The 112,376-nt window shown below is 39.3% G+C and overlaps 6 protein-coding genes across 8 annotated transcripts; 3 read left to right on the top strand and 3 right to left on the bottom strand.

Moving 5' to 3' along the window:
- The first annotated feature begins 851 nt into the window (after positions 1–851).
- On the top strand, positions 852–4,613 carry gtpbp10 (GTP-binding protein 10 (putative)). The gene is made up of 10 exons (XM_067601509.1): positions 852–982; positions 1,776–1,969; positions 2,083–2,174; positions 2,531–2,675; positions 2,770–2,843; positions 2,959–3,011; positions 3,113–3,220; positions 3,352–3,429; positions 3,603–3,726; positions 4,346–4,613. The coding sequence occupies exons 1-10, from the start codon at positions 950–952 to the stop codon at positions 4,555–4,557; spliced, it is 1,113 nt and encodes a 370-aa protein (XP_067457610.1). The 5' UTR covers positions 852–949; the 3' UTR covers positions 4,558–4,613.
- A 451-nt stretch (positions 4,614–5,064) lies between these two features.
- adam22 (ADAM metallopeptidase domain 22) lies at positions 5,065–75,044 on the bottom strand. 3 transcript variants are annotated; one of them, XM_067601506.1, is made up of 31 exons: positions 74,685–75,044; positions 74,266–74,426; positions 70,171–70,247; positions 53,049–53,115; positions 47,385–47,467; positions 43,303–43,366; positions 30,179–30,245; positions 29,959–30,035; positions 29,274–29,348; positions 28,057–28,128; positions 26,094–26,260; positions 25,921–26,005; positions 25,092–25,182; positions 24,938–24,989; positions 21,713–21,812; positions 21,543–21,614; positions 20,490–20,582; positions 19,929–20,009; positions 19,760–19,810; positions 19,603–19,666; positions 19,345–19,450; positions 19,137–19,256; positions 18,470–18,638; positions 17,341–17,452; positions 16,468–16,558; positions 16,317–16,370; positions 14,926–15,126; positions 14,341–14,441; positions 14,162–14,228; positions 9,334–9,457; positions 5,065–8,278 (listed from the first exon to the last, which is right to left on the bottom strand). In XM_067601506.1, exons 1-31 carry the CDS (start codon positions 74,779–74,781, stop codon positions 8,258–8,260), a joined length of 2,862 nt encoding a protein of 953 aa, XP_067457607.1. In that variant the 5' UTR covers positions 74,782–75,044; the 3' UTR covers positions 5,065–8,257. The 3 variants fall into 3 exon arrangements, with proteins under 3 accessions (XP_067457607.1, XP_067457608.1, XP_067457609.1); XM_067601507.1 differs by having other exon boundaries at positions 15,019–15,126; positions 74,685–75,043; XM_067601508.1 differs by lacking the exons at positions 5,065–8,278; positions 9,334–9,457 and having other exon boundaries at positions 14,158–14,228; positions 15,019–15,126.
- On the top strand, positions 31,448–36,973 carry cldn12 (claudin 12). The gene is made up of 3 exons (XM_067601510.1): positions 31,448–31,615; positions 34,473–34,733; positions 34,840–36,973. Exons 2-3 carry the CDS (start codon positions 34,515–34,517, stop codon positions 35,632–35,634), a joined length of 1,014 nt encoding a protein of 337 aa, XP_067457611.1. The 5' UTR covers positions 31,448–31,615; positions 34,473–34,514; the 3' UTR covers positions 35,635–36,973.
- A 1,386-nt stretch (positions 75,045–76,430) lies between the features above and the next one.
- dbf4 (DBF4-CDC7 kinase regulatory subunit) lies at positions 76,431–84,458 on the bottom strand. Its single transcript, XM_067601512.1, has 13 exons — positions 83,995–84,458; positions 83,683–83,811; positions 82,999–83,168; positions 81,665–81,868; positions 81,422–81,472; positions 81,244–81,313; positions 81,040–81,116; positions 80,860–80,905; positions 80,529–80,574; positions 80,306–80,431; positions 79,583–79,697; positions 78,827–78,942; positions 76,431–78,638 (listed from the first exon to the last, which is right to left on the bottom strand). The coding sequence occupies exons 2-13, from the start codon at positions 83,741–83,743 to the stop codon at positions 77,801–77,803; spliced, it is 1,920 nt and encodes a 639-aa protein (XP_067457613.1). The 5' UTR covers positions 83,744–83,811; positions 83,995–84,458; the 3' UTR covers positions 76,431–77,800.
- Positions 84,459–84,674: 216 nt separating this feature from the next.
- On the top strand, positions 84,675–91,693 carry slc25a40 (solute carrier family 25 member 40). The gene is made up of 10 exons (XM_067601514.1): positions 84,675–84,879; positions 85,041–85,145; positions 87,734–87,793; positions 87,877–87,983; positions 88,145–88,212; positions 88,574–88,698; positions 89,303–89,586; positions 90,429–90,510; positions 90,630–90,710; positions 90,818–91,693. The coding sequence occupies exons 2-10, from the start codon at positions 85,046–85,048 to the stop codon at positions 90,943–90,945; spliced, it is 1,035 nt and encodes a 344-aa protein (XP_067457615.1). The 5' UTR covers positions 84,675–84,879; positions 85,041–85,045; the 3' UTR covers positions 90,946–91,693.
- rundc3b (RUN domain containing 3b) lies at positions 91,626–107,194 on the bottom strand. Its single transcript, XM_067601513.1, has 11 exons — positions 106,959–107,194; positions 98,940–99,055; positions 98,177–98,310; positions 97,358–97,443; positions 97,038–97,127; positions 95,901–95,981; positions 95,625–95,799; positions 95,090–95,247; positions 93,466–93,612; positions 92,991–93,112; positions 91,626–92,919 (listed from the first exon to the last, which is right to left on the bottom strand). The coding sequence occupies exons 1-11, from the start codon at positions 107,051–107,053 to the stop codon at positions 92,774–92,776; spliced, it is 1,350 nt and encodes a 449-aa protein (XP_067457614.1). The 5' UTR covers positions 107,054–107,194; the 3' UTR covers positions 91,626–92,773.
- Between the last annotated feature and the right edge of the window lie 5,182 nt (positions 107,195–112,376).

The following is a 112,376-nucleotide window of genomic DNA, read 5'->3' on the forward strand; positions in this document are numbered from 1 at the left end:
TTTTTTAAAACTGTATTTATATCTTTTAGTAGTCATGCTGTTTGTCAATGTCTGTCCTCGTTAATTTCCTTGTTTTGTTTTCAGTGATGTGTGGTTAAGACAACTTACCAAATTGTGCACAGTGCAGTTTCTAACTAAATGTCTTACATCCATATTCCCATGAATACATTTGAACTGCAGATGGAGGAAGCACCATGGAAGTAATTTTAAAATATGTTTTCCACTTCACAACATTTTTTAGCACATTTGGTTGTCCATTTTGATGATTTCTGATTTCTCAACTGACAAAATTAGGACTTAAATTTGCTATGTAGCTCATATTGATAGAGCAGCTCATATACAATACTTACCTCTATAGCTTTAATAAACCGTTTGGAAAGCTACATCTGCTAAAGATATGTAAAGTGCAAATTACCTCTTAGGATTCAATATCAAAGATATTCATTAACTGCTGTATTTGCACGGCTACAACCTCAGGAATTGGTATTTTTGTATGTTTATCTGCTTTTATAAAGTTTATCTGCACCGGCATCATTTGTGAATCCATGTGTTGTCCTGGTGTGATGCTGCGTTCAAGGCAGATGGGATGAATGGGCTTATATGTTGTGTGATAGCATAGAGCTGTGTGAGGATTAAATATTGAAAACATGTATCACTACAACCATTAAATGCGGGTTCAATTACATTAAACAACGGCCTCTGGTTGATGGAAGGCAATTGAATTGAACTGACAATATCGGAGCTTTCAGAAATATCCTAATGCTATTTACAAATCGGAAGGTCGTAATTACGATACTTCCGAAACGACTTCAATCCACAGTCCCGCCCCTTTGGCTCATGATCCAATTAGCTGCGAGAAACTACCACTTCCGGTCCTTCATACGAACGCATGTTAATTAGCCGCCAGCTAAACAACACGTACGAAAAGTGGCGATAAACGCTGCTGAAGATGGTCCAGCTCAGTAGAATTTGCTTCCGTAAGGTAGGCAGCGTAACAGACCACATTTTAATCTCGCCAAAAGAGTTTAATCACAAACTACGACTTATAATAGTGACGTTTGCCGGCTTGCTAGCTAGTAAATTGAATGGCTGTCAAAACATCAACTTTGACTGACATGGTCTGTGTGACCTCTGCAGCCATGAAAGCCACAAATGTAACGTTCGTTTATTACGATGCTAGGTAGCTATTATGTTTCTGAACAGTGGAAACTGAACTAATGTTGGATAACTGCAAATAACAGTGTTGTTTACACTTCATAGCCTTGTGTGCTGTTATTAAATGCGTAAAAATACAATGACAGCAAGAACATAATGTAGAGCTGCAACATTAGTCGATTAATTGATCAACAGAAAATTCATCGCCAACTATTCTGATAATGGATTAATCGTTTTAAGACGAAATGCCAAAACTCTCTGATTCCAGCTTCTTAAATGTGAAAAAATGGTTTACGTACGTGCGTATGTACGGCTTTTCCAAAACCCAAAACTACTCTGACTAACATGATTCGAGAGAACTGTGAACCAAAATACTTATTTTGCTTTCCTCTTGGATGAATGGATGGATAGAAAAATAGACCTTCATCAAACGTTGTTGTATCTTCTTGTCCTGGTTAACATATCAAGAAATGTTGTTAGTAAAAGTTCAGACATTTGATCAGTTTAGGTGCCCAGTTTGAGTCAGTGAAGCAGCTCCAGACTCACCTGTTTATTATGATTAGTCGTTTTTTTCTATTAAACCTCATTTCTGTCTGATGTCTCCTTTTGCCTCCTTGTAGTATGGAAACTTTGTGGACAACCTCCGTCTGTACGTCCATGGAGGCAGCGGCGGCATGGGTTTACCTCGTCTTGGGGGACAGGGAGGCAACGGGGGAGATGTTTGGGTGGTGGCTGCAAAGAACATGACCTTGAAGAGGATCAAGGACAAGCACCCCAAGAAACGTTTTGCAGGCGGAGCAGGAGCCAACAGCAGGTTAGTTTCTCCGAACAGAGCCTTGATTCTCTCAGAAGTTCAGTTAGCATCATGGAGATGAGTCAGTCAGAGCTGTTTTGTGTTTTATCTTGAGTGATTTTATTTATCAACAGTGTCCGTTCACTGAAAGGAGAGAGAGGGAAGGACCAGGAGATCCTAGCTCCTGTTGGTGTCACAGTCACCACTGATGATGGCAAAATACTTGGTAAGTCAGAAGCTCCCCCATTTTGTACTGTGCATAGTCAGTAATGCAACATGTTTCATTTTAATAAAGGCATAATTGTCTATGAAACAACCCCGCATGTCACTTTTTATTATACTTCATAAAGATGTTGGTGAACTACATAATAAGTCTTAATTCTCACTACCTAAAATGACACAGCACAAGCTTTTGGTCAAACATTTGTACTCCTTTGGATTAGGGATGTTTCACTTGAAATATAAAGTAATGATGGCTCTGAGGTTGTATGATTAGAGAGTGGACATATAGCAGCAATATCCAAATAGGTGGAATAAAGTTAGTTTATTTTTGTGTATTTTTACACCCGTTCTCCCTCCAAGGTGATCTGAATGCCGAGGGTGATCGTGTGTTGGTGGCGAAAGGAGGACACGGAGGCTCCCTCTACTCGACGTTCAAACCCAGTAAAGGCCAGTTCCAGCACATTCGACTGGACCTCAAACTCATCGCTGACCTGGGCCTGGTGGGGTGAGAGCTGTGACACATGAACATATCGTTTCATTTCAGCTGAAACTTAAACTGGTAAGTTTCTTTAGATTTTGTTGTGTTGAATCTCCATCAGGTTCCCAAATGCAGGAAAGTCGTCTCTCCTGACAGCCATGTCTAACGCAACACCTCAGATTGCCAACTACGCTTGTAAGTACATAATACTGAACACACACATTCAAACTGTGTTTTTGTGTTCTTGTCTGTGCATTTCTGATGCATAGACCTGAAAAATACTCTGGTACAATTCTAAAATCTTTCGCAGTCACAACTTTGAAGCCGGAGATTGGAAAACTGATGTACAAGGATCACAAGCAGGTACGGAAATGCATTTCACAGCTTGGTGTTTAAACATTAATATTCTGTATTTCTGTGGTTTTCCCTCATTTACTCTCTTTTTGTTCTTTTTCGTATTGTAGATCTCTGTTGCGGATCTTCCAGGTCTGATTGAGGGGGCTCACATAAACAAAGGCATGGGCCACAAGTTCCTAAAACACGTGGAGAGGACCAAGCAGCTGCTGTTTGTGGTGTGTAGTAGTAGAGAGTAGACCGTATAAGCTGTCACCCATGTGTATGTTTGAATTAGAATGTGGTTGCAGTAATGAGTCAAAAACATAGCAGACAGTGATGATGATGATTATGGTTTGTCTGGCTGTAGGTAGATGTTTGCGGTTTTCAGCTGGCAAGTAAAACACCGTTCAGGTCGGCATTTGGAGCCGTGCAGCTTCTCACCAAGGTGAGACTGATTCTATGTTCCTGTTCAGTCATGATAAATGTCTAAAGAGTCATGTTATGTTAATCCTACTTCTCATCTTTCCGCTCTCTGACTTAAATTCTGCCCCGTGCACATCATTCATTTCTCTCCTCCATCATCATCCTCTCTTTCTTCTCTCTCACCACTGACTGAAGGAGTTGGAGTTGTACAACGAGGAGCTCGTGTCCAAGCCTGCGTTACTGGTGGTGAATAAGATGGACCTGCCTGATGCTGAAGACAAACTAGCACAGCTACAAGAGCAACTACAAAACCCAGATGGTAAATAATAAAAAAAATATACTCGTATATTATATTATAAATAATAATTTAAGTTGAGTGTATGATGGAAATGAAAGTCTCATTTGAATTGTAGCACCTCCAGAACCACAGAAATTCACCTCAACTTGAAGTTAACATCTTGACACACAGCAGTCCCTTAACATAATGTAAAAGAGCTGTAGTTAATATGTCAAAGGATGAGATGGTAATGTTCTGCTTCATCAGTTATAACAGTACAGAACATCAGCTTAAACTCTCATATAGACAGCACAACTTTCTGGGCACCTCATTTGTTACAGACTTGATTGTGTGAGAGCGTTTCATTGAATTTGGCTCACAGCACCCCAGTGTTAGCCCGGTTCCAGACCTCTGAAAGGCTACCCGCATCTTTGATTTGTTCACTGATGTCATGAAACGAAATGGCAATAGTTTGATTATCAGATGCCCCCAATGGGGAAACCAGGAAGTCATGCTGTCCAAAACCACCCCCACTTCCACAGCTGCTTTCAAACACAGCTATAGCACATATTGTACATGTAGGCTTATTGCTGCAATAATACACACTGGGTTGTTGTGTGTTGACGGTCACATTGTCCTGTTTTTGTTTTTTCTCTTGCAGAGTTTTCTGATCTGTTGCCTGACAACATGATACCAAAGAACTACATGACCTTCAGACACGTGGTCCCGGTCTCCGCCTCCACCGGGTTTGGTATCGAACACCTGAAAAGCTGCATCCGCAAGTCGCTTGATGAAGAAGACGCCTCTGCAACTAAAGCCATCCATCAAGACAAGCTGCAGGCGCTTAGGTACCATTCACAGGAGCATTTGTGATAAACATGGACAATATCTCACCGTGACAAGTGTCAAGGACTGACAGAGCTCCATCCTGTCCGGCAAAAAAAGTTGGAACACCAATGATAACAGAAAGTGTGCAGTTATAGTGCACAGTCTCTGTGAATGTGATGGATTTCTTATAGACTGTCTTACTGTAAAAACATCCAGTGTTACGAGGCTCTATGAGTTAAACTCTGCTGGAAATAGTTGCTCCCTTAGTTAGAGGCTGTCATCAAAACCTAAGATACTGTTAACATTGTCCTTCTTTATTCAGATTATACTGTACATCGTAAAAATACTGATGAAAAATTGTTCTAATGCCAGATGTATTAGATGTTAAAGCAGTACCAGTTCTAGTGTCAGGTAACTGATAGGAGGATGAATGCTGCGTCTAACAAGTGAGTGAACGTGCATTTGTACCAACGTTTTTTTGGCATTTTTGCCTTTAATAGATGACCGACAGCAGAGAGCTGACAGGAGAGAAGTGGAAGTCATGCAACATACAACAAAAGTCCTTACGTCTTAAATTCTGTGGCCCCCAACCAATACTTTTCTGTTTCATTAAAGTGTTTGCTAAGATTGTATTTATTTTTGTTGGTGTGTTTTGCACAATTACCATCTTGTAAAAAAAAAAAAAAAATCAGTCAACCAATATCTTGAGTAGTGTCTTCTTTCCTTCTACAAATTTGAGTATTTTTATGTCAGAAATGTCAGCGTAGACAGATGTGTTGATGAAAGTTTTATTTTATATTAAATATATTACAATACTGAATGATTAGGAGGAAAAATAAAAGGGGGGGGGTTGGTTTTTGCATCATCAGTCTGTACAGCATACAGGCAAAAATTAAAAAATAAAAATAAAAAAAGACAGCAACTGCAGTATTTAGATTGAACTAGTATATGAGGGAGGGGGGGTTTAAGGTTCCTGGAGCAGAGTGCCGTGTCTCTGTCAGGAGAGAGAGCTGGCAGGATGGGACCACATGGTTGAGACTGGGTGGATGGTGTGCTCCAGTACACAAATACATTCAAGTCTCTGGCCAGACAGAGATGGACATCTCTCTTGTGTGGACGTTTGCCAGAGTTGTCCTGTTGGGATCAGTCAGTCGTAGCCATGTGCGCAGGCAGATACAGCAGATATGTTGAACACAAAGATTGACAGCTGTACAATCACAGAAAAAACACTGCGTGGTCCCCATCCTTAGCGGAGAACTGCAACATCCTCAGAATTTTGTGTAGTGCAACGTCCACGACACCAAGACAAAAATGTCAGTCTTGCTGTAGCGCAGTATTATGATGTTAAAAATATTACTCAAGAGTTCTGAGATGACGCTCTCCGCAGCCTCTGGTAACCCAGAAAGATGACTGAGCAATACTTTTAAGAAGATCAGAACAAAGAACAGAGCTCTGGTAGAAGGCAAATCATGAGCCCGTTCAGATCTCATTTACAACAAAACTATTGGCACATGCCAGAGGAATGACGGCTTCTGCAGGCCCCTCGGGAACAAACGTGTTTCAAAAAACTCAACATGTCTCCATTCAAACTCATCAACACACATAATTACAATAATGCACTTAATTACTGTTTGAATAGTGGCTGTACATAATGCTGAGAAAAAGGTGAACATTACAAAGGTACTTAATAAAAAAGATACTAGTAGCAATATTAATCCGATATCGTGAAGATCATATTATCTATACAGTCCTAATGCATACATGAAATTACAAATGAACACACCGGAACAAAAACTAAACAACAGTAAAATGGCAAACAGGAAGGCCTTAAGACAACAGTTTCTACAAGGTAGAGCAATGAATTGTAACTGTACAAAGAACTTGCTTTTGGGGAGTAATACTGTATGGGATTTGTTTTCAAAACCTTAAATAGCTACACTGGCATGACATCAGTCAAAGCACAAAAACTCCCACCCTCATTTGTTTTTAAATCCTGTGACTTCCTGCCATGAATTGGCTCGACTTTGCTGATAAACAGTGCAGTCTGTGTCACACAAACCCATTAAGATAACAGCGAGAGGCGATGAGGGGAAAAAGTCTTTCAGTGACATGCTCGTTTCCCGTTATGATCTCACAAATAGCCTACCAGAGAGAAATAATTTAATAGAAACTGTCATGCTGTTTGTCTTCACAAGCTCAAACAGCAAGCACTGTACAGCATAGTTAATCATTCACAAGGCTAAAATATCGCAATCGTCACAGCTAAATCCAAAATGCACGTTTCAATCACAATTTTCCAGATTCTCACTGAGTTAGTTCATCAACCACGTTCACATCGTTGACCTCTTGTTCTCACTTTCGAGCGATGAGTGACTTTATGTACTCTCACTGTGGAAATGGGAGCATGTTGCTCTCAAACTTTAGAGGAAACTAAATACATCTTAACATTATAAACGGGGAAATTTGAGTGAAAAGTGGCACATCTATAACTACACCAAACACATCTCAGTGCTTCCGTTTCACTCAGCGATGGCACATAAAACTATTTAAATTTTGCTAAATTAATACTCATGGGTAACATTCTTGAAGTGCCGCATTCAGTGTTTTTATCAATACTTCCTCAGTCATCACTGGATGTCTGCGTATTTCCTCCAGAGATGGATCAAACCAGTGCTAAGATAATATATAAAAAAAACATTTGTACATTCTGCTGTGGATGGAGAAAGCTATAGAGGTCAAAGTCACACAGGAAAACCCCAGAGGGAGAAAAAAAGAACAGGACAAAAAAATAGAAACACAGACAGAAGAACGAGCGTGGAAACCTACAGAGATCTTTCTACAACACAATACAGCAGGAAGAAGAGAGGAGGAATATCTCTTTTAAAGTAAAAATTAAAGCAACAATGTACTCTGTGTGTACTGTACATATTTACACACGCACAAACAACCAAGGGGAGGATGTGCAGGGCGGGATGGGGGTTGGGTCCGTGTCATGGGGTTGTGGGTTATAACTGGTGATATAATATGGGTTATCTATAGTGGAGAGGAAGCGTCTAAGCCTACAGAAGGTATAAAAAAAATCACTGCCCCCTCGCATGCTTTTCCATCTAGATCAGACCGCCGTTCTTCTCGTCTTTTGACCAGTAGGAGGAGGTTGCTGTTAAACAAGGTTGTCTCATGCATACAGTGTAGGAGTTACTACAGTGATTCACGTGCGTCAAAATGATCCAACAAATCCAGCGATGCAGTGTGATGCGATGCTCTCGGCTCCACTGCCCCTTTTTTCAGAGAGGAGCTCCAAACAACTTTGGGGGGGGGGGGGGGGGAGGACGGCGGCGTTGAAGTGAAAGTGGCGAGAGCCGAAGCTAAGGAGGGTGTGTCAAGGTTTAGGTTTTAGGGTTAAAGGGGGGTCGGAGCGGTGGGGTTTCCAGTCCCATAGGGAGTGAGGCCAGAGCAGACAGGAACAGCTCAGTCTGAGCTCCAGCTGGTCTGGAGTGGATGTGGAGCTGGTTTCTCCGCCGGCACTCCAGTGAATGACGCCGTCTGGCAAGACAGCTACGGAGACGCTTGTACACACTAACTCACACACACCCCTGCCTATTTCCACTCCAGTGGGGGGGCTCTCTCTCTTTCTCCTTTGTTGTTTAGAGTCAATTTTGTTTCGTTTTTGTGTTTTTCATTCATAGAAAAGGAGAGTCAAGTGTAGTTCCTTAAGGTCTTTTTGCAGAGTGGGTAAGACGGCTGTTTATATTGAAGTCTCCCACAGCTGGAGAGAGAAGAAGCACAGAAAAGAGACAGGAATGAGAAAATTAACAAAAAGACATATGAAAATGTTCTGTCCTTGTACTTAAAGGAATAGCCTGGTCTTATTTTATCTTTTTATGGTGATAACAAAAAGATAAATTAACTCATCCTTGAAATCATGATCCTCATTGGCAAATATATTAATGACCTTCAGTCCTCATAGTTTTGTCTTTGTAAAGCAATGTAACACACTACACAACTTTAAGTATGAAGACTAGACATCACATATGAAACTAATCTGACTCATGGCAATTTCAGACTACATGGTATCACCCCGATAAAGGCCCGACCTGACAGATGTGGGGCATTTAGGTGTGACAATGGGTGTCGGGCGTGACAGTGACATGTTTGTTCCATGTATCGGCCATAGTGGAAGACAACCAACATGTTCGACTGCTATGTAGGTTCTTTACCCTGGCTCTAATGATTTATGGGCATTTTTATTTCATTTGAATCAATTATTTTTTGTATTCATATTCTTATTACATTTATATCATTTTTATTTCTCATCTCAAATTGCTTTAATGTTTACATTTGTGCTTATTAGCAGCATCAGTCATCTGTGAAGAACTAACTTGTATGAAAGATGCTTTACAAATAAAGCCAATAAATTTTGGCTGAATCACTACAACAACTTATTACTCTCTGATCGTCTAATCTAATTTTCCTTCAAGATTTTAGATTTGATTAAAATAAAAATTATCTGATTGTTTTTCTGACTCTTGTAACTGTTTTTATTGATTCTTTGTTGATTGCAGTTCTGCTTGTTTGATAATAGATGTTTCTTGTTCTCAGGTCTCCCTTGACAAAGAGATCTCAATCTCAATGAGACTACCTGACTAAATAAAGATGTGATTCCTACTTCATACATTAAGAAGTACGAAGTAGGTGTTCAGTGTCAGTAATAATCTGCCCTGTTTTGTGTAAAACAGTGCAGAATCTCCAATGTATTGAAAATCAGTTGTCAAGTCCAAAACAGTCTTTAAATGATGTAATATGTTCCTGATTGATACTTGCCCTGGCGCTCTGCCTGTTGGCTTTCCTCTGGTCATCAGGGAGAGGGGGCATAGGGTAAGGGTATCTCCTGCTGGATGCAATAGATCCTGTAGAGGAAGTGGGAGACTTGGCAGGGGATAGCGTCCTGGAGAAAAAAAAAAGAAGTAGTGACATTATTAAACTATTGCTTCTTATGTTCTGGTTGGTGTAGGATTAAGTTGGCCAAAGACACAGATAGTTAAATGAGGTTAGATTCAGGAAGTTGAGCTAATGTTAGATCTGTGACTTTGGGCAACATCCTCCTCTGAGCTGCTCTAATTATTCACGTTTTATTTTCCTACAGAGAGAAGTTGCTCCTAAAAGCTCCTATTGCTGTTCCCCAAAAGAAGAAACAGGTCATGTAATCTGTTAAAAAAACATAAACAAGTGTGGCCATAGCTCAGCTTTTAGGGGCAACCTCTGTACACAGCAGTACACAGTTCCCAGCAGCGGTGTAGTTTCCTGCAACTCACATGCTTCACTGTGCCGCAGCATTACTTTTTCAGCATCAAGCACCGACACATCAACGGCCCAGAATTAGCAGAAATTCACCTTTAGCCACAGTGAAGAGCATGCTACTAAATGTAACTTCTGCTGTCTGCTGAGTCAGATCAGAGTGTGTGATTTAATGAGGAATGCTGGGAGCAGTAAGTATGATGAGGTGACTTGGACAGCAGACCAGACCGGAGCTGGGAAAGAACAACAGACTGAAAGAATCAGAGGGAGACGTCCTGTCCAGTGGAACAGACACAAAAGGCCCGCCCCGTGTGCAGTGGCTTGTTTACACCACTGCTATGTGCTGACCTGAAACACCTGGATTGGTCAAAACAGTGAACAGAGTGGAGTTGTGGGTCAAATCACTGGTTCCAGAAGTATTCGTAAAAACTTTAATATTACTTAAAAAAAATCCTGCCCAGTACATTTACTGGGCAGGCTTAATCAAAAGTTTATTTATGTTAGGTTATGTAAAAAAATGATATTGTCTGATATATTATATATTAACTGATGTCACCTGGTAAGTGCTTGAGTATGAGAGGCAGCAAGGAATGCGACAGCACTTTGTGACATATCTACCTTACCTTGACGACACCAAAACATTTTATGTATGATTCTAGGTTTGGGACGTTTAATTTACATTTTTTACTTTCTTCATGGCCAAGGCACTTAAGATTCAAGATTCAATACTTTATTGTCATATCATGATTGATTGGACTTTATTTTAGTGAGCTCACTTAAAAACAGAAAAAGACAAAAATAGTAAAACCTCTCACTCATAAAGCACATAATACATTAAAGTATAAAACAGAAAGGTAATATCCAACCCATTTAATGATTATGTGCATGACAGTCAAGTAAGGGACCGACTGCCTGATTTGAACATCTTGCCTTACAGAGCAGACGAGAGGTGATTGTCAAATAATCAATTTACTTGTTTTTGTCAAAACAGCATCATTAAGCAAAAATTAAAAGAAATGGTTGATGAAGAAACTGGTGTGTAATATAACCTCTGCTTGCATTCCTCTGATTTCATGTGTTTTTATGTACCATCTTAAATCCTTTTTAATGTAGTGTTTCTTTGTACATTCAGGCATACCAGCGCACCCATGTGCCAGTTTGTTTACCTTTTTTGTAGTGCCCCCAGGCTTCCCCTGTTAACCCCGTATTTAACGCTGATTGAACGTCACAATGCTAGGAACTATGGGTAATTTCCTCAGGCAAAGTCTGCAGAGATGCGGAATTACCGAAAGTGTGCACAAAGGGCTCAAAACGTCTGCGAGTGAGCCCTCATGCACTTGACGATTTGAGCCCTCACGGACTTAGTAGGAACGTGCCTCAAAGTCCGTGAGTGTGGACATTGGGATTGAGCCATCAAGTCAAATTAGTTTAATTTATGAAGCCCAAATTTACAGCTCACAAATTTGCCACAAGAGGGCCACAAAGAGAAATATTTAATAGGGAAAAGGAGAAACCTTTTTTTAATTTAACCTCATTCACCATGAAATGTAAATTATAGCATTTTAAAATTACCTAATAGTTGCAATCAGGAACAAAACACTGGCCCATGGTTGCTGAATTAATCCCAAAATGACTGGGAAGCCAATTACATTTAATTCATTTGGCAAATCCTTTCATCCAAACCAATAACAATAAGTGTATTTAAACTGAATGAGAATAAGGGCTAAAAAAGAAGTGTAACCCCCCGAATAAACAAGATAAAAACTGCTGTTCAATCAGAGTTCAATCACTATCGTCACATGTGACATTAGCAACAGAGTTTTAAGCTCTGTGATTGGCTGTTTTCTTAATGTGATGCTCTTTGCAACATGTGAAACTGTGCCTCTGATTTTTATATGCAGATGTTTGTACAGATAATTCCACCAGTGGGGTTTCATTAGATTTTTTTATGTGAAAATGAGAGTTAAATTTTTACTTCAGGAACCAGGACTCCACATCTCTCCACTCTGTTGGACCGTTTCTATCCTTCAGTAGATGTTTTAACAAGGGGAGAGGCAGGAATGTGCTCCTGGACACAGAGAAGGTCTATAGATTACAGTTTTGATTTAATGTGTGTGCTACAGAACCAGTGTCCCATGTGCTTCCTCGTTGTTGTCGAGGAAACCTGGTCGCTCGTGTTTGTGTGCATGTAATTATCTATAGACCTTGGACGAGATCAGAGTGGTAGTTTACAGTTTGTCACAGCAGCACAGTGATGATGTCAGAGCAACGAGCAAAATGTTTGGCTCGGCAATGACACCACACTGACGCAAAGGCACGTGAGGTCACTGGGAGCGAGGCAGGGCTGACGGACAGACACGTACCGACAGAACAACACTCAACATGCAGAGGTAACAAGAGACTGTGAGGGGGAAGCAAAGAAGGGAATAAGGAGAAATTAGGAATAAAATAAATATTAATATAGTAGCACAGGCAGTAAGAGCCATTTTTTTTGCATCAATCCAATACAACAGAACGATTTGCTGAAAATAAAAATCTGCAAAGTAAAAATGCAGCTGTAAAATGAAAAATTAACGTTTTCACTGAAACTAAAAGGAAGCTATATAAAAATGTCCTTTTTTGATGCTCAGCAGCAACCCCATACAGAAACTCCAAATAACATGCCAGCTGTTGATATTACTCTCTTATTATTTACTTTTAAAACTTATGCGGATAAAGGCCAGATGTTTTTTTCTTAACTTTCCTTGACCAAACCACAAATCAAACCAAAAGTGAGGGGGTTTCTAGACAAGCATGTGGGGTACAGGACATGATCTGAGATAATACCTAAGATATGGTCCTTGAGTGTTTCTATTCACATCTTCTACCCATTTAGTTACATCATAAAACTCTGTTTTGAAGCGAGGGGTTAAATACCTGTGGGAGGGGGAGGAGGAGGAGGAGGGGACGGGTGGGGGGTGATGGACACAACACAAGGAGGGGGAGAAGAGAGAAAAGGAAAGAAGGAAAGGAAATGAAAAGGACAGAAAATCTCCAGAAATAAGCGAGTGTTGGAGGGGGTGGGGGGGGTTGGGGTAGGGAGGAGGGAGAGAGGAAGAGGAAATATTTTAGGAAAGCAGAGCAGAGCAAAGATATCCTGAACAAACACCAAGATGCAATTGAGAAAATGGTGAGAAGATGGCAGACAGACCTGTGTGCGGTTTCAGATGAAAACAGCAACCATGAAAATCACAAACAACTGTGTCGTGTGCTACAGGCTCAGTTGCATATTGGTTACATGTCACATCATTCCAAGCAGTTCGGTTCTTGCCACTCAGTCAGTCTCATGCTTGCAATGAGAACAGGTGCACTGCAGAGTACTTCATATGCCAAGACCTTCAAACCCACAAACAAACAAACAAACCGACACGGCAGGCTGGGAGGCAGCCGATGCACACTGTTCATTCACAGTCAGCAGGCAATATATATGCAAATAACTTTATTTGTTCACAAGCTCTGAGAAAAGTCAAAGAGATATTTCCTGATTTGGAGGTGCAGCAAAGCCTCACAAGCCAGACAGATTCACACTGCAGGAGACAATGTGACCGCTGTATCTTCTGAGGCTCAGTGCAACATACTCTTTACCTCTGATACTAAATCTAAGGAAAGCATTTCTTCCAGAGTTGTGTGAGTTTTTTTATGCTACACCTTTAAAGGATAAGGCTGGTAATGTCCTGTGTTTTTATTATTGGCAAAAAAAAAATGTCATGAAAACATCAAAACAATAAATTCATCGTACTAACAAGTTACCTGTGTGGTCAAAGCCTGATATCACTTATTCCTCTGTATCATAGACATCAATTAATCCAAAGACTATTTTTTTAAAACTATGAACACAAGAACTTTGGTTTATTTTGAGTCAATTCCTGTCTGTAAATACTCACTAGCACACCAAATGTGTATTAATCCACGGCTGAAAATAGTCCCAAACAAATACACTATTTACTCCTGTTTGAGCAACATTTGCTAGAAACTACAGAGCCTAGCTGTTTTAGATAATTACTGAGCCTTTTTAAAAGATTAAACTACATATTTGTGACCCGTCTTTAAAGATTTATGTCTTCAGTAGGAACAAGTGGGCTTGTTGCTGAGTGCAACAGACAAGGTAGAGGAGTCAGTAAGTATTGAAAGACAGACTAACACATTGTTGGTCTTTTAATAGAATTTGTAGACAACAGTAAAAATATAGAATAACACCAGCCTTATCCTTAAGAATAAGAAAGTTTATCTCCCACTAGAGCTTGTCCTTATTGGTTGTCCCATGTTCAATGTTCACTGATCTCACAACATCACCTGCTTGCCACAAGGAACTTACTCTGTGGAGTTAGAGCGAGCACGGAACTTCTTTCCTTTCAGTTTCTTACGATTACCACTCAGATTTCCTGGTGAGAAACAGATCAAAAACATAAAGATTACATGAAGTTTATTTACCAGGGAACTCATCTTTCATACTGTAGAGAACATACAGAGTTTGAGTGGGGATTTGTGTGTTACCTTGCCATGAGTTGCTCCTCGGTCGCCCATTTTCACAGATGTCAGAGATGTGTTTGGCATCTGGGATTCTCTCACTCCATGAGTGGGACAGGCCATTAGATCTACACACACATGCACACACAGAGATACATATGCAACGGACAAAATATCGTCAGTACAACATTATCCTTCTAAACTGCTATAAATTATTTAAATGTTCTGCATCTGCTGTAAACGTGGAGACAAGGGGAAGGCTGAGATAAATGCAGTAGATGAACACACCATCGCAGCAGATGGCAACATTACGAGCCGTGAAACAACATCTTGACAGCTGAATGTCACATGACATGAAAAATGGAGTACTGAGTGGTACATACTGCTCAATTTCTGCATCATTCTGATCATTTGCAAATTGTTCTCAGAAAGAGACATTTAATGAAAGCATGATATTATACACATGAACACATATTGAGCCTGTCTACACATGTGACTCAGAGAACACCTCACAGGTACTGCTCACACACACACACACACACACACACACACACACACACACACAATTGCCAGTGAATGAATGAATGAATGAATGATGATGAGATGGCAGACCTGAAGCCAAACAGTGAGATGTTCTGAGAAATGGATGGGATGGAGGGAGTGAAGGACAGGGTGCAAATCTGCAGGTGCGACAGGCAGGCTGACCTCTTCTTGGAGCTGCAGCCAGAGTTTGTGCTGACGCCAGGCGGCATGTCACTGTAAAATGAGTCTGCATCCCCAGGCTTTGTTACATAGTCACCTGGAGGCATTTGCCTGGAAATACAGAAGAAGGCTTTTAGGTAAATACTCACCTTCACATTATCGTCATCATCAATTTATGACATTCAGTGAAATACATTTAGTTTTATTTTGTGATTGTGCAATTTACTTTTTTCGCTGGAACATTTTGTTTTCAACCTGCCTTGTTGTGAATGTCGACCTCAGTGATCGACTCACCAAAAACAAATGTGAGCTTCCTGTCAGTAGGAAGAAACCTGAACTTGTGTCTCTTTTTAATGATGTCTTTTTCAATGTTCATTTATTCAACTACTGTAAAAAAATACTTGTACTTTGCTGAGGTATTTCCATTTTATTCAACTTTATACTTCACTACATTTCAAATGGAATTACTGGACTTTTTACTCCACTACAATTATTTGACAGCTTTACTACTGTTGTTAATTTGCAGATTAAGATTTTTTATACAAACACATATGATCAGCCTTTAAAATATGATGATTTGTTATAGACTTAAGTACTCTGCAGTATATAAAGTAGTACAAATTGTACTATCCTCTGGTGTTTATGATCTCAGTGTCTGTTTTTTTTGCTGTTTGTTATTTATTTTTTTGTTATTTTTTTCTGTAAAGCACTTTCTAACTTTGTTAATAAAGCTATATAAATAAAGTATTTTATATATATGGCCAACTACAACAGTTAGATGCTGCTTGCACATTCATATATCTGTAATAATAATCCAATTATGTAATATATAAAATAGTATAACACTCTGAATGAGGCCATTTTTTTAGCTCCAGCATCTCAGCTAAGTCTGATACCGGATGAGTGGTGTATTTTTCTCTATTAATGATATTACTTATGAAATTTTCCTTATGTAAAATGTTCTAATTCTTGTTACAGAGTAAATTTGCAGGATCTGAGTCCTTCTTCCAACACTGGTCTTTTTGCAGGGCAAAGAGGATATTTTCTCCCACGATATATTACCACAGCTGATTTGCAATGCAAATGCAAAATGCAAAATGTGAAAGAGATCCGTTGCAATCAAAGCCTAACGATTATTAACCACATTCTTTGTTTTATGCAAAAATAAAAACCTTTGTGTATAAAAAATAAAGAGAAAAACATTGTTGAGAGAACAAAAACACGCTAAAACACATCATAGCTCTGTCGTGTAAATCAACAAAAAAATGCAACACATGAAAATAGCCTTAAAGTGAGCAAACCGGCAGAATCTTCGATGAACCTCTGACTCGACGTAGCATCTCTGCTTGTAGCTCCTGTGAAGAGGAGTAAGAGTATCGTCATGAGGGTCCATCAGTGATATAACTTTTGTCAACATGAACCATCACACATGCAGGCTACTGGGACACTCACTTGTAGCACCAGGCTGTAACAGCCAGTATGAGGGCGAGGAAGAGGATGGAGCCTACGATGGCCCCGACGATGATGTTGGTACTGGTGATACCTGAGACACAGGGATAGGGAAGAGGAGAGGAGAAGGAGGAGGGAGGCCAAGCGTGTGTTAATTGCAAGTGTTTCTTTAGTTTCCTGAATAACGTGGACACATGGGGACACACAAACCACAAATCACTGCAGCTGAACACAAAAACACAGTACACTTAGCAAGGAAAGTGTAAAAGGAGAACAAAGGGGAATCAACTGAACTGCTGTCACCCTTCAGCACTACTCTGAGGGGAACTTACACGTGTATTGGGTTCCCATTCAGGTTAACATTAAAAACATCTCATCTTTTAACTCAGTAATGGTCAGAATTAACCGACCGAGGTGAGCTGAAGTTCGGGTGAGAGAGGAAAAGGACCAGGAAATGACATCAAAGACAGGGCAAATACAATGAAAAGGAACTCAAATCTGACCTCAAGTCACTCCGTCAAAGACATCGGCCTGTCGACAAAGAATGAGTGTGAAAATAATGACAAACAAAAAGAATGACATGCATGGTTCAGTGAGTACAAATGCAGCTGGTTATAATGAGCAGACATGAACTCAACACAGAAGCTAAAATAAAGAGAAATGCAATGAACAATTTAACAAAAAGAAAAATAAACCCAAACAAAAGCATGAAATATTTAACATATTAACATTTGTGAATGGATCGGTGGAGTGAAAGAAATACAGTGGGATGGAAAGAGTAGAGAAGAAGAATAAATGGACAGAAATGAGAGGAAATGGGACATAGAGAGAGGTATAGACAGAGGCAGTGAGCAGTGAGAGCGTTAACAGCTCTACCTGAGACTGCGGCAGTGGGTCCCACCACCAGATAACTGAGAGGAGATGTGGAGTTACAATCTTCTCCTGCCCAGCCCAGGTAACACACACACTTCAGCTCATTACTGCACACCTGCAGCAAGAAAATAAAAAAAGAAGAGTTAAAAACATTTGGTTTTGGTTCTGGCCCATAAGTGTAAAGTCTCAGATTTAAGAGGGAGACCACCAACTGCATGTAAAATATATAGATGTCCAACATTTTATGCTGATAATCAGTGTCTTTAAATCGGAAAATTAGGCCACTGTAGAAAAAATGAACAAGAATAGAAATACTTTGCTTGTAAAAGATGATTAAAATGGAAAATCCATTTGGAGTTGTCTTCATAGTCTGGAAAAAAACACTACAAATGTGGCCCAGAACACACTCACATGACGAACTGTCTGACCCTTCATAGTATCCCATCATAATTAGTCTCTGAACCACAAATCTATTTTTCATTCATAAATACCTCATTGGTCATTAATAAATGGATGATTTATTTTTAATGAAGCTTTCAGAAAGCAGAATATATTCTTTAGGTTTTACGGCTATTGTTTATGGAGAAAATACACTCATCATCACACTATATGATGGTCCCATGTTACCAACATAACAGTCATTATGATTAAAATGAAATTTATTGAATGTGAAGAATTCAGCAACATTTCTGAATGGTGATTTCTGAGTGAATAAGGGTCAAATTTTGCTCTACAGTATGTACAAAAATGTGTATCAGCTGGAAAAAAATAAAAAAGTTGAAATATTTCCATTTTTGCATATTCACTTTAGTAAAAGTGATAAAAAATTTCAGGCAAAAATAACGGTGTTTAAGGTGTTTGTACTGCTGTCAAATGTGAAAATGGGTCAAATTTGATCTAAACAATATGTAAGGATTAAAATTTAATTTTGTCCAAAGATAATCAACCTTTTGTTCATTTGTTCATCTAATTATCCAACTTGCATAGAAATATGTGACAGAATAGCCCCTATACATCTTGACAAGCCAATATATTAAAAAATAAAAATAACAACAATGTTCAAGCTTCAGCTAAATGCCTATAATGTGTGTGTGTGTCTGTGTTTGTGTGTGGATGCGCTCTATCTTTGTACCCCGTGTCCGGAGCAGATGGTCTTGTCTGTGGTCCCGGGGCAGGTGCTGAAGTTGAACTGATGGACGGGGAGACATTTGTGATTGAAACAGATTCGGTCTGTCCCGCAGGCCGTCCCGTCCTCGACGTAACCCAGGTCAGTGTCTCCATCGATCAACACATGTGCACCGCTGCCACACAAACAAGACTGAGTCACTCACACAGCTTTTAATACTGGTAAAGATAATGCTGAACAGTACATATGAGCACATATTATCTTGTCATAGTATATCTACAAAGCTGTGACACTATATGAGAAGAATGGATGTAATTTATTTTAGCTACTGTCCATGTATGTATTTGTCTATAAATGATTACTTATATAATCCAGAGTCATGTTGCATTATGAGTCACTGAGACTACTATGAATGGTGAGTTTGGCCTGTTCCCCCTTGATCTTGAGGGAATGAAACTAAAACTTGATGATGTTTTAGACAACAGACAAAAAAAATATCCTTTCAAACTTTATTATAGTTGATGTGTGCTGATGTTAAATCATACTTTGTGGCCAGTTGTGTAGATGCAAGGTACATCACTTTCTCTTTTTTGTCTTATTTTAGGCTGTTAATAAGGCTTTCTGAGTGTTTGTTTTTCTCAACAATGTGGGTCAACGATGAGCGAGTGTGTACCTGCAGTCTAGAGAAGCACTGTGCTGGGCTACAGAGAAAGAGGTCAGCCCTCCCTGCAGTTCTCCCAGTCGTGGGGCAGGTGAGATGTTGGAGCACAGCAGGTACCCACAATGAACATCCCTGAAACACAAAGGTGCAACTAAAGACCACAGTCGAGGAAAATAACTCAGAACTGCACAGCTTCCAGTCACAGAGAGGATTTTCTTACTGTTTGTTACACTGGATCCACGTGTCCTTGTCCCTCCCACAGTTGCCCTTCTCTGTGCCCTCAATGTTGAGCTTCTCGTAACAGAATTTGTCAGCTGCTGTTGCCTCTGAAAGAAATATGACCAAAAGTTATAGACTGCGATAGACATCTTATGTACCAATTATGCTATTTCTGGAAGATCTGCTTAGTTTGTAGAGATGGATGTGAACTGACAAAAACTATTTCCAGCTTTGTTAATACAAAATTTATTTAACTTACTCTCTCCCCATATGTACTTGCACTGTCTGTCTTTGGTTTTGCACCTTCCATTAAAGCAGCGACCCTGAAGAGAGAAATAAAATGTCTCTTACAAAAAGTGTCAAAAATGTCACCTGTGAAGAAATGAAAATACTGCAAGATCTAATAAAACTGTCACCTGGTCCTTTTCACACGTGTAGCCATCCATCTTATGCACGTTTGGTGGACACTGCAACAAAACAAAACACAGAAAACAAGATTCAAAACTACTGTCATATGATTCTTAATATTCATATGTGTCTTTAGCTCTGGTTGCAGGAAAACTGTGTGAGGGAAGCTCATGTTACCTGGCTGGAGTTTCCTGTGCAGTTTTCTGGGATGTCACAGTCATTCACTGCGTCTCGGCACACGACTCCCATGAACTCCATCTGCAGGAACATAAAATAAACATCAAGCAGGCTGTGAGTGTTTGTGATTAGATGTTGTGTCAGAGGATCAGGGCCACAATCAGGAGTTCACCCCTTCTCTTGACACCCCACACCTTCATCTATAATAAACATTTTTATCTTCACATCCACGACTAAAACACACCAACATTCGTTTATCCATTAATTATGAAGCACAGTACAGCCATTATGTAGGATTTAATAATGTTAAAAGACTGTTTCAACCAAACTTAACCAAACCAAATGACAATTTAGATGTATTTTACACAGCAGCATCTCTATCACAATGTACACGTTTTCTTTGTTTGTGATGTCATGCAAAGACTGACATTAAAGGACATCCAAAGTGAAAATGACAACTGAAAGACTACAAAACACTTCAGGTGCCAATCCCTCTGTTTGACTATTTTACCCGATATGGCACCCCGGCAGCAGACGGAAGGAGTAGCGGTGAATGTTTACCTGGCAGTTATTGCAGCAGAGGCCGTTGCTGCACTTGGATCCTTGGGTCAGGGTGCATTTTTTACAGCAGTTGTCTCCCTCTCTGGTGCACTCCTACAGGACAGACAGACAGAAACTGCTCTTAGTTGTTTTCTTCATCTGTGCAACTGGTTGTTTGCTGACTGATTTAAAGGATAGGGTCACAAATCTGTCCTAAAACAACAGTCAGGTGCCCAAATGACAAATTACATGTTTTTCTTACTATGATCATTCCTCCTGTTCATGCTGGCCATTAAGAGATCTCTTCATAATACACTTTCAACGTAAGTAATGGGGGACAAAATCAACAGCCCTCCTTCTATACAACCATAAATTTAAATTTTGAAGCTAATATGATGCTTCAGCCGTCCAAATTACTCAAATCAAGTCAATATCTTTCAAAGTTACTGTCATTTTAGTGCCAAATTCCCTCTTTTTGTTACCATCCTTCCACTGCAACTGAAAAGGAAAACACAGTCCATCGAGAGACAAAGAGGGAGATTTTTACTAAAAAGACTATAAATGTGGAAGATGCCTGAAGCCTCATATTTCTTCAGATAAACTTTTAAATACATTTTTGCACAGAAGGAGGCTTGTGGATTTTGTCCCCCATCACTTACATTTTAACAGCATTTGGAGGGGATCTTCTAATGGCCAGTATGAGAAGGTGGAATGATTACAACAACAAAAACCTGTTTCAATGATCATTTGGACACCTGACTGTTGTTTTAAGACAGACTTGAAAATTTGTGACCCTGTCCTTTAAAGTAAGTTATTTTTATACAATCTATTTGAACAGAAGTCTCTCTAGACAAACTATAATCATACAATATCTGTTAACACTGCACACTGCTGCAGCTCTTTGATTTCTCTGATGATTTCTTCATGAGTTCAAATCACCTCTTATTAGACAAAGTCTGACATAGCAAGTGGTTTTGTTGCTGGGTAATTAGCACATTACTTTGACCTTGGATGATTATCAAATTAACCCCTTAGAGTACATCACCCTATTGGCATCCATCGACAGTAACTCACCGCTGGGCTGCCACAGTCACACTCCTCTCCTGGCTCCACAAAGCCGTTACCACATACTGGGGGGTCCAACAGCTGAGGGTAAAAAAAGGCAAAATTAACATTCAAACTACAGAGGAGATATGTGTGTTTATCTATCTGTGTGTGTGTGTGTATGTGTGTGTTTTGCATACTTTCAAAGGCTTATTGAACAGACAGGCTCCTCCACCACTGTTCAGGAAGTTATGGTACTCCTCCACGTTGCAGTTGGAGAACCTCTTGGGCAGGTAGAAGCTGTTCAACACAACCGCAGCATATTATGTAGCCGTTACCGTGGCTACAGTACAGACAGCATCCTCAGACAACACTGGGTGAGAGGGGGTTTGCTCCCGAAACACATTATAGGACAAAACATTTAGCAACTGGTGTGAAAGAAAAAATAATTTAAGCCACACCAATTGACTTTTTCATATGCTCGTACAGAATTACACACTCATTTATACCTGAAATTGTTACAGTCAGTAGTAAAAACAAGTAAATGGCAGGTTTGTCATATATTATGAAGTTTGCATTTCTTACCAAAGACCTCATACCATAAATATGTGAAGTTTTGTCACAGGGTTACTATACTCACAGTTCAGAGGAGATCCTTAGTATAACACGTGGGTCGATATACAGTATAGCTAAGATTGTGAAATGTGTACAAAGATACAGGATGTAAATGGATTCCAAGATGCATTTATGAATATAGTGTTCCTGGAAATGAACCTGATTATTGTGGATGATTCTCATTTGAACAGTTATTGCATTATCATTTGGTATTGTTTCCCTGAAATGATCACATTTATTTTTAACAAGTTTTCATTGATGCTCAGAGCAGAAATCAAGCTCTTTATCTTCTGCTGCACTATCAGGATTATCCTGCTAGAGTGGCTCTGATAGTGTGGCTCATCAGTAGACAATGCAATAACAGACAGACGGACTCACTGAGAGCTCAGCCAGAGGGAGTCAGAGGATGTGAGAGGTTGTCGCTATTTGATATGTCATGTGACTAAATGAAGCCACCTATGGAGATGATGGTAGTATAAGGAATGAGTCTTAAATGATGGATGAAGTACACTACAATATTTCAAAAAGATTTCCTGTACTTATCTAGTTTGCATTTAAAACCCAGTTTTTAAAATTTGTGCCAAGGCTGCATCTTGTCAAAATCTTGTAGTGTTCATCCCCCTTTAAACAGTAATAAGGGGTGGAACAAAGATAAAATGTGCTTAAATGATTCATTGGTCACCAGAAGAACAATAGTTTTAATAGTGTGACTAACATTATTATTCAGCTGTGAAAAAGTACAAGAGAGGGGTCAAAATATGTATTCCAAAAGATTAAAACACAAATACTACTGTATTTATTTACCTGTTGTAAGATAAGATTCATTATCTATGTATTTATAAAGTATATGAGGGGCCTCATGAATCCAGAAATTATTCACTCATTCATTCACAGTCAGCTATCACCACCTAGTGGTACTTAGCGGACATTGCAGTGTCTACAAAATCACAATTATTCACTTGTTTCTGCAACAATGCTGAACTGTGCGGGATGTTTCATGTCTTTGTGTCTTTGTTACATTTCACATGATTCAAATTCATTAGATTAGATTTGTTTCACCCTTTAAAATACATATTTTGTTGGTTTGTTCATGGCAACATCCATCCTTTCATAAGAGGAAAACAGAAAGGAAAGAAAAGTAACAATTGCAAAATCCTAACTCGACCTTAACGCATGTTAATTGTGCATCTCTTTTCTGTAAGAACTGTGCCATCTGTTAAGTTCATGTTAGGTATAGTTAGGATTTAAGATGTCCATAAGAAGCAACCGCACACCATGCACACACATGTACTGTGTAGAAATACGCGCATGTACACAAACAGCAGATCCTCACACATACACACACAGACTAACACGCACAGTAGATAAATCCTGTGAAAATAATGCGAGAAGTTTAGTCAGGTTAGGTTGATCAGACATGCAGGTGCTGGGGGGATAAAAAAGAAACTTCCGTCAATGGTAATGACTGAGGTCGCTCATTGAATACAAGTGTCTGAAATACCATTGACTTGATTTTTAGAGAGAACAGATCGGGCCGGGTCCATTAACAGAAGACAGGGTCATAAGACTGCAGCGTCACCTGTCCTCTGTCATGTGACCTCGTGACATTATAGCGGGTTTATTGTGGTAACCCAATAGAGCAGGATCTGGACGTGTTGGGACTGGAGTGTTAGGGGAGTGTGCAGCAGTTACAAGGAAATGAGGTAGACAAATATTGGCCTAAAATGAGAATGACATTGCAGACTGTATCAATCGGTTAAACATGAACAAAAAGAAGTGATGAAAAGTCCCGACTTTCAAAGGGCAGGAGTGAGAAGGAGCCTATTGTCAATAATCAAATCAATAAAGGTTTAAGTTGATCAGCCGGTGACTTCGGCCAGAAAGTAAACAATATACATAAAGTATGTGTGAAATCGTACAAAATGATGATGAAAAATACAGCCAGTGTGTAACAAAGGGACATCAAACTGTATTTGTTCATATCATTTGCGTAAAAAGAGAAGCTGGGGCCACAGCGGCTGTAGTGCTGTCGGATGAAATGGGAAAGGTTGTGATGACTGACAACCCTTCTTCCAAGGCAGCCAGCTGGTTCAAAACCGCACAGGCAACGTTCTAGCCAAGCTTCTGCTCACCTGCTGTCCCATTCGGGATAGAGGGGAAACGCAAGAAGTATTTAAGAAGAGGGGTACACACACAAACACACATCACAGAGCCTCTCACACGACACTCACAGTCACATCTGCACGCTCGCAGTGACACACTGCCAAGCAAGCTTCCACGGTATATATAATACACTGCAGACATGTAAACAGACATATTCTAAGACAAACACGGTCATGACTATGAGTACTGTATGAATCTGACAACACAAAACATACACAGACTGATTTATCACGTCATATCTAATCTTAGCAGATTACATAACACAGTGCTGCTGAAAGAATCTGGTCTGACTCCTAGTGGTGAATTATCAAACTACAATAACACATCATTGGATGGGAATTGTAAATATTGTCACAATATTTACACTAATAAATGTATATAATCTAGTGCAACGAACATTTAGTTTATTCAGTTTATAGAGATTATATGTCCTTCAAAATATGCTCTGGTTAAATTTATTAGTTTGATTATGTGCAACAATTTAAAACATAAATAACCACTTGAGGGATTATGAGGATTATTATGGGATTATTCATAGTTCAAGATGTTGTGGTTATAATTTGCTGGGAAAACTGTTGTGTCACCTGCATCTGTTAGTGATGATTGTTGTGGCTTTAAGGAGGAAATGTAAATCAAATGTAACTTACCCAACATCATCCATGATACAGCCGGACCAAAGATCGTCACATTTACACTCGCCTGGAAAAAAAAACAACACATTGAAATGTTTCCGTCACACAGAAAGGAGGCTTGTGTTAGAAAAGTGATAAATAAAGAATTCATTAAGTTTTAACTGTGTACCATTGAGGATCCTCTTCTTGTCAGAGAAGATGCCGATGTTCTGTCCAAGAGACTGAGCCAGAGTTATGGCCATCTCATCTGTTTTCCCGTACTGATGGAGAGACAGACAGACAGACAGCAAGGAGGTAAACAGAAGGAGACAGAGTAAACAGAATATTGGATTAGTCTGGAGAGAAAAGAAATGATGGCATTTCACCTGAAAGTACAAACACCCAGAAAGACACTAAATGGCAACAAAACCAAAGCTACAGTTTTTAAGAAAAATGAATCTATAGTATAGAAGTAGGATTAGAAAATGAAAATATGCCTCATACAGTGTGGTAGGTGCATCTGAGCAGTGGTGCTTCATGTACTGTAGGTTTGAAATTACTGAGAGATAAAGATTAAAGGACCACATAGATGTAATTAGAGCTAAAGCTACTAATTGATTAATCAATTAGTCGTTGCAGATAATTAGTCGGCAACTATTTATATATTCAATTAATTGATCTTTTTACTTTTTTCTAGCAAAAATGCCAAAATTCATTGTTTGCAGCATCTTAACTGTTGAGATTTGCTGCTTTTCTTTGTCGTATGTGATCATAAACTGTATATGTTTGATTTTAGACTGTTGGTCGGACAAATAAAGCAATTTGAAGACATCACCTTAGGCATTAGGAAGTATGACAAACGATTAATACAAAAAATAATTGAAAGTTTGATCAATGCTGAAAATAATCGTTAGTTACATCCACAGATGTAATTCATGTGTGAAGGACAATGTTTGGTGAGTGTTAAGTTTTGAAGTTTTGTAAAATCTGTAATCATCCATTGGTGGTTCAAGTCTTACCTCATTGACTCCCCCTCCTTTAGTGAGGGAGCAAACTCCTCCCATATAGGAAGCTCCTCCCCAGCTGCTATGAAAACGATTCCCTCTGATAAAAAGAGAAAACGATGTGTTTAATAAAAGCTGTTGAGCACCAGGTACGCATGAAAATCACTTTTTTAAATATGCAGACTCACGAGAAGAGGTGAACAGAATCGCATCTCTCCTTGATGAAGTCTTTCCGATATTTCATGAACTCCTTTAGGGTCACCATGGGGTCGTCGTCGATGTTGAACTTGTTGTCGGCTGACCAGGTTTCCATGGCGACCAGCACAATGCGAGTATTAAGCTGCTCCTTGAAAATCTGGGAGAATCAAAGTAAGTTATCTTTTAAAACTTCAAGTTCAAAGTCTTTGTGTGACTGAAAGTGCCAAAATGCCAGATGACACTGACCGATATTAAAACTGACTGGCATGTTTTATATTCATCAACATCTCCAGCTGTTTATTATGACAGCAGCAGTCAAGCAGTCAGTGTGGTAAGAATGATCAGTATAATCCTGCCGTCAGACAGTAGCACATTACAGGCGGCTAGACAGAGTCAACAAGGGTAACAGTCTGAAGGACACAGTGGGAGCATCCTGGATAGCAAATAATAATGTTTGCTCTTATAAAATGTAAATCTATCAGGGCTCCGGACCAGACAAACACTGGCAAAGAGAGGAAGAGAAAAGCCTCTTTGTTTAAGCTGAATACCAACAGACTCAAGACAAAGCTGACAGAGCAGACAGGGAGAGTCAGTACAGTATGTGCACGGCTCAATCCCAGTTTGATTTGCTTCTCCCTCCTAACTGGAAGTGCAGGTGTCAGATAATAGAGGAAACATCATATTCATTTTCAGTCAGGGACTAATAGTTTGACAAAACGCCTTAAGTCATTACAAGACAAAATTCCGTCCGTGAGATGCTGTTGAAAACCAACAGAAATGCTAGTAAGTGGGCCTTAATACATTTTTTTTTTGCATACATCTGATTTGTCTTATAACCATATATGCACACATCAATCAATCAAAAGGGACTGTACCATCCACTTTACAGTACAGGCTGGTGGTTAAGTGGATGTCATCCCACAGGACTCTCCTGACAGAGACTTGGCTCTCTTTGGATGCTCAGAGGACTCTTTAACTCTCCCTCATACAAACAAATATCTCTGCTGATGGGCATTGTACGAGCTTCTGTTATCCACATGAAGAAAGTGTGTTTTTATCTTATTTGTGATGGGTTGCAAGTAACAATCACATGTAGATGATATGTACTGTTATGATGCTTTGTGTCCTTGATACATGGTTAAGATGAACTACTTTCAGTTACTGTTATCTCTCTCCTCTGGTGTGTGTGTGAGCGCATGTATGTGTATGTTTAGGTTGGGTTTCGGGTATTGATTTTTGTGTGGCTTATATGTCGATATGAAAAATCTGTCAATAAAAATAATATTTTAAAAAGTGCACAATACACAGTAACCTAACAGCTGAATGAGTATATATCAGTATATATGAGTATATATCAGTATCAGTATCAATGCTCATGGCACTGATATAATATATGTTATACTTTTGTCTATATAACTTATATACTGTAACTTATAGGTAATTTATGTAATATTTACCACACAAGTTGCCACTGCGTATGTGGCTTCAGTGCCGAGGCAGCACGACACACTCTGGGAAAAAAAGGCAACTCTACTCGTACATGGAAATCAATGAGTGCTTCCTAAAGAGACTCTGCTTCATATGATCGCTTTCAAGGGCATGACAGAAAGCATGACCTTTCTCTAGCTTCAACCAGCCTATCAGCTTACAGACATGACCCTGTAGCAGGTCAGATTTCGGTAACACAGCGCACAGATGTGGCCACAAATAATCAAACATTGAAATATCTGCCTCAGTGCTGTTAGGATGCCACTGCTGCTTCAGTCCTCCGAAACCTGAAAACTCATGACTGGCTGGTTAATGGCTGCTGGTGGCAGATTATGAGCCAGCAGAGGTTTTAAATGGAGAGAGTGAGGTTGGTTAAATGAGAAATCAGTGCAGTGTGCGCTCAGCTGCAATACCTGGGAGTGCTTGTGGCAAGCTTTCCAAGAAGAGGATCAATACAATTCTTACCATGTCAGCCATATTGACCACTGACTTAGCATAGTTATTCGTGTGCCCAACGGAAAGCCGATGCTTCTTGTACTGGAGAGAGAGAGACAGAGACACACAAGGGATGGAGAGGAAATGAATAAAAATGTAATCCATTATCTGGAACAAATTAATTTTAAGCTAGCTAAATGTATAAAAGGACTGAATGCCTGCACCTTAGATTTATTCCAAATATCATCTTTATTGTGTATAAAAAGTGGATCTTAGTCAGGCGTTTGGATCAAAACCGTCTGTGTTATGCACAATAACGGCAGTATCTGGAATGCCTCAAGAGTGCATGTATAGTGTTGACTCTCGGCTTGCACTAAGCTCTCAGCAATTTAAAGGATAAGTCTGGTGATATTATATAGTTTTCTTTTTTTAATCAACAAATCCTGTGAAAAGACCCAAACCAGCAATGGACTGATCCTACAAGCAAGTCTGTGCAGGATATAGCTTATCCCTCTGTGACATAAACCTCGTCTGTTGTACAAAAACTATTAAAAAAACAAAAACACATGAATGAGCCACACCACTGGACTAAGAGACAAGTTCTTTGATTACAAAAATCATGGACTCTGTAGTTTATTTTGAGTCTGTCCTGTACTACACACCGTCCTGCTGCCATAAGTAACTCAGCAGTGTACCAAATCCACTGCTGAAAATAGATCCAACACATGCTCTATTTACTCCAGTTTGACTAGCGTTTACTAAAAACTATAATGCCTTGCTGTTTTCAGAAATTGTTTAGACTTTTAAAAAAAGGAAAGTTTATATTTGTGATGTATTTTTGCAAATTTATATCTTAAGTCGGAACAAACATGCTTGTAAAATATTGAGAGACGGACCAAGTCGTTGTTGGTTTTGGTACTTCATGGGATTTGTTGACAATAGGGAAAATATTTAATAATGCCAGCCTTATCCTTTCAATATACTGTATATGTTTGTAATATAAAATCATCAAGTACAGTGAATCCTATCATAATGATGGAATACAGGAGATCTTTTTGGGAAAATGTGCAGCTGTAGCCATACATTTAAGTTAGGATTGAAAGATTTGAGGACAGAAGGCTGGTATTTGAAGGCGCAGGCAACATAAACATAAACACATTTCTAGCTTCAGAATAATGTTAATATAAGACAGGTATGATTTTATAGTGTACAGTCTATCATAACTGTACATCTAATTAAAAGCTTACCATCAAATGGTCATTGATCACCATCAACTCAATGTATTTGGTCTCATCTTCTACACTTCGTGACACATGTGGAGCCTGAGAAAAACACAGCAGTTTGCCAGTTCAATCACATAAACAGTTTTCCTAAACCAAGACTTTTCAACATCAACAGGAATTTCAAAACAACACACAGAGTAAGCACAAGGATCAACTCATGTCTCATAAGACACCAAGAAAAGAAACGACAAATCAATAAGGATGAACTTTGCAAAGCTGAACGAGATTTGACTGTTCTCCAAATTCCAAATAAAGATGAGAGCAGCTCTCAGGGCTGAGAGACCGACAGCTGCAGACATCTGACTGTGTCTGAGAAAAGATGATGCTGGAAGCAGCCTCTACTCATAACATAAATATTTCATGAAAAAGAAGGAGAGGAGAGGAAGAGGAGAGAAAAAAGGTGGAGAGCTGTTGTGTGGGAGGAGAGTGAGGAAACAGTGCTCTGTCTTTAGCTTTGTGAATTAACATAATACATATGGGTGGGAAACAGCATAATCAGGTTTAGACAAACAGCATCCAGAACATAATTATCTTGCACTCACACAAACACTCATATGCATTATACAAGTGAAGTCAACAATGAGTGCATCAGCATTCCTCTGCTAACAATGATGATTTTGCAACAAATATACCTGCAGAGGGGTCATACCTGTCTCTTTTTTCTTCTGTGAACAACTTTCGACCCAGGAAATGGAGGGCTGGGAAAAGGCGGCTCTGGAAGATCACCTAGGAATTTAATGCTATCAGTATTCAACCACAGTGTCAACCCAGAACAGTCAGACACATTTTTCTATGAGTATCACGAACACATGTATGACTTTCACTTCCTCTATTAATAATTCTACTCATGTCTTTAGCCATAATCTTACCATTGAGGAGATCATGAAGTCCCTCTTGCCCTCCAGATTTGTAAATCATGTGAATGTTCACATCTCCCTGAAAGACAAAAAAAAAGAGAAGGAAACAGTGTCATTACATAACTTAGAAATTGAATTAAATGAACCAGTGCAGCCAACACAGCTAAATGTCTGATATGAGGACCTTTTCTTTACTTTCTCTATGTTGAACATAAAGGCACATCGCCCTTGCAACATCTTAGAACGAAGGTAAATGAGTTCAAGCTCCCACGGAGAACGGTACGGACTGACAATTTTATTAATATTTCACACACATACACACCCTTCAAAGCCGTATTTATATCTGTCAAACTCACTGCAATGAAGCTGACAAAGAGCACCTGAAAGAATCATTAGGTGAGTCACTGGACAGAAGCACATAATGTCAAAAGAAAAGTACATGCCTGCACTAAAATTGCTCACATGGTTGCTATGAAAGAAAGCAAGAGGGTTAAAGAGGGTTTGGACAGAATATTAGTTGACCCCAGTAGCCTAATAAAACACTTTGCTGCTTATAAATCTGCATGCTGTGTGACAACAGCCAACCAACAACTTAATATGTTATTGCAATTGAAGTGTGTTTTAGGGGTCTATTTTAAGTTCTCCTCCACTCAAAAATGTGTTTTGCTTTTGTTTCTTCAGTTGGATGTTTGAGCTTCACTGTGCAGAATGATGTAAGTGCAGAGTTTGACACTAGAAGGCTGTTTTCACATTCAACTAGTTTTTGAAGCCAATCCTGGTCCAATATTCAACTCACACAAGCGTGATGTGGAAACTTGAAGCCTCCAGTGCACATACACTAAGAATAGACTTTACAGTAAAGCACCCGACATCTTGTGTCCAGCAGAAAAACTTCTGAGATTAAATATATTTACATATTCATAGATTCTGGATTTTTTTTTTTTTTTTTAATGATGGAGGAGTAGATGCCATGTTAAGGCTTTTAACATAGTTATTATACTTTTTTTCTGGAAAAACCATACCAGACACACATTATTGTTTCAAGCAGATTATTTTTTATGAGTCTTAATACATGTCTAGAGGAGGAACTTTAATATTTTCATCTAATTTGGGAGAATTTGATATTTTTATTACTTTTTGCTTGCTTTTTTTTCTGCTTTTGATTCTCTCATTGTCTAATTGTATCATCTCTGTAACTTAAATGCGCTGTATCTGTCACTGTGAATAGGGAATTATTTTAGGAAACATACTATTTGTGAACACGACACACCTGTGAGGCAGCGCTGAGGGCACAAACAGCCTGTAGCACCACATCCTGCTTACTCTTCAGTCTGCTGTACTTCATCGACTCGGCTTTTGGTTTCTGTCGAGCTCAAATGTGTAAAAGAGCACCAGGCTGTAATGCCACCACCTCCGCTATAAACACAACAGGACTGCTGGAAATATAAGGTACTGTCGTCTATATTTTTGTAGCTCAGTTGCCGTGTTTGGGTTTCACATCTAGGAAACAACAGGTTGCAGTCATGCTAACGTATTAGCCGTCAGCTAACAGTTAGCTGGCTAACGGAAACGACATAAAAAAGCGTTTAATTCAGGTTAGTTAGTCCATTCCTACCACACATTTCCTTCTCATTTTTCATATGGAAGCATTCACTTTAAGCTATAAATTATGTAATATTTACATATGTTTAGAGTTAGCCTACTGTAGCTAGTAAAACTATACGGATAATGCTAACTGTTAGCTCAGCTGTTTGATGTGTTGAAAGTAATAACTGGTTAAAAACCTGTTATTACATAGTAAAGGTGTGTTTTCATGCCCACGAAATTGGATGTGAATGTACAGTGTGTGTGGTGTTAGTATAGTTGTAGAATCACCTATTATAAGTTTAATTAGGATGATGCAGTCATCAATAACTTCTGATGGATTAGTCACTTTTTATGATATCTGATAACTGGGCAAAAGGGGGGAAAAAATCAAGTTGTAGTTGGTATTTATGGGTTGATAACGACGAATTTAGTCAAACTCAAGACTACAATTAAATATAATAAGACAATTTAAAGTATAAAATGAAATTTACGACAATAGAAGAAGATAAAAACGTGGAAACAAACAAATTAAACTGTCAAACACAAACTTAGAGCTAGTATTTAATAAGAGGCGTTTATTAAAAAAGGTTGTGACTATTGGTTTTAAAGATGTTAACAAGTGTGCAGAGCTTCTGGTTCAAAACCTTTACTTTTGAACCAGGATATATAATGTTACAGCTTTTCTTAGGCTGCACTTTGGTTTGTATAGGACCTTCAACTCATTAATAGAGCTGGGAGCCAGCCCATGAAGATCAAGTTTGCATGCAGGGCCTTGGTCAGTCACTGTCACTTGCTGTCACATATAAAAGCCTGAGCATCTAATTCAATTGCTTATTGTTTTGCTGTTCAGTCTATGTAATGCACTGCAGTATAGACACTCTTGCCAAGCAACCTCAACCACCGAGTCATCCCCACTGTGTTTGCTAATGAAATGAGAGCATTGTTTCTCAGGGACAGCAGATATTGGGTCAACTAGACTGTGGTGAATAGAAATACAGTTGGGGGGGGTTGCCCAAAGCTAGGTCAGTCCGTGGCATAGTTAGCTTACTTCAATAGTACAGTAATATGCAGAAGTTTGGGCACACCTTCAAAAATAACATATTTCAGTGATTTTTTTTTTTAGTTGAAAAGATGTAAACACTGCCTCTCTAGGATATTTACACACTATTTTCAGCAAACATTAATGCATAGTTACTTTTTATGTCATAAATTGAACAGAAATAAAAACATAAAAACACTCTTTGGGCACCCTACATAGTCAGTACTTAGTAACACCCCCTCTGGCAGATATCACAGCTTGCAAACACTTTTTGTTGTCAGCTAAAAGTCTTTCAATTCTTGTATTTGGGATTTTCTCCCATTCTTTCTCACAAAAGGCTTCTACTTTGTAATATTCTTGGGCCGTCTTGCATGCGCAGCTCTTTTAAAATCTTCCCACAGATTTTTAATTATGTTTAAGTCGGGACCGTTCCAAAACCTTCAGCTTGCATCTCTTTAGGTGGATTGGTGGATTTAGAGGTATGTTTAGGAACACTATTCTGTTGTAGAAGCCATCCTCTCTCTTTTGAGCTTCAGCTTTTTTACAGACAGTGTGATGTTTGCTTTCAGACTTTACTGGTATTTAGTGGAATCGATTCTTCCCTCCACCCGTGCAGTGTTTCCTGAGCCTCTGGCTGCAACACAACCCCAAAGCATGATAGATCCACAGTGTTCTTTTCATGAAATGCTGCTCCTTTTATTCCCCCGAAATGCTGATTGTGGCCAAAGACTTCTATTTTAACCTAATCAGTACACAGCACTTATTTCCAAAACTCATCAGGCCTCTGTAGATGTTCTGTTGCATACTTCTGATGTTGGATTTTCTGATGAGGAAGCATGTAAGGTTTTCTTCCACTAACTCTTCCATGAAGGTCTTTGTGCAAACATAGCTGTACAGTGGAACGGTGCACCACTACTCCTGAGTCTGCTAAATCTTCCTGCAGGTTATTTTGCAGTCAAATGGGGGTTTTGATTTGCCTTTCTAACCAGCATACAAGCAGCATCTTGACCTCCACAGTTCCCCTAAACTGCAGTCTCTTAATTACATTTCACACTGTGGAAACTACAAGCTGACAACACTTTATCTTCTTGTTGCCTTCCCTGCATTATGGACATCAATAACTTACATTTTCAGAGTCTTACACAGCTGCTTAGAGGAACCCCTGGTTGCCAAGTGTTCGCACAAGGTTTGAAGAATTTGCAAAGCTTTGAAATTGGCACCAACTAACATTTCCTAATGGCAATTGTTGACATGCCTCAAGCCTAACGAGCTGATTACGGTCTGAGACCTTGTAAAAGGAGTCTGGGCTCTTAAGGTGCCCAAACTTTTGCACACCACAGTGATGTTTGTTTGTTTTTTAAATTTTGAGCAGTTTATGACGTAGAAAGTAACTATGCATTAATGTTTGCTGAAAATATTGTGTTTTTATGTTCCATGTCCTATCGAGACTGTGTTTACATCTTTTCAATTAAAAAATACCCAAAATAAGTTATTTGTCAAGGGTGCCCAAATGTTTGCATTCAACTGTAATTGGGCCTTTTGGAGTAACTTGTATGACCTTTTTCCCAAGATCAGGAGTTCTGTATACAATAAAATTATGCTATTATGGATTCATTGCGTTCCACTGCACTAACCAGCCACTTTTTTGTCTGGCTTCCTCTCTTCATCTGTTCAAACAAGGAACTTTCCCAGTGGCCTCAGTTCCTGTCAGCACCAACTACCATGACGTGCCGGGACATCCACGCCACCAATGCTTTTTCCTTCATCATTGCCTTTGTGTCTGTGGGAGGGATTGCTGTGGCAGCGTTTATCCCACAGTGGCGTGTAACGAGACTGGTCACCTTCAATCGCAATGCTAAGAATGTCAGCGTGTATGATGGGCTGTGGGCTAAATGTGTGAAACAGGATGGCTACTCAGGATGTTACTACTATGATTCAGAGGTATTACAAAGAAATGTTTCTGTCCCTCAGCTCAGAAATCATTTGTAAATGTTCTTTTATGTCCTTAAGTGTCCCTAACAGAAATCATCTCTTCTCACGTTTCCAGTGGTACTCTAAGGTGGACCAACTGGACCTGCGGCTCCTGCAGTTCTGCCTGCCTGCAGGCATGCTGTTCGGCTCTCTAGCCTTGCTGCTGTGCATGGCTGGGATGTGTAAAACCTGCTGCTGTTCAGACAAACCCGAACCGGATATTAAAACCATCCGATTCCTGGTGAACAGTGCAGGCTGTCACCTGGTGGCCGGGATGTTCTTGTTCCTGGGCGGAGCTATCGCCATCGCACCCTCAGTGTGGTTCCTTTTCCGTACCAAGGAGATGAACATCAAATATGACAACATTTTCTCTGACGGCTTTGCTGTGTATGTATCCATAGGCTGCTCTGGTGGACTGATGCTGGCCTCCCTGCTGATGTTCATGTGGTACTGTATGTGTAAGAAGTTGCCTTCACCCTTCTGGTTGCCCCTGCCTTCCATGTCGACCTCTCTGTCCGCTCAGCCTCTCACTGCCAACGGATATCCCCCATCCCCAGTTTATGGTCCTCAGCCCTTCCCGCCACAGACCTATGCTCCCACAGTGATCGATTCCCAGCCTTACATAGCCGCTCAGGCCTACGCACAAAGTGTGGCCGCCCCTGCACCACCACAGGTGTACATGTCTCAGATTTCTGCTCCAGATGGGTACGGGTCAGAGGTGGGAGGGACCCAGGCTTACAGCTACGCTCCCTCACAGAGCTATGCTCCTTCTCAGGGCTACGCATCCAGCTACGCCGGCCACCGCTACTCATCCCGCTCACGGATGTCTGCCATAGAGATCGACATTCCCGTGCTGACACAGGGACAGTAAGAGAAGGGAGGCTGATAACGTCAGCATACTGAAGGCTTCTGTTTATGTACCTCAATGACTTTCGCCACTGATAAAACTAATAGAGTATGATAGATGAACATTAATAAGAGCCATTTACAGCCTGAGTGATAGCTTCAAGAATCCAGTTAGTCAGCCCAGGTCTGTAAATTGCTGATTATGGAAGATGAGAGCCTGTCAAAAGAACCTGGAGGTGCTATATGAAGGATGAGGATTTTCCTTACAACAAATATCACTACAGCGCTGGTGCAAACAACACTATATTTAGCTTAGTATTGTAGAGCATTTTAAACATTTACTTTCATTTACAGCCAGAAATACTGAAAGACACCTCGACCAACCGGCCTGTTTCACAGTTTCACCAGCTGAGTGTGAAAGTGTTAGCTGAGCGCTAACGCTAATTGGCTGCTCCTTGCCTGCTAGGAAACAGTAACTAGTATTTGGTATGTGGCTGAATGTAAATTCATGCCGTACTTTAAATTAAATGAAGCGGTTACACTGGCTGCCAAAATAACAGCAAGTTATGAAAATTATGTTTTTCTGTTACTTTTGTATGTTGTATGAATCACAAATGATTTGTCACTTTTCTGTGCACAGCTAACTTTATGGATCTGTTCTGTCATGACTACTAAAATATTGTTTTTTGACTGGATAACTACTAAAAGACCCACTCGTTTGTATACTTCCGTGTCTGTTATGTAACAGGATTTGTTAATGTGACAGTGCCCTGTGAAGAGCAGCTGTTATAGTTTATAATGCACTAATTATGTGAATACTGTGCCAGTTTACATTGCCATTAACTGTTTTTGTTTATCGTATTTTTTTTAATGTATGGCCTCTAACATGATACTTAATCACTTAATTGTGACAAGCTTCCACATCGGTGTTTATGGCACAAAAGATGACACTAAGAAATTTGTTAGCTTTGTTAAATTGAATGTACAGACGCAGATTTTATTGTTGTGTAGAACTACATTTTTATTATGAAGCGCAGCAGAAAAGACAGGATTAAGAACGCTGTTCACATCTGCTCAACTTGTCTTTTGAATGATCAGCTGATAAATAAAAAGCAGTTGGTATTAAACTTTTGCCAACCTAGCTAGAAGTGTAATTTTGTGGTGGTAGTACTTGTTATTAAGCCAAAATTAACTTATAGTTTAATTTTTGCCTTTTCTATATTTTGCATAATGAGCACTGATCAACATTTCTTCAAAGTCTAATATGTTCGTCATTTTCATCTACAATGTTGAGGTCAATGAAAGAAACATGTTTTTCTACACTGTCATCTTATTTGTTTGTATTAAATATAAACTACAATATATATGTGCTTGTTCTTGTTTGTGTGCTGGTCCAAAGACAACAAAACCAATTTACTAAGTGCTACAAAGTTCTTAATATGCATAATGGAAACAAAAATAGACACACAATCAATCTTGTCCGTCCAAGCTCACACACCTACATAAAGTTAAGAGCTGAAACTGAGCAACATTTCAGCCAGACTGAATTACAAACTGAGAAAGAGAGTCAGCTCTTATCTGCTCCAGTGATGGTTTTAACTGGTTATGTCTCCACATTTCCAATTTAATTGATAAATTGTTTGAGAAATCAATGACCTGCGAGGTTCCGGCTTCCCAGAAATGTATCATCATAAAATCATTCCCTCTCTTATCCCTCTTCCAACGTTTGATTCATTGAGAGATGTTTCCATAATGGCAGCTTAATGCCGGCAGCTTTGTCCTTACTTGATATTAAATCATATACTTGTAAAATCAATTTCTGTGTAGGTTTTTGATATGAGATACATTAGTTCTGCTGCAAGCCTTGACGAGATGCCCAAGTAGCAAAGCTGCAGACCTCTTCAGAATCTGTAATGTGTTAAGTGGACTTGTAAGAGTTTGAAGTAATATATCCTCCCACGTTAGATAGTTATTGCATTGAGAAAGTCTCTGGCACATCAAACACCCATCATATCTCCATCTCAAGTACACGCAGTCATCTGAAATCAAATTTTCACACTAAAGACTAAGCTTCTGAACTTAATGTGCAGATCCAACACAAAAGTGAGGATGTAATATATGAGGGCTGCAGCTAACGATTATGTGAATCAGTTAATTGTTAAATTATACAGTATTATATATATATATATGTCACCCAGAGCCCAAGGTGATGTCTTCAATTGCTTGTTTTGTCCAACCAATGGTTCAAAACTCAAATATATTCAATTTAAAATAATATAAAACACAGAAAAGAAGCAAATCCCCGCATTTGAGGAGCCGGAAGCAGCGAAAGTTTGGCATTTTTGCTTGATAAATGAATTAAATAATAAATCAATAATCAAAATTGTTTGAGATTACATTTCTGCTGATTGACTAAACAATTTATCGACTATCGTTTATACACTGTAATATATAATGCAATAATAAAATCGCTTTGCCTTTGTTTGGCCTGTGAGCAAGACGTTTTTAGCCTTCATGGTTGAATTGTGCTGCAACACTCGACTCACGGTCATAACTCCATTGACAAGCCAGACCAACTGCAGCAGTCATAACTGGAGCCAACTCTTTTGATGTGATGCTTTAATGTCATCTGAGAGGTCAGTGGCTGATGAATAATAAGACCTTAATTAAAGAAGTATATAACATGACTGCTTTTGTATTATTTGTAGCACACACACACACACACACATACAGCACAGTCCCTCATTATCAGAGCAGTTACCGCTGAATTAACTGTTGTAATATTGTGTTGTCTTGACCAGTGTCGTCTTTGTTCCCCAGATCATCGCTCTCAGCCAATCATCTCTTTACAAACACACTTAAAACATACACACACAGCATAGAGGCTCGGCAGGGTGTATGTAGTGGTGGAGATTAAGGGTCTAAACACAGATGGCTTTCATATGTTGTGCTACAAAGAGACGAAGGCGGAGCCTGTGTTGCCAAGGGAGATGGTACCTCAGACACAGACTGCTGGCTCATGAATACAAAGCAAGGAGGGGTAACATGCTTTTCATTCTCTCTCTCTCTCTCTGCATGTGTGAATGAACTGGTCCAGGTTTAGTAACACGAAGTTGGCTTGAGGCCACAGGGAGACCCCCCTTTCTTATTCCACCAGCTCCATCCCACAGTGTGCTCCACGCCCAGCTTGTGCTTGTATAAAAAAAAATTCTCTTGGCACCTCATGCGAACACCCCCACTCCACAACCTGCCACGACCCCCATCAACACACATCCCCCCTTCTCTCTGTTTTTAAACTCCCCAAGCCCTCTTCCTCAGATATCCTCCCAGCATCTCCTCGTCACCCCTGCAAGTCAGATCCCTACACAGGGTCTACAGCCTGCAGTAATAAAAATGCAGACCAGTTATGGACATAACAAGCTGGGACACGTGGGAATGTTTTACATATACATGCAGAGATACAAACAGTCTAGACATATTACAATTTAAATAATTTAAAACAGAGAAAAGCTGCAAATCCTCACATTTGAGAAGCTAGAATCAGAAAATGCCATATTTTTGTCTCTAGGGATTGCAATGTCGGTCATTTGGTCAGTTCACCACTTGGATGGATGGATTGCCATAAAATTTTGAACAGATATTCATGGTTCTCAGAGGATGAATCCTAATGACCTTCTTGTAGCGCCACCATGAGATTAAAGATCTCCTCCAGATGTGTATTATGACATAAAATACTCTTACGCTTAGAGCAATAATGTTTATCTGATATGGTTTTTCTACAAAAAAGTATAATTACCATGTTAAAATCCTAAAAATTACATCTACTCCTTCTTCCTTATTAAAAATTCTGGAGTCTATTAATATGTAAATATATTTCATCTCAGACGTTTCACTGCTGGACACAAGACATCTCCTACTTCACTGTGAAGTTAATTCTCAGTGTTTGTGCACTGGAGGCTTCAGGTTTTCATGTCACACTTGTCTAAGTTGAATATTGGACCAGGATTGCCTCCAAACTAGATGTGATGTCACAAATCATGCTTGTAGGTCCACCCCTTAAAATCAGAATTTTGATTTCTCTGAGCACAGAGAAACTTTCCACTTTCAGCAGATGAAAGTGAAAACAGCCTTCTAGTGTCAAACTCTACACATACATCATTCTGCACAGTGAAGCTCAAACATCCAACTGAAGGAGCAAGAAGAAAAACATATTTGTGAGAGGAGAGGGACTTGAACCTTTGTGGTTTTGAGTGAAATATCTCAACAACTATTGGAAAACATCACTTTGTCCACTATACTTACAAAACTAATGGCATTCCCATCAACCTCAGCTATACTTTAGTGCTAATCAGCAAATGTTAGCATGCACATGCTAAACTAAAATGGTGAACATGGTCAACATTACATCTGATAAACTTTACATTATCATTATGAGCATGTTAGTATGCTAATGCTAGAATGTAGCTCAAAGTACATCCTCAGAACTGCTAGCATGGCTGTAGACACTTAAGTCTTGTTGCTTGATAAAGGACTTACAATTAATTGATTACTAATATTAGAAACACATTTTCTGTCAATTCTATATATACTGGTCATATAACAATGCAAAATGTAATAAAAAATACTGCTCTGTCTGTTTTTTAGCCTTCATATTTCAAATGTGCTGCAACACTGAAATCATGGTCATTGTACCATCAACAAAACAGAGCGCTCTGCTTTGTCTCTGTCCTCACAGAAAGCAAACAGAAGTAGCTGCTGGCAAGTAGCTATTAGCCACAGGGACCCTGAGGTGCAGGTGGGGTTGGAGAGTTGTCCAAAAAAAACCAAGAGGGCTTAACATATGGTGTTTTCTGCATATGCAAGCCAGCATCTCACACATCCTCCCTCAAAGTGCACACGGTCACGCACTCAGAATCTTACACACTGAAGAAGTGCAAGATTTATCGGCCATGTAGCACTCCGGGAACATCACGTTCTTAGCTGGTGAATTTTAATTTGGTGCTGCGTATTGCTCACTACTGTGATTTACTTGTACATAAGCCTGTTTACATAACACGAGAAGACACTTCAGATCAATTTAGCTGCGTAAGGTGACAAGAGGAGCTTGTTCAGGACTCACTTTGCTAATGTCCTGCATAACTTTTCTGCCTTGGCGGAAGAAGGGCAGATGGATTTACCATATGGCCGACAGGAGCCATGCTGGCTCTCTATCTCGACACGCCCCCCTCCTGCCATGATTTTTTTTTTTCTTTTTTTATCACTTTAAACTAGATCATAACAGCCAGCGTTAGTGGTGCATCACAGGACACACGGCCTCTGCATTCAATGCTGTTGCTAATTGATAGAAAGTGATATGTTGCTGTTAGTATAACAGAACATGATTGAGCAACAACCTTTTAAAATAAGAGCCCTCTAGAATTAAGTGAAAACTCACTATTTTCTGTGTGTGTGTCTGTGTATTAGCTGTTACACAGTGCATGAGAGCATTCAGGTTTATGCAGCAGACATCTGTTTGTCTGACAAAAATCTGAGGATGCCTTTGCAAGACAATGCAGACTGTTAAAGAGAGAAAGAGATACACCGAGAGGAACCCAGCGATACAGAGAAGGACAGACAGTCACGGTGGACCATCGCCCGCAGGGAGCAGACATCCAGAGCTCAGTGCTGACAGACTGACAGCCATCGCTGGGCTCGAGGGCAGCACTGTCCCTGGCATTGTCATACAGACAAAATTTCCCCACCTAACAAGCCAACAAAGCCATCACTGCTAACAAGCCACATGCCAAATGTTCGCCAAAACCGCTTCCATGCTTGGACTAAATTACAGAGAATTATGGTTTAATATTTACCTCCAGTAAGAAGTTAGATCTTTATGTGTGTGCCCAGTTGAAATCTGACATCTAATAAATTGATTGTCTTTACTTTACAATAAGTGTTAGAGCCTCACAGAGCCGCTAGTATTACTGGAGACTCTTGTTTAAACATAGATGATACACAAAGACTGAGTTGACTATTCACATATGAAAGTTCGCTATATTTTTTAAAAATTGAGCCTGATAAAGAGCTAAAATTTGGCTTATAGCATAAAAAGTTAGTTTTCTATTTACAATAGAAACAATTTATTTCAAATTTTGTACATTAACATCTGTTTAAATGATATACAGTGTGTAAATGTGTATTTATATAATCTCTATAATCTCTCTCAGCTTTGTATATGTGTTACCAAATAGATGCCATTGCTGCACTTTTCATGTTTACACAGTGATGTTTTGTAATCCCGTGTATGACGGGTCAAAAGTTTGGCATGACACATGAATAAAAACTAAACCATCTATACTAATAGATCTCATAGAGATAATCTCCTCAGATTTTTACATCTATTTTACATCACTGTGTCTGCGTGAATGAGAGCGAGTGACCAAGAAAAAGTGACCAAGAGACTGTATCTCTGAAGAGGAGTGCTGCAGCAATGTTCTCAGTTCTGTCTCTCTCTCTCTCTCTTCGCTTGAATAATTCAGTCTGTCCAGAAAACATTGGAGAGGAATGACGGAGGCAGAGGAGAGACGAAGAGGCCAGAAAAGGAGGCAGCAGAGAAAGAACTGTGACAGATGTGAAATAAAGCCAGTGGGGTGAGGCATTGTTTTTGTTCTTTCTTTCTCTGTCTGTCAGAATAGTCTGTTGCATTCGAATATCTGCTCCTTTATCACTATTGCATGACTGTGATATAGAAGCTATCATTACAAAACTAATTAGTTATTCTCATTTTGCAGTTTCTCTCCAGAAGATACAATGACAAACAAACTAATTGCACTTCTTTCACCAGCAATGTTGCGGTTTTTCTTTTTTGCTCTATAGCTGAGCGTCACCTCCCTCTACCTGCTTCATTCTCACCCTTTTTTTCAGTTAACATTCTTCTTCTCAGCCTTTCATTTGCACTTTTAATCTGTCCTTTCTCTATTTTCTCCTTTGCCCGCTCCTTCAGCACCACTGGCACTAAAACTGTCATATGGGAATAAATCTTAAGTAGCTCTGTGTGCCAGGCCGTCCTACCAACACCCAGGAGTGCACAAACACATTTCCACACAAGTACGCACACATTAACACACACATATGGAGACATACACGAACCCCTGACCTCTCTTATCTTGTCTCCTTTCGTCCTTTTCTGATTAACGCTAGACACACACTTCTCCTGGACGTTTTAATTAGAGCAGAAAGGAAGTCACACACACAGTATCTCTCACTCTCATGCTCAAGTCGTCTTCGGACAATCTCAGATCCGTCCTATCGTTTCGACCATAACGCCTGTAATTGTTATTATCTAATTGGCCGTAGGCTTTCTCCGCTGTCTGCAGGCTTTGTAACCCAGCAAAGCTCTCTGTGCCTGAGGCCGCACTCATAGATTCATTAGGAAGAGTGGCGACGATCTGTAGTGGTGTGTGATCTGTAACTGATGCTGGCTTTGTCTCTTGGTCCTCTCACGACAATAACTGACCCCTTGTGTGAATCCTGTAACACCAGGAAAACTGTTCTCACTCACTACCTGCTGCGCACACAATCTGACCACCGCTGACAATCCGATGTGACTGAGAGGCAGCTGGATGTGGAAAGACGGAGGAACAAATTGATAACCCCTCTCCCTGAGAAGAACCATCTCCAGCTTCTAGAGTGTGTAGATCTGCAGAGTACTTACATTGCTGCTGCCCTCTCCTCCAGGTTCAATCATGTAGGTGTGATTGCCGTCGAAAAACATTCCACTGAAAGCAAAAGAGGCGGGGAGAGGAGAGGAGAAGGAGAAAGCACATATTAACACCAGTTGCTGTTGTTTTATTCATCACTAAATGGAATAATGCATCTGAATTCCACTCCTCCTCAGCTATCAGCGTGATTGATTAACCATTTGCAGTACTTGCCCAGAGGGGTTATTGTATTATTGGAGCATTTCTCAGAATAATAACTGTAATGTACTCTGACGAGGTGCAGTTTTGGACAGGATACTCTACTGTCCTTGCTCCTGTATTTGGCATATGTAGGGCTTAGGAGGGGTGGAGGATAATGTGAAACAAAAGGTCATCCAATCATCTCAGGGAATCCACCCACACAGCATAACTTAAAGGTCACCTAAGGATGTTATCTCTGGAACAATAACAGAGTAAGGACTACTTGACCACTGTAGGCTCGCTGAGTTGCAATGACTCAGACTTCTTTAAAAAGAGTGCATTATGCAGAAATGGCCATCCTCTTTAACAATTATCGAAAAATGTAATGACCTCAAACAAAAACTCTAAATGCATTCATCACATAAAAGTATGAGAGAAAGAGGCCACGACACACAAACACATGCACAAGCTCTAAACAAGCAATCATTTTAAAAAGACGGAGATCAATTTCTCATTAAGCAGCTGGATGAAGGTCTTCTTGTCTTTGCCCGCCTGTGTATGCACATGTGCACATGAGCGGACAGGACATCATCTGTTAATTAACTTTATCTGAAGCTTTTAGGAGATTGGTTAGGTCAAACTGTGAAGTCGGGAGGCTAAACACTGCATGTACCCGCAATCTGTCTTTCTCTTCCAACTCTTTTTTTTCTGCCTCTTTCTTCAACATACAGAATTCACCTTCAGGACACGCTCTCTGTCCTGGTCCAACATTGCACTTACAGCAGATTACACACACATAGAGAGAGACAGTGTCTATTATTATATCAGTATGGAGCAGAATATTATATTTAACACTTACTGCAGTAAAGTAGCTGTATTTTTTAAACAATTTTAACTGTTAAAATTGAGAATCTGATTGATTTTATAGATTTTGTGACAACACAAACCAAACACTGGTCATTCTACAATGAGACAACAAGGGAAGAGTCCCAGTAGTTCCATTGTTTAAACCTATTTTCTGAGTTAATTGTTCTGAGTTTTTGTTTTTTCTGTGCTCTTCTCACTGGCTTGAAGCATGGATGTATTAAGGGAGATGGATTTGGCTGCTCAGCCCTGCTGGCAATTTTTTCCAATTGCCACTCGTGGTAAAAAGCATTTGCCCCATAAACTACCACTATAACAGAGACATCTATACAACTGCTGACAGGAGACCTCGAACTTCAAATAAGGTAAATTATTACTCTTTGTATTACGAATATTCAAACCATGAAGGTTTAATATTTTAAAATAAACTTTCCCGGAGCTTAGAAAAGCGATTTTAAAGTGTGTGACATCATCCCAATGTAGGGACCGAGCAGGGGCCACGCGGGCGGGGCCAGCAGGAAAAACACTACCGCGCATATTCAGTGGGCTGAAAATACAGGAGCAAACCCAGAAGCTAGAAAACGTTTGTGTCAGGCGGTATCCAGTTCCTATAATGCATTCATGGGGTGAAGTCAGTGTGACTCAGTTGGAAAAACGTGATGATACCGATAAAACCACACCCACACAGTCCTGATTTAGCAGATTAGCTGAGTTTTGTATGTTAAACTTTTTGTAAGGGTGTTTAAGGGTGTTTTACTGACTCTAACTTTGATTGTTGCTTATGTAGTCATTAATATTTAATGTTATAGAGAAATGCTTCAGATTTAACACATTTTAAGGAGTCTTAATGTAATTTTACACTAGTGGCAACATCTAAAGTGTCCCAGATTAAGCTTATTGCTGTACTGTCTAATTTTCAGCTCAACATTATATGCATTTCTGTTCAAGCTAATCATTTTTAATCAGTATGAGCATTTTCATTTCAGTCAAATGTGAAGAACCTGATGTTTCTAACAGGAACCTGAACCGTCTTCATCTCATATGATGGATGTAGCTGAGAGCACTATCCCTCTGTATGCAGTTAAAAGCCTATTGCGTTGCAGTGTAAAGTTTCTGTGTGTGAGAGAAAGTGTGTGTGTGTGTGTTTGTGTGTGTATAAGAGAGAGAGAACGAGAGTTAAGACAGACAGAGAGACACAGGAGAGAGCAGGATATATCTATTATGGTAAATACCTGACTCAGCATAACTGAAATACTCTCCCTTTAATGTCTAACCCTCAACAGCACTATACACTCCTTTAACTCCCTCCATCTCTCAGTTTCTCTATCCTACGTACACACACACACACACACACACACGCAAACACACACACACATTCACACACACATACACACACAGGGCATTCTGGGTGTGTCTCTGCCTCCTTTATAATGTCAGTTTGTGTATTTCTTTCCACATTAAGAAGATCAGCAATGAGAACCTCCAAACTTTGAGATTTCAATAACCAATACTATACACTATCATAGTAAGTAAGATTTCGGTTTAGTTATTATTATGTTCTATACATGAGGTGGTACTGCATGTGCAACACATTTACCTTGTTTGGATCTGATTAATTTATGCCCTACTTTTCATTATTTTGTGCGTGCTGTTACATAATTCACTGTGCTGACACATTTCCCAACATTGCCACAATCCCATGAAATATGCAAACGTTATTAAAAGCCTAACTTTAATTTAGCTCATTCAGCAAGTATCAATCTGATTCCACCCACTAACCATAGTTAGTTGAATTTACTTTGATGTACTGATTATTTGGTTTATTTAGCCTGACGTTATGCTGAATGAAGATATATCAAGCTGAAACAAGCTTTAAATAAAGCACAATGGACCAAGACTGATCAATAATGTATTCAGAAACAACTGAGGGGATAATTAGAGGAAATAGTGTACTGTCAACAATACACAGATGTGAAAGATGTTTTAGACTCTTTACATTTATAGCAACAGACTTCATAAAGTTTAGACCTCTTTATCATCACATGCACACACGTCATAACACAGAAAACCTTGAATGTGAAACCAAAAGAAAGTGTCTATTACTAACTTATTCACCTGTATCAATATGATTGTTTTCATTGAAAAACCTACTACACGACTCTCTGTTTTCATAGAGGAATCACTGTTCAATATGAAAATGTCCAGTCATGACAACAAAACATTAATTAACACGCAGTCCTTGAGATGCAGACTCACACAAGCATAATCACACCATGAATATAAGGATTAATGAATGAATAAAGCAGTCAGCAGTGCTTTATCATACAGTATATACTGTGTTAAAAAGTCTGAGGTTTGGCCAAGGCTGTTTTCCTTTCAGGAAATATGTGTAAGCAACTAGGAAAACGGTAATACATGTGAATGTTTTATATCTTATTATTCATAGGTGTCTTTTTATGCAAATGGTGCATTGTCTGCTCACAATAACATTTCATTACCACATAATGCATGTCTGCATCTTGCATCTCCTCTCTGCATATATGAACACACATATATACACACACAATCACACATATACAAACACATAACACACGTATACAGTGTACATGCATTCCTTCCAGCAGGCCTTGTTTCTGACCCGTCTCTCTGACAGAGCGCTGCTTTAGAGCACAAACTCTAAAAATAACAACGAGAGAGAAGAGAAGAGAAGAGAAGAGAAGAGAAGAGAAGAGAAGAGAAGAGAAGAGAAGAGAAGAGAAGAGAAGAGAAGAGAAGAGAAGAGAAGAGAAGAGAAGAGAAAGGAAGAGAAGAGAAGAGAAGAGAAGGTGTCTGAGCAGCAGCTGTCTGCGTGAATGATAACCTCTGTAACAAAAAATGCAGGGACAGAGACAGGTCGGCTAAAACTAATTACATTGTCCCATAATGGCTAAATGGGAGCAAGGCCCAGGACCTGGACACACAGGGACAGCAATGTTGACTGAAAAACAACGACACACCTGCACACAAACACAGAAATATTATTTGTACTTACTGCAATCCGTGACAGGTTGAGAGAGCCACAAAGGAGCGAGGGATGTCTCTGACCTTGCCCTGATAGTAGCAGTGCTCTCCGCCCTGTGAGCAAATACACAAACACACACACAGATTAAGATCATACACGTGGTTGCCTCCTAAAATGTCTCATACGCTCAAACAGAGAATGACATTTTCCACTTGATGCACATACCATCAGGAAATGAGTCAATCACACACATTTAAAGTGGTGCAGATATGTGCACGTACTGTATCTGTGTGTTTGCGTGGTCTTTTGCACTTTGAGCTTAACCCATTCACTTCCTACTTTCTATATGTTAACTGTGCCTTCACTCCTCTCCATCCCAGCTTCTCAGTGGTAGGAAGCCACAACTTTGGTCACTTTTTTTTCCCATCTCTGTCACTCCTCACCATCAACCATATATTCCCTCTCTTCACTCCCTATCTATACATATATATGGTGTGCTTCTCTTCCTCTCACTGCAACCGTAAACACACATTCATTTTCTATAGACGTGTATGATGTCTAAGTGTCTAAGTGCTCTGCAGGCCATCTCTTCCTCGTCCATTTCTTGCTGCCTAACAGCCATTAAGCAGGAAGCCGGTCTCCCTGAGGAAACACAGCTTTTATCGGAGGATCAATTTCTGCTCTACAGTCTGATGCTGTGCACAGCAACGCACCGCTACGTCCACTTCAATCTCCAGCTCTCTCTGCGGGTTCCTTCACAATCCATCCCCGCCTTATTGATTTGAGTGAGGGTGCACGTGCTTGTTGTTAAAAGTATGTGGACAGTTACCTGAACATTACACCCATATGTTGAACATCTCATTCCAAAGCTGTAGGGATTTGCTCCCATTACGCCACAAGAGCAATAGTGATGTTGGGTGATAAGGCCTTGACTCAAATGGGCTGTTTGAAGGCCAGTTTTACACTCTAAACTCAGGAAAGCATTTCTTTATTAGCCTTGTTTTGTACACAGGAGCATTGTCATGTTAAAACAGGAAAGAGCCCTCCCCAAGCTGTAGTATTAAGATTTCCCTTAGAGGAGTAGTCTGAAATTTGGGGAAATACAGTACTCTATTTCATGCTGAGATTTAGATCAACACCACTATCATGTCTTTGTGTCAACTAAGAAGCTAGAGTCTGGAGGTGATTAGCTTAGCATAGCATAAAGACTGGAAACAGCTAGCCTAGGTCTCTCCAAAGTTTAAAAATATACCTGCCAACATCTCTAAGGCTCACTAATTAACATGTTATATCTCATTGTTTTAATCTGTAAACAACCAGTAATGTGAAAATGACAAGTTTTGGTTTAATGAGGATTTACATACTGGAACTATTTCTTAGCAAACACCAGCTGGATGCAGTGACTTCCTGGAATCTCCACTTGTTGCCTAGCAACTACACAGCGATGACTAGACTCCATTCCCAACTTGAGACATTATGTGGACATGTGTGGTGCGCCCAGGTAGCCTAATGGTTAAGATGCACACTACATCTTGTGGTGTGCTCTTGTTTTTTGTCTCCGCACTTTCAGCTGTTAAATAAAAAAAGAAAAAATAAAGAAAGAAAAAAATATTGTGGAAGTATATGTGTCCACATACTTTTGGCCATATGTTTCACAATTATAGTAATATGAGGAAATTCCATTTTGTTGGTGCAAACTTCCTTTAAAATCTATTTTAAGTTTACAGGAATCACAGTTTGATATATTTTACAGTTGAAGTTGAGAGTATCAAAAAACAGGTCCTCACAAGTATGTAGTAATACAAACGTGTGTGTGTGTGTGTGTGCGTGTGAGCAACTCCTCTCCATAAATTGTTATCATTGAATTATGGAAGTGAAATTGCATCAGTCATGCTGAGTTTGATTTGTTTTCTTCTTTGTTCTCGAGTGTTGCGGTTCTCAGCTCTCTCTCTGTCTCCCAATTATGTCACTCTTAGCTATCATTTCTGAATCTGATTCTTAGAGGACGAAGGAAACAAGCTATCAGCTCTTGCGCTGGGCTTGTCATACTAACCCTGCCTCTGTCTGTCTCTCTCTTTATACACTGTCTCATCCAAGGTGACCAGAATTGGAAAATAAAACTAAACAGAAGTGCAATATTGGTAAGAGAGGAACAGGAAAAATGCTAAAATGAGGTGAAAGAGAAGAGGCTGAAGTTGATAAACCCGACTGCAGCTACAGATGAAAATAGAGAGGTTGGGTAGCGAGAGGTAGAGTGAGTGAAGAAACTGAGAGGTTGAGGGAGAGAGAGAAGCTATTTATAAGTGGCGCTGTGCTCTACTATCCCAGCGTCTCTGCTCCGCCTGTCGCCCTGAACCTTCTGCTCCACTTCTCATCAAAGCAAGAAACACCCAAAACCCAGCGCTGTGGGTACATCCTCAGCGTCTGTGTGTGTGTGTGTGTGTGTGTGTGTTGCTAAATTGGTCTTATCTGTGATCTCCTAAGACCCATATAGGAGTAATTAATCATCTAATCTGGACAACACAATGCACAATGAAAAGGTCAGGGTCAGACACTTGGTAAACAAGTAGGACACTCTGCCCTCTGAATGTCTGTGAAAGTTTGAGCGAGTTAATGAGATACGAAAACAGACATGGAAATTACACAAACGTACACCATACTTTACTATTCATGAGACAGAAAGTGTATTTACACTTGATGCAGCACTTGATAAGTCTGTCCCTGTCATTGAGCAACCCAATATTTTGCCATACTGTTTATACCAGTATCTGTTCTTTTAACATTGAGGGTAGTGTCGCAAATCAATGAGCAGGATTGCTTTTTGACATGTGATTTTATACAATTTTTGCATCACTGTGATGAAATACCTTGAATTTTTAGGTATTGAAGTGCTTGCTCATGGGGGAATTGTTGGGTCTCTCTAAATTAAAGAGCACAATCTTGACCTGCTCCATGTGAAAAGCACCCTGAGATAACTTTTGTTATGATTTGGAGCTATATAAATAAAATTGAATTGAATTGAATTGGATTAGCAGCTTCCTGTCAATTTGTCAACTTACTTTCTAGGAAATGTACAATGTAACAATCTATATCAACGTGGCAGTTCTGTGATAGAGGAATTATCCACATCGCCAACTCCTTGCACAATAGGTAAGAGCCAAAACCTTTATCTTTACTGGACATAAAGCTCCAGCTTTCCTTCTACAGTTCAGTGCAATTGACACAATCTTTGTTCAGCACAAAAAAGGACTCTATATTTGAGCCAAAATAGTCCTATAGCAGTCTCAAGAAGTAAAGTAAAGGCGTTTTCAGAATTTTTACTGCTGAATTGGGTGCAATCTTTCCTTATTCCTCATTTCTCTACTCTGGCTTATTTTAGCAATAAAAAATGCTGTCAATTTTTACAATAAGGACTTGAAAACGTGAATATAGACTGCTGTTGCATCACATTAACGTTGGCTAAACTTTGGAGGGTTTTCTGTGCTGAACAAGGACTTCAGATTTGAACTTTAACTGTGAATGGAAAGCTCTAACTGCTACTTCATCTTACAGTTTGTACTACTACTACTATCTGTGTACTACATAAGCAAACATGGACTTGTCGCAGGAACAGCTGCCATTAATGAAGAGTCTCTTATTCTCTCCACTATTCAAAAAGGAAACTATGATGACAGAAAACTGCAGACATTCTGGATGTTCATCCACAAGGTGAGTTAATTCACAGACAGATTACTTTATAATAAGTACTATAATTACAAGTGACCACATCATATAATATGTGGTGTGATAATTTGGATCATTCTCTGTAAAGTATTTAATATCTCACTAATCTGCTGCTTAGCTGAGTAAATCCTGACCATTATGATCCCCCCACTTATGTGATGTAACACGACGCCTCAGTGGGTGTCCTGTAATGGAAGTCCAGATTCTAGAGGATTATCACTGCAATATTAATCTCACATTAGTTGAAGTTTTAGGCCACAGCCACAGCTCCACTGAAATCAAAACTGAACAAAGACTGGATGGCTGGATGGTGTGTGATGTCTCTTTGTGCAAATGAACACATTGATTAACATATAAAAGGCTCAGAACCTGCAGGGTCGACAGGAAATTACAGCTGAAATTACACTAATACACAGCACGGCAAATCTTCAGTGGAGCTGATTCAGCCCCTTTGCTTTTTGGAATCAGATATTTTACAAGACATTAAACATCTGTTACTGGGGTGAAGTGGTAGTATAGTATGTGATCTGTATCTGGATAAAGACATCTGATCGGCCTTTGCATTCATATTTGACATTAAGAGGGGTTCTCATTATCTAAAGTCTGCCCACATTGTGATCGGCTCTCAATAAAATTAGGAAACATGAGCTGGTGATCAACAAATGGTGCATCCAAGGTAAAAGTGATGCTGCTGTAGGGGCTCTACTTATTTTTCCTTTGCCTTGCAGCTTGAAACAGCAGGAAGAGGCAGAATTACAGCAAGTGACCTTTCCACTTGTTGGGCAGTTGTTTTTCTTATACCTGCATTGATTGACTTTTCTGCGACTTGGGGGCAGCATAACAATCTGTACACACAAGACTGACATATTGTAAAATAATAAAGCTGTTATGCCGAACGTGTTAGCACTGTGTTCCCATAGCCTCGTTCAGGACTGTCCCATCCACAGTGTGGGAGACAGCCCCGAACTCTCCCATAGAAAAGCTCCGGTAAGCAACTGTGTGAACGGGGGCGAGGTGGTTAAACAAGTTAACTTAATAAATTTTAAACAGTTAACCCCCATCTTTAAAGTCATCTCTTTTGTAAAACTGAAAAGTAAGTTGTAGAGTGCAGTGTCTTCTTCGCCTTATTCTGGTGCACCAAACCATAATGGGCTCATTATACTTGATGTAGTTGACGTCCATGTTCATAGTGGGTGTTCTTCCCCCCAACAGCCACAAGAGGCAAAAATGAGTCAATTCCACACTCGAAAACAAACTTAGATAAGCGACACAAAGGTGCGATTTATGCATTATCTAAATGTTTTCAAACTGTACTTTTAAGTTTTACGAGAGCAAAGACCTGAAGGATGAAGATTAACAGATTGGTTCATGTACATCTGGTTAACCGCTCCATCTCCGTTAAAGAGCAGCACACAGTCACTTCCTGGAGCTTTTCTACAGGATAGGTTGGGACTGTATCCCACATAATGGATGAGACAGTCCCAAACAGGGCCAGAGTTCCCATTGCACTTAGCTTTTAGAGTTTCCCTAAAAGACAGTATAACAAAAGTGAAAGTCAGCCTCACACAAGTAAACAAATCATTAGATCAACCAGCAAGTTGACCTTTCATGCAGCTATTTTCTGTGTTTACTTTCAGTCGGACTCAGAGACAAGTATTTGAAATGATTCATATAAACATCATGTATTTTTGGAGAGCTGTAGGAGGCTCCTGTAGCTTGATCTCATATAGGTGTTTTGCACGAGTCCTCATTTCGCTGAATCTCTACAACGGAGGTGGAAAGTCTGAAGTTAGCATGACCCGTTGAGTCACAATGGCCACATCTACGGAAAATACGTCAGGTTGAAATAAACTAGAATTTTCCTTTAATTTCAAGACCTGGGCAATATAATAACAATGAGGTTTCCATTCTAAGTGCACAGAGTCTAATAGTGTGAGTGAGCATCAGGAGGGATGATTTGCAGAATCTTACATTGGTGACGACAGTCTTGCCTTTCTCTGACAAATGCCTCTCCACGTACCCCGACGACAGCAGATCACTGGGAACAGAGAAGACAAAAAGAGAAGAAAAGTTTGAAAATTTGTGATTTTCATTCAAGTGTCACTCAGTTTACAAGCATGCTTGTATTTTATAGAATGACTATATTCCGTCTTGGCAGCACAGAGCTTCAGAGAATCAGCTTGGCTAATTATGACCATCGTACAGGGACGAGGCTATTTCCAGCACGCAAACTCACACAAACACAATTATACAAATCCAGCCTTCTAGCAAATGTCTGGAGTGTGTGTGTCTATCAGTGGAGTGAAGGACAAGTGAAGGTCAGTGAGGAGTAAAAGAAGCAGCTCAGGCAGAAGAGGAAAGAGGCAGGAAATAAATTGAGAGAGTAGGGAAGAGAAAGAGTGGCATAAGTAAGAGGAAATCAGTCTGCGTGTGCTCTCTCAGCCAAGCTGGACCCAAGAATCCCAATGGAGATACACACTGCAGGCCCAATCTGAGACAGAGATGTATGAGGTGTAGTGTGCACACACACATACACACACACATACACACACACACACACACACACACACACACACACACACACAAAGGAATGCGGCATATGAATGGGGATTTGTCTTCTCTTCAGCTTATTTCAAAATATAATACAGTTATTGTTGTTGTTGTATGTCTTATCTCACAAATAGGTGCCCTGAACACACACACACACACACACACATTCATGCATACATAACATAGGGAAGCGTAGGAGTGTGCTTTTATTTCTTTAGAGTCAACAGTAACCTGAGGCTCTGATACACACAAACACTCGCACACACTATGCAAATGCTGAGAACAAATGCAGCCAACTTTGCACCTGGAGACACAAGTGGACCAGGAGAGATAAGCATTTATCAGTCAGGACTCGACACAAAAATGTATAACTGAAACAGTGTGCGCTATCTGAACAGACCACTTGCCACACTAAACCAGAGAGCCGTCAATCAACTCCTGTCAACTTCCAGTAGATTGGACGGATTTTCACCACACAAACAAGACTCTTTTTCAATGTCACGTTAAGTGTTTGAAGACACAGTGAAGGATGGAAAATGTAGGTGAAATGTGAAGAAAATTATGTTTTACCAAACAATGCAAATGTGTAAATTACACACTCAATATAATAATAAAGATCATATCACTGAATTAATTAAGATTATATAAAAAATGCCCGCCCTCAAGAGATGATTATCGTCAAAAAAGTGTAATGAAAAGTCCAAAGCCAACAATAAATTAGTCCGTCTTTCACTTTTTCACTATCCTGTTTGTCCTATGCCCACTGGTCGCCACTGAAGATGTAAATCTTTAAAAATGCATCACAAATGTTTAGTTTTATTTTTTAAACTAGTGGGGCACTGTAGTTTTTTACTCAAACTGGAATCCATCCATGCATCCATTTTCTGCCACTGATCTGGGACCAGGTGGCAGTGGCATCAGACTGAGTAAGGAAACCCAGACATCCTTCACCCAGGCAACACCTTCCATCTCCTCCCGGGGGATCCCAAGGCATTCCCAGGCCAGAAGAGATATGTAGTCCCTCCGGTGTGTTGTGGGTTTGTCCCGGGGTCTCTTACCAGTACTCCTACCATGCCTGAAACACCTCCAGCAAGAGGTGTCCAGGAGGCATCCTATTCAGGTGCCAAAACCACCTCAGCTGGCTCCTTTCAATGCGAAGGAGCAGCGGCTCCTCACCCTATCTCTCAGGCTGAGCCCAGCCACCCTCCGGAGGAAACTCACAGCCACTTGTATCCACGATGTCATTCTGCAATGGTGCATTTGTTTGGGACTATCTGCCATTGTGGATTAATATACATTGGGTGCTCTAGTGAGTATTTATGGAGAAAAATATTAGGGAAAAAATGCAATAATAGGAAAAAACAAATAAATCCAACAATAAATAATTTATAAGGAAAGAAGACAGTGTTCAGTGTTTTGATATTATAGTGCTGGTTATTTTTAATAATCCTTCTCTTTTTAGCAAAATGCTTAAAGATCACATCTTAATTTTATTTTAATTTTAATTTTAATTTTTAGTTGGTGTGGGTAAGATCCACACAAGAAAAGAGAAAAGTAACAGAAATTTTAGAACACATTAAACTGAAAACTTGGTTCTCGGTGACTGATTAGTTACCTATACAAGAGTACATAGAGTTGATAAAAAAAATATAACATGGAGAGATGTGCTATACAAAGCATCCATCCTTTCAGGATATAGTAGTTTTTATACCCTAAATGTTTGTTACATTACATTACAGCTAAGTTTGATAGTTTAGTTTAACTTTTGACATGAGACAAGCTCCAAACAGCTCTATGTAGAACTATGTAAATATATATAAAATTAGTCAAGGTGGCTCTATTAGGTTGCATGTTTACTGGCATGCAAACTAATATTCATCTTTTTCGCTTTGAAACAGACACTTCAAGTTATTTTTCATCAAGTGTTTCTGTATTTTTGTCAACCTCTTGCAGGTAACATCTTGATACTGCTGCATATCAGGGTGTTTAAATAGTTTCAAGGTGTTAATAGTTTCATTTCTATATCCGGCAATTTAAAAATGGGGATATCCTGACAAAAGGACCAACTGCAGTGTAGAAAGTAAAGAGAAATCAGTTACTTATGGTGAGAATGGTGATAAATTTTGTTTTTTCAAATAACTGCTTTCTTTCAGGAGGCTAAAGTTTTTCAAAAATGATACACAGTATATCAATCGAATGAAACCCCTGACATCAGCACACACAGGCACGCACAGGAAGGAGGCTCCTTTCTAAGACTAATGGGCAGTTTGCTATGGCAATAAAAAACATGCATGGAAAGAGGAGAGAGAGTGAGATAAAATGGAAAGGGGGAGGGAATGACCGCCAAGGGGGGAATAACGAGAGAGAAAGGAAGAGAGGCTGCAAACGTTAAAGGGGGGGGGGGGGACAAGGTGTGAATACAGAGCTCTAACAGATATCCCATCATACACTCCTTCCTGAAAAAACCCTGGAACATCTATCGTATGCTTAAAAAACAGGCAATCCCCATTCTACACACTTCACACCCTCCAACCTCAGACTGACAACTAACCTCTGTCATACAAATTAAACACACGTGGCTCTCGAGAAACATTTTATCAACATTTTGCATCAAAAAGAACCGCTGTCAAAATATTCATACGCTCCTGTGATGAAGATGTTCAGTGTGTGTGTGTGTGTGTGTGTGTGTGTGTGTGAGTCCCTGGGTCACAGTCGCGCTGTTAGCCTTTGTTCTGCTGGGTTGTGTGTTTAAGATTCAGAGCTTGTGATCTTTATCCGGCCCCACGCTGAGCTCAGACGGGGGGAGCAAGCGAGAAGCATACTGAAGCAGCAAGGCAGACACACGGGCCTCTAATGGAGGACGCCGATAACAGATTTCAGCTTTAATTGTTATGGGATTTAAATAATTTATTTGACAGACAAAGACGCAAACTCAGCCTCTTGCTCACGCTGTTCGGCGCGACCCCATCCCCCATACTAACGCACACTGATGTAGACACACATACAGTACCCCCCTCTTCCCGTTAACATGGGTACAATATAGATATAAATGCACGGCTGTGAGAGACGTCTTTGTAGTTTCACTTTGATATATAAACAAACAGAAATACACACACAGGCTAATGCTCATGCTGCTGTTTGCATGTGATCCATCTCCCTGCAGACGAAAACGCTGCAAACTTTCAACATAAATGATGATCAGAGGGAGGTGGTTTATACAACGAAGCTGAGGATTTCATTAACAAGAAAAAACACAAAGAAGGAAAATGGAAACGGAGGCAATTGTACACACAAAATGTAATGACTTATCACGTCATCACCACAATATTCAAGACTTTAAAGTAACAGATTTATGATCTCATGTCACGCATATTTGTGTAGCATCTGGCACTTAAGGGAACCAGATGTGTGGATGAAACGGAGATGAAGCGAAAAGTACCCACATCTCTTTTCATCTAATTTTCTGTTTGGTGTCTGTTACTCTCATTCTCAGTTCATTGCTTTTTATAAATACTCTGAGAGTTTTCTTGGTTCCCCCGCCACAGCAACATCTGTCTAGCGAGATGGCGTCCAGCTGTCAATCAGGCCTAGAGGAGATTTCAGAGGTGGATCCACAGACACCCTCCACTTCAGCTTACAACACTTCATAGCCAACTTAAAACATAGTAATCACATCCCTATCTCACTTTCTCTCCCCTTTAATGTCGGCCAGCCCAGACACACACACACACACACACACACACACACACACACACACACACACACGCACATACACTAAACCAGCTGGGAAAATGTTGCACTGAAAAGACTTATTCAATTTTATTAAGTGGGTCTTCAGGAGGTGAAAACCGACTGAGTGCACCGAGTCCGTCTGGCTGTCAGTCATATCAAACTTTATCCTCCCTTTTAAGCATTTTGTTGCAAGTTGCTCTGGGCAATGACATCTGCTGTGGCAACCCAGTTCGATCTCCTGAGGTGAATCGTACACACACACACACACACACACACACACACACACAAACACACACACACAAACACACACACACACACATAAACTAAAGTTTTCCGTGTGGTCTAAAATTCCTCTCACGGTCTGTGTCGCCAGGCACCGCCATGGCACTGGGATGAAAAAGGAGCACAAAAAGGCTAGATTGGCAGGACCAATGTTTATGTGTGTGTGCACGAATTGGCACAAGTGTTGAGGTACCAGGCTTTTCACTGCTTTCACACGAGCCAATCTAGCTGCTTTCAAAGACTCTTCTTAATACACTCAACATCCCAAAGCACACAAACATAAGCACCTGCACAAATATATATATATATATATATATATACACACATATATATATATATATATATATGAAGCTTCAAAATTAATCAAACGCATCCATACATCCATACACATCTGCACATGGGCACTGCAGTCATCAAATGGACTTCTGCTCCATATATGGATTTGCCATTTAACCTGGTAATAAAAGGGCACCGCTACACAAAGGACTGAACATGTGCTGTGTCAGGCGTCTGTAATGAGGATGGGGGAGTGCTGAGGGAAAGAGAGAGCCAGACAGGAGAAAGGATAAGTGCAGCGGAGAAAGCATGGGGGGTAGGGGGAGGGATGCAGCAACATGGAAAGGTGGATAAGAGAAATAAAGATGTGAAAAGGAGTGAAGGAGAGAAGAGAAAGCGGGGGAGGAGGTTTCTCTTTAGGGAAAGCTGCAGCTGCTCTCACCTGCCCACCACCACCGCCCCCCACCACCCGAATCCGTGCCTCACCCTCCCTCCCACTGAGGCCTCATTAAAGGTCTCCAGGCTATAATTCATTCACTCTCCAATCACTTATCAGACATGCAATTCCACCAGCGTGCTCACAGGGATCCGTCCTCTTATTGCACAGGGAATACTGATGCTCACAAACAAGAAATATTGATGCTAACAGAATATAAAAGACAAGCTAATAGCGAGAAAGTAAGCTCATATTCCTGTTCAGTCTTGTTTAGAAGCAGCTTTCTGCAGTTTTCAGTCCATTATGCAGCAGGTTCTATAGCACGCAACATACAGGCCAAATAGAGTTGACTCCTGAATTATGCAGTGGCAAGGGATGTTGTGGGCTCTAAGGAGAACATGCAGATCTGTATCTGTGACAACATGTGGACTGTTAGTGAACTCCATGCTGTGTAAACAGGGTTAATAGAGACAGAGAGACAGACATTTGGAGCCCTGTACACTTGGGACCAAGTAATCATGCCTTGTTTTCTTTTCATGTTCAGCTGTTAAGTTCATTTCTTTTTGGTAACTTTACTTTATGCCCTTACGTGCATCAATATGTGTCCTCTCAATCTATCTAATATCTCCATCAGATTTTGTACAGTTGTACATTTTGTTAAATGGCTAATCTCTTGACAGTAAACCATACTTTCGATTGATTTTTATTCAGCGTGACGGAGGGAAAAGGAGTAATCTATGAGAGACAATGGGCTTTAAAGAGGCATTAGTATCTTTTCCTGCTGAGAGAACAACAGTCTTCCTCCTGTCACTGTCTTCAGCGAGAGCCGGCTCCTGGATCTCTCTTTGTCTCCACTAATCCTCCATACCAAGTGAGACAGCTCGACAGAAGAAAGGGGAAATAGACGAATAGTGGAGACAGGAAGTGAAATAAAGGAATATAACAAGATTGGAAGAAAGAGAAAGAATGATGGGGCAAAAAAGGGGGAACTGGTGATTCGATGTTTGACATCCGGCAAAGTCCACTGACACAAATCCTGCCTTTAAAGGATAGATTAACATTTTTGACCATGCTACCATCATGGCTCTATGTCTGTCGATTGGGTGCTCTACGACTTCAGTCCATACTGAAATAACTCAACTATTGGATGGATTCCCATGAAATTCTGTACAAATATTCATGGTGCTCAGATGATGAATCCCAATGACTTTGGTGATCCTCTGACTTTTCCTGTAGCACCACTATGACATTTGGACATTCATATGCCCGGCCGGATGACTTATAATAAATTTGATGATTCCTCTACTTTTTATCTAGTGACATCATCAGGTCAAAATCTTAATTTGTCCAATACTTTGATTTATGATCAAATATTAGCTGTACTTTGTGTTTATTACTAATTAGCAACTGTTAGAACGTAAACATGCTGAACTAAGATGTTGAACATAGTAAATATTATACCTCCTGAACATCAGCATGATTAGCACGGTCATTGTGAGCATGTTAACATGTTGATGTTAGCATTTAGCTCAAAGCAGACCCGCCTCACGTAGCTGTTAACATGGCTGCAGACTCTCCTTAAAACAATACTCGCATACACACAGTAAAACAGTTTTTGGTCATTCTAATTGTTTTTCCTGTCCATCCTGGCCTTGAAGAAATCCCCTCTGAACACAATCCCAACACAAGAGATAGGGAGAAAAATCCACAGTCATTCTAATTCATTCTTAAGTTCAGCTGAAGTTATTATGAGCCTTCTGAGTTAGACAAACCAAATGGGTATTTTTCAAAATTATGGTAAAAAATTATGGCATAAAGAGGATATTTTTTGCTAAAACAGACTGCAACTTTGAGGAAGACACTCGCTTGATCTGGCTAACTCTGCTAACTGTGTCAAGTTAGCATTTTTGCAAAGAGGGACTGTGGATTTTGTCCTTCAACTCTAACACTGGAAATGCACTATAAAGGGATCTCTTCATGGGCAGTATAGAGAGGAAAAATTCCTGCAGCAACCAAAAACTGCTTCAATGTACATAAGGGCATGTGGGTATTACTTTAAGAGAGAATTGAAAAAAATGTGAACCTATCCTTTAAATCTTAATCTAATGCTGTTTCCGTTCTCAGAAATTCCTGTAGAAGCCCTGCAAGGCCTCTGAAGTCTGACACATCTCTTACACACACACCCCTAAAAGAGATAAACACACATTTACACACTGTCACTGCTAACATCCCTGCTAGTATTTGTTCTTCTAAATTAACCCTGCTCACCTCTATAAAATCACTCTGTATCCACCTTCCTCACACACACGAGAAACTCTACAACACACTCAGCTACACACAAACATGCACTCACTCCCTTACAGCTGTATATACTGTATATATATATACTATATATATATATATATATATATATATATATATATAGCTGTAACGCAGAGCCACTTGGCAAACATGCTCAGTAATATACTGTTTGTGAGCATTAGCTCAAAACACACATACAAACTCACAAACACAATTCCCAATGTGATCGCTATGTAAAGCTACAAGCTTAAGTGTGTGCATATGTGTGTGACCAGACGACACGACACACTGATCAGAGCGAGGAGCCCTGCTTGAGGCAATAGAGGAAGAAGAAGAAGAAGAAAGTAGGAGGAGAGGAGAGGAGACTCTTTTCTTTTTCTTTCAAGTGCCTACCTCCCCCAAGCATGCACATACTCTAACACTATCTCTCCCTATCTCCTACACTTACTCAACCCACCCACCAAGACTCAAGGGTGCATGAAGGACATTCACACATCTCCCTCCATCTCTCCTCTTCAGTTTATCTTTCTCTCCATCCTTAACTATTTCTCTCTCAACCTCTCTTTCTTTTCCTCTCTCCCTCTCTCTCTCTCTCTCACACACACACACTTCCCTCTCTGTGTTTTCTCATTAAGTTCGCAGTAAATCAGATCACACCTCTCTGCAATAAATTACAGACCTGAGAACAGAGAAGAAGAGACAGAGATGGAGGTGGAAAAGGCGGAGAAGAGCAGAGTTGGGATGCAAGCAATGTCAGGAAGCAGGGAGGGAGACACGGGTGGATGATAAATGACTGTAGAATGGGACACGAGAGAGGGTTTAATCATATATGTGTGGATGTGTAAGGCTGCATGCACATGTAGGTACAAGCAGCACACACACACGCACGGTGCCAGGACACACACCAATAACAGCAAAGCATCAGCACCTTTCACGGTCCATGGCAGCCGGACACCTACACACATTTTAGAGATCAGATGCCCAAAGTCACAAACTCCACTCAAAGTCAGACATCCGCAAAGTTGAGAGGTAAACATGAAAAGGCCATCAGCTGAATGGCTTTCTGATGCACTTATCTGTCCTGCAAGTGAACAAGAGATTATTGTTAAATTGTCCAGGAGACTTGGTTTCTGTGTTGGAGATTATTGAGTAGTAAAACTTCCAAATTGATATTCACAGCGGGGAAAAAAACTATGCTGCTTAATAAATTTGTGAAGTGGGAGGAGATATTTTGGATACCCAGGTTTCCAGAAGTAAAACCCGTTATTTTTCTGCATAGACAATATTAGGTGACGGGCAGTTAGAGCACTTGTGCTGCAATGCTTGGATTGACATGTAACTCAGACTGTGTTAGAAAATACCAGGTTCTTTCAAAAAAAAATCAAAGGTACAAGGCTATATACATAAAAACATTGAAGAGAAGTCAACTATGAAGAAACCTCAAATCATAGAGCTTAAAATTCTGCTGCTCGCAAAACTAATAGGTCAGTTTCTAGGACTGCGGCACTGCGTTTGAAACAACAAAGCACCTTTTTGCTGCAGCTCTCATTCTCGCCTCTAACTGGAAGTAGCTATAGATGAGGCTCATGGGTCTTGTAGTATTTAGAGCCACCTGCCATACCAATCTGATGGGGAAAAAAAGATTTCTCGGAAGAGAAGTTAACATAATAGTGTTGTTAAATTATTCAGGAACTCTTGTGCGTCTTTGTAATGAGGAACATTGATCATATCATTAAAATAAAACTTAGAAATTGCACTAAACAGTGCAAATGTTTCCAAAACCAGCCTCCCTGTTTTCTGTCCTATACAAGGGCATTAAACCTGCAAAAAAACACATTGAGTTCATCAAATTTCCACCTACAGTAGGATGTCTTACTGACATATAGGTTTGCAAGTTTTACCACAGAAGTTGATTCTTTTTGTCAGCTCAAATCAGATGCTAGTCATTTTTATTGACAGATAATCACAGTGTCTGTCTGACACATCCAGCACTGACTACAGTTTACATGTGTGGTCATTGAGTATCTACCCGCAGTTATTAAGCAGCTGCTTGGTGTACAGAAAATGAAAATACAAAGAATTAAGGCAAAATTATGCAAATTATCGCGCTTTTAAAGGTGACCTCAAAACCTCAAACTCAATTTAAATTCACCAACATGAATTAAAACAAAGAAACAGATAAGTAATTTGGCTTTCTTTGTTTGTCCTATATTTTCCTTATATTCCTCCTCTTTAGTATTGATCCTCCCTTTTTTTGTTGGAGCCTCATTTCTTTCAATCCATTCTTGTTATGTCTAATTAAGACAACACTTCACGTGTTTCTTCTGCACCTGAGCCCCAACAAGACGTTACACACAAAGACTCAGCAGCAGGAGCTTTTTCAGGGTTCACGGCTTATTGATGACTGCAATGCTATTTCTCTTTCTCACACACACACACATACATACACATGCCTGGCCATGCACAGACGCGCCAACACATATGCACACATTCATCAAACCACCGAGCCATGGGATGTTTGGTTAGCTTCTTGCCTAAAATCGGCAGTTGGAGGGACCCCTTGGTTATATCAGCACTCTATCCCCTCCACCCCCACCACACTAACGCTGCCGTCCTGATTGCACACATGCACCCTCCCTTCACAAAGATGAATAATGCATTTAGCGGTGCCTGTAATTGACCCTCTGCATTAGCATAAAGAATGTGTCTGCATGCAGGGAAGCTGACACGACACAGTAGTAGAAATAATAATACACCGAATGTCTGTCAGTGTCAACATCGCACACGAGGAGAGGGAGAAGCTCTCTTCTCTTTATGCTGCTGCATCGACTCATTTCATAACACTGGAGAGGTTATGAAACTTCTCTAGTCCCAAGTGGACCTGACCACCTGTTCTCCTCTCCGTCTGTACTTATACACTGCCATACATACATACCTAAACACTGTATGAATACAAAATTACACAGATCATATACTTACATGTCCATTATTTCTCTCACATACACAGAAGCACAAACATAACAGCTCCGCCTGGCTGCCATCTTACCGCCTGTTATTATATGTCGTCAACAACTATGTAGAGTTCTGAAACTTTCTCCATTACTTCACTGCCAATCATATTCAATACATAATCAAATGGCTCAGTCCCACTCAGTCAGGCAAAAACTTTGGAATTAAATTGAAATCTCAGATTTGCTATTCATTACTCCAACTCAAAAACCATCCCCGCCTCATGGAGCCAAACCAAACACACCTCTGACTGCATGAAACTTCACAAAATCACAAACTCCATTCTCTCACCCTCTATAGGTCGTCCCTCATGTGTAAAAATCCTGATTTTCTTCTTAGTAAAAATACATTCAACTAGAGCTGCAATGATTAGTCGACAGAAAATTAATAGGCAACTATAATTATTACTATTATTTTGATAATCAAATAATTGTTTGTCTTTTTTAAAAGAAAAGTACCAAATATTTGCTGGTTGCAGCTTCTCAAATGTGAGAATATGATGCTTTTATTTCTCATACTTGATACTGAACTGAATATCTTTGGGCTGTTGGTTGGACAAGAAGAGACATTTGAAGAAGTTATTATTTTTCAATATTTACTGACATTTTCCAGACGAAACAATTAATCGAGAAAGTAATCATCCAATTAATCGATAATGACGATAATTGTTGCAGCCCTACATTCAACTTCCACTTATGAATCATGCATTTAAGTCATATCTTCCACAATAACACGTTTTTTTTTGCCAATTTCGTCCAGAAGTATGGTATTGGGGAAGAACATTTTCTTGAATACATTCAGCTCAAATCTTCTGTATGAACAACAGTCAAAAACAAAATCAATCTTGATCATCCTCCACAAATATCTGTTTTAGTCGACATCAGGTCTGCAACAAAACTTATTTTTCTAAGATGTACCGAATAATATGAAAACACGACTAATCAATCTCATTACCAACAATAACATGGGAACATGTCTATCACCGACAGAATTGACTTCTGGACTGAAATAAGCAAGAATATTTTCCTCACAGAGTAAAAAAACATGCAAAAATGCAACTTATCACAAATATAAAGTCATTCACAGAGTTCATCTCAATGGGTGTAAGGTTTTAAAAATTGGATTCACTAAATCTGAAATCTGGTTACAATACCCTCAGGACACCTGTGACAACTACATCCATGACACCTGGAGCTGCACACAGATGAAACTGTTTCGGCAAGCAGTCACTCATAATCAATCACCCTAGATGAATCAACAAAGTGTGTACTCCTCCTGGCTCTAACTATTGCCAAGAAAACAATCCCAATTAACTGAAAATCAAGAAACTCTATACATATTTGACAAATTTACTTGCAGATTATATCTCAATGGAAAAAACCGACTGTCTCCATAAAACAGACAGATAAATTTGATTTAACTTGATCACCACTTATCAACTTCCTGCCATCATATGTCCAACTACTGTCTTCTTAGTCTAACAACCAACACCACACATCGACACTAACACACACAAACCATACACACATTCTGCACACATCACTTACATACATGAATATCTACACTCTGAAACACAAACTCTCCCACCCCTTCTTTTGCTCCCTTTCATGTTTTCTCATCCACTCTGAAGGTCAGTATTGGCGGGATAGACGAGGCACATTATGATTTTCTTTATATTATTTTATTATTATAATTGGTTATGTTATTATTCCTCCTTGACATGTGGCTATCCCAACCCTGTTACAACTATATGATCTCTGCTGAATTTCAACCTTGTTGTAATATTAACATTATTACCTGTATATCTTTTTATGTGTGTATATCTTTCTTTTGTTGTTGTTTTTGTTGACTTGTAAAGTGTACAGAGACTCTCTGGGTGATTTGCACTTTAAATAAACTGAAGTTGAAGTATTATTATTATCAAAACCATTGATATAAAGTTATTAATTATCCATCAATACTTCCATCTTTTTTGTTCCTTTTCTCCTACTTCCTCTTTTCGTTCATTCATTAATTTTATCTTCTTTACTTATATCCCCCCAATTCCACATCTTTGACCAGAGTAACATCTAGTTTTGCATATTAATGTCCAGTCTGTGTTTGCATTAAAAAAAAAACTATGTAAAGTTGTTGAATATATACATTTCTTATGAAGTGGAATACTAGCTTTTCTAATTAATGTGATGAAAAAATAATGAATATAGTCGCTGAGAGAATCATGCTGAGTCAACATTTAGGACTGAGATTTCATTCAAATTTATTCTCCAATAATTGTTAGTGGAATCGTACTGTGATGATGTCATCATAGTGCAATACTTTTTCATAAATTGTCATTACAAACTACTTATTGATTTTTGTTTCACATATAGGTCTATAAAGCATTTTGTCTGATGGAACATGTTTTATTGTATTGAACATCCATTTTAGGGCTGCGACCAACCAATCTGACGATTTTGTTTTTTTGACAGAAAATAGAGAGAAATGTTGATTATAACTTCCCGACCATAGTGTGACGTCTTCAAATTGCTTCAAACGTTAAAACCAACATTCAAGACACGGAAGCCATTACACACGTTCACGCGAGTGTGCACACTCCTCTTGAATCTTACAGCACCAACTATTATTCAGTGAGAGCAGGTGGGAGGGGCGGGGTAAGGGGGTAGTAGGGGCAGGGCTGAATGGAGAGTGGGCGTGTAGGGGTTTGGGGGGCAATGAGAGGGGGGGATATGTGTGTGAGAGAGAGTGAGTGTGTGTTGAGGATGATTAAAAAAAAGAGGCAACCCCCCAACCCTGAGCACATTTTCAGCTCACTCCAGTCCCATGAATGGTAATTTGCCAGCCGCTGAGATGGAGAGGGAGACAAAGACCCCATGACCCACCAACCCCCTCCTGACTTCCTCTCTAAAGACACACTTCAGATAGGTGGCTCGTGTCAATACGATGACAGAGCTGACAACGAAAGCACACTTTAACATACTTGATTATTTTCAGTGTACAACACGCTAATTTTGGCGAATTTCATAATACCAGTAATTGTCTAAACAAAATATCTCTGTTCATATTCTGTGTTAGAATAGAAACCTCTCAGGGGTTTACCCTGCCTATTACGCAGAGCATGCTGGGATAGGTAGCCCCCATGACCCTGAACAGGATAATCAGGTATAGTGAATGAATGAATGAATGAATGAATGAATGAATAGTCTAGGAACATATAAAAATGAAGATTTTTTTATACATAACAATAAAACAAACCCTGTCATATGTAATGGCAGGTGAAAATATAAAAAAAATGTAAAGATAATAACAACCAAGTAAATATTTCACATCTGAAAGTAACAGCACTAAACTATAAATCTACATATAACAACCAACATGTGTCCAAAAAGCAAATGTGCTTCCAATTCAAAAGATATATGACTTTAAAACAAAACCCCTACTCTCCCATTATTCACATCGTACGGCTCAAACACTGACTTGAGGCAAAGATATCAAAGGGCTGCGCAAAAAGGACGATGACGATGATGATGATGAAGTACTGTAGCATAAGAGACACGACCGACAACTTAACCTGAAAAACACACTGCTCTTGTTTGCTCATGGCCACAATTAAACACACAGTGGCAGAGTCGCTCATTGATCAAACTGTGAGAACTAGGTTTTGTTACTGGGAGCCAAAAAACACTGCTTGCCCATTCAGCTAAAACACATCCCACTCCTGCACCCACACACACATCAGCCGGGTTTATTCTGTCTGGAATGAAAGCTATCTGTAAACAAAATGGGTATGACTGTCAAGCGAGGAGGGGATCGGTTCACAGAGGAGTGCGTTAGTGGAGGACAGAGAGGAGAGAGAGAAGGGCAGCGAGAGGAGGAATCTGGGGTGCGCTCGATCAGACACAGAGGGGGGAAACTAGAGACCTGCTGCCATGAGGAACGGAAAACTGGGACTGGGACAGAGACAGGAATACAGTCACATGCAGAGTCACAACCTGTGAGACAAAACAAAACATCCCCACAACTACATCAGTCACTACATTGTTATTGTCATTATTATTCATTATTTTTTCAATAAACCACTCAGTCTATTAGATGTCAGAACATAATGAAAAATGTCCATCACAGTTTCCTGCAGCTTTTTTCTCACAGTTTTTTTTTTCTAACCAATGATCCAAAATTCAAAATAATTCAATTCACAATGATACAACACCAAGAAAATCAGCAAATCTTCACATTTCACATTAATTATCAAAAAGATGGCAATTAAATTTCTGCCAATTGACTAATCAATTCAGCATTAAACAGTTTAGCTTATAAAATGTTTGAGAATAGTAAAAAGCACCCATTTCATAAAGCTCAAGGTGATGTCATCAACAGTAAATAACTTAAAAATATTCAGTTTACTATCAAATAACATAAATATAAGCAGCAATTCATCACAATTGAGAAGCTGGAACTGGGGAATATTTTAAATTTGTGTTTGTGACACAAAATACTTTGAACTAATGAACGATTAATTGAAATTGTCGCCAACTACTTTTCTCTTTCTACTGTCTTATCACTTAATCGACTAATAGTTTCTGCTCTACACACAGTACAAGGATTTTTAGAGAAAACAGATAAACGTCACACAGCAGAATGCTCTACTGCACAGGTCTGAGTCTCTCATTCTTATTCAGAGCCACACATGTCAAACTGTTGCCCAGAGCTGCCTGGTTGGAGCCTCATTCACTCTCGGTTGAGCTTAAAACGGGATTTCACTTAAGTGTTTCCCCTCAGCCGATATTGTGATGGATTTTCTCCACCACATCCAGTTAAGAAATGATGTAGAAGGACGCTGTAAGAACACTATGTCACACAGATGAATAATGACTCTGCATCAAATCAAGCGCTGATGAATGTGTGTGTGTGTCTGTGTCTGTGTTTTATGCATGTGTCTATGTGCGTATGACACATTTATATCGATGACTGGCCCATGCATCATGCGGTGACCTACAGGCGTTACAGAAAAATATCCTCTAAACTTGGGAATTCCTGTGATGTAATGTTTTACTCAGTAGGGGAGGGATTTCTGCTGTGATGAGCAGGCAGCATCATTGTGTGTGTGTGTGTGTATGTGTGTGACAAGTTTGCAGGCTTTCTGTTTTTGGGGTAAATGATAAAAACAAGCTATGGTCTCAAAGAGTGACAGAGCGAAACAGAAATGAAACAAGATTACAGGAAAAGGTTTAGAGAAGAAGAAATATAAATGGTAGATTTTTAAACGAGGTGGAGGCAGAAAGAGAGGAACAAAGTAGGAGGGAGAGAGGAAAATAAGCAGAGAGGGTAGCTTGCTTTCCATCAGCAGTGCTGTGATCAATATCAGTGTCTGACAGGGCAATGCTCCAGCCTTTACCGTAAATCACTTCCTATTATGATGGAACCTCTAAATCACACACACATACACAATAACTGACCTGCTGCAATACACACACGGATACATATACATTCATTCATACAATGGCCCACTTCAGCACACACCAACATGAGATATTTATGTCCATTCCCAAAAACAGGCAATAAACAGCACAGGAGAGGGCAGGAAAATATGTCCAGCAGTAAAATGATGACCAACTTCAGTTAAAACACTGGAGTCAACATTAGTTTAACGAGCAATATGTGCCTATAGATTGACTTTTAACTACTTTCACATAATTTCTACTGAAGTGCTGTTGAGGCCAGAGAGAATGACTTGTGACTCCTGCTGAGATCATTTCAACAAGCAAACTCACACATTCATTTACACACAACACTAGTGTGGTTGACAGGTACCATAGCAAGATTAAAGGAAAAGGCTGGCGATTTTCTATATTTTTCTTAATGTCAACAAATCTCATGTGCAGAGTCAAACTAACAATGAACTGATCCTAATTACAAGTATTGTAAAATGTGAAAAATGTGAAAACTATTAAAAACATGTCAATGAGCCACTGGGTGACATGTTCCTTCACCATGAAAGCAATGGCTGCGGTAGTTTGTTTAGAAATGGCTCCAAAGAGTAATAACAGCAATAAGATTGTAACTATCGGGAGAGCAGTTTCTTGTATGGCAGACGCCACTGAGCATGGGCGAGAAACACGGTTCTGTTAACAGAGCTTTGCTAGCTTGTTGTGCTACATATCACAACCTCTTGATTTTGTGCTACACTGTAAAGTTCTCAAAGGACTTCAGTACAAGAACCGTGTTCCTGCCCATGCCATACAAAGAACTTCTCTCTTGAGAGTGAAAATGTGATCACCATTATCAGTCTTTGGAGCCATTTCTAAACAAACTACGGTAGCTATTGTCTTCAAGGTGAAGAAACATGTCACCCAGTGCAACGGTGTGGCTCACTGACATGTGTTTAATTTTGGACAACAATGGAGGTCTACGGCACAGCCAGCCTTATCCTTTAATAAGAAAGTTTAGAAATATGGCTACACATCAACCTACAGACAGAGAGATAAATAGCATTAACACGTGAATACTCACTGATTCAGTTCCACATCCAAGACGAATGTTCGACCAAAAGCGTCGACTTGAAAGCTTGCTTGAGCCACATGGTTCACCTGAAAAAGGCAGAGAAGACAGGCTATTAAGTTAAAATAAAGAAAGCCATTAACATATTCATGGATCAATGAATTATCATATGCAGGCATCAATTCTCATCTGCATTGATGGATGGCCTCATTGTCTTTTCAGCATCAATCAGTAGTAAGAATCAGGCAGTTTTCATTAAGCCGTCAAGATGTCTTCTTCATGTGAATTTGAATTTCGGCAATGCTTTTGATAAAAATCAACAATATAGTTCATCGTCGTCCACTTACAGACACACATGACGTGAACAAGCATGTGAATATTATATTGCATTTATTTTGTGAAAACCTAGCATCTCTGAAATTCCAATTTTGCAATAAATAAGACAAAAATGGATTGTTTTTACATTAATTAAACAAAACAAAAGAGTCATTAAATTTTCTCAACCCATACTGGAGTTACCATGTTTTTGCCTCCCAGAAATTATACATATGTTCACAAATACACACATCTTCTTCTCTGACTTGTACTGTGTGTGATTGATTTGGCTGGAGGAGGGTCTGATTCATTCCCAGCGCTGGACACATATGGTACATGCTTCATTACAAACCCTCGGGTCAATGAGAACTCCCTACAATCATTCCTGTGCAGATCCAGGGGAGTCCCAGAGCCGGAGCTCACCTTCCCCCAGGCTCAGCCCAGGGGCTTCATTACAGACCGGACACTGCATGACAATAAGGGGAGGAGGGGTGTGTGTGTGTGTCTGTTTTTTTTATTTCTGTTTGAGGAGGTGGCCCTGTGCTCACCCAAGGACGACCTTAGCCCATGAGGTCCCTCGTGACCAGAGACTCTATTGTTTGTAGGAGTGAGCCTGTTCAATGCATATATGAGTGGGCATGAGGGTGTGTGGGTGTGTGCGCACATATAAAGGGCAATCCCTTTCCATGGCACACTTCTCTTGATATCTAATCAGGTGGATTGGATGCGTGATGGGAGGAGGTACCAGTAATTGTGTTTAATGAAAGCACATCCCAGCTTGACTGAGACCACCGCCGACTCTTCTTACATTGATTTCTGATTTACAGCAGGCTTGATTTTCCACTCATGACTGTCCAAGTATGACTGTCAAAGCACTGCACACACACACACAAACACACAGGCAGCACACAAACATACAAACCAACACACACACAGACTGATTCCACTTGAAGCGTTTGTTTTTCCACCACAACAACATGAGTACTTTGCTGAACTCCCAACTGCTCATTCAGCGGTGTAGCTGTTTGTGTCTGAGACTGAAATAGGCGATGCAACAGAAGCCTATAAATAACTTCCTGTGTGTCACACATTTTCAGAACTATTTGACAGGTTTGTTTTTAGGCTGTTGATCTAAAAACAGCCAATAACTGATCAAACTTCGTTCGAGTGACATCACGGACGATTGCAGAGCAGTTTCAACTCTCCGGAGAATAAGAAGAGACTCAGAACGCAAATCAAATCAAGGATGCTATCGCCTGTCTCCTCCTCCTATCCTGGATCTACTGCTCACTTGCGACGCATGTTTTATCACTTGAGACCGTTGCTGAATCCTTGTATGCCAAGTATTTCAATAACCATCAGTGGACACAATTATCCTGCGTTTATCAGACTGAGTTAATGCATCTCCTTGAGTGTAAACACGAGAGGTGCATGCTCATCCTAACTGGCTCCAGTGAAGGGAAATGAATCATGAAAAAAATCGATCCTTTAGGCATCATCGTCGGAGCAAATCAAGATTATATCTATAAAGCAAAAACAACTGTAACATTCACCATCACTGCAGAAAATCCAGTTAACGGAAAGTGTGTCATGTGACAAACCTGTGATGGAGATTAGTATCAGCTTCAAAAGGAAAATATTAAAATCGTATCTGATGGCAGATGGCTCCTATTAGCTTGTTTACCCATCGGGCTGCAGCTCTGAGGTGTGAGAGAGACAAAGGGTTAACACCTCCCTGCCTGCTACCATCTGTAGCCCTCTCCAGTCTCTGGGCCCTGAATAGGCTAGCCTACACAAGCCTAAGCCGCACAAATTAAAAACGCATGACAGGTTTGCACAATGCTAATTGACTCATCCCTTGAAATGAACCCAGCAGACATGCTGCTTCACTGAACTGAGTCAGGGAACACAGTTACAGTGATTATGATTATTGTGGAACTGTATCAGTTATCACAGACGCTACAGCCAAATGGCTCTTGTAGGCTTTCTTGCCAAACTATATTGTTGTGCCCATGTGTTTCTGATAACTACCAACAGCTTTCTGTATAAGTCTGTTAGATGACAGATGTGGATGATCAAGTCCAAGCATACTGTGAAACAAGTTTAAACCATATAAATCCTACTTTACCTACTACACTATTACTCTAGTGTACAAAATAATGCATTAACTGTAAAGTCATCCATGCATTTATTATATTTATACATTTATTTATTGTTTTTGGGGTCTCTCCAGGACACATTTCCTGCAGATTATTGGAGCAAATCTGCAGCTAATAGAGCCTGAATGATGCTGTGATTTTGAGGCCAATATTTTGATATTGGAAAGTTAACAGAATACAATTATGATATATCAGCTGAGCTGAGTTTTTTTTTTTACGTAAACATAAAATAAACCAACATTTTTAATGAGGATTCCTGAAATTTGGTTGTTTAAGAATTGCGACCATATGTGTTGAGCTAGAAGAAACAAACATAAACTTGTCAGCGCTCTCTGGTGGACAACTGTGTAACAGTGATATATAACCTTGTGCTTTTTGAAGTGAATGTACATAAAAATGTTCCCTAAAAGTCGAAAGCCAGGGCTTCAGCCTGCTCAGAATGCTTCATTTGCAAAGTAATGTCTACTTCCCCATCGAAGTGACGTCAGATCGATTGCACATGCCCACAAACAGCCATCCGTTTCATAGCCTTTGTTGCTAATGCTAATGTTCACGTTGTCCACTCGCATATTCCGGATTAGATTCGGGCTTGAATATGTACAGATGTATTTGAGAAGCTGACATTTTGAGCAAAGAACAAGAAAAAGAAGTGAAATCCTCCTACTACTGTTTGTTGACGTAGCCTCCAGAGCCATCGCTGTGGAGGGGCTGCGTCCAGGGGCTAACCAATCAGAACAGAGTGGGTTCATTGGCAGAGGGGGGTCATAAAGATATAGGAGCTAAAACTGCCTGTTTCAGGCAGAGGCTGAACTGAGGGGCTGTATAAAGAGCCAGTTTAAGATAAATAAGGAGTTTTTTTGAACTGTAAATCATGCAAAGATATTCCAGCAGAGTCCCAGAATAAAAATATAGACATGTAAATGTGCATGATACGTCCTATTTAAAAACACCTTTGGCATTTCTATTTTGCAATTTACTTATCATAGATACCGATATGTTTGTGATACGCTGTAATCTGCGGTTCATATCGTCCATTCCAATGCATCAGTCAGTTAGCCTCTGACCACTTTCATTCATGAAGAAAGTGAGCAATTTTTCTTAATGGGATCTGATATAAGCTTGTAGGTGAGACAGCTGCTGGGACAGAAACCCAGCTCGACAGACAAGATGTTTCTTGGAGGAATGAAGTTATCACTTAATTATTAATTATCCTGATCCACATTAGCCAGATGACTAGATAATGATTTTAAATGTACAGTGTAATCAAGAGCAACAGAGGTTATTTCACTAAGCTGAATATTTCAGTTTAAAGGCAGAGTAGTCTCTTCTTGCATGTGAAGACAGTGATGACCCATATAGCACCTGCAGACAGTCTAATTAGTTAGTGCGGCCTGCTCCAGCCTAAATGGTTCAAGCTTTTTCTGTTTTGCTGGTAATTAACTAATTATTCATTTCCCCTCTGAGGACAAGAGCAGAGGAGGAGATGAATCAACGCAAACATAAACAAGGTGGAAACATACAGTAGAGATGTCTCCTGAAGGCATCTATCAGCCTCTGTGTAGGCTATACAGTAGTCCCTCCTCCACCCATCCATCCGTCCATCCGTCCTGACAACACTGAAAACACCGTGTACCTGTGTGGAGCCGGAGTTGGCTTTAACTCTGGTGCTGAGCTCATCCTCTGTGGTCTGGCTGTGGTTGTGTCTGCTGTAGAGCAGGCGGACAGGCACCGTGTCCTCCTTCCCGACGAACCTTCCCGCATCACGAAGAGCCTTAAAGCTCGACAAGGCGTCTCCTGCACAGAGAGGAAAACACCGATTTCATTACCCGCCTGTCCCTCCGTTCATCACAAAACACCGCCATCTGAGACGTCGATCGGTCCTTTTTCCTTTGATGACATGAAACAGCTATAGGCTGCATGCATATTTTAGAGATAAATCATGAAGTAGCCGAGGGTATGATACACAAATATAAACACAGGCCTATTTATTATGATTTAACTCTTTATTTGCGCGATAATAATAAATGTAATATCTAAAATAGCATCAGTTACCATTCCGGAAATTAGGACTGCTCGGGTGACCGACGTGCATCAATCCATAGACGCACAAAAGGGAAATCCACCATCGCGGGCGCATCATCAGCATCATCACCTTTCTCTCTCTCTCTCTCTCTCTGTCGATGGAAATTATAAAACAATGCGGTATTCCGGGAGCAGGATCGCAGGGTCCTGCCTTCGCTAGGGGAGCTTGGAGCCGGGGATGGTCGTCTGGTTAACGCAGTCCCTCTGGTTGGGGGCCATCGGGGTCCTTATGAGTCTGAACGCCAAGCGCGTCTGAGCGCACAGAGACCCCGCGGATCAGCAGCACGGAGGAGGCAGGGAGGAGAGAGAGAGGGAGAGAGAGAGAGAGGGAGAGAGAGAGAGAGAGAGAGAGAGAGAGAGAGAGAGAGAGAGAGAGAGGAGGGAGGGAGGGATGGATGGATGGAGGGGAGGAGAGGAGTGGGGACACCTCCTTAAAACACATCAATAACCAGCGGCTCACTGCAGAAACGCCTAATGCATAAATATGAGCAGCAGTGGAGACGGGATGGAGAAAAGCTGCGGGCCCGGCCTTCTGCCGACTGGACCGACATCAAAGCCCGCCTTCTGCACGTCCCTCCATGTTAAATTACTGCAGGGGCGCCATCCCTGCCCAATTCTGCCTGTTATTATCGTCATGACTCACTCAGTCATTTCTCAGGTCTCCAAAAAAGCCAGGTTTGCCCCTTAAGGATGATGGGAAATGTGAGAATTATGTGTGTGTTAGTGTTATTTCTATAAACAACAATTGTTTATTCCCTTATTTGTACTGCAACAATACAAGATTTATCTCTGAAGTGCACCATGTGAACTGTTTATTGTGCTGTTTCTCATCAACATGAGGTCTCTTTTTCATATCTTTGGCTTTCATGTGCAATTTGTTCCTTTGTCCATAAAACCCCATAAACTGTTGATGGCATCAACAAGATCTGTGTTATTTAACCACATGCCAGTGTTTATGCAAGTCATCAACTCATTAAATCTTCCAGTTTTAATGAGTTGATGAGAATTTTTTTTTTTTTTTTTTACCAGACATAATGATTGTTTACTCAAGGAGCTGATATGGCTCAGGGGCGAGAGTTCAACACAATCTGGCACAATGTTACATAAAGTCTGAATATTTTAGGGCCAGTTAATGTCATAACAGGCGCGCTGTCTTTTTGTTTGTTTTTTTCCATTTGTTTGTTCAAAACATCCTATTTTAAATCACAACTGTAAAAAGGGGAAATTAACTCACATTTTTGTGTTTTTAAGAAGTTGGTGTGTAGACAAATATGAGTAAGAGTCACTAACATTTATAACAGTGAGCATTTCTGTGCGGAGTTTTGATTTTCTCTTTGTGTCTGTATGGGTTTCCTTCTGGTGTTACAGCCTGAAAACATGAATCTTAGGCTCTAAATACCTTCTGTAGGTGTGCATGTGAGTGTGAATGGTTGTCTGTCCTTATGTATTAGCCCTGTGACAGACTGGAGACCTGTCCAGAGGGTGTGACACCTCTCACACCCTGCGATCCAATGCAAGATAAGCAGGTATTGATCAGTAGGTGGATGGACAAACCAGTCTTTAAGTTAGAATATATCTTTAGTGTGTTCATGGTTGGCAGGTGTAGTATGTAAGAGGTATTTTCTCAGTTTGTGCAGTATGATCATAAAGCCCAGTGGCTGCAGGTTCTAATCAGTATGAGAGGGGCAAGAACAACGATAACGTTTGCACTCAGTATTGGTTTTAGCCTTTTTATTTGCAGCATTGCTGTTCTTGTACCGTTGAACACATGGTTGCTCGTGTCTTTTTCTTAATGCCAGTGGCACAGCCTCCCATTTGACCCAGTACATCCATTTGCGAGCAGTGCAGGAGAACAAGGGCACTATGCTAATGCACTAAATGCAGGGAAACGGGAGAGGCTGAACTAATGCATCAGAAAAAGCACATGAGGGCAGGTCCTGAAAAGTGCAGCACTTAAGAAGAATCCTAAAATGTCACAAATAATGTCAAGTACCACACATCCAACCCGCAGGTCAAATGAAAATAAATTTGCGACCTAAAGATGTATTTTATAGTACAAATACAATCAGTTTACAAAGTCTGGGAAGATACAAGATACTACCTCCCTTAGATTAATGTGTATGTTGTCACTGCTGCAGCTTTTTTCATCAGACAGCTTTAAATGAAAAAAATCCAGTTTTGTGAAAAGACGGCGTGCTGAGACTGTGAACAACAATGTAAACAAAACAGTTTTAGTGGCAATAAAATGTGTTGAACCCTGTGACATTTTACTCATTTGTTTAAAAATATATTTTGTTGGTATTGTCAGATTGAAGATCCAATAGATCAATACAGCAGTATCATCTATGGGCAGGATTTTATCCCAGTTCACAGTCTCAAAGAACGTTTTCCCTTGAACCGATGTGCATTAACTGTTGCATGTTCAAACTTTAAAGGCTGAACTTACTGTGCATTTTTACATTAATTTCTGCTGTAAATTACATCAGTTAAGACAAAAAAGTGTTCACAATTTCTTCTGTGTAACACGTCAGAATAAATGCTACGTTGATTTCAGCCTTGAGACAATCTAAAGTAAATAGTGGATATTTCTATTTAGACTGAATGTACATGTTATGGAAACAAATTTTATCACAAAGAAAATAGGTAAAGAGAGGATGAGTTAAAGAGGGATTTTAAAGCTTTGAGACAGCCGAAATTGTACAAGACTCCAAATTTTGTACATTAATTTTACAGTATTGTTGATATTATAGTTTTGAATAAATTTTCACTCCATTTTGATGGTTCTTTGTGTTGAGTTCATACTTAAAAAGGCCAAATAAAATTGTTAAATTTTCTACTAAATTTTACAACGTGGAAAAAGTGCAAAATGTCATAAAGTGTACATTTTATAGCCACTGTAATGATAATTATAATGTTGACATATATTCAAGTTTTACATCTTGTTCTATGCTGTAAACAAAAAGCTACAGCACATAAACAGAACAGCTGCCTTACATCTCAAATAAGCCAATGTGGTTCATTCTGTCTCGGCTTGGTTAAAGTGTTGGAAAGACAATAATGATCCAGTTTATCCTTTCAGTTTCTTCCTAGTCCTCAAACCCCAGAAACTCAATGTCCATGTCATCACTTGACTGGAAAAGCTCCCAAAGCTTCAGCATGGAGTCATCACGAATGTCATTTGGTTTTTCACTTTCTTGACACATAACATGTGTGTCCAATTTCCGTCTTTTGCGTTTATAGACTCTCACCCTCCTCTGTATTTTCCGGACTGGAGAGCAGCTTTGCGTGGGAAGGCTTCTTCCTTCGCTCTCTGAGAGGTTGTTTCCGGTCATTTTCTCAGAGAATATGTTTCCCTCCTGGAAAGCCTCTAACGGTAAAGAATCCTTGTTCTTATCAGACTGTTCTTGTTGATTTGTCGTATCATTAAGGCATCCTAAGGGTAATTCGTTCTGTCCGTTAATATTATGAGAGTGTGAGGTTGGGCTGTTCATGTCTGTTTGAGATATTTGGCTCTCTGGGTCAATCTGAGTGACTCTGGAGGGAAAAGAGGCAAAACATTCACCTCTAGAGGGAGCTGTTTCCATCTTTTCCTGAGGAATGTCAGACTGCTCAGCTTTTTGAGTGCAAGAAGTCAAAGAATTCTGTCTGCTCAGTTGTTTATGTGCAAGAGATTTGTGCTTGGATCTGTCTGACGAAGTGTAAACGTTGCTCCTGTCGTTCTCTCTCTGAATCAGAGGAGCAGAACCAGGAAGTGAACTGATTTTTAAAGCGTGTCCTGAATAAGATTCCCCATGTCGTCCGTCGACAGTTTGGTGTTGCTCCTCTTTAATAGTCTCTGTGGTATCGAGATCTCCCCTGTGCCTTAGCTCAGTTTTCCCACATGGTCCAGGAGCAATCAGAACAGAGGAAACACTGCACTTTGGTCTAATGGGAACAAAGAAAAATATGTGATGAGTTGAGTGGAGTAGAAAGCTGGAAAAAAGTGATAATAGATCACGATACAAAACAATTTTGGTGAAGAAACATTAGATTTATATGTATTTATTTTATTGTGAAGATGTACTTATATCAGAGGTTTCAAAGGAATAAAAACAAGAACTTTGTAAAATTACCTTTTATCTTTACTTTTGATGTGGATGAAGTTGCAGTGCATGGTTGAAACCAGTCTGTCCACCACAAAGTACTCCTTACTCTTGGAGAACGCCTTGTGACGATCACTCTTTAGATGCTGAATAAAAAAAAAATAAAAATAAAACAAAAACAGTTAAATTATTGACAATAACAGCTGTCAAGTGGAGGCCAGAGACCACACCATTTTCTCCACCACACAAGCTGCTATAGAAAAATATTCTCCCTTATGTAACCTTCTGCCACATGTTAAACTGTTCACAGCAAATAAATAAAATCAGACAACATTCACCATGAGCAACATTTTCATGATTAAATTTAAACACCGAGTTTATCAGGCATCATGTTCAGCTTGTGTCAAACTCAAGAAACAGACGCTGAGAGACACGCTTGGTGCTTTTCTAGTTTTTTTTGATTTGTATGACTCAGTTTACCTTTCACACATTTAAAACATTAGTTTAATATCAGAACATCAATTCTTTGTTAACTTGTTCTAATTTTTAATTGTGCTGGGATCAAAATTACTATTATGGTAAATTGAAAAGCCTCCTGTCTAGTCTTTCAAAATAAATGAGGACACCTATAAAGAGACTAATTATTTAATATGTTAGAAAGCTCTGTAGTTTTCTTGTTTAAATAGACATAATATGAATCACATATGGTACTTTTGCCATAGATTATTGTATTATAGGCACAGTACTGTATTTACAGTTTTCACACCTACAAATATGAAAACTTACTGTTGTCAGGTTTTCATATTTGATCATGCAGCACTCGCAGTAGCCGCCTCGTTTCTTGTCTTTGTTCTTCTTTCGGCCGTGTGCTCTCTCTTCACTGGCTGAGGCTTTCGCGCCTCTGTTATCGGAGGAACCCAGGAGGTGGAACAAATAAAATCAAAACCGAGATGAAAACAGTTTGCATTTCAAATTTCCATTCAAGCTCGATGAACCATGGACCCTTCGGCGGCAATACCAGCTCAAATTGTGTAGACAAGTGCTTTTCGAACCCACAGAACTTTAAATTCTACTCAAGAACCCGACATTTCATGAGATACCAAATATGTCAGACTGAATTAGAGATTAATGTGTATAAAATCAAACAAAGCACAGTCATTTACGAAGAATACATTGTTTTTGAACAGTGTGGAAAAAATGTGTTAGTAAGTTAGTTATCTCACCACAAGATGTGAATTAAAAACAAGACAACACCATTAATTGAGAACAGATATCATGAAAAGAATAACAGATGCAGTTTTTTTTTTTAATAATTAAAAAATTTGGAGATTTTAGTTAGTTGAACTAATTTTGAAGCTCCTTAAGAGGAAGGTTAGGTGGGATATTCCAGGGGTTAAAATGTGTGACATTTTTGAGGTAGAAGAAGAGTTATTTTTTGTTTTAAGCAGCCCTTGTATAAGTGTGACATAATGTATTATCCACAAGGCAAAGCAGAGAGAGCCACCATACCTGTATCCCCGCTGTCTGTTCCCTGGATGATCTTTATCCTCGAAACAGAAGGGACTGCAGGGAGGAACCGTCTTCAGGTTTAACTCAGGCATGTTTGACATGTTGAGGTAGATTGGACGGTAGTGTCTGAGGAGAGGGAAAGAAACATCCATATTATAGTCTATGAATATAAATAATTTAAAGACAGTAAGTGGACATCAGCCTCTTTTATACTGTCTCTTACCTGCTTGAATCTTCAACCTTGACAAATGGTTTACTGATGCGGCCTCCTGCAAAAAAACAAAACAAAACATTATACATTTTTGCCTTCATTGGATAGTGGGCCGTGGAGTAGCATACATGAAACAAGGGGAGAGAGATGGTACGATATGGTATGGTAGGACAAAGGTCCCTGACTGGAGTCGAACCAGGGACATTACAGTCATATGTCATGCACAGTAACCATTCGACTACTAGGGCGCGTAGACAAAGCATCAAGAACAGTAGACAACATTTATGCCTGGAAATAAAAAACTGACTGTGTAGTTATTGCAGCTCCTATACAAGATCGTTACCTTTGCATTTCTGAAAGCCTTGCTTTGTTGCTGGCTCAGTTTTGACCTGTAAAGAAGAGTAAAATAAGTATTAAAAAACACAATATAATAATGTTAAATCAATAATGGTTAAGATAATAATCCCCAAAATCTAACATTTTTACACAAAAGATGTTAAAGATTTTGGACTTGTAAACTTACATTTGATTTGACAGCAGTGGTGACAGGACACTCGCCGCTAATGGTCTTTTTTTTCTTCTGAACATATGCCATTACATCTGCAAGCACCATATAGTTTTTTAAAAAAGAAACTAGGTCAAAACAAAATTAGCACCATCTCGTACACAGAACAAAGTCACACAGTGCAAATAATAGCTGATGTATTTTAGCAAAATGGAAACATACCATCTATGTAGAGAATTTTCACACCCCACTCCAAAGCATTTGACAGGATCTTGTTCATTTGTACCCTCTCCTAAAAACAAACAAGTGTCTATTAGCACAGAAAAGCAAAGGGGTCTTTAAAGAATACCATTTAAATGCGGAGTGCCTTAGTAAACTCATTAGTGTTGACTTAACAAACCTGCTCTTTCACCACTCTCTCCACCAAAGACTTCCCCCGGCTTGTGACAAACTGTAAAGTAAAACAATCAAAAATATAAAAGGACATTCTCTCAAAAAACAGCTGGCAAAGAAGAATCAAAATAATTTCATGAACATTTATGATATGAATCACTAGTAAAATGATCTAGAAATGAAAGAGCATTGGCAAGACCTAAAAAGATCATCTGCATCATGGTTAATGAAACAATGAAAGTGAACTCACTGTGTCTGTTTGGCCCTGAGACCGGCTTTTGATGTTGTCCCCGTGGCTCCCAGGCCGGTGAGGGTTTGAGCGAGGGTGAGGTGAACTCTGTCCGGATTCTGGACTGGGGACCGGCGAGTCCTGCCTGAGGCACTGCACATATCTAGCTTCCCTCTTGTTGGATACCAGATACTTTATTTCCTTGCTGAAGAACTTCTCAACAGTCTGGATGGCAGAAAAAAGAAAAATTAGATGAGGTTTATGGGAAAGTCACAGAGACCTTTATGGTAGTATGATAGTATAAAGTATGTTAACAGTCTGGATATCCAACCTAAATCCATTTTTGATACTAAACAAAATGTGTCCATTGTAGAGCTGCAACAATTAGTCGATTAATCAATTAGTTGCCAACTATTAAATTAAACGCCAACTATTTTGATATCTATTAATCATTTTTTAAGAAAAAGAACGTCCAAATTCTCTTGTTCCGGCTTCTCAAATGTGAATATTTTCTGGTTTCTTTAGTCCTCTAAGATAATAAACTGAATATCTTTGGATTGTGGACTGTTGGTCGGGAAAAAACAACAATTTTGAGGATGTATGCTTGGCCTCTGGGAAACAGCGGTCAACATTTTATACAATTTTCTGACAGTTTATGGACCAAACAACTAATTGATTAATCGAGAAAAGATCATTAATAATGACAATAATCGTTAGTACCAGCCCTAGTCCATAGCATAGAGAATAACTGTCATGTACAAAAAGCTGGCATTGGATGTCTAGTAAGATGTATAATCTTTACTTATTCTTTAATCAGATAGTTTCAGATTTGTATAGAAATTTTAGACTATTTTATGCAGGCAAAGTTCTTGTAGGGCTGCTTGTGTTTTGTGCAAACATTTAACGCTTGTTTTGTCAAATGGAGAATTACATTTTATTTGATAAAATAAGGTACCAAAACTAAGGTATCAGTACTAAAACTCAGATATCGTATTGGCACCAATATTGTAAAATTTCAAACAATACCCAGCCGTTTTATTCTATATCATAATGAAGATAGAGAATCAGCATAGTTCAAGAGCTTGTTTATGGCAGCCTCTACATAACATAACACAATGCTAGGAAACAAAAGAGTCAGATATCAAATGGAAATAAGAAAGCAATGGGGGAGGTTAAGCCTGATGAAATCTGCAGGGCTAAGCAAAAATTAGTGAGCAAAAATTATGACAACATTGTTTGTTATGAATAATTGTCTCCAAACTAAATGTCTTAATCATAGATGTGTTTTGTCACATGAGAAATGACAATGATTTTAAGCTTCTGCCAGGCAAAAAAAGAACCAGTTTTTGTCTCACCCCTCCGAGCTCTTTGATGTCGCTCTCCAGTTTCTCTACTATCCTGTTTGATGGCAGGTCAAGGTAAAATACTTTCCCAGCAAAAGGTTTGACTTGGGACTGATGGTGGACACGCACTGCTGCCGTCGCCTGGGACAGTGTTGTCTTGTCGCCACTAGTGCCACCTTTTCCTGAAAGACAATCAATAAAGTCACAGAATGAGAATGAGAGATGATCAATTCCAGGGGTTAATCTACTTGCTCATCAACAGCACATTAATCCATTCATTTTACTATCTGATTAATTAGTCGTTTATCAAGTCAAATGCACAACTTTCAATAGATAAGGCTTCTGCAATGCAAATAGTTGACTGCTTTTCATCAATTGCTTATGTTTTTTTCAGCTGCTGGTTAAAATAAGAAACGTTAAACTCTTTATAAATTGATTCACTTTTACACAGAAACTGTTAAACCTATTACATTTAAAATTACACATAAAGTACCCTACTCTGTTGGCTTAATATTGTATTAGACCTACAATGATTAGTCGATTAATTTGTTAGTTAGTAGTAATTTTGAGCGGCTGTAACAAGTGAATTTGTAAGGATCAATAAAGCTTCCTTTATTCATTAGTGTAGCCTGTAGCTGAGGATTGATAATAACAAATACCCTGTTGGTATAACAATGAAATAAACAATAACATTACCTTGCCAGCTGGGTCCGGTATGCCTCTGGATGCGTTTTGGCTTCATTTTATTCTCTTTCATTGAGAAAATAGTTTTTTCTTGCCTTCTTGTCTTGAGTCAACATACCCCAGTCAGTCCATGTCTGTCCGCTGTGTGTAAATAAAGAAAAAGTATTTACAAAATAGCTGTTAAGAAAACAAAGACTGAAACAAAAATAACAGTATCGATAGTATTGGACGAAGAGTGTAACGTTAGTTAGCTAATATTGGGCGTTTACTGTTCCGCAGATATTTAAACGGTTAACTGACAGTAACATTTAAATGGTGACTTACCGTTCAGTCTCATTTCCTTAGCGGACGTTAGAGCTTTGTCGGTTAACTTAGCTGCTTTGCTAAAGTTTTGTTCCTTTGTATTTAACTTAGATGGCTCCACAACTATATTCGCATGTTTGTTAACTGGCTGCCAGCTGGTAAGCGGCTTTTGCAACAGTTTAGTCCGATGTAATAAACTTTTAACTTCGGTATTTCGTAGGACCTCCCGTTCCCGCTTCAAATACAATGGTGAAGAAAGTCTAGGTTGCCATGTTTGACACTTTCTGGACATGTAACCACTAAACGTTTCAAAAGGTTCCCGACTTTCGCTTACAGCAGTTTTATCATCACATTCGTACATTCAGTCTTTTAGTCTTTAACATACTCTGGTATTCAATGACTAGCCCTATTATTGTCCTCTTCGTGCTTCCGAGAAACTGAACAGTAGTGAGGCTTTACTGAAACAAAACCTGGCAACACCGGAAATAGGTAAACGCCCCTTTGTGTTTGAATGTGATGTTTCTACGTTGCTATAAAATAAATAAAATAAGTTAAATGTTATTTAATGTATGACATTCTTTTATTAAGAGAAATATTCCATGACTATATGTGTACATTTAATTCTAGCATTTATCGCATTCAAGTGTAACCTGAAATTCAAATATCCAAGAAAGTGCTGAACTGAAATTAATATTACGTATAAGATACGTAATAAACGCAATCAGGTTGTTCTCTGTATACATCCATGAGGTAGTCTTTGTGTCAACTGAAAGGCTAATGAGCGAACACGTTTCAAGTTAAGTTTTGCTTTCATTTCAGAGGCTGTAAGGCAGCAGTGTCTACTACATCAAACTAACAAAGCCGAAAGGGATGTTTCATTTCATTGCCGTAAAGGAGCTTTAACAGGTAGGTAAGTTATATAACACAGCTTCAGTTAGCTCCATTCATAAGGCACCTAGACAGACAGATATTGACAGTTAATAATTTAACCATATATGTGAAAAGCAGCTTCTTGTATAGGCCTACGTGATAACTGACATAGCTGCTATCGTTTGTGATTTATAAAGACAGTATGAGTGGTCAAAGCCGTGCTCCTCCAGTCAGTGATGACATTACTCCCCTCCAGCGGATGGCGGCATCGTGCACCGGAGCCATCCTCACATCACTGTTGGGTAAGATACTAACTGTAACATCTGTCATGTGTAGTCTTTCCTTATTTTTAAAGCATAAACCAGTGGGTGTTTTTTCTCCTGTTTTTTTGCTCATGCTAGATAGAATCACAATCAGCATTATTGGCCAGATATGGCCTAGTAGGTTTTCTAGTGGCTTTCAATGTGTTTACACACAACTATCTTCAGAAAGAAACACAAGAACAATTCAATATATACTATGTCACTATTATGTACAAGCTAGTGGGTGAACAAAATAGATAGAAAGAACAACTGGACAACAACATATACGTATAACGTTATATATATCTATATACAGGTGAAACCGACTCTGTAAACTAAACAGGATACAAAAAGTGTGAAAGAGTGTTGAAATAAATGGGTAAAAAAAAGTGGCGTAGCTTTATATACATACAGTAGGTGGTTATGTACAGTATATACAGACTGCTTAAAAATATATATCAAAAGTAATTGATGATATGTGTACGTATCATTGTACATTTTGTATTTACTAAATTAAATATATATATTTTGGAGGTAGAATGGATGTGTTAGTGTTACAGTGACTGAGTTACTGTTCATCGGAGTGATGGTGTGTAGGAACAAACTAAAACAAACTTCCTGTGTATGTTTGCACACCGCAGTACAGGGTTTCCCCTGCGTATCTATAGGTGTACCGTTTGTATTACTGACCGCATCCTTTGTTTAGTATTCCGACATGTTGACGGAACGAAAAAGGCGGAACTAACTGCGAGGGCAGTGCAGCACCCGGAGAATCTTTGGCGCGCACACGCTGGAGTTATCTTGTAGTTCATCTTAAGAACAGGCAGCGGTTGCGAGCATGTTTTGATTTAATGACTAAATAACTACCTTTGCGTGACGGACGTGAAATATATTGTGAATTTAGTACGCCGTCAATCAGACTAATGTTAGCGGAGCGGAGCAGCGATCAGCAGTAACAAATGAGACCGGCTGACCAACACACACTGCAGCATTAAACAACTTAAACCAACTCTGAGGTGAAGAAAATAACTCGGTGCTCAGTCTGTTTCACCCCCAAAACCCTTCGCCCCCTCAACATGTTGGACAGCGATGTCTTTCCTCAAAGCTAACGGTGCAGCAGTGAGGCTGCTCTCCACTACTGGAGACATGATGTCAATAACACAGCGGAGCACTCCTCCCCCTCAGTTTGTTATTCTCATACAGACAGGAGACTGCAAGATGTTTTCAGATTAATTGATTCATTAATAAATGCAGGTAACGTTTTAAAATAAAAAGGCTGTGGACCATTTATCTTATCTGCCAGTTATGTTCCATATTGTATTTCAGTGGAATGAGGACATCAGTTATGCTTTGGCACACAGTATACTGGAGCAAGAGACTGAAAGTAGAGCCCCCTTTTCTGTTCATTCAATCAAGAATCGGTTTTGAATTGAGAATCAATTTTGAATCAAATAGGCTAGTATCGTGATAGTGACCGTCCCAGGCCTACAAAATAAACACCGTCATTTGTGACAACCTTTGTTTTCACCTTTTTGTTCCATCTTGGTATAAAATTTAAATCTCTATGGACACTTTTGTCTATCAAATCATGATTTTTTTCACTTGAGTGCCCAACACTCTAAAGGTGTGCGCACAAACTGTGTACCCCGCACCACACGTTTTCCAGCCTTTGACACCTTTGTCTCAAAAAAAATCCAGGGAAAACCCTGCCGCAGTATAACCAACATAGTTTGTTTGGTTAGTTTTACTTTCCAGGTGTTTGTATTGGTTTCTTCTCAATTCAGCTCATTCTTAAAATAAATTTAAAGTTACTTAAAATCTACGTTTGAATAGAAAGTCTACTAGTGTATGGCTGAAACTGGTGATTATTTTTAGTATCAGTTAATCAGTTAAATATTTTTGATAAGTCAGTGAATTATTAGTAATAGTGAAAAATGCCAGTCAAGTTACAAAAGCCCAAAATGTCTTTAAATAGCTTGTTTGGTCCAACCAACAGTACAAAACTGAAAGATATTCAATTTATAATGATATCAAAAGAGAGAAAAGAAGCAAATCCTCACATTCGAGAAACTTGAACCGGCAAATATTTGGTATTTTACTAGAGTTGCAATGATTTGTCAAATAATCAATTAGTTGCCAAATATTAAATCTGCAACTATTTTGATAATTGATTAATCGTTTTAAGTCTCTTTTTTTAAAGAAAATAATGTATATTTTCTGGCTTCTTTAGTCCTCTATGAGAGTAAACTGAACATCTTTGGGTTGTGGACTATGGGTCAGGACAAAATGGCTGCCTGGAAAGCAAGAAAACACCTTAAAAATCTGATTTGCTTTGAAAAATGGTTGATAATAATATGAAGTTTATGTGATTTGTTGCAAATGGGTAAAACCCTTTTAATGCAAAGCTCATTTACCATTTCAAGTGACCTGGTGTAGTGCACTAACAGTCTATACACATGTAAAAGAATCAGTGTATTAAACACACAATAAAGTTATATTTTGAATAGACAAACATTAGATTTGACAAATAGTAGAACCACAGTTGAACCGTCATACTTCAGTCTCATGGATTTTTTTGCTTTTTTCAGTCACACCGTTGGATGTTGTGAAGATCAGACTGCAAGCACAGAAAAATCCCTTCCCCAAAGGTATAATGATTACAAATATAACAGGTCTAGTAGTTTGTTTCCTTTGTCCTATTTACATGATATGTTGTTTTTTCAATGTTTAGGGAAGTGCTTTGTCTACTGCAACGGACTTATGGACCATATATGTGTGTGTGAAAACGGCAACTCCAAGGCATGGTACAAAGCCCCCGGTCACTTCAGTGGCACACTGGTAAACATTTCACATTTTCAGTGGCCAACAATTATTAGATATAAAGTGTAAAGAGTTCGTAATTAGTCCCAGTCATGAGCTGTACTGCCAACTGTGAGATAGAAAACCCGTGACTACCAAACATCAAACATTCTTACACTGGTCCCTCTGTGTCTCTGCAGGATGCCTTCATTAAGATAGTACGCAATGAAGGAATCAAGGCATTGTGGAGCGGTCTGCCTCCAACACTGTGAGTGTGAAGTCTTCTGTGTCTCTTTTATTCCCTTGTCATGATTTATTTTGCCTACTCTTCTCTTAAAGCCGAGTTATTTAGTATGTTTGGTTGGCCGAAAGTCATCCGGCAGTCATTTAGCCTGTAGCTGATGCACTCATTACGGGTGTTTTCCTTTGAAGTTGTACCAATTAGTGGCCAGCCACCTCAGGTTTCCTTAAAGGCTGATCCCCAAAGACTGATTTATGTTAAGTCTTAGCGTCATATAAATCTACTTTATTAAATAATGTTGTTGGTGATTATATTGATGTTGTTTTTGTGGTTGATTTTTGCTGTCATGGAGTAATTTATGGTTATTTTCCTTATGTGTTATCCCCAGTGTGATGGCAGTCCCAGCTACAGTCATCTACTTCACATGTTACGACCAGCTGTGTGCAGCAATGAGGGTCAAGATGGGCGACCACGCACAGATGGCTCCTCTTCTGGCCGGAGCAGTCGCTAGAGGTGAGCCAACTGTTGTCCTATAACTGAACCAGGACAGACTGTTAATTAGTACTGTATGTGTATTACTGTATAGTCCTTTAAAAAAATAGATAATGTCTGTTTAACAATAATTTACAAGGCAAAAATACATCTTTTGAGTCAGTTGTATCACAGTTAAAGTAAACTTTAGGATGGTTAACTTATAGCAATATTTTAATGATGCTGGTGGTATAATTTCCAGATTAATTTGAAAATGTAATCACCTTTTACTTTTTGCCCTGGGTATCTGTAATTTAATTCCTCACTAGATTTAATTTGAAAACACAGTCTGAGACATTGTGACCCTCACTTCCTTTGACTTTCTTTTTTAATAACTGCCTGTTAGCAGTTATTAAAAGAGAGTTTTAAAAAAAATAATGACTACAGGTTGTTATAATGAATTCAGAAAGACATGCAGTACATTTTCAAACTGAAAAAACGCAGTGACAATGATGCTTTTTCACTGTCAGTGTTGCTACTACTTGGTGTCTTTTCATGTGTTTTTTTCTGTCCAGCACAGAGTGTAAGATGTTTGTGTGTTTTAACTTTTTTCTCTCTGTGTTTTTATTTGTTCTGTGTGTGTCAGTGGGAGCAGCGACAGTCATCAGTCCTCTAGAGCTGATGCGCACAAAGCTGCAGTCTCAGAAACTGTCGTACAGGGAGCTGACTAACTGTGTCCGTTTGGCAGTGGAGACAGAAGGCTGGCGGTCTCTGTGGCGGGCTTTAGGGCCCACACTCCTTAGAGATGTGCCCTTCTCAGCCATGTACTGGTACAACTACGAGAGGAGCAAGAGCTGGCTGTGTGAACGTTATAACACCAGAGAGCCCACGTTGGCCATCTCCTTCATATCCGGAGCGGCGTCTGGCACTGTGAGTGTCGCATTTCTCAACCGAGAGATGAGGATATTGATTCCTCTGTACACAGACAGTATGAGGACAGAAATATCACAAATGATTATTTTTTGGTACATAAATTTTACCTTTTTATCATAAATTTAAATGCAATATGACGTAAATTCTCATGTGTGAGACTGCACCAGTAAAACTAGAATCATACCATTATTTTACTGTGTTAAACTACTTAAAGATCACCTCCAGATATTTTTAAGACATAAAAATACTCTGCTTGCAGTAATAATTTGTGTCTGACATTGTTTTTCCACAAAAAACCTTAAAACTACTTCTCCCTCAATGAAAAGTCTGATTCTATGACTGTGCAAATATTGTTAAAGTTAAACTGTTGGACACAAGACGTCTCCTATTTCACATTCTCAGTGTTTGCGCACTGCAAGCATCACGTTTCCACATCACACTTGTATAAGTTACATATTTGACTGTAATTGGCTAATAAACCAGTGATGTCACACAATATTGTCATAGGTACACGCCTTAAACTGAGATTTAAGGTGATCACAGAGAAACGTTGCCACTTCATCAGATGAATGTGAAAACAGCCTTTTAGTGTCAAACTCTGAACAGTGAAGTTCAAACATCCAAGTGATGAAGCAATAAGCAAAACACATTTTTTTGAGTGGAAGACTTTAATAACACTGCATTTTACTGTCTTTTGGACCCGAACACCTGTTTTATCGCACTGAAGGAAAACAGTTTAATTCTCCTGTATATAAGTACTATATAGGGAGAGAATGATTATACATGTTAACTTAAACAAATCATATGTTAACTGTAATTCATATTCCCGTTTCTTTCAGATTGCGTCCATCGTAACATTACCTTTTGATGTTGTCAAAACAAGAAGGCAGGTGGAGCTTGGAGAGCTACAAGCGATGAATTGTAATTATGGGATTAATTGTTTTTCATCATTTCAATTAGTAAACATTGAAGACGATTGAAGTTGTTGAAAGTGGAGTAAATTGGTCACTTTATGTTGACTGGTGTCCGTGTCTTGTCAGTGTCGTCTAAGGCCTCCTCTTCCACCATCAGTGTGATGAGGAAGATTGTTGCACAGCACGGCTTTGGTGGATTGTTTGCAGGTAAATGCTTCATAGTGTCACCTATAACGCTTTTTATTTCAATCATTTAAATTTGAACTACCTCAATGACATGTAACGTCTCCTCTGATCTGTCGTGTCTCTGCCAGGTTTCCTTCCTCGGGTTGTCAAAGTGGCCCCGGCCTGTGCCATCATGATAAGCTCTTATGAGCTTGGGAAGGCCTTTTTCCGCAAACACAACCAGGAGAGGACTCACAGGGCTCCCAGTAACACCTGATAGATAGAGCAGAAATGAAAGAGGGGGGAAAAAAGCTGTTTGACCCAATTCAGCATTACAAAATACTGACATGACTCAAATTTATATGAAATGATTTTTATTACAGTATTTATATTTTAATATTCCTTGCTTTTATTTCACCGCCACAGATCCAATGCACACAACTGAAAAGAAATATTTATTCACTTAAGAAGTGTTCAAATCTCATGATTTTAGATGCAGCCAGCAGATGGCAGCCACAGTTTTGTTAATAATATGTGATTTTCCAGGTCCCAGATGTGGTTGTCCCACTGGAATCATGTGCACTGTGCCTGAAGTTCTTATATTAGAGATGTAAGATTAGAGTTTATTCCTCTGTGTATGACTCAGAGTCAGCATATCATGTTACTGTACAGGGGATCTCCATGTTTTGCACTTTCACTCCAAACCTGTGAATATGTGTGTGACATAAACACAAACATATATGATAGAAGATGCCAGAACAGTGTGAGTGTGAAGCAACTAACTATAACTTGCTTTGGGAGAGCACTGTGACAACTGTTAGCTTTATGAAAATATGAAAATGTGAAAATGTTAAATATATATACTTGCTTTTCTTTGGAAATTCTTTTCATTGATCTATTTTTTCATGACCTTGTATCACACGTGTTCATAGTGGACAAGAAACAAAAATGTCAAACTTTCGTTTTTGCAAGTGGAGTTTATTCAAAATGAAGGATAAAAAGGCAAATAAATCCAGTAAAACATCTGTTACATGTCTGTGCAAATGACTGCTGGAACAAGCTAAAAGGCAAATAGTAAAGTTCTCATGAGTTCAGTGTTGAGGTACGCGGCTAGTCACCAATAACACAAATCACACTATACTGACAGTCTGCAAATGTCTCATTTCACATTCTCCACATATCCGTTCACCTGAACACGATGCCAACTGCAGGATGTTCGTTACTGAAGCCTTACACAGATTATTCTGAGTTTCTGGAATGATCTATTTGTGGTAACTAGCAACGAATGTGAAATACAGCATTTGGATAATTAAAGGGAATAAGAACAATAGTCTGTGTCTGATAAAGCTAAAATGAAGGGTGAATATTAATCATAGAGGCCGTTACCTGAGAACAGAATAACATAATACTGCATTATGCACAATGCTGGCAACATAACACTGATGACATAATTATCTGACAAGAGTGCAACCTCAAATCAAAGAAATGAATCAATAGAGAACACAATTATAAGAAAGGGCGGCAGCATAGAAGATATTAAAGGAATAATTTAACTGTAGGAAACAATTATCAGTGACATTCAAGAGACCAAACACTGACTGAGACTTTCAGTATTTTGTGATTCTCCTAAACTGTCTAATCTGAGCTAGTCAGTGATTTTCTGCATGCTATATTCTCCTGTAAAAACATCATCACTGTCTTCTCAATAGTGTAAAGTGACACAGTAATTCCTACATCAACTTTCTATTTCTTTTAATGCATTTCCAAGAAAGAAAAAAGAAGATGCTTCAGAGATAAAACACCAACAAACAAAACAAATCAAACACATAATGTATCTATGAAGTTACAACTTTTACAAGGGAGTGTTTCAACTGAACGGTACATTGTTAAGACATGACATGGTCTGTTGGAGCTGATCTGAGTTTTAACACAATTCATGCTACTCCAGATTCTCAGCTTGTAAACCTGACGTCCATCTGTTAAAAGCTCTGGGCTCCAAATACAGAATATAAACTTCTACAAACAGCAAGTTAATATCACCTATACTGGGAAGGTTCCTGGATTGTCTGGCCCTGGAGGTGACGTGTCATCCAGCTCTCCGTTCCCTATGAAGGGGTGATGCCTGGACTGCTGATCTCTGTGGCGGGACTGGCCAAACACTCACTGGACTTCAGGCTGGCCAGAGATTTGTAGCTGGCGACTGAGGTCAGGGAGCCACATAGACCTCTGAGAGATGGAGTTTCCTCTTTACCTGAAACACACAATACACAGGGGTCAATACTTGCGTCAGAGGTGGACAGCAGTGCGTAGGAGGAGATGTACCTTGGCGGGGCCAGTGTGTGCCAGCTGGTCTGGCCTCCAGACTCAGTGTGTTTGACCGCTCTAGGGAAGTCTGTGAGAGGCTCATGTCTGCAGACAGCTGCTCCAGACTCTGGAAACTCTTTCTGCAAAGAGAGATCACACATGCTGAAACAATTAGTCAGTTTACAGAAAACTAACTATTTTTATCATCAATCGTTCAAGTAATTTATCAAGAAAAAATGCCAAACATTAGCTGGTTCCAGCTTCTCAGAACAGATTATTATCTGGTTTTCTCTGTTTTAGATCACTTTAAATGTAATCTTTTGGGTTTAGACTGTTTTAGACTGGGTATGGAAAATGGGAAGAAGCATTTTCTCCATTTCTGGCATTTTATACACTCAACAATTACTCCATTCATTAAAAATGTATAACTAAAAATAGATTAATCAATAATAAAAAAAATAACCAAACTGAATCTGGAATATCATCTACGTACTCCTCCCACTGTCCGGTGTTCTTCCTGTACAGCAGCGTGTCCAAGGCGACAGCGTTGGCATCCAAAGCATCAGGAGATGGCCACTGATTGGTCAGATGGGCTGTCAACTCCTGTCTGGACCGCAAATCATTGTTCTTCAGAACTGTTCTGGAGATACAAGCGGCCAAAGTTAGAACCTAATAAACTCGAGAGTCAGTCAATGCATCAAGAGAATGTAATATCTTCAATATCAGCACAAATGCAGTCACTGAAGAGACAAATAAGATAAAAAAGGACTGAAACAAGTAGTCAAATCCATTTTTTTTGTGTAAACCAATATTACAAATCACAAGTTTGCCTGAGGGGGCTTTACAATCTGTACAGCAATACAACATCCTCTATCTTTACACCCTCGATTCAGATAAGGAAAAACTCCCCCAAAAAAGCCTTTTTAACAGGGGAAAAAATAGAGGAAATCTCAGGAGGAGCAACAGATGAGGGCTGCTTCTTCCAGGACAGACAGACATGCAATAGATGTTATGTGTATAGAATAGACCAGACTGCCAAATTACAGAAATACAGCATGATAAAACCTTCTTCACAGGTAGACAAATATTTATAAGATCCTGCAAAAAGTATACATACAATCAAAAGGTGAAAGGTAAAAATAGACCATAAAACATAAGATATTATTGGCCAATATTAGATTATTACAGATATAATTGTGTCTGCACATACAGTTATCCAATAAGTAACAAAAACAGTCTCTTAGTTTGTCCTTCAGAGAGTATCAAAAGGTTTATTTTTCAAAAATAAAATGTCCCGCTCAGTACAGTACATATTCTGGTCACAATTATGTAACAACCAAATCTAAGAGATTCTTATTAAAAAATGTTTATGTGTTTCTGTAAAAGTAAAATATCAGCCGATATCAGATTTTTTAACTCCCAAATATCCTGTATCAGAATCATAAAGCTGCTTTATAAGCCCATATGTGGTCAAACACAGTCGATCTCCCACATCTGTTATTGATTATTTAAAAAAAAACAAAAAAAAAAACTAATTCAACACTTTAATGGTGCTTTTTTGTTTTTACTATCATCACTGTTTGACCTATATGTTTTCCTCTCTAAATATTCCCCGGCTCACGCTGTCATTCTTGCTGTTTTCCTGATTATATTCACAGTCACAGCATCTCACTCTGCTCGTCTCAGCGCCTCACGTTGCATGTCACAGTGATTTTCCCTCTATTTGCATTTGAAAACATCCAAACCACTGACTCATCCCGCTGGCTTCAGACTGCAGCTTCATTTCCAGAGATCGTGACACAAATCCACTTGAGAGATTTTTGCAGCCCACAATGAAATAGTGATCAAACAGAGAAATGGCTTTCTCACTGATTAGAACTTTACTGGAAAGATGCAACGCTGACGCAGCTTTTCCTCGTAGCTAAAAGCGGCGCTGACTGGGATCGATTCAAGAACACACAACTAAACCACCTGCGACCTCGAAGGCCTCTCGCTGTGTCCTGAATGTCAAATTCACAGCTGGATCCGCTGCACAGCGCGCTCCACCCTAATCGTCAGCGACCTCACGTGCACTAACCGACAAACACAGGAACGCACAGAAAGCAGAGTGAACTCACAGCTGGTCCTGAAGCTCCAGGATGATGTACTCAAGCTGCTCTTTCTCCAGTGTGTGGGAGAGGTGTGTGTCTGCCAGGCTCTGCTGAAGAGCTTTGTTATGAGATACGGCCTCCGACAGCTGGGCTTCACGTAGACGGACCAGCTCTTCCAGGTAACCCTGAGACAAACACACACACACACAGAGGCAAACACACTCTGTTTTTCATTTGTTTGATACTGTGAAGGCACTGCTTTATGAAAACACATCTGATTTCCTTTGTTTTCGCTTCAAGTAAATGAAATAACCAGAGAGCAGGGAGCGTGGCAGCTTTGTCATCCCGAAGCCACAGAGGAAAGCAACATTAGGGAGGTTTGAATGCAATAAATAACATCTAGCTGTTTGTCAAAAAAATGATGCCTCACAGGACTTTTTTCCTCCTGGCATTTCAGAATTCAAGCCTAATTAGCACACAGGCATCAAGGAAGATGTCACACCAGCATTACCCCTCATTTATTTATCCAAAAGTCACGTTACACACAAAAAATAGGTGCTACCTTCTGCTCCAGCGCCATGCGATACTTCTGCTCAAAGCGTTTACACTTGCTGACCAAGTTGCTCTGCTCGGTAAAGATGGAAGCGGCGGTGGCCGTTTTGTCAGGGGTGCTGCTCTCACTGCCGCTGCTCCCCAGAGTCCTCATCTCCTCCTCGTCACTGCTGATGCTGTCTGCACTGCGCAGGGAACGACAACGTGCCTCATGTAAGTACAAGTCCTGCACAGTACACTGATGACTATTTGCAGTGTGTGGTGGGAATTATTTGACCTCATTTACCTCTGAGTGAACTTCAGGTAAGGCGTGTAGTCGATCACGGAGGGGCTGCTGCCGTCCAGACCTTCTCCTTTCAGACAGAAGCTACAGAGACGACAGGATGGAAAGTCAAAGCAATCACATGACTGTAGGAGATACAAGAAATGACTTTTAACAGCATGTTTGAGTTCAGTGTGGTCAGATAATGGTGTATTTCTCTGGAGCACTACTAATTTTATCAAAGAATGTCTAATTTAATATAAAAGGTCTGAATTTGTGATGTTAACCAAACTTCCACAACTCATTTCCTGTCCTCTATGTGAGAAAACTAAAACTTTTCAGGTTTTGTGGAGGCTGTCAGATGTGTTGATTCATTTTTTTAGACTTTAGTTTGCAACATTTAACAAAGTTCAGTGTTTAGTGTTTGGGTCACCACTGAGTCACCACTACCTTGCCCCATCACAAAATTCTGTAATGTTTGCAACTGATGCACCTGCAGTTTGCACAGCAGCAGCAACCCTCTGGCCTCTTTTGTCTCTCCTGTAATTACCGTATACTGCTGTAAAAACTGGTGATCAACGGGCCACTAAGCTGTAATTAACTTAAGTTAAATGCATCTTTCATAAAACACTGCAAAATTACACTCACTGAGCACTTTAATCCATCATATCATTTATATTATATTGAAAATTGCTCCTAATATTTTGTCCACCCTATGAATATACATGAGGGAGATAATGCAGGAAAACTGAATTGGCCAAAAGGGACAATGAACCAGCAACCCCATCAAAACTGACTGAAACACACTTATATGCTTAACACAGTGACTAAACTAATGCTGTTTATCTAAATTAAATGCATTGTGAACTTCAAAAAAGCGATTTTTACTGAAATACTATTTTATTGTATTGTATTTCTGGTCCATTTCCTATTTATTATATAGTATTTAAACTATAATGTATTTCTATTTCAGTCAAATGCAGCTAACTGCATTCTCCTTTGCAATCTATTTAGATGAAACACTTTTGATAACCCTCAAAGTTGGTCAAAGGCGGTTGTTGCTTTTCTTTTTATCCAAACATGTATCTCACACAGAGAAAGCTACACACCGACAGAGCAACAAGGACAGAAAGCAGGACGGAGGAAGAACAGGATTAGTACCTGAAGTCGATGGTGTTGAGTCCGATGAGCGTGTCCGCCAACAGCCCCGCCTCCTCTCCCAGCATGATCGCTGCATCCTCATAAAACCTCCTACGGTCAACACATGTACACACATTATTGGCATTTATTTAACTCCCACTCCTCTGGCCAACTGACTGGAAGTGAAAGGAAAGAGCAGAGCAGCTCCGAGATGTGACGATCTAAGTTAACATGCAGCACTCTCACTCTGGAGAGGGATATTTTTACATTTGCTTTCATAAAACATATATATAACTGTGCTGAGGGGGGAAACTGTGTGTATATGAGCATCCTATTAAGACCTGGTGGTTTTGAAGTCCCTCAGTGCAGATGAGATATATTCTGACAGTCTTTTCTCCATCAAAACCACTCGGATCCATGCCCTGCCCTACAGAGAGAGAGAAAGAGAGAGAAACAAAACAATGACTGTTAGTAGCAGCTTATATTGTCTAGACAACCAGTGACACTACATACAGGATAATAATGAGCTGCAGAGTGGAAATAAAGTACACGAAGGCTTTGATCAAACGGCTGTTAATGACATGTCATGCAGAAATCACGTAAATCCCGTCCTGGTATTTTTATCGCTTTATTAAAAGTTCATAAAGTCATTTGTATGCTTGGCAGGCAGGTCTCATGACTGGAAATCATAGAAAATGTGTTGAATAGCCAACAGGATCATTTAGAGTGTGTGTGTGTGTGTGTGTGTGTGTCCTGTTCTCGCCTACAACCTGAATGCAAAACAATGTTAGCTCCAGTTTTTTGCTCTTTGATCCACAGAGTAAAACCGAGTCACGTTTTTTAAGAACGTGTGTGTGTGTGTGTGTTATTAACATTTTTTTGACTGAGTCCCCTTTGTTCTTTTCTGAGTGGATGTTGCAAAGTAGGCTAAAATTACAAATGCATGATTCAGCATTATCTGTGTGCTGTAAATCAGAATATTTTCAGACTCAAAACTGTTCATATAAAACTGATATTGCTTCATATTATTTTTGTCCATATTAAATATATAATTTTTTATTATTTATCAAATCCACAGTTTGAAGTTTCATGTCCCCCCTGCTGCCCCAGATAATTCAATCTGACACGCTTTCAAGCCAAGAAGATGCTTTCATCCTCACCTTAGCTCTCGACGATCGCACGTTCTCCATGCTCTCGATGCTTCGGATACAATTATGAGGGACTTTACTGCAGGCTACTTTTATGTAATCCCAGAAACTCCGAGGACTCTCATAGCCAAACCAAGTTGTCTGACCTAAGAGACAACAAGACAGAAACAGATTTGTACGAGCATGAGTCTGCATTTATATTGCTCTGAATTTTAAACATGCACAAAGCAGCTTTGCACTTGTTATACAAAATGTCAGTGAAGACAGGTGATTTCTTGTTGGGAAGGACTTAGAAATGATATTGAAGAGACATAAATTGGACTTGAATTACTTTTTGTAGCTGTAAAGGGTTCAATTAGTTTTACACCAGAGTAAAATGACAACATCAATAAAGAAAAATGAGATGCTCCTTGCAACCCAAACTTATGTTTCAGACTGTCAAGTCGGTACATTTTCACATAAAAATCTTGCATATTGAGGCCTCCTGATGGGCCAGAAGTGAAGGACATATGTAACACGATGTCCCCTGCTCATTTCCGGCTGAGGATCTTTATCACATATCATCCATCTCTTTCTCTCTCCCTCTACGTTTCCTGTCACTCTCTACTATCAGCTATTAAATTAAAGTAAAAAATGCCTGAAGAGACTCTTGCATTTTGCAGATTTAAACCTGCATATATTGTATATGTTTTGTTATAATCACCTGTGTGTTTGAGGTGAATTTGGGCTTCATGTGTCTGCATGTATATGCATGTGGATGACAGTGTGTTTTTACCTTTAAGTCGATGACTGAGGATGTGCTCCAGGATGGAGACGAAGTTAATGAACTCTGGAGATGAGTCATCTATTGTGTCAAAACAGGAGCGGTCTAGCAGAGTCTTCACTGAAAACCTGAATACAAAAAAAGACAAAAAAAAAAGATTTTAACAGATTGGTACTAAAATCAGTTATTGGACGGGATGCTTATACATGAGCAATCAATGCTGATTTGCTACACATCAAAGTATTTCTCTGTCTGATCCCAGACTGAATGATGTTGCAATCAGTCTGTCAGGGAAACACAAAAAACTTGCTTGGGATTGTAAATGTGCACACAAACAAACAAACAGAGTAGAAGAATCATCTTAATTTATGTAAGATAATGGTGTAACACTAATTTCCTTACTGGGAATTTCTCATTTCTGTCATGAGTTAATCGCCAAGGAAAATAAACACATCTGGCCTCCAACATTGTAATGAAGCTTTGATTAATCGTCTGGGATGAAACAAGTCATAATGCGCTTCCCACTATGACAGTCATTGTGCACCGGCCGACTCTGTCTAATCTGGTTTCAACTAATTAGGCAGGAAGGAGAGTTAATGGACAAGGCTGCTGCAGATTCTGCCAAACTGTGTGTAGACCTTTACGTCAACTAAATAATCTGACTTCATCTCTCTCTCTCGTTGCTTAGCAGCCGTGTGCGCTTCCTGTGAAAACAGGCAAAAACTCAAAAGATTTCTGCTCATTTCCATGAGTAAAAGCAGGGTTTTTACTTACATATCACATACATTAACTTTCAGACACTTCAGCCCTGTTCTTACACAGACAGTTAGAAAGGGCCAATTTCCTCTCTGTAGAGTACATTGCACTTATCCTCTCAGCTATTTCCTCTTTCCAACATTCACACAGTAGAAATCTACGCACACGAGAAAACCTGAAATCCTGAAATAAACACATCTTCAGTATTCTGCTGTTGATAATGAGTAATGACTGCCAGCTCAAAGTTTAAGAACACCTGCAGCAGACAATGCGCTACATATTGTATTTGTCTTAGAAATCATATCATTGTACAGTGTGGAGATTCTTTTTGACGTTCTTTGACAAACCGTCCACAGAAGTACAGGAATAAATACTCAAAATGATCATGTTTCGGCCCTTGACACACACTTGGATATGGTTTTTGACATCTCAGGCCTGGATGAATCATCCTCTGCCTCCAAAGCCTGATAAAAACACAGCACGTCCAGCTGTCCGTGTACAAAATACAGCATGCTCTAACTGATATCTGCTGGGTCCAGACTACAAGGCTGACAGCACTCATGACTCTCCCCAGGAAAAGCCGGGGCCCAGTGTGCCGATAGGTAATAGATAAACAACGGTGAATCTGCTAAGAAGCAGGAAGCACTCGACCAGTTCTGCAAACTTAGCATCCATTCCTCGTCAGCCAGAGCCCGTCACAAAAAATTAATCAGATAATACTTTTAACTAAATCTAGCTTCATTTAACATCAGGTCTTTGGCAGGAAAATGATTTTATTATCAAGCACAATCTTGATTTTATGTTTTTAACTGAAACTTGGTTGGACCAAGATAACAGTGCAGCTGTTCTTATCGAGCCAACTCCTCCCAACTTCAGTTTTGAGTTAAGTAAGAGTGCAAAAGAAAGGAAGTGAAGTTGCTTCACGATTTTGTTTCACAATTCCCTCCAATGAAAGCAGATGTCTTATGGAAAATTTGATTCTTTTAAATATGTGGCTCCAGCTTAATTCCTCCTCTCAAGCTATGTTCCTAAATATCTACAGGCCACCTAAATACTGTGTAACCTTTTTGATGACTTTGCTGAACTGCCGTCTATAATCTGTATTGACTTTGACTGTGTAGTTATTGTTGGTGATTTTAACACCCATGTTGACGACCTCAAGGACAGAACTATGTTGTGTTCTTGATAAATATGGACTGACTCATCATGTGATGGAGCCCACACACAACGAGGGACACACTCTGGACTTAATCATCTCTAAGGGTCTGAACATTTCCAAGGTTGTGGTGACTGTTGTTGCTCTCTCTTATCATCCCTGTGTTTTCTCTGAGAGTGCTATCGTGCACACAAATGTTCAAACAGAGGTGATCACAAAACGGTATATCACTGAGAACACCAGTGAAATATTTATTCAGGCTTTCTCTTCCACAGCCACCCTCTCTTGGGTCTCAGTCAATGAGCTTGTAGAATCATTTCAATCCTACAATTACAAATGTTATTGATGCCATTGCACCCACTAAGGTGAAGGTGGTCTCCAGAAAGAAAAGATCTCCATGGAGAAATACCATGCTGGTCAGAATAGAAAAAAGAGTCAAAAAGCTGAACGCAGGTGTTGAAAAACAAATCTCCAGGTTCATTATGACATCTATAGAGAGAGATTTCGCATTTAAAAATGAGAGGCGGTCCTTCTTCTCTCACATCATCACCAAAAACAATAATAATTCACATGCCTTGTTTGCTGCTGTCAACAGGATAACAAAACCCCTCTATGTCAGTAGCCTCTGAACTTCTATCCACCAGGGCCTGCAGTGAATGTGCCTCCATGTCAGGTACAGGATATGTGTTGTCCCTGTGTCCCCTAAAATCAATTCAAGTAGCATGACACAATTTTATCCAATCAACCATAAAAACCTGGAGGACATTATACAACATCTGAAATACTCCTCCTGCTGCCTTGATATTCTGCCTTCCAGCTTTTTCAAAAATGTTTTCAAATTGCACGGCCTCAGATCTCCTACAAATTATAAACACGTCTCTCTTCTCTCAGGTTTCTTCCCACAGGGTCTGAAAACTGCCGTCATCAAGCCGCTCTTAAAAAACAACAGTCTAGACACTTCACTTAGAAACAATTATAGGCCAATATCAAATCTCCTGTTTTAAGTAAAATCATTTAAAAAAAAGCTGTTTTTCAACAGCTGACCAACTTCTTGGCAGTAAACAACTGTTTTGATGTCTTCCAGTCAGGATTTTAAACACACCACAGCACTGAGAACTGCTCTTGTTAAGGTTAACGACATCCATTTAAACACAGTGGCAGAATTTCAGTCTTAGTATTACTGGATCTCAGTGCTGTGCAAAGTCAGCCTACTATCACCTGAAGAATATATCAAGGATTAAAGAACTTATGTCTAAACAGGATTTGGAAAAACTTTATCTGCATTTATCTTCAGTAGACTCGACTACTGTAACAGTGTCTCAAGTCCTCACTAAGACCAAGAGAGTGGATCATATGACTCCAGTTCTCAGATCTTTACAGCAGCTTCCTGTCTGTCAAAGAACTGATTTCAAATACTGTGGGTTTATAAAGCACTGGATGGTTTAGGGCCAAAATACATTCATGATCTTCTGCATATCATGTTGCACATCCTTCTATAAGGAGAGCAAGTATAACATTAACCAAGAGACAGTAAAGGGGTAGGAATAGTCTTCTTTATAATAAATAATAATAAAAAGAACTATGAAAGACAGAAATAATATCATTGTGAAGATGCTTTTAACTTATATAAGTTAAACAGTTTGATCTTTCTACTGTATCAGCTGAATAAAGCGCTTAGTCCTGTGAGGATCTGAGATCCTGCTCTTCAACAGGACACATCAACAGTAGCGTCCACCCACACAGGTGTTCTCACTGTATTCAAATGAAACTCCTGAGATTGTGTTTCCAACAATGAGAGTACACGATATCGGCGTTCAAGTGGCTTTAAGTCGTGAGAACCTTGTTGCTAGGCGACTGACAACAATAATCAACATCAGCTTGGTTCATTTTTTACAGAAGCGGAGAACGATTTGTTTTCTGCATTCCAACATCAAAAAATACTAACTTTCACAGACTCATGATGTGACAACTTATTTTAAACTATTAGTTTTAACTATTTAAAACACCACAACAAATAGCTATCACTACAAACACAGTGAGATGTCACAGTAGGAAAAACACAGGTGTTAATATAAAATCAGGGGTCTGGTATTGTGTCATGCTGGCGGACAGTCACACTGTCATGGCTGAGAACTGAGCCATCGTTAACGTCATTAGTAATGTAACATATGCCTCTTATATGTTACCTTAAATACATAATTTAAGCTTTAAATGGTTACTATGTCTAATGTAAAATCTTGTAATACAGAATATAATTTTGGCAGTAATTTTACCTTTGTTTGACAGTTGTAAGGTGAACATATTGCTGTTATTTTCATATTTTTATGCTGTTATATTTCATATTTATTACTAGACACAGTATCCAAGGTAACGATGCAGCTATAAAGCCTATCCCGGGGGAACAAGTCAGATCAGCTTATATCCCCCAGGTGAGTGTGTGAACTGTAAATATTCATGTTTAGCCTACTTGAGAGAAACTTTATTACTAACTATAACTTTACAGACATCTAGATTGATTATCTACGTGTACTGATCCATCTGTATCAATAGTGTCTTTGTGTAATTTGTCATATCGTAAGTCATCGATCCTGGTCAAGGTTACACTGCTGGCCCTATAATTTGTCATTTAAAGGTTATTGAGCTTGGCTACAGAAATCATTCATTGTAAGTTTCCTTTGATTATAATTTTATTTTATACTGAACAGTTTTACTAAGACCAGGCTTGTATCCCCCCAAATCCCAAAGTGCTTGTAAGCAATAAACAACTCATCACTGAATCGACATCGGAGCTGTCTGTGTCATCTACCAACTGTCAGCTGTTACTCCACCACCATCATCAAAACACAACGCAGAGACTGTAGGCTGTCACTACTATCAACGATATAAAAGAGACTTAACGGGGGCGTTATAAACTGTAACATACAGATAGTCAGAGAAAATAGACCCCCATTACAGTGACACCTGTGCTTTTCCTGCTATGATGTCTGCTGTGAAAAAAAGGCCTATTGTGTAGATGTGTGCAGACTGTGCACACTTGGTATTTCCCTGAAATGTCCATCAACTCATTCAGAAAACTGTGTCCTTGGATAGATAACATTACACAGCCTCTTAGAAAGCGTTGCTGCTTCGTACAATGACATCACATGTAGACCTTCCATTGAGTTTGATGATCTCAGCAGAATCGCCAGCACAGCTCTGCCCTGAGTCAACGTGAGAGGAGATTTAATCTGACAGAATAGGTGACAACACCTGCGTGGGTGTGCAGGGTATTTAAGTGCAAAGAGTGAGGTCTTCAATTGAACACTCAGCAGTCCAAACTTTGGAGGCAAATGTCAGCAGTCAGTATTTTTGAGTGCTGTGACTCAAACTATTAAAATATTAATTGAAAAAGGTGCATCAACATAATCATTTGGAGGGTTCACAGTGTCTCCAGCTTGCATAACAGAAGGTCAACTGAACCAGACATGGAGGAAAAGCTGAGTGAGTCGACATAAAAAGTGTCAGCAGAGGAGAAGAGGGGGTGATGTGTTACGAAGCTTACTTTGACCTAAAAAAACAAGACCTGGACCTTCTACAGAAGAAGTATTGTTTTCAGTGCTTGAGGCCATTTCCAACTAGGTAATTCACAAAGAAATGGTCAAACATTCCCCAGTTAACTGCTTATTCCACCTTACTTATATATTTTGAATTTAAGTACTTACAACCAGAATGATGCTGTTGATTTTTCTATTATTATTAGACTTTTGAGTGAGTGTACACAACACACAGTCCTGCTTATAGCAAACATGGAGTCCAAACACTGAAACCAGCAGGCTGATGATGAAGTGTGACGCTGTTTTAATTCGTGTCAGCACAGCTGCTGCAGTGTTTACTGTGGACAGTGAAATTACTTTTCTTAATTTATTTTTTGCCTCTGCAGCATCTCATCTAATGCAGCGAGAAATACACAAAAATAAGACAAAATTCACACCGCAGTGCTCCATGCTATCTATAACTGCGACCAAAACAGAAAAGAGCAGCAAGAGAATGAATAAAAAACAAACTGACATAGTGGGAGAATCGATGGGTGAATTGTAGTTGAGTTGAAGACTATTGCAGATATAATAGCTCGACCTCCCTCTGACACTTCCAGCAGCGATCTGATCGTCACTTAAAAAAGGCAGCAGCCTGCCAGTGGATCCACGCTGTGCAGACTCAAATTGTTAAAGCCAACTGAACTTTAACGTCTAGTGTAGATCCTCAACTTCCCAAAGATACCAAATACTTGACTGAATTTGAGGGAAACATGTATAAAATCAAGCACAAGACCCCGAGAATACTTCAGCCATAAATAAAAAACACATCTTCCAATGAGAAGCTGGAATAACCTGATACATAACATATATGATAATGGGGCTCAAACTTAAGATTATTAGCATTATTGACAACTTTTTTTCTTGTGTTACCATTTTGTCTATAAAACTGAGCCCAACGTGAGGTATTAAATATAAACGTATTAAATAGCTTGTTTTGTCCAACCAACAGTCAAAAACATTAAGTTTACTATCATACATCGTAAACAAAAGCTTCAAATCTTCACATTTTATGAAGCTGGAACCAGTGAATGTATGAAATAATTAGCTGATTATCCAAATAGTTGGAATAAAATGATTTTGACGACCTTTAAGCGTAAAATTGGAAACAAAGGGGAAACTTTATGTAAGGGGTTAAAACTCTTCCTGTGTTTTGTTCAGTCTTTCCTTCACTCCTTTTACTCACAGTAATATTTCATCTTCTCTCCGTTCATTTTGTCAGTTTGCCATCACTCTTCTTCTCACTCTTTTCCCTCCTCCGCTTGTGCCAGTCAGTGAGTTGGTGGCTGGTGCGGAGGCGGAAAGGACCAGCGAGGCCAGCGAGGAGCACCTGTGCCTAATTACACATATTTGTCCCTTTTACATGTATTTGTTTCATAAGTCAGCACAGTCACACCTGAACATCCTGAAGCCTGAAAAATCTACTTGTTTGTTTTTTTCATTTCTAACCCGCCAGATTTGTCCCTGAAGAGGCCGAGCAGAACAACAACAGGAGCAGGCGGTGCATTATTAATTTGCTTTCTGAACTGTAGACATTGTTTTGGTGCCAAAATGAGACTACACACCTCTGTATGTTTCTTTTTCTCTCTGACCCCTTCAACTCTTCTTCTAGTCTTAAACGCACCACAGGGACCAACGGTCAGTAAGTGACATCTGCCAGCAGCACTGAGAGGACCACAAATCAATACTCACAGCAGAGTGCTTTTCACTTCAACTGATCCAGCACCCATCCATCCATCCATCCATCCATCCATCCATCCATCCATCCATCCATCAGTCCTCCCTTATCAATCATGGATGCATTGAACAATTGAATTGAGCACACTAAGGTTATATCCTTGGTATTGTTTTCTACATGTTTACTATATATTCTCCAAAAACACCCGGATTATTGTGTTTTCTAAACTCAGCATCTTCACAAAAAAGCACAAAGTCTCCATTTTAGAGGCTAAACAGTCTTTAGATCATCAATAAGGAAGATAAAATTTACAGAAAGTATAATCATACAGTTACATGAATATAAAAATGAGACAAAATCAGACAAATTGTTTTTTTTGGGGAACATTTCTTAGGCGGTGGGGTTGTGATGGAGGAATTTGGACTCGTGGTTCTTGCCATTTCTAAAATCCTGTTCATAATCCTACACTGAACTGAAGGTCATTAAAACTGAGATGTGACTACATGAATGTTTAATGGGGGTTGTGGAGGCTGGTAGTGATGGACACCAATGTGTGTGTGAGTTTAAGAGAGAGAGAGAGATGGTGAGGATGTACAAAATACACATGATAGAGGCATTTGCCTGCAGTAAATAATGCAACTCATCCAACAAACAGACTTTCTTGCTTTCTTGGATTGTGTGCATATAAAGTTAATTATTATCAATTAAGGAGGGAGGCAGGGGTTGCAGCCCTGCTCCCATTAAAACCAACCTCAAACAAATCCGCCTCTGAAATTATGAATAAACACATCTGCCATCAGAAATTCAGCTGAAGACGCCGTTTCATCCTCCCTGTCACATAAACACAGAACAGACTGAGGAATTCCCACCTGCACACCGTCAGCAGGTTCCTCCTCTCCACCGCTGCGCTCCTGCTCGCTGCCCGCCTGCGGATGAGATGCAGCCCCGCACCGAGCGACGCCATCCCCGGCTTGTGTCCGAGCCTGCGGCCGGAGGAGGTGCGCAGTCCTCGCTCCGCCGCTCCTCCCTCTGCACCAGGGCAGGACCGGCTGGCTCCGTCACCTCGGAGCAGCTCAGGCTGCTCAGCTGAAGGAGGGGTCGGACAGAAAGTGTGTCGAGTCAGCCTCAATGAACCTCCGGTCATCACGTTCAAAATAAAAGCAGCAGCTTCTGCTTCTCTCAGACTGCGAAGCATCAAAATATTGTTATTGATCACTTGTAGATGATCATTAAATCTATCTCCATTGTGTTTTATTCACATGTAGAGGCCCAATATAATGATTAGTTTTCAGTCAGAAGAGAATCTTTGTTGTTTTTATGAAATAAATGTTTATAATAAAGACAACTTAAACATTGTAGCCTCATTAAAACTGAAATCACCTGCTCAATTAAAGCATACAATTAAAATTAAACTCCAGTTGTCACCTGTTCAAACATAGAAACATATTATTTCCCTTTAATGTTTGAGATTATTATGAGATGACATGAAAATGTGATGATTCAAACACTACATTTGGCTAAAAAAAAAAAAAACACTTTCAGATAGATGTTGCTCAAGTTGTTTGCTTTAAAATAAGCCTAATGTGTGTCAGCACACACTTTCCCACTGCTGGTATATGTCCTCAATATCATTTAAACAGGGTTAATAGCCTATAGCTCATATTGAGGACAGTGAGATTTTTTGGAGTTTTAGGGATTCAGAGTTTGTTTGTTTATTTGTTTGTTTAATATAAATATGTGTAGTCATTGTTTTTTATGTAAATGTACATAAAATAAAATAAAATAAAGTACATTATCTACTTTCCTACCACAATTTCTTGCAGTGTGGAGACACTTTACTACAACATTTACACCCTCATATAGGAAAATAACATTTAATATGTATAAAACAGTTAATTAAAGAAGTAATATATGATTTTTTAAAAGTCTGACATTTTCATGTGTGGTTATACTTTTCTGCAGTGTTGCCTTCACTTTACTTTACACTTGTGTAATTATAAAATTCTGGATTCCTGCTTATAAATAGTAAAAAATTTTGGCTTTACATATACATGTCCAAATCTCGCTTTCCTCACGTTGTGTCATGTGTTATTCCATCCAATTCTTCCACTAAATACTAAATACTTTAAATGTCCTAATGTGGGCTGAAATCGATCCACTACTCTTATGTTGGAGGTGAACTCGTCCAGCCGGTAGTGTGATGCTGTGAATGAGGGGAGTTTGTTGTTGACAGAGGATCCTGAAAGAAAAGCAAAGAAGATGTTTTTTTGGCCCGTCATCGGTATGAGGGTTTAAATAAAGGTGTGATTGGCTGCTCATCATTCATACACTTGAAGACATGAAGAGGATCTGCTGTGTGGATGTTTTGTCTGTTAGTTCAGAGACAAAAGGAAGATTCACCTCAAAATTAATTTTAAAAAAGATTCAGAATCTATTTTCCTTTTTGAAATTAATGTAACAACAAATATAAGCAGACATTTTAAAGGCCCAATCATTGTTTACAATATGAATAGCCGGTATTTTCACATATGTTATTGAGGGGTTTCAGTTATAGATGGGAAATAGCACTAATTTACAAAATATTATGGATGTAAATCGACCTTTAACAACATCAGATTTAAATGTTGACTCACATTTTGTTATTTTCTACTGTTTTTCTCAGCATAAAAAGAGCTGTAAATAATTTACAGTGTGAGAATGTTAACGTGTTACAGTCCTGTGTTTTGTTTTTGGTGCTTTTTATTCTCTTGTTTACATACAGATCACTGATTGTCCCTTTAAATCAGCTGTTTAATTGGCCTCTGAAGACAACGAAGTCATGATGAAGGAGGAGAGCGACATCCAGTGGCCTCAAAGAGATCAGCAGTCTGGGTTTCCAATATCATATTTATGCGTCCATGCTTCCTCCACTTGTATCTCCTCCTCACTTCTTCCACCAATGAGGAAGGAGTTGTGATGAAGGAGGAAGCGTGTCATCGTCTGTCTGGCATTTAGTCTTTGCAGTTACATAAATTTGGAGCCATTTTGAACTACTGATGATTTAAGGGCCTCACTATTTAGTAAAACATCATTAATTTCTGATGAGTTTTTTTCTCTGGATGAATGATGAATGTGTTTCAGAAAGGGAACCTTTGTAAAGCATGTAAGAAGTTTTGTTCTTGTCAATGTTTCACCACTGCAACTGTATTTTTGTGCTTTGTAAGTTCATGTGGGCTGACGGAAAAAACACAAACAACAATACACTGTGGAGTATATCCTACCTGTAATAATACTTAGTTGTGAAACAACAAATATTGTTGTTGTCACTGCATTGTGCATTAATTACCAATCAAGAAAACCAGGCAAATGTCTCAGGGCCCCCAGAGGCCCCTAAAGCCCCAGAGGTCAATGTGTGTCTATTGTTTTTTTTGGTAATTTGTATAACAGCACCAATAAAAATATAATATCAGCTGTGGCAGCTCCTGCTTTATTAGATAATTTTGTCTTGAAAATGGAGCCTGTGTCAAAATTTAGCTGGATAGGTTGTCAGTAGGGGCCCAACAGCCTACATGGGGTCCCCAAACAGGTGAACCCGAGCATGTTTTTGAGGCTGTTCCTTGATCCACCTGATTGATATGAGCGATTAGGTGTTTGTAATATTTCTGCTCCTCCACATAGGCTATGTAAATGAGGTACATACTGCATGACAGCGGCGTTAATTAAACCTAGTTGTAATTTGTTGTAATTAAATAAATTGCCAGCTGTTGTTTGGATCATTTGAATAAATACTAATTTGCTAGAAAATCTGCCCTGTTTTGAAAATGTACCGTATGTCAAAATCTAGATGTCTCATGGGGTCCCAAACAGGTTAATCAGCGCATGTTTTTGAGGCTGTATTGTTAATGTTTAAACTCTGTTACATTAGTTATAATGTGTTTCTAATATTTCTGCTTCTCCATACAGGCAATGTAAATGAAGTGGAGATAATATTCACTATAATGTAGCTTCAAAACACAAACTGAACATTTTTAATGGGGTAATTTATTAAAGGGCTTTTATATTGCACTTTTTCTGTCTTTTGGTATAAAGATTAATTGTGTTCTGAGGTGAAAATTGACCAAACTGTGAGATTTGAAAGCACAAAGATTTTAGAAAAACTCTTAAGAAAGACTTTTATTTGCATGTTTTATTTTGTTTTTGTCTTTCTTTCTTTTTGGGTCACATCTGTCTCTTTGGAAAAAGTGATATTTTACAAATGAAAAGCAGAACACCTGTGAACCTAAAACAATAACACCTGTCATCTATCTTTTTCAGAACAGCAGCACTTTGTCGTCCTGTGTTCTGATAAATCTATTGAGCTTGTGCACTCTGGTCTCATAAAATGAGACACATATGAAACCACTAATAAACCACAGGAGCGACATTTCCCATGATGTAGATGATAACATAAACCACACTCACGAAAGGAAACACATGACAGTTGAAAATACGATGACCTTTACAAAGTTCACTCACTTATGACTGTATTATTGTTGAAGATAAGATGTGTGATTCTCTTCTTGTTTTGGTTGAACCTGGTATAGGAACAAATGTGAGGGAGTTTAAAAGCAGTATTTAAACAGGTGTTTTAGGTTTTTAGACTGTTAATTTCAATGGAAAATTACACAAAAGAATGACAGAAGGAGCAAAAGATGACAGAAAAAATAGCTTTGCTCTTAGTAAAGTGCTTTCTGCGTAAGATATGAGGACACAGGGTGAAATATTTGTCTTTATCAGTGAGTCACATGACATCAGAGCCCAACAAGAGATGAAATCATGGAAATATTGTGATTGTAAAACCAATAAACTCCAAGTCAAGACCTTTTGAGGTTAACAAAATGAGTATCTTCATCACTCATTCACTAGATGTCTGTGTCTCCTGTGTGGTTGAAGTTGCAGCGTAGATTGATGAGATGCCTGCAGCTAACGAGTCCTACCTTTAGCCCAGAATGAGGAAACATTACGACCTTATGTAATAAGATTATTTGATGATTCGACACCACACGCGCACACGCACACACACACACACACACACACACACACACATACACGCGGTCCAGCAGTAAATGTCAATAGTTAAACACTGTGTGCTCTTACACTTGACACTTTTTCCACTGTCCCTTTCTCCTTTCACATAGATATTTTTCAACATGTCTTATTATTTTGGTCTTTATTGTTTATTAAAACACAGATTCCTTAACAAAACAAGCAACTGACACCAAATAAAAACACAAAAATAACAGATGCACCATGTTTGATTAAATCATGGACATGGAGATAATTTACAAATCTGCTTTTTTATAATAATTTGTTCCTAAAATAACCATAACAATCTCATCCATTATCATTATCATCGTTATGACTGATTGGAATCAAATCGTTTAATTATTGCCATCGATTTCAAAAGTAATAGAAAGAGAGATTAAAATTTAAAAGAAAAAGCAAAGAAAGCAAGAAAACACACGAACTATCAGACAAACTGGGAATTTCCCGTCACTGTGTCTGTAGTCTTGGTCAGTGGTGGAAGGAGTACTGGGGTGAGCTGGACCTTGTTTTAACCACATTATATACAGTTAGGAATTTTAGGGAACTAAAGGTCACAAGGGGTCATGAGATGATTAATGGAAGAGGAAGTTCTGCTACACAAAGTATTAATTTTTGTGATTATTCCCTAATCTTTGGTTAGTATTTAGTGAAATATTGGGTCATTTTACACCTCTTTGGGCCTTAGACAATTATTTCATGAAAACATCTAAGAACTTTAAAGGGGAAATCACTCTTTGGTGGAGCTGCTACCAACTCATAGGAGTCACAAGCCAAAAAGGTTGGGAACCACTGGTTTAATCTTTAACAGTGCATTTTTTTAATCTAATTCTTATCTAATTCTTATCTGATCTGAAAACTAACTGACCACAGCGGCCATTTTAATCTGGTGTAGGGTAGAAAGTACAATATTTCCCTCTAAAATGTAGCCAAGTAGAAGTAGCATGAACTGGAAATTGTCAAGTACCAATACACTTGTTTTAAACTTAACTTTCCACCACCTCACCTGAGCCATACATGCTATATGTCTCTCTACGTTAATGCTGCATCATCTTCTTTTCATTTTGCACCATTCAACACCTTCACTGCACATGACTCACACCTCCATTCATTGCTCTCATTAGTAATTTCCACATCCTATTGTTTGTTTTGGAGGAGTTTGCTTCAAATATTATGTAGTTCTACGTTTGATTCTTGCTGTCTCATTCCTTGAACCAATTAGTGAC

Source organism: Thunnus thynnus, chromosome 10 (assembly GCF_963924715.1).
Source record: "Thunnus thynnus chromosome 10, fThuThy2.1, whole genome shotgun sequence".
Classification (NCBI taxonomy): Eukaryota; Metazoa; Chordata; class Actinopteri; order Scombriformes; family Scombridae; genus Thunnus; species Thunnus thynnus.

Bases quoted from the DNA above. Each gene is read 5' to 3' on its own strand.
- gtpbp10 (XM_067601509.1), top strand. From the start codon at position 950: ATGGTCCAGCTCAGTAGAATTTGCTTCCGTAAG. The intron at 983-1,775 runs GTAGGCAGCGTA...GCCTCCTTGTAG, and splicing joins GTAGAATTTGCTTCCGTAAG to TATGGAAACTTTGTGGACAA. The intron at 3,012-3,112 runs GTACGGAAATGC...TTCGTATTGTAG, and splicing joins TGTACAAGGATCACAAGCAG to ATCTCTGTTGCGGATCTTCC.
- cldn12 (XM_067601510.1), top strand. From the start codon at position 34,515: ATGACGTGCCGGGACATCCACGCCACCAATGCTTTTTCCTTCATCATT. The intron at 34,734-34,839 runs GTATTACAAAGA...TCACGTTTCCAG, and splicing joins GTTACTACTATGATTCAGAG to TGGTACTCTAAGGTGGACCA.
- adam22 (XM_067601506.1), bottom strand. From the start codon at position 74,781: ATGATGCTGATGATGCGCCCGCGATGGTGGATTTCCCTTTTGTGCGTC. The intron at 70,248-74,265 runs GTACACGGTGTT...TGCCTTTTTCAG, and splicing joins CCAACTCCGGCTCCACACAG to GTGAACCATGTGGCTCAAGC. The intron at 18,639-19,136 runs GTACACACTCGC...TTTGTGTGGCAG, and splicing joins AGTGCTTCTCTAGACTGCAG to CGGTGCACATGTGTTGATCG.
- dbf4 (XM_067601512.1), bottom strand. From the start codon at position 83,743: ATGAAAGAGAATAAAATGAAGCCAAAACGCATCCAGAGGCATACCGGA. The intron at 81,473-81,664 runs GTGAGTTCACTT...TTTACTTTACAG, and splicing joins CTCAGGGCCAAACAGACACA to TTTGTCACAAGCCGGGGGAA. The intron at 79,698-80,305 runs GTATGGTGGCTC...CTCCGATAACAG, and splicing joins AACAGACAGCGGGGATACAG to AGGCGCGAAAGCCTCAGCCA.
- slc25a40 (XM_067601514.1), top strand. From the start codon at position 85,046: ATGAGTGGTCAAAGCCGTGCTCCTCCAGTCAGTGATGACATTACTCCC. The intron at 88,213-88,573 runs GTGAGTGTGAAG...TGTTATCCCCAG, and splicing joins AGCGGTCTGCCTCCAACACT to TGTGATGGCAGTCCCAGCTA. The intron at 90,511-90,629 runs GTAATTATGGGA...GTGTCTTGTCAG, and splicing joins AGAGCTACAAGCGATGAATT to TGTCGTCTAAGGCCTCCTCT.
- rundc3b (XM_067601513.1), bottom strand. From the start codon at position 107,053: ATGGCGTCGCTCGGTGCGGGGCTGCATCTCATCCGCAGGCGGGCAGCG. The intron at 98,311-98,939 runs GTAAAAACACAC...GTTGTCTCTTAG, and splicing joins CCTCAGTCATCGACTTAAAG to GTCAGACAACTTGGTTTGGC. The intron at 95,982-97,037 runs GTACTAATCCTG...TCGTCTCTGTAG, and splicing joins CTCAACACCATCGACTTCAG to CTTCTGTCTGAAAGGAGAAG.